At 35.3% G+C, this 106,701-nt stretch overlaps 1 protein-coding gene across 1 annotated transcript; it reads left to right on the top strand.

Moving 5' to 3' along the window:
- The first annotated feature begins 2,668 nt into the window (after positions 1 to 2,668).
- On the top strand, positions 2,669 to 104,365 carry LOC150101165 (mitochondrial glutathione transporter SLC25A40-like). The gene is made up of 10 exons (XM_090401799.1): positions 2,669 to 2,913; positions 20,215 to 20,390; positions 27,652 to 27,719; positions 30,450 to 30,580; positions 51,319 to 51,393; positions 60,062 to 60,160; positions 72,872 to 72,972; positions 83,706 to 83,787; positions 95,612 to 95,692; positions 104,067 to 104,365. Exons 1-10 carry the CDS (start codon positions 2,805 to 2,807, stop codon positions 104,183 to 104,185), a joined length of 1,041 nt encoding a protein of 346 aa, XP_090257925.1. The 5' UTR covers positions 2,669 to 2,804; the 3' UTR covers positions 104,186 to 104,365.
- The last annotated feature ends 2,336 nt before the right edge of the window (positions 104,366 to 106,701 follow it).

Here is a 106,701-nt window from a genome sequence, read left to right as displayed (position 1 = left end):
AGGGTATTCTCATCTTATGTGGCGGCTAATTCATAAGTATATAGAAATAGAAGACATGACACAACATAAATAAAAAAATGAATTTTAATTGGGAAAAGATATTTGGAAATATTTCTAGTGTTTTTTTCCTTTTTCTTCTTTGGGGGGACAGTTCCCTTGGCCTTCTCCCTGGGTGCGCCACTGATGTGGAGTTTTCTATCAAGAATGGGTTTATGTTCAACTATAAAGCTCTTGATTATGAGAGACTCAGGAGTCATCCTGGAGCAGTACCATAGCTGGGGAAGCTACAAAGACAGAATATCAGAAGTGCACAGCAAGTGGCAGGGATTGCTTGAGAGTAGCAGTACCAGACTACATACCCAATGTCAGAAGGATAAACCAAGTTGGAATTAAGTAGATGAGTAGGGATATATATAGCAACAGGTGCAAAAAAAAAAAACATTGTGGAGGAAATATAAAGACAAAATTGGCCAGCATATGCATGAGTAGTACAAGGGGCAAGGAAGATGGCTGACTAGTATTGTAAATAAGACCAAATCAGACTATGAGAGAGAATTAACCAAACAGACCAGAGATAACTCAAAATAGGTTTTTCATTATCAGTATATGAAAAATAGTCAAAGAACAAGGGTCATCCGTGGAAGTTATGTAAGACTCTAATTAGTAGGGTTTTGTGGACCAGATTTTTTGCGTAGTGAGTGAGGGGAATGAATTGCCAGAATTGATGATGAGTTCCCTGATGGTGTATAGATTCAAGGAGAGTTATGATAGAATTTTTGTGTATGATTGTTGATTTGGGTCTCCCATGATGAATCTCCAGACTCCATGGAGATGCTGTAAAAATCACCATTATTATTATTATTATTATTATTATTATTATTATTGGATTTATTTTAGCAGCACAAGAACAGGCATTACGAAGTAATGCAATGAAAGCAAAAATGCTGATCATCAATAATAACAGCAAATGCAGATTATGCGATCAGAAAGATGAGACCTGTAGAACATGTAATCAGTGCCTGCAGCAAGAGAGCCCAAACTGATGATACACGCTGCCATGATCAATTGGTTAAAATAATTGACTGGCATGAAATATGGGTTTCCTACTTCTGATAACTGGAGAAATAGTTGTATCGCTGAGTGATCATTTCACAAAAATGTATTATCTTTTCAAAGTTTAGTTGATAGGCGGAAAAGCGGCCCCCCCCATGATAGGAACTTTTACGATATTAAAGAGGTTTTATAATATCCATGCAAGTGATAAGTTGTATTGTGAGTGACAGCATAAAATAGAGACAGCAAAAATTCTCTGGGATTTTAGAATACAAACTGATCTGCATTTGGAACACAATGTACCTAACATTACAATTAACGTCCATCGACAGGCTTGGATTATTGATATTGTTCTCCCTAGTGATAACAACATTAACAACAGAGAACTAGAAAAATTACTCATTATCGAGATCTGGAAATCGAATTTGGTCGGCTGCTGCTTAAATACACCAAAGTCATCCCAAGTTATATGCACACTTAGTGCACTTTCAAAAAGCTATCGAACTGTTATAAAAAATGAAACATCAATGGAGTGACTCCATTGACAAGCCACAACATTCTCTGTTCCAAGACTCGCCTTCTACACAGGTGTCGCTATAATTTTGAATGCCTATTCAAAGAGAGTGCTGAGGCCTTACTTCAACGCCCTAACTTGAATCGAAATGACTGAATATCCTTATCAAAAATATGGGAAAGTTTAATCAGGATAACACATTTTTTTAATTGAGACTTTTAATTCCTACATTATTCTAACGTTATTTATAAATTAAGACTATTATATGAAATTGTGAATTAATAGCTATAATTTAATCATCACTCTGATGAAAATTTTCCTCTCTTTAATGCTTAGCAACGTAACATCACGCGGCTCGTTCTACTTTTGAATGATTAATTGTTTGTATTCCACCTTGTTAAAAACTGTTCCTATGTAGCCACTGAAGATAGTCTGTTATTTTCAGACTGAAATGTGTGGCAAATATTAAAATATTATTGTGTTTACGTGTCTATAATTCTTAATTATTTTTAACTAGTTATTTTTTGCTTAAAATGAATTATTATTCATCACTTGGAATAAAACAATAATCGAAATTTGTATCCTGCTATTAATGTTAAGGTTATGTGATAAGCTAAAAGTACTTATTTTTTGTTGTTGTTGATTAATTCTGATTATAATTATTATATGTCTTCTTCTGGTTCCCATCTGCCATACGGCCGCGGGAGGGTAGCTATATGCTTCCATTCTAGGGAGAGATGATTATGAGCAAGGTGGTTTCCCGTTGCTTCCTTGCCGTAAGTATTTATGACTGTAACCTGTGTGTTCACGGGGCCGGTTTGCCTGCTTGCGGGATGAAAAACCACAGATAAACTGGCGGAAAAAACCCTGCTGCCCACGCCCAAGACCGGCTAACTTGGCTATGACTGAGGAAGATCCTTAAGCTCCTCACGTCGTAGACGGGAATCGAACCTAGGACACTCCTTCCCCAGGCATATGGTTGCGAAACGCAAAGCCACTAGGCTAACCGCGCGGACTTATTATATGTAATATTTTAATATTGTTGCATATGAAAACGATAGAGGGCACTAAAGTACGCTCTTATGCAGCTTGAAAGAGTTCGGCATGTGGTTAACAAGAGTGTTGAAGAATGCTCCGTTTACTTAACTTTAGTTGTAACCTGCGCAATATTTGCGAGTCTGTAAATATGTATTTAATTACAGTTTTAATTGCTTGTTTTATGTAATTATCCCCAATAATGTCAGAAATTTGTTCTAAGCAGCCATGTGCATGGCAACCGCAATGCATCACACCAGTTCAGCAAATGATTTCTTCCTGTACAGGCGCTTTTGTTACTTCATTATTTGGTAAGTTTTAGTTAATAGTAGTATATTATGTATGGATTTTGAAAGTAATCAAGTTAGGAAGTAAAAAAAAATCTTTTCATGGCGTTATTTGGAATTATTATTTTATAGGGTGGTTTTCTAAATCGTTAAAAAAAAATAATAATAATGCCTTTCTACGATTACGTTATGTATGAATATCTTCTTCCTGTAAATGTCAAGTTTAAGCTTGTATAGCGTGCACGTATAAAAAAGCTTTAGTGAAAGGTAATATCAATTTTATCAAGAAATGTAATATCACGCATTGCTGAATTGCGTGTAAGTTGCTGGCAAAACAAATGACGGTCATCAGCTTGAGAAATCACTCTTTCCTGGTAGTTTTCTTAACTGCCAGTCAAAAAAAAAAATTATCCAATTTGCAAATTGTTATTTGCACTTTGTAAGGATTCCTTTCATGTTAATCATCTATTAGTAAAAGTTCTTTACAGGAAACAGTCTTAGACATACTTACACATTATAAATGTGCTTATGCAACATGCTATATATCTACTCTCCAACCGACAAGCTGACTTTTCAGATCCCACTGCAGGCTTAATATTTTGTGAATGTCTTCAGTGGCAGATTAATTTCATTAACCTAAGTGAGATGACCACTCTTCTTATTAGGACCTGAAGTATTTTGAAGATGTTCAGATTATGTAACTCTTAGCCTACCTACAATACTGATACTAGAGTTCTATGGGTGGGATTTACTGAAAACAAGTGGGAGGGCACGTATCAATAAAACGAATTTGGATTACCAATTGCCTACCTATAAAATTGCCAAATTCTGATTACTACTTGCTTGTATAGGCTACAGCCTACATCTTATTAAATTCTTCATTTTCTCATTACGTCAAGGATGTAATTATGTAGCATACAGATTTGAGATTGATTTTGTCTCTTATTTGCCAGCATCCCTTTTATACATCTTGTATAGTACGCCCACCGATTAGAGACTCTTCGACACTTCTGCACATGTCACAAAGAGGAGAATCCATTTCGATAATAGGGTAATCAATCCATCTTCAATCAATCTTTTGGGATGATTTTGTTTATTATTACATATTGGAAAATTTAGCTTTTCTTTTACAAACATTGTAGTTTTTAAAGTGGTAACTATTTTGCATGTATAACAGTTGTTTAAAATGCACGTAGAGTATTAACAAAATTAAAAAAAGGTATAGCATAAAACAAAAAATTAACAAAATTATTTTTAAGAAAGTTTTGTATAAAATAAAAATAATTATACAGAAAAACAGAAAATTTTTCAAATTAACTTAGATATTCTAAACTTACAGTTGAGAGAACTGGGACACTTCAATGTCCTAAACCAATTAATTATTTATGACTTGTTGTGACTCTTTTAACAAACCCATGCAAAAAAAAAATTGAAAAAAAATACCATTATGAAATCCTTTTAATCTTCATAGTCATCTGAATCAGTGTCCAAATCGCCATCACTTTCAAATTGATCACCAACGGTTCACATAATTCTTTGATAATTCCATCTCTGTCTCAATACATATTTTCCAATGAGGTGACATGAGACCAATATTTTCCCCAGTTTTGAACTGTAATACTTTCATTTGCCTGTTCTGAAAGCTTAAAAAATTTCGACATCAATATCCCCGGTTACGTTGTGTTGGCGAATGAAATTTTTCACTTCTTTCCAAACATACTCAATAGCATTAATATCACAATGATATGGTAGTAGCCTCAAAGGTAGTAATCCATGCTCTTTGAGCATCATGTCGAATTTAAATAGTTTAGTTGTGGGGTAAGTTTCTTTTGACCAAATTAAGCAATTCAATTTTTTGAATATCTGCAGAATGAGAAATGTTATTTGCAGAGACCAATCCATAAGAACTTGCTTCTTATTAGACCAATTTGGAACTTTGTTTAATTGAATGGAGTGATATGAAGCATTATCAATTATAACAACAGCATTTTTAGGAAGGTTTGGAATCTGTTTTTCTTCTGCCCATTTTTCGAAGATCGTAGAATTCATTTGCCCATGGTAATCTCCAGTAGTTGAATTGACTTTGTATAGTAAGTTTGAATTCAGTAAACAAAACCATTTCTCCACCTGCACACAAAATTATTATGAGCAGCAAGGCTTTTCCGGTTTGTAGCACTCCACATTCTTCTTTAGATTGCCAACATTTTCTATAAGTTAAATTACTATCAATCGAAATTTCATCTAGATACACAATCAGTCTTTTCTCCTCCCTGAAATGTCTTATTGCTCTCAAATACTGCATTCTAGATAAAACAATCACTTCACTCCATGATAAGTTTCCTTTTATTCTGGGACTTTTTGAAACAAAATCAGATTTCATGAAGTATTTTCTTTAAAGTTTCTCTTTTCCAAGGAAAATTAATTTTTTCTTTAAGCACAGGAATCAATTTCGGAATAGTTGGCTCTTTTCTTGACCATGTAAAATTCGTGAATAGTTCTTCTTATAACGTGTACATCAAAATCATTCAAAGCTACATTTTCATGGTTTTCTTTCTCTGGCACTTTTTTTTTAGGAGATTTAAATTTTGGCTTACTTTCATCTTTTGATTCCCTATGAATTCTTTTAACAGTTGACTCTGATACATCCGTAATTGCACTTGCATGTTTTATGAGAAAGGGGAACAAGGAGACTGCCTTCTAACGATTCTTTTTCGCAGAATGTCAGCACATCATTCAATATTCTTTTGCAAGAGCTATTGAAAGGTTTAACACCAGAACTATACTGGATCCATCATACAAATTAATAGTAAAAAAAAATGCAAAAAAGTGACAACAAAAATCAAGCTACTACTAGTACAGCAACAGACAAGAAAACATGTGATTTTGCATGTTGGCGACCAAATCGTGCATCCTTCATTTCTTTCTCCCCTTCAGCTTGAATTGACTATTCTTGGCAAGTCGCCAAGCGAAGCTCTACAAAGTGTGGGCATATTATACATTTATTGTCTCATGAACTTTCTTGTTGATATTATATATTGTTTTCAACTATGATTTTAGGTTGGTTCACTATGTTGAAAACATTTTTGCCATTTGGCTGTATTCCAGAATCTGATATGATCATCTTCCTGCCAAAAACTTAGTCTTCACATCCACATCAAATTTACCATCTGCAGAAAAAGAAAATCATAGGAATTAGCATTTTTTCTACTCACTTGAATATGCAGGTTGTTTGCCTGCATATTCAGAATGTCAGCACATCATTCAATATTCTTTTGCAAGAGCTATTGAAAGGTTTAACACCAGAACTATACTGGATCCATCATACAAATTAATAGTAAAAAAAAATGCAAAAAAGTGACAACAAAAATCAAGCTACTACTAGTACAGCAACAGACAAGAAAACATGTGATTTTGCATGTTGGCGACCAAATCGTGCATCCTTCATTTCTTTCTCCCCTTCAGCTTGAATTGACTATTCTTGGCAAGTCGCCAAGCGAAGCTCTACAAAGTGTGGGCATATTATACATTTATTGTCTCATGAACTTTCTTGTTGATATTATATATTGTTTTCAACTATGATTTTAGGTTGGTTCACTATGTTGAAAACATTTTTGCCATTTGGCTGTATTCCAGAATCTGATATGATCATCTTCCTGCCAAAAACTTAGTCTTCACATCCACATCAAATTTACCATCTGCAGAAAAAGAAATTCATAGGAAATTAGCATTTTTTCTACTCACTTGAATATGCAGGTTGTTTGCCATAAACCAGCCTTCATAGTAAACACAGAAATTCAACTTGTCATCCCAGAAGTACAGTATCATAAAAAAACTTCAACATAGTGCATGCTTTTTGTTCTTCTGATCCATCTTTTCAACAGAATCCCTTCATCAAAACTCCTAAGTGGTTACAATCCCCAAAGCATCTAATAAATCATTGAAGTTATTGGCTTTCTGCTTAAGCTACTTCTGATTCCACAGATTTTGGGCATTTCCATAGTTCACCAGGTTTTTAAGTTACTGATAGTAACAAACTTGAGATTCTTATCTGACATTAAGTGCAGGTACCAACCCTTTCTCTCTTGGCTGTCTATGAGGTTCCTTCAGATTTTCATCCCTTGTGTTTTTGTCAAACAAGCCATTTCATTGGGAAGAGAATAATCATTGATTATGAAAGCTCTATATGTTATGATGAATCATATCTGGTTTGACTCACCATAGTGCAACTAAACAGAAAAAAAAAAACTCCTTTAGAAAAGCATGAGGTGAAAATTATTTTAGGCATGAATGCTTGTTGAAAAAAAAGCTCTGGGACCTCTTGATACATAGATCTATCTTGAATCAAAATGATTTATTCTTGTTGTAGGTATGGGAGATTATTCTTAATCTCCCTACTGGCTAAAACATATACAAGTCCAACAAAACCTGGAGATGATTCATGCTACCTTGTTGAAAGAACATGGGTAAGAAGTGCAGTCGAAAGAGACCAGATAAAGGTTCCTCACTTCACTGACGGGAATCGAGCCCAGGTCTTTCCAACCAAAGGGCTTCGTCTATACTGACTGAGCTACGGAGACGCTGGTGAAAAGTAATGGAGAAGTCATATTTCCATATACCAGTTGCCAAAAGGTGTCAAACCCCATTATTAAAATTCTCTGGATTAGAGATATGTTAATGGTAGTTTTTTCATTTGACTATGCTACCAATTATGTATTTGGTTTAATCCTTTATTATTATTATCTGAGACCTCCAGGGAGTCGAGGTCTCATCGAGGGAGGCTGTAAATTACCCAATCTAGCTATCATACCTTCTCTTAAATTCATTTACACTGGATGCACTCACTACCCTTAAGGTCAAATTATTGCACTCACTCACTGCCCTCTGGGAGAAAAACCTAGCTCTTACCCCTTTCTTAACTGAGAACAACCTTAACTTCCATGGATGGCTCCGTGTTCTCTCCCCACCTTCCATATAATGAAAAATTTCATCATCTGAAATGCTATAACACTCACAATCTGTCCTCGTAATCTAAATTCCATAATCCAGATATAATCTTTGTAACTCTTCTTTGCACCCTTTCTGCAGCTTCTTTATCCCCTTGGAACCCAGGAGATCAAATCTGCACACAGTAATCCGGTGTGGTCTTTCAAGCCTTATATACTTCCTTATCCTTACATGTCAAGGTTCGCTTCAACATAGCAATTATCCTCTGAGTTGTATTTGCAACTTTTGCTATGTGACCTTTTGAACTTTAAATTCTTATCCACCAATAATACACTAAGATCACTTGCCTCTTCAGTTTCTTGTAGCATCACCCTGCTAACATAATATGCCACTGGAACTCTTAATCACACCAAAGTGCATAACTTTACACTTACTAACATTAAACTGAGTCATTTTTGTTTGCCCAGATTTCCAATCTATTCAAATAATTTTGTAATTGCTGAATATCAGTAGCATCCCTGCCTATCTTTCTAATAGCAAATCTGATGACCCTGCTTGTTGTCATTAATGTATAGATTGAACAATAATGGTCCAGGGACTAAACCCTGAGGTACCCCACTGGTTACCTTAAATTTGGCAGATTCACGCCCACTGTATACCACTTTTTGATATCTGTCTGTCAAAAATCCCCTGATCCAAGTCAATTGATTATATTCCAATCCCATATTCTCCAGTTTACGCAACAGCCTATCGTGTGGTATCCTATCAAATGTCATAGAAAAATTCAACATTATTATAGTGTATCCATTCCCTTTATCCAATTCAGCCATAACATTGTTATAAAATATGAGCAAATTGCTAAAATATGATCTTCCTTTAGTAAACCAATGCTGTTCCTTGCAGAGTATAAAATGCTTGTCTACCCATTTCTGTATGCGAGTTCTTACCAACTTCTCTAAAATCTTCACTACCACACCAGACATACTGATAGGCAGTAGTTAGACATGAGTTTTTACACCACCCCTTGTACAATGGAACTATCATATATTCCCTTCATTCCTGTGGTATCATTCCTGAACTGAGACTCAAGTTATACAAATGTGTGAAAGGCCTAGCCATTTCAGCTGAATATTCCTATAGCAAACAGGCTGATATTCCATCTGTCCCTATTGACAAATTCTTATCAAGGTTATGCAAGAGCTCTTCAACCTCATTTTCATGAACCTCTTAACTCTTCGTCCAACGTGGCAGTAGCACTGTGCACCATTTTCATACACCTGGTTGATATATCTTAGCAAAGTGAGCACTCGTTAACTGAACAATCTCCATAGCTTCTGACACTCTTGTACCATCTGCATTCAATAAAGTTATTCTTCCACATTCATTCTTTCTTTCTTTTGCTTGCGGCATAACGATAAAATTCTTTTGGATTGCCTTTAGCTTGCGTGGCCACTTTCTTTTCATACTTCATTTTAGCTTTTCTCACAATACTCGTTACTTTTCTGGCCTGAGCTTTATATATTTCATAACTCCTCTCACAATATTCTTTCCACATCATCATCATCTTGTGGATCTCTTGCTTAATAAGGCTGCACATCCATTTCACTCTCAACCTATTTATTCTTTAGTGATACATTAAGATATCGCCTCATTTAAGCGCTTTTTCAAAGATTCCCATGCATTGCTGACATTTTTTCCATTCAGTAACTGATATGGGACCAAAGATAATATTCTTCTAAGTCGATCATAATTTCCAGCTTTGCAATTCAGCATGTAGCCTCTTTTAATCATAGCTTCAATACAAGTAGTTACTTTCCAAGAAAGAACAGCATGATCACTATCACCAATTGGTGGTAAAATAGCCATATTCTTGACAGAGATCCCTTCTGACGCTATGAGCAAATCCAACACTCTTTGACCTTGAGTTCCTTCTTTCATATGCTGCTTGAGAAAGTTGTTTCACAACAATTCAATAAATTCCTGTTCTTTCTTATCATGAGATTTCTCTTGTACCCAATCAATGTTTGAAAAATTAAAGTCACCCATAACGATCATTCGCTTGGTAGCCATAAGGCTAAATTGGTGATGCATTTCTTCATCCCCTACAACTGAGCTGCCAGGTCTGTAGCAACACCCCACCATATATTTCATTCTGTTAACCTCCACTTCACACCAGATAGACTCAAACTCATCACTACATGGGACATTGTTACCATCATTGTTTTCTTGTATTTCTACCCTAACTGGGCTTAAGTCATCTCATATCATCAGTAGCACTCTTCATCCTCTCTTATTTCTTCTGTCATTACTAAAAATAGTATATCTGTTACACTCGATCCCACTCCATATCTGATTCTGATAGCCAGGTTTCACTAATGCCAACAATCTTAGACCACATCGTATTCAATAAAGCAACAAACTCAACCTCTTTGTTTGTAATGCTCCTGTCATTTGTGTATAGACATAATAAATTATAACCTAACCTATCTTATAATTAGATATGCAATCTATTTGGTCCTGTTCTAGAATTTTCTCTTTTCCCTTCCCAGATATACTTAAAAGGTCCGAACCCAAAGCATATTTTCCACTCCTTCATCACATACATAACCATGTTCAAGGGCATTCATATCTTTATCATGTTTGTGTACCATAGCTGAAATTCACACACATTTTTCCCATTCCTCCCTTGACATCTAGTTTCCCTGACTCTGCATTGGGTCGCATACCAAGAAGTAATTTCTCCAAGTTTCTGATGCCAAATGAATTCAAGTGCAGGCCACCATTCTTATACATATCTTTTCTACCATCAAACATACCCCACACATCTAAAAACTCACATCCATATCTTCTACATAGCCTGCGCTTGAAATCATTTGCTATCATTGCCCTCCTTCTTAAGTCAGTACTATCATCTAGGTAGTAATCCTACAATTTTTACTCTTTCACATTTCTTTCTCGCTTCTTCCAACAGACCTTTCATATCTTCTCTCATAGTATGTTTGTCACCACTTAAATTACTAGTACCTACCAACACTGTCATTTCTTTTACATACCTTTTTTGGTTTTCAATACGTTTGTCGTATTTTTAATTTTCACTCTCTGGAAACTTTAAGTGGTGACTCCCTCGGCAAGCACAAATTTCAAAATTGAGTCACCATACCATATTACCTTTTTTTTTTTTTTTTTTTTTTTGATATTAACTGGCTTTTGTTATTAATATTTTGATTTCCATGTTCAGTATTTTCCTGCCTGTTCTTGTTTTCATCCTTTTTCTTATCCTGACGAAGTTTAGACAAATGTTTTTCCACCTTTTACAATTCCCTGGTCGATTTCTTAATGATTTTCAAGCTATTTCTGATGTCAGCGTATCCTCAAATAAATTATTATCATCATTACAACAATGCTTTTGTTCAGGACAAAAGCTGTCCTCAGTAGCAACAACTTTAGCTTTGGTCACTGCCTTGTTATGACGAGTTTTTGGTACCATTTATAAGAGTAGTAAAACTAATAATATTTCTGAAATTATATTATAAAATGCTTTAGTACAATAACTATGCTAAAAAAACTACAATAATTTACTAAAAATACACAATTAAATCAAGAAAACACTTAATGAATGAACAAAAATCACAAATCTTTCAGGAGCTCTTTGACAGTACGTCTTTTCACCTTTATCCAAGTGTAAGCAAACAAAGTTTGTGCCTGAAGTCCTTTCAGGACTGGGGCAACTCGTGGCAAAGGTGGTATAAGTTCTCATCACTTGCCTTAGTATCCCATAATGAAAAGCATATCTCCTTGCAGACATGTATAATGCTATGCATTAAGGGAAGGATCACTACCCGGACCGGTTTTGACCTTTATCTAGGTCTCATCAATGGGAGCCAGACACAGAGGTGTTGATACTAAGGTGGAAGTAATGGAGAAGTCATATTTCCATATACCCCCTTTATTAAATAACTTAAGGAATTTACAACGTACAAAGGATATAAATTAAATTAAACTTTAATCTATATTTCCAATATTTTGTCAATGTTATGTTGCCAGCTTCACAGGAACTTAAAATAAAGACACATGCATGCAGGTACTACGTACATTAAATGAGGACGAAGCAGGAAGCTATTGTTTCTCCTAAAAGTCCTGATGGTGACCCTAGCTTGCTATGTAGGTATTCTTGGCCGTTGGGCTGAAGGTCTTCTGATGTAAGTCTCCCAAATTTGGGGCAGTCTCATGCAACCAAATTTGTTGAGGTTTGGCATGTTTCTTAGGGCTGAGGCTGATTCCATGAATAGCCTTTAAAATTTGAATTTACTATGGTGTATTAGCATGGTTTTCTTCCACCATATTCTGTGGCGTGTATCCAGAGCATGGTCTGCAAGAACAGAGTGGCTGTACTGGTGAAACCGGATGTGGTCCTTGTGTTCTGAAATTCTGATATTTGCTGTCCTGCCTGTTTGGCCAAAGTAGGACAGCTTACAGCTGCAAGAGACCTGGTATACACCGGGTAGTTCTAGGGGAGGTGGGTGGTCTTTAGTGGAGTAGATAAGGGACGCCAATTTTCTATATGGTCTGTAACACGAGGTCAAGTCATGTTTTTTTAGGATTTTGGTAATTTTTTCCGAGGTGCCTCGGATGTAGAGAATGGTGATGGATATAGCGTAGTCCTTGTTGTGAAGTTTACGCTGAGAAAGTGTTGAAGATGTGGTTTAGTTCTGTGGTTAGGGCATTGTCATTTGAACAGACAAGTTTAGCCCTGTTGTGTAGTGTCTTAATAACTCCATATTGTTGTGAGGGGGGGGGGGATTGTTGGTGAATGTATCTGCCTATATTGGTGCATTTTCTATAAACTTAGAAAACCAAGGTTCCATCAGGCTGGCAGGTGACTAGTGTGTCTGAGAAAGGGAGGCTGTCGTTTTTCTCTTTTTTCCAGGGTGAACTTGATTCTGGGGTGTTGGTTGTTTAGGTGTGTTAGGAAGGAGAGGAGTGTATCAGAGCCATGTCACCAAATAGCAAATATCATCAATGTAGCGAAGCCGTGTGGTTGGTTTTTATGGGGCAGAGTTTAAGGCGTCTTCAAAAGTCTCCATAAAGTTGTCCAAGGGTGGGGAAAGTGGTGAACCCATGGCTGTCTCATCTATTTAGTTGTAGAATTTTCCTTGCCAAACGAAATAGCCTGAGTTCATTGTGAACTGAAATAGGGCTGAGATATCAGGAAGAAATTTAGCTCTAAGGTTTCTTTGAGTAGGACATTTGTGAATAAGGAGGAGACATCAAAACTGTCCATTATGTCAGTATGTTGGAGTGTAAGGTTTTCTGTGCTGGGTTTGAAGTGGGCTGAGTTTTTTTGTGTGTGATGGTGTGTTGCCAGTATAGTGTGTGAGTACTTTGGCCAAATGTTTAGCTAATTTGTATGTGAAGGAATCAATGCCATCCACTATGGGATGTAAAATTAGAAAACTCCACAGGCTCCTTAAGAAAGTCACTTCTTGGCCTGTAAAAGTCACTAACAAATTAAAACCGTTTAACTCTATATCCCCCTCCCGCTATATATTGACTCCCAAAAATACATAAAGAAAATGTGCCATTACATCCCATAGTGGATGGCATTGATTCCCCCACATACAAATTAGCTAAATATTTGGCCAAAGCACTCACACACTATACTGGCAACACACCATCACACATAAAAAAAACTCAGTCCACTTCAAAGCCAGCATAGAAAACCTTACACTCCAACATACTGACATAATGGACAGTTTTGATGTCTCCTCCTTATTCACAAATGTCCCACTCAAAGAAACCTTAGAGCTAATCCAAGCTAAATTTCATCCCCGATATCTCAGCCCTATTTCAGTTCACAATGAACTCAGGCTATTTCGTTTGGCAAGGAAAATTCTACAACCAAATAGAGGGGACAGCCATGGGTTCACCACTCTCCCCACCCTTGGACAACTTCTTTATGGAGACTTTTGAAGAAGCCTTAAACTCTGTCCCACATAAACCAACTACATGGCTTTGCTACGTTGATGATATTTGCTTTTTGGCCACAAGGCTCTGATACACTCCTCTCCTTCCTAACACACTTAAACAACCAACACCCCAGAATTAAGTTCACCCTGGAAAAAGAGAAAAACAACAGCCTCCCTTTCTCAGACACACTAGTCGCCCATCAGCCTGATGGAACCTTGGTTTTCTCAGTTTATAGAAAACCCACCAATACAGGTGAATATCTACCCTAGAACTACCTGGTGTATACCAGGTCCCTTGCAGCTGTAAGCTGTCCTACTTTGGCCAAACAGGCAAGACAGCGAATATCAGAATTTCAAAACACAAGGACTATATCTGGTTTCACCAGTACAGCCACTCTGGTCTTGCAGACCATGCTCTAGATATATGCCACAGAATACAGTGGAAGAAAGGCACCTCGGAAAAAATTACCAAAATCCTAAAAAACATGACTTGACCTCGTGTTACAGACCATATAGAAAATTGGCATCCCTTATCCGCTCCACTGAAGACCAACCACTTCCCCTAGAACAGTGGGTCTTAACATTTTTAGTGATCGGCACCCCCTTGAATCTAAAAATAAGTTCTTGCACCCACTTGAAAAATGTATTTCTATTTCTTTATTTAGGAAATTACATCTATTGCAAGATAATTTATTTATTGAAAAGCAAACACATATACACACAAAACAATATCTCAATTTTTAATGACTATGTTGTTGTTGTTGTTTATTCATGATAATACTTTTGAAGCGAAGCCCCTTTTTTGAAAGAGCCATGCGTAAGTCATCACTTGCATTTAAGCAATTTCTGGCTTTTGTTTTTATGTGCAAAAGTGATGAAAATTCCATTTCACACAGGTATGTGGTGGCAAATGATAAAAGTGTCTGCAATGCTGCTTTTGCCAGCTGTGAATAAGGTTCTGTGTACACCAGAATTGTTCTAAGTCCAGTTTTTCAAATTCAATACGTGCATTGGCTCATATTTCAATAAGATCGTCTTAAATAGCTGCCGTCCATCGAATCGGGGTCAAAATTTAGAAACTTCTCGCACCCTCAGGGGTGCACACATCCCAGGTTAAAAACCACTGCCCTAGAACTGCCTCGTGTATACCAGGTCCCTTGCAGCTGTAAGCTGTCCTACTATGGCCAAACAGGCAGGACAGTGAATATCAGAATTTCAGAACACAAGGACTACATCTGGTTTCACCAATACAGCTACTCTGGTCTTGCTGGCCATGCTCTAGATACATGCCACCGAATACGGTGGAAGAAAACCATGCTAATACACCATAGTAAATTTAGATTTGAAAAACTATTCATGGAATCAGCCACAGTCCTAAGAAACATGCTAAACCTCAACAAATTTAGTTGCATGAGACTGCCCCAAATTTGGGAGACTTACATCAGAAGATCTTCAGCCCAACTGCCAAGAATACCTATATATCCCGCTAGGAGCACCATCAGGACATTTAGGAGAAACAATAGCTTCCTGCTTCGTCCTCATTTACTGTATGTAGTGCTTGCATGCACATGTCTTTATTTTAAGTTCCTGTGAAGATGGCAACATGACGTTGCCGAAATATTTTAAATATAGATTAAAGTTTAATTTAATTTATATCTTTTGTACATTATAAATTCCTTAAGTTATTCAATAAGCATCTATAACCAATGTGTAAGCCTTTCTACGAGAATTCTATATACCCCATTACACCTAAAAGGTGTCACACTCCATTATTAAAATAATGGGTTGGTGTGACACCTTTTGGCAACTGGTATCATACGGTACTTGCTCTCCTTGGACAAAGAAAATGGCTTTCATCTGAGAATATGAACTTTCTTCAGCAGTGGAAGCAAATTTTCTGGAGTGATGAATCACACTTCACCATCTTGCAGTCCAATGGATGAGTCTAGGTTTTGCAGATGCTGGGAGAACACTACCTGCTTCACCTAAAAAGGTGTCACGCCCCACTATTTTAATAATGGGGATGTGACACCTTTTGGCAAATGGTATATGGAAATATCACTTCTCCATTACTTCCACCTTAGTATCACCACCTCTGGGTCTGACTCCCACTGATGAAACCTCAATAAAGGTCAAAACTGGTCTGGGTAGTGACCCTTCCCTTAATGCATAGCATTATACATATCTGCAAGGAGATGTGCTTTGCATTATGGGATACTAAGGTAAGTGATAAGAAGTTATACCACCTTTGCCACGAGTTGCCCCAGTCTTGAAAATTCTTCAGCACAAACTTTGTTTGCTTACACTTGGATAAAGGATTAAACAAATATATAATTTGCTCTTTCTTTTTGTTTTAATTCATTATTTTTTCATAGTAATTGTAGCAGATATCTAACTTAATTTTCAATACTGAAATTAAATTATGATTATAATAAATCAGGAAATTATGTGTTATTGAGGAAACTGATGTTTTAAAAATAGCATCATCCTACATAAGCAATATTAGAATAAAATGTTTTTAATATCTGCTAATCAACAGAAAGTTGAAAAACAAAACAAATTTCTGCATGTATTCGGCTATTACTTGTGACTTTTCATGTGTACTTGGATGTGTGTGCATCAAGAGTGCCTCTCTTTATTAGTAATGTTCGTTAGCTTCAGCATGTTACTCGAGCAGAAAGAAATATTAACAAGTATCACTAAGACGGTTCATTTCTGAGATGGCAAGGGTAAATAATTCGGGTATTGATGATGATGAGAGAAATTTTTATAGCTCTGAAGATAGTGGTTCTAGGGTAGACATGTCTTCATGCAGAAGATGGGTGATCGTCCCTAAATGCACACTAGCTTGTCCACAGTTTCCATTCTAAGGTAAGGCATGAATTATTTAAGACTGACACAGCTACATTTTAGGCTCCTTCTGTCTATTTCTAGATGATAAAATTCTTTCCTCCATAGTGGAACTGACTTACCTTTATACTTGCCAACAACATCAGCAAATTGAGTATAAGCAAAGTCTGCATTCTTGCAGTACACACTTTGGAGCCCAATAGATATCAGCATGCTACTTACATTTATAGAGTTTTTGATTGTGCATGGTAACGGGAAAAAGTTCACTCTTGAAATCTATTGGTCTACAGCAGTGTTTCTCAACGTTTTTTGGATCATGCTCCTACCTCAATGTCTCAGAGATCTTGATCCCCCCCCCTCTCTCTCTCTCTCTCTAGCATAATAGTCAGCCAAGTTCTGAAAAAGTATAATATAAATATGTATAAATATGTGCATGTACATTTTCTAATTGTCCCCCAAAATATTCAAATTGCCTCCCTGTGGGGCATATGCCCCAGGTTGAGAAACACTGGTCTACAGAATGGATTCTGATCATGCCAATGCTTCTTGGTCATTACTGAATAACAATTCACTCTCATTGTGAAGTATTTGCATTTTCAGATGCAGATAATGATGATAATGCAGATAATAATGAGAAATATTATCAGCCAACATCCTTGCCCAGTCCTCAACAAAATTTATAGTTTTGATATGATTTTTTGATTAAAAATTCTTCATAAATTTAGATCATTATATATTCCTGAGAGAAATGTATCAATAAAAGTCTTATGCCATTCAAAAGCATAGCAAGTAGCAGTTGAAATGAAAGAGTAGGATGACAAATTGGTTTGATAAGTTTGAATATGAACTGTGTATTGATGTTTAGCAGCAGTGGCTGCTCATGTTTTTAGATATTCCAGGAAAGTGGAGGAATGGTGGTAACCACTTCATTGGAGCACTTCTCATTAAAATATCTGCAAAAATTACATAACAGAAACAGATTGTCTGTGAAAAACATCTGGAGGAAGTTTGTGTGTGAGAGAGAGAAAGGAATCATCTTAAACAGATTGACCTCAGATTAAACATTTTTAAGAAAGTTTTTAGTGCACCATCCCAAATCTTAGAATAGTATTCTAAGGTTGCAGGTAGATTTGGGATTTGTTTGTTGTTGTAGTGTCTTAAATGTAAGAGGACATCAATTTTTATTTATTATTATTTTATTTATTTATTTTTTTATTATTTTTTGAGGTGACTATGGATTTGATGTGTTTGCTTATTCCAAGAAATGGCTGAAGTTTAAAGTCAGTCCAAGAAGAGGAATCAGATCTTGACTGGAGATGGGAATGTTATCTGAAGGCAAAAAAAGTGAAGTGAGGTAAATTGTTTGAGAAATAAGAGGACAGTGTTTTCATAGCATTGACGTTTAGATTATTCTCATTCCCATTGAAAACGGCCACAAGATCAACAGTGTTTAAATGTCAGTTGTGGAAAATTTTGAAGTTTAAATCATTTGAGCAGTGCAATGTTTGTCGATGAAAAAAGAGGAATGGAGTGAACTGTCATCAGAAATACTGTGGGTACGATTTCTGGTTAGTGAAAGGCCATTAATGTATAGGAAAAGGAATATGGATAAGAGTGCAAGGATCTTAGTTGAGAAATTCATAGAAAGAAACCATCCACCATGAAATATGTTGGTGAGAAAAGAAACTTTCAATCCATTTGCAGAAGATAGAAAGTAGATCATAAGATGATCTACTTTCACAGAATCCTCCTTACTTGGTAAGGAGGATTCTGTGATGTTTGGCACAAATTGTATTGCTAGTCATTGATTGGTGGTGAGTCTTCAGGTAGGAAGAAGCTTGCTATTAGTGAATTCTCCATTGTGTTCAAGATGATCCAGGTGAGGGCAATGGGACAGTAGTTTTGACTGTTGTGACATATGATAGGTGGATATCCAGTGAGTATGACTGCTCTTGCATTGGTAACATGGGTAGTAATTCTGAAGTACAAATTTTGAGCACAATTGTGTTGAATTATCTGGACCCCAAGAGACTTAATGTCTTGAATTATTATTTTATTTTTATTTTTTTTTTAAGATTAGCAGTCTCACTTGCAGATATGTTCATGGTTAAGTGAGAAGTTGTTTTTTCAGGCAAAAATTACAACTAGTATCCTTAGTGAAAGATTAAAAAGTTCAGTAGCTAAAACTGAATGTGAAGCTAGTGGTTTAGCTAAGCTATTTGAAATGTTTAATGCCTATCTTGCACTGCTTTGGCACACATTTGTAAACAAATGCTTTGATAGCGATCACAAGATTTGTGTGGAGTAGGGAATGAAGTACCTCAGGAGAGTGGAAATAATAATTGTATGTAATAAGAGATACAATCACAGAGATCATCCCATTTGCTACCAAACTTTATAGGGTCTAACGACTAGTTTCCTTGTGTATTGCTTACAGATTATCATAATCTATTATGTTGTCTCCTGATGATGATGATGTCTTTTAACTTAATATCACATCTAATAGTGTACATATCATATTCATCACATCTCACATATTTCTCTTAATCCACTGCAGACCTGTTTCTGAATGCATACCATGGAATGCTTGGTAGACCTCATGTAGTTCATGTAACATTTGATTGGATCTGATATAGAGCCCAACTTAACAAACTCGCATTCTGTGAACTACCTGCTGCTCTTTGTAGATGGGCAACTGATTTCCTTACAGGACTATCCAAGCACCCTGTTGTTTCACCCCCCCTCCTATATATATAATGACTTTTTTTTTTTTTTTCACTGACATCAAATCGTATCCTTAGTTTTGCCCAGAGCATACTGTTCCTCGTGTTAACTCGCTTTTCAGTGATCTAACATTCGAAAGCCTCAATGCATTCTACAACCAGTGTTTTATAGGTCTGTATACTAGCCTTCAATGGGATGGTGTGTGTGAACAGTCTCATCTACTTCATTGTTACCAAAAATGCAGCTTTTCTTTTTGGGGGAAAAAAAAAAAATCAGTGAATCCTGTAGAAAGTCTCATATTTATCCAACCCTATAATACTCTTACATTCAGAATAGTGCACCAAAAACATCCATTTAACCATGATGCTGTTTGAGGGTATTTTCATTCCTTGTTTCTCTGTGTCTTTAAACTCATAAAAAGATAAGCACGAATCTGCCTCTATTTTCTTGACGCTTTCTTCACCTAGGATTCCAGCATACTATAGGTTCTGCTACCTCTCTTCATGCAAATTCATATTTTAAAAAAAATATTTAAAACTTTTTTGCCTCATATTTTTTTTAAAAAATTTTAACTTCCAGGTGAATACGTTGATATTTTATTAATGTACAAAACAGTGCTTTTCAATTTTGCTTTGAAATAATTCAAAGAGTCATCATTGCAGTAGGGATGTTATAAAATATAACTATTTTCTTCAAAAGCTCTTATTTGCATAAGAATGATTCTAGTTTGTTGAAACTTGAATAACAAGTATAAGGAGGATATAACAAGTTAATAATCGTTTAATTTTTTTTTTTTTTTTTTAATTATTATTCATATAATTTTATAAATTCTCCCTTTCAGTTACACCTTTAGATGTGGTAAAAGTTCGTCTTCAAGCTCAGAAGAAAGAACTCCTAACCAGTAGTAATAAATGCATCAAGTGGTGTGGTGAATTGGAAATGTGCTGTGGAGGAAGTCATAGCTCTGCTTTTCAAATGTCTTATTGGTGTGAATCACAACATTTTAAAGGAACTCTGGTAATGTAAACAAGAAAATCTATTCATGCAATTTTGCTTTTGAATTTGCTAATATCTAAACCTCATTTTTTAAATTCTTTATTGTAATTTAACTCATATGGATGATGTATTTTGTTTTGAAAAATGCAAAGCAAGTTTCTAGAAGGTTCCTATGCATTTTTAAACTTCTATAATGTAATGAGTTCAAATTTCAATAATATAAGAATGATAGCAAAATGACACTAGTACAAAAAAAGTAAAATTACAGATGGAAGGAGAGCTAATATTGATAAAGGGTTGAAGCACTGATATCTGGATGGTACCATTTTCGACAGAATAGTACATAGATCTACATAAGCCAGTATCTGGCTTATGTAGATCATCTATATATGCCAGGTATTGTTCCTGATTCTAACTTCTAATTCTAACCAGAGGAAGACCAAGATATAGGTGGATTGATACGTTGCAAAGTGTCTTAGACGATAAAAATGTAAGATCTGATAATGTTGTAGTCTTGACAAGTAACAGACTGATTTGGAAGAAAATTGTAGATAGGAAGTTAGTAATGATGTAAATTTTTCATGTAGTACTATCATATCCTGTACACCCCTTGAGGATACATGTCAGGAATTTGATGATGATGATGAATAAATTGAAATAAATAATGGAGTTTTTTATATCCTTTGCTTAATGTTATCAGCCAGTTATTGTTATCGAAAAGCGACTGTCCCAAAGTGATCACAATAAACTGCGTCTACTGTATATACAGGGTGGCCATAAATTAACTTTTCCCCTTTGGAGGTGTCTGTAGCTAAAACTAATGCACAGAATGAGACCACATTTTATATTGAGACTTTTGAAGGCTTGGGGAGATGAATTCTGCGAAAAAAATATTTAGTATCAAAAGTCGCCGATAGGGGAAATTTTGGCACTGGCAGAGCTGAAGCAGTCGAATATTTGCAGTAAATGCGGGTAAAAAGGATTATGCAAATTTTACTGTGCGTACATGACAGCAGCACCACCAATTCCACTTAAAAAGGAGTTGAGAACGTTCAGGCAGTTATTCAAATCACTGACGAATTGTGCTCAATATGCGTCCTACCTTGCCTATACGTGCTTTAGTTGTTAAGTTGTTTTTTAGAAGGCTTCATGTCAGCTGTAGCACTGAGAGCTATGATTAAGAAGTTTGAATAAACTGGGTCACTAGGAGTTAGATCTAGCAGAAGACAAAAAGCAGTGCAAGAAGAGACAGTAACAGACGTTGCTACTGCGGTGTTCAGCAATACAGGGGCCAGTACTGATCCAAGTTCAATCACTACATTAATTTCTGTGTCTCTCGCAAGTTGTTGTTTTAGTTTAATTCTTATTATCATAGTAACGTGCCACATACTCATCTGGAATGAGTGATGCGGCTGTCGCTTACACTGTCGAAATGTTATTATTCCATTTTATCTGCCTTTAATGTAATTATCTGCTTGTTTTTGGCTCTGCTAGCATTAAAATTTCCCCTATCGGCGATTTTTTTTTGTGGAAATCATCTCCCCATGCCTTCAAAAGTCTCGATATAAAATTTGGTCTCATTCCATTTATCGGTTTTAGCTACAGATGCTTCCAAAGAGGGGAAGTTATTTTATGGCTACCCTGTATATCTATATATATATATATGCATGTTTCGCATAATCTGGAACCCTTCTATTTCTAGAGACCAAATGTAGTTCAGGCCTTCAGTAAACAGGATGGTGGTCTCATGCTGGGTGATAAAATTTATTTTCTACCTGAAGACAACCACAGATATTCATGTCCATGTCAGAATTCAAACCTGCAGCCTGTTGGTTGGAAAGCAAGTATTAACCACTTGTGGAATAGCAGTTGTATACATACATTGATCTCATAACCTTGATTTCTTTGCCCACACTTCCAGTCAAAACCCAACCTGTCTTTTCATATAATTCAAAACCACAAGTGCAAGATAGTTTACACTTCTGGATAAGATAGTGAGTCAACTGTTTTCAGATGATGAAAGATTGAGAGAGCAGGTTTAAAAGCACAGCTCAGGTTGACCTCTTTTTTAGTACTCTGGTGTTGTTCTAATGCTAATCACAACACATGGTTGCTAATTCCATGAACACCTCTCAACTCAAATTAGGAAGTTTTCTTAGTTGATTTGTTTCTTTGGAATGGTATCCATTGATCATTTGATGATAAACATTGCTTTTATGGAATCTATTTTTATAGTAGTAGAGTATAAGGAATGAGCTCCATGAGATAACTTTTGGGCCAGACTTAGTCAGGGTCGTGGAAGCCACTATGGATGGGTTTCTACATCCAAACTGCAGCTTGCAATTCACAGTCTATAGCCTGTGCATTGTAAGCTGCAGTTTGGATTGTTTCAACACTGTTTAGTAAAGAAACAACTGACAGTGTTTCTAATGTAAATTTGATCCTGGGATGGGTTGAGCTTTTCTGAGGAACTCATTTCTCATCTTGACTGGTTCTAAGCTACAAATATGTCTTTCTCATATCTTAGTCATTTATAGTGGGTGAAAAAATGGATACAGGAACCTACTGTTGTGTAGTTCTTCACTAGTTGCTAGTTGGGTATCACTATGCCTTCAATAATTTTGTAGAATTCGTCATGAAATAAAAAAATGGTCTGCAGTTCCATTTCACCAGGGAAAGGGAATCATGACTGACATATACACTCACTCACTCTCCCTTTGTTGTTGAGATGGCTTCATCTGATGCTACATGCAAAGTAATGGTGTTATGTTGATTGGTTGGAAAACAAGTCGTCTCTCTAGATCTCAATAGAGATCTAGAGAGAGGACTTTTTTTGGGGAGGAGAAGCACGTTTAAGTTAATATGGGTAATTAGAATTTTGAATCTTTTAAGTTACCATTTTTGTGATTTTACCATTGTTCATCATTTACGTTATCCTTTTTCTGCTGAACTTAGAACCTTTTGAGATTGCTAACTGTATGTGAAAAACAAAGTAAAATCTATCAATTATATATTTGGTTTAATCCTATATCCAAGTGTAAGCAAAACAAAGTTTGCACCTGAGGTATTTTCAGGACTGGGGCAACTCGTGGGAAAAGTGGTATAAGTTCTCATTGCTTGCCTTAGTATCCCATAATGAAAAGCACATCTCCTTGCAGACATGTATAATGCTATGCATTAAGGGAAGGATCACTACCCAGATCGGTTTCGACCTTTATTGAGGTCTCATCAGTGAGTCAGACCCAGAGGTAGTGATACTAATGTGGAAGTAATGGAGGAGTCATATTTCCATATGCCAGTTGCCAAAAGGACCCTTCTCTTAATGCATATCATTATACATGTCTGCAAGGAGATGTGCTTTGCCTTATGGGATACTCAAGATTTAATCTTGGGGAGGGGCGAGTTGAGTAGACGATTTAAGAATACACACTACCCATTGCATATGACCTATGACTGATCATCTGCAGTGATCGCCAATACATAATACTCCTCTGGCCTGGCTCAGGCAAACGAAGTAGCTCTCGGTCCGCCTGAGCACTACTTTGTTCACCTTGCATTCACAACTACCGTAATTCCCGAGAGCTATAGGGTATTCCCACCTTATTGACCACTAATGCATAAGCAGTATGGAAATAGATATGACACAACATAAATTAAAAAATAAATTTTAATTTGGAGAAGATTTTTGGAAAATTTTCTAGTGTTTTTTTCCTTTTTTCGGGGGGGAGGCATCCCCCCCATGGGTGCGCCACTGCCCTAACCCAAATTGGAGCGTTAGAATGTAAGTTGAGGATTTGGTTACTGCAGACTAACCAGGCATTTCAACATTATTAATCACTTAGATTGTGATAGTCTGGCCATAAGTTATATCAGCATTGTAGACTTGAATACTTCATCCAAGTTAAGTGCCACAACTCATGCATTCTAACATGGCTAATGTTAGAATGCATGAACACAATTCATGCACTCTAACATATTTCTGTTGAAATATGTGAAGAATATTTCAACAGAAGCATTATCAGTAATTTCCTGTTGAAATATTCTTCACAACTCCATGTGTTTTAAGAAAATGTCATTTGTGGTATAGCAACCTGTAAAGGGTGGTAAATAGTACACTTTAAGAAGGAAGAAATCTATAGATTAGCAGTCATCAGCAAAGAAAATATCTTTTTACATGAATCATGACTAAGTTTTGAACCTATTATGGGTAGGCAAGAGTTATGTAATCCTAGTAACTTGCTCTGGAGACCAGAGCAGAGTACTTAACTTTACTACCTGACAGGTCTCATGGCAGGTAGTAAAGCTAATCTCTTCCACCTAAATTTTTCATAGATATCCACTCTAGCTGTGGAATTTGAACCCATTAGAGCAGAAGTTCTATTCACTCAACCAACAATCATTTATTTTGAGAAGAAAAAAAAAAAAACACTTTGAAATTCAGTATGTGTTATACAATGCTTGGAAAGAAGTCAACAGAAACTGTGGTGTGAGGAACAAAGAGCCATGGCAAGATGTGGGATCTCCTTTCACTGCAGTAATCCTATGGGACATACATTCCATAAGAGTGTGATTGTGATCAATGGGAATTTTGGACCATTCTTTTTGTAGGCATGTAATGAGGTCCTAGATTGTTATGGGATGTGGATGCACTTTGATCTCACCCGATGCTCCAGTTCATCCCACAGATGTTTAGTAGGGTTGAGAGCAGGGCTCTATAGAGGATGGTCAAGCATGGTTCACATTCATCTCCACAATTTATGCAGTTACAGCAGCAGCCTTGTGACATGGTGCATTAGCTTGCTAAAAGAGACAATGGTCGGTTTCGTAGAAATTCCGCAAAGTAGGAAGTGTTGCATTATCCAGAATGTTCAGATACCTCTCCGATTCAGTGTTCATGGCACCACATACAGAGGTATGGGGCCAACCCAGGGAAAATGACCATGCCATTGCCTAATTTCATAGTTGGGATTATGCACTCTGGTAAGAGATGTTCACTGGACATCTGCCACACACACACACACACACACACACACACACACACACACACACACACACACACACACACACACACACACACACTCATCCATATGCTCAGTAGAGGATGTTGTGCATTGCTTTGCTCCATAACACATCTTTCCAAGCTTTCAAGTCTCACTGTACATGCTCTTTGCATCACTGAAGACAATACTGCATGTTGGTTTGGGTAATGTGGGACTTGCATATTGTAGTCCTACCTGGAAACCTATGTTGCAAGCCTTTCTGAATGTTTTTGTGCAGATTTATGTTCAAGTCGATGCCTGAAGTCTGCATTCAACATGTTGGCAAACAAATGGTGGTTTTTACAGATTATCCCTGCGTTTCCATCTCAGTATGATATCAATGATTGTTGACCTGAGATTTCAACATGGCATCCTATCACAACTCATCTTTCAAATTCCATTAGTTCTCTTCTCACAGCTATTTCACCTAGACGCAGTTGCAATGACTTGGGAGAATGATATTCCTCCAATTTATACCAGGCTACAAACATGACTTGTTACATGGCAAAATTGCCCACGTGGGTGTCTGTTGATTTTTTTTCCAAGCAGTGTATATTCTTTGGTTGGTTTCTATTTTGAAATGCAGTGAAATTTGTTGTCATCCTGCAAAAGAGTTTATGGAAAGAAAAACCCTGCCATTTCTGCGTATGATCAGCTAAACTTGCCTTTATTAGAAAATCCATTAGAAATCTTTTTATGCTAGATTCCCTTTGAAAAGAAGCTTAATGCTCAGAAGATGTAGTTTCTACTAACTGTTAAAGAATGTCTGTTATTAATATGCATTATTTTATGCACACCATATTTTATTTTGTATCATCAAACTGAGATATTAAAACCAGCATTTATCCATATTTTTATGCAGTTTATGGCTCATTAGGGAGGTTTTATAACATGAAGTGGAGAAATTTAAAAAAAAAAAGCATTGTGTAATAATGTCATTTTTTAACACGGTGCGTCTTGAAAGGATAATTTCGGTATCTTAAACTACAGGGGAGGGTAAATGAATGGAAAAGCAACTTAATGTAGTAAAACAACAAAATAAATGCATGATAAAACTTAATTAGTATGGTGCATATCCATATCAGAATTAAAAAAAAAAAAATCTCTTTTAACCTCTATCCCCCCCTCCCACAACACTGCAAAATCTCTTTTCAGTAGAGGATGCCGCACATTTTATGCTTTTAAACTATTAGCAGATGACCAATTCATTCGTGAATACACTTAATTAATGCTACACTAATGTTTATGAGTATTAATCAAAATTAATGATCATAAAGAAAGCAGAAAATTTCATATTCTTCAATTTGATGTTTTTGTAATTGCTTATGTTGAGATGGTAAATGTTGATTCAATTCCATATATTTACTATTACTTAGGTTACTCTTTTTCAATAATAGTAGTTATTAAAAATATCACGTAGCATTCAGTAATCTTAAACCATAATAAATTTAGTTTAATCCTTTATCCAAGTGTAGGCAAACAAAGTTTGCACCTTCAGGACTGAGGCAACTCGTAGTAAAGGTGGACCAAGCTCTCATCACTCCTTGTCTCAGCATCTCCCATAATGCAAAGCGCATCCCCTTGTGGATATGCTTAATGCCGTGCATTAAGGGAGGGTCACTACCTAGACCGGTTTCAACCTTTATTGAGATCTCGTCAGCAGGAGCCAGACCCAGAAGTGGTGATACTAAGGCAGAAGCAATGGAGAGGTCATATTTACTTATACGAGTTGCCAAAAGGTGTGCCACCTTATTATAAATTACTCTGGATTTAGAGAAAGATGTTGCAAACAAAGTTTGCACCTGAAGTATCTTCAGGACTGAGGCAACTTGTAGTAAAGGTGGACCAAGCGCTTGTCTCTAGGTCTGGGTAGTGGCCCTCCCTTAATGCATGGCATTAAGCATGTTTGCAAGGGAATGTGCTTGGCATTATGGGAAATGCTGAGACAAGGAGTGATGAGAGCTTGGTCCACCTTTACTACAAGTTGCCTCAGTCCTGAATATACTTCAGGTGCAAACTTTGTTTGCCTGCACTTGGATAAAGGATTAAACTAAATTTATTATAGTCTAACCAAGTGGAAAATAAACTTCCAAAATCTTAAACCATATCTGCAACGTGCCGGAAGTGCAGATGTCACAAGGTTTAAGATTGTGGATTATTCTCCTTATCATTTAAAGAATTGTCTTATTTACATTGCATGTTATTTAATGTTGTTTTAATTGTTAACATATTAATATTAACAGGATGCTTTTGTCAAAATAGCAAGATCTGAAGGGCTTAGTTCACTCTGGAGTGGTTTACCACCAACCCTGTAAGTTGACATCATTTACAAGTTAAGTTTATATAGTTTTGTATTGCATTGCTTTATGGATATTTGAAATTTGATACTCAAGATTATTTTTCTTCACATCATCTTTTAATAATATCATTATCTTTCTAATGGCTGTAAATGAAGCAGAAGAAATATTTGAACGGAGGAAAGCTTTGGAAGATAGTGGTTTGAGGATCAGTATAAATAAGATAGAGTACACGTCTTATAGTGAAGCAGCATGGAGTATAACATTACAGCATATACAGACATGCTGCAAGTATCTAGGTTCGTATGGGCAGATAAACTGGAAAAATGTTTCTGGTAGCTTGTGATTCAAAAGTGTCTAGAAAGTTAAAAGGAAAGGTCTACGAAGGGGTAGTAAGACCAGCACTGATGTATAGCATTGAGACCTGGTAGGTGACCAAGAGATTATAGAAGAGAATTTCTGAAATGAGAATGATGAGACTTGCGAGTGATATAATAAATCCAAAACTCACTAATCTATGTGACAATGAATGTAACACAATTATCTGGGATATTTATCTATGGTGCAACTGGAGAAATTGAAATAATCATGTTACTATAAAGAATGTCATCAAAATCTGTTATTTTATGAATGTGACCATTTCTTTACTTATTTTGGACTAAATAGAGAAACTTGTATGTAGAAACTTTATATGTTATGAAATATAAATCTGATTAATTATGTTTTTGCCATCTTTTGATGCAGCAGGTTTGGTAGTTTATTACGAAGGATATTAATCCTTCATTGGCTTTAAATGTTATAGCATATAACATAATATAAAAACGTGTTGTTGATTTTATTCAGTTGGAAGAAAGAAATTTGCTGTCATCATGAAGAGATTTGATATAAAATGCAAAATAAAGCTAGGCTGCATAACTTAGAAGTACCTTTGCTATTTTTGTCATGTTCCCCCTCCCCTCTGCCAATTGGCAGTCAAGGTCTACAAAACTGGCTGTTAAAAGCTTAATTTTTAGTTATAAATTAATTTCAAGAGACTGGGCAATCATAGAGCTTCAGAATAAGATTAGTGATAGATAAGTATCAGGAACGAATATTCCGGGTATGCGGTGCACCCCTATCAAACAGCAATATCACTGGTATTATATTTTTTCATTTATTCCTGTTAAAGACTTTACTGGTTGTTTCCTGGCTTTCGGTGGTTCCTAAAATTACACGCAATATATTAATGCTTCATGAAGAGGACACTTTTCAACGCATAAACATTGCATCACATTTGTGTTAATAGCCTAGGTGTATGCAGTCACAAACACTGACACCTTTGAACAGTATGTTAAATTTTTAGTGTCCAATGGTTTTAAATGGCCCAGTAGGTGAGACAGGGTGTGCACACTGAGATAATAGCATCCAAAAGTCATTAGCGGCTGTGATTGATTATTGTGTGAAGCAATCCAAAAAAACAAACACAGTAACTCATGTCATTTGTCATGAGTTACTGTGTTTGTTTTCTGAGTTTCATCTGTTTTGTGTGTGAAGTTTGAACCGATGTTTTAGGACACTAATGTAGATAAGTTTTTCATATGTAATTTATAAATAAATAATTTATAACTTTTTTGCCCATATTTACAATGGGAAACAGTGTCGACAGTCTACTGAATGTCCTATTTTCTTCCAGAGCTTAAGCAGACTGTATGATTATATTTGAATGGATTTGTGCATAATTAAGTAAAACAAGTCATTTCAGCCTATCTTTGGTTCAATCCAGAAAAATAATTTCCCAAATGATTACTTTTCACTATTACTGTGGGTATTATCAACTCAAATATAACTCACCCTGACTTATATCTTGCACCCTTATTTTTACTTGACAAAAAAAGAAATTAAAAAGTTGCATATACCTCGCACACAAAAAAAATGTTTGAAACTTTAAGAAATAGATAGTGAATGTTATGGCAGTTTCAGATATTTTGGAATTCAATTGAAGAGAACCAGCATTTCAGCTCAGCAATTGTTGGCTTGCTTTAAAGTTTCAATGTATTGCATAACGAAGGTGAGGAGCCGATTGCGTAAATAACGTTCATAATTAAAATTTAAATGCATTCATTTTATAAATGTGAGCAATTAATTATAATGAATACTGAGAATTTATAAACATCAATTAAATTTTTTTCTTGAAAAAAACTTTAGTTTCTGAAAATCCCCACACCACAATTTTTTAATTTTGGGGGAAAAAAGTGTGAGTTATGTTCAAGTAAATATGGTATACAGCTGTATTTAAAAGTTGTATCAAAATTCAAGTTATCAGTATCTCACTCTAGTATTTGCCAATGATAATCTAATCTTGCCACGAAGCATAAACCCTCTATGCTTCTCACATATACAGTGCACACGAAGCATGGCTATTGTTTATTTCACCTTTATGCTTTCCATGCTGAAAATGATATTAATTGATAAATTAAAAAATTTAAAGTTATTATCCTATAATTAATTGCATTAGACCAATTAAGATGAGTGCTGATGCACTATGCACTTTAAAACTTTTATAGATGAATTAAAATGCAATCGTATGGTCTAATTGACGTGAATTTTGTAGCACAGGTGTCTAAGCCACACAACAGCACACCCAATCTAAATGAGCATATGACCCCATTGCTAAATATATAATTCTTTAAATGTAAAGTAATGTTTTTTTTGCATTATTGCTGTATTTGTTATCTGAAATTGTTTTTGATTTCCTCTCCCCCCAGCTTCATGGCTGTTCCATCAGCTGTTCTTTATTTGACTGTTTATGATCAAATGCGAGAAAGAATAATGAATTACTTGCAGAATTCCCACCAGCCACTTTGGGTTCCTGTTCTCTCAGGTGGCGGAGCTAGAGGTAAGGACCTTTCCATAAACATTCTTTACTTTATAGAAGATAGTTGTGATTATGGTTGTACTGCTCAAAAATAAATCTTATTTAGTAAGGTCCAAACTTGGGAATTGACATATCAACAAATGACACTTAAGCTTTCTGCTCCCTTAACCTCTCAACCAGCTGAGGTGGATGAAATAGCCAAGACTACCCTTGATTTTTTCATGCATCAAAATTTCATCAGTATTCTGCCTTTTATCATGCCGTACCTCCCTCCGCCGTTAATCCCTTTACGGCTGTTTTTGAGCCATTAGCAGATTAACTAGTAGCAGTTTTGGTGGCATTGAAGTTTACAAGGTTAGCCTTATCTCGCTGAGATATAGCTACGAGATCTGAGTTCAGGTCCTCAGGATCTACCCTGGTTGTGGTAGATCTTGAGGATTCTAATACTTGAGCATTAAGAGGTTTGTTAAATGATAAGGAGGAATGGAGTGTATTGTGGTCAGCAAAACCATTGATAGGATTGGAAATTTGTAAGAGTAGGTCATTTATATACAAGAGAAAGAGAGTGGATGGGGAAAAAAAAAAAAAAAAAAACCTGGGGCACTCTTGCATTGGTAGCAAGCAGGGGAAGTCTGAGGAGAGTAAGCCATCCACCATGATACATAGTGAGTGACCATTGAGAAAGTTGGTGATCCAGTTACCTGAGTGAGAATGGCAGCTTGGTGAGTAGGCCCCTTTGCCAAACCCAGTCAAATGCCTTTGAGATGTTAATGGCAACCATGTGAGTTTATCCAAATTTCTCCATAATCTGAGTCTATAGGTGGGTGGTGAAAGCAAGAAGGTCAGCTGTAGATTGCAAGTGGCAGAATCCATACTGTGGCACTGATTAGTTGATATGTCTCTAGGTGGTTCAAAAGTTGGTGCTGATGATCTTCATAATTTTTGAGAAAACAGAAGTAGAAGTGATAGCAGTTGGACAGTAGTTCATTTGTTGACCATTTTGAATAGGTGATACAGGATAGGTATTAGTTCTAGGGCATAGTTTTTTAACACGATAGGTGGGATAACATCAAGACCAGATGCTTTGTTTGTGTTCAGGTTATTAAGGATTCTTTGAATTTCTTTTTGTTTGCAGACTGTGGGAAATATGAAGAAAGCCATGGGAGTGGAGGGAACTTTGCCCAGGTCATCAATGCAGGAATTGAAAGAAGAGTGATGCAAGTAAGTTGCCGTTGTCTTTTGGTGAGGTGACTACAGTACCATTAGGATGTGAGAATGGTGGAAACCTGGATGGGCAGAAGTTGTGTCCAATGGCCTTGGCAAGGGACCAGAAGGAGTGACTGCCATTTGGGCAGGAGGTGAGTTTGGAGCATGTGACTCCTTCATATTCTGACTTGGACTTGATAATTTTTTTTGCAACTGTTGCAAACTGCAGTATAGGCAGACAGAGAAACTGGACTTTTGGTCTCGAGCCAATTGTGGTAAGCAGAAGCATTGGTACACTTTTTTGAGAACCAAGGCTTGGATGGTAGCTAAGAATTTGGAGTGGAATAGGGGATGAAAGTCTTCATTCCTGTGAGGATTTCTGTTATTTGGTCCGAGTATGATTTGGCATTTAAGACTGAAGCCCTACTTCATCGACCTAACCTCATAACTTCCTCAGTATTCCAAAAGTGTGGGAAATATTTATGTGAACAAAAACTGCAAATTCGGTCTGCCATTTTGCTGTTTGAAAAATATACTCTTCTGCACTACAGTGCAATAAACTTCACACAAAATCATCCAAAGTTCTTATATTTGCTTCTACTATTCTATGATAACTATAGAATATCATGTAACATCCCAGTAAAAACAAATTTATTATGTAAATAGTTCATCTTATGTATCGTAAGACATCATCAGAATGTTTTACGAAGTTGAATAAAGAAACAGAAGAGTGCATGTGTTAAATTGGAATCTCTCTCTCTCTCTCTGTATGTATATATACAGTCATGTATTCATGGATTAAAACTATTGAGTTGAAAATAATTAAAATTAGTCAAAAATAATATATAAAGAGATTACAAATTAATTTAATATAATTGAGGTCAACGATTTTTGACACTTTTGGAATAGTGAGGCAGTTATGATTGAGGTTAGGTTGATGAAGTAGGGCTTCAGTCTTAAATGCCAAGTCATACAATTGAAAAATGAAATTACTTCTTTCTGATTGCAATATATACTCCCAGCTTAATACTGATCCTACCAAATATTAACTCAAAAAAACTCAAGTTATTGGATAAAATAACATCCATGGATCAAGAACCATCAAAAGGCTTAGAATATACCATACAAGACCCACTTAGACCTATTGTGGATTCTACTGGCAGTCCTAATATAAAATATCAAGATTATTGCCTCTGCCCCTCATTGACCACTTAGCTTCTTTGATAAAAAAATTCCATAGAATTTCTTACAAAATTTAAAGACAAACTGGAGTTACAGACATGCTAGTAAGCTTTGACATTGCCTTTCTCTTCACAAATATCCCTCACAAAGAGACAATAGAATTTCTAACCCAAAAATTTCTATTAAACATAGTGGATTTATTCAAATTTACAATTATATCTGGTTGCTTCATATGGAAAGATAAGATATATAAACAAGAGAAAGGAACTGTGATGGGATCATTCTTATCACATAACCTAGCCAACTTTTATCTTGAGGAACTAGAAGAGAAAATTTTCTCTCTTGCTCAAAAATAAAAATTTGGTTGCGGTACATCTTTGCAGTTTGAGTCGCACAGAACCAGAACTCCACTCATTTCTACAAAAAAAATCAACAACCTACATCCTCATTAAGTTCACACTAGAAAAAGAATCATCAAAATGTATTTCCTTTCTAGATGCACACATCCAGCATAAATAAGAAGGATCCATTTCTATCTTATTTATGCTGGGAATAAATAAAGAAGACAATATTTTCAGTAGAAATATGTCTACTGAAAATCAACTTTCAGTTTATGGAGGTGAGGAAAGGATGAGAGGGCATCCTTGGAAGCTGAGAATGAAGACTGCCAAGAAGGGCGTGAGGGCTAGATTTTTCTCTCAGAGGGTGGTGCGTGGTTGGAATGGATTGCCTTTGGATGTTGTGAGTGCAAGCAGTGTGAATGAATTCAAGAATAAGTGATAGTTGGTGTGTGTGTAGTATGTGGCTTCCCTCTATGAGTCTCTGACTCCCTGGCGGTCTCTCTTAATAATAATATATCAACCCACCATTCAACTCAAAAATATGGCATTAAAAAATTCTTAGCATCAAGAGCACACAAGATTTGTTGTGAAGCATCTCTAAAACAAGAACTGGAAATTGTCAAAGAAACAGCCTTACTAAATTGATATAATCAAAGAATAACTCACAAAAATCATTAACCACTCAACTATACAGCAACCCAGACAAGAAGCCCACAGGACTCATATCATATATCAAAGGCATCTCTGAATGTCTGGAAAAAATTATGAAATATATCAACTCACTGCTACCTCATCCATCAACCAAATTCATAACCTGCTACCTTCTCTAAAAGACAAACTATCACTAATGATGGCATATAACAAGTGCAACTTGTCGTACTATGAACAAACAGGATGATTTATAAATAAATGCATCACTGAACATGAAGACAACATTGTTATATCTATGTCTATATTTATATCGATGTTTCTATATGATTTAATATAGTTGTTTACTTAAATCTATCCTTCTTACCTAAGCCTTACTCAAACGAGTCCTATCACCTGCGCCAATTGTTATCGTTCGTTCTTCTTCTTTATATATATTTCTATCGTTATTATTATTGTTTTTTATCAGTTTTCTACACTTTCCCATACAGTTATTTCCTTTCCAGCTTCTATAATAGTTTTCCAATAAGTTAAATAAATCAGCTACCACTCTCCTTTTCTTAAACAAACTGTGATTCAGGCCATTCCCAAATTTTGTCATGTGTAATCCTTTCATGCAATAGGGCTTTGTCTAAGTATGGGACAAGGCTATAAATTTATGTCCTCTGAGACAGTCCGCCTGTTAAATATTGACGAATTTATTTTTTGCTGTGCCAGCCAATATAGAGGATAGATAAGACTCTTATCCAAGGTGGCTATCTCAGAATAATACACAGTAATAAAATTTCAAACCTTAAACTAACTAATCTCACTTCTCTTTGTTTTACATGAAGTCATGGCCTGAAAGATCAAACTATATTCATATGTCCCTCCCGCTAGGTTCGATAGTAATTTTATGTGTGTCTATTTGAATTCATAAAATTGGCTGGATTCAGGCAAATGATTATAAAACATATTTATTAAGGCTTAAAAGATATACATGAAAAGTATATGGTACATGATTAACTTAATCACCTTCCTAGCAAAATTCTGATACCAACTAACACTATAATACATAAATCATAACTTGGACCATAGAGATTCTATAAACATACAAATTTCCAGCTTAAATTATCTTATCATCAATCACTCTAGGGTCACTAATCATATCTCACAATATATCAAAGTTATTTCACATACAGATCCCTTCTAGGGAAACATTCTTCAAACAGGGACAGGTTACTGCCAAATGGGATAATCACTAAAGTTCTCTATAACTTGTCCATTCACAAATTAACCTATAAAGTCTCTCATATCTTTAATTTGAAATCGGATACTTTAACATTCTATGTTACCATCCCTTGGAATGACTTTCTGTTCTGTCTTCAGCCTTGTCTTGACATCAAGGCACCGTTGTGGACTAACCGTTCTTCGGGTCATATATGATAGCAGCACGATCAGGATCTCCGGGACGATAAGGCGATGTGCTGCTCTGGTCTTTCTCTGGAACCACAGGAACACATCTGTATCGTCGGTCACACAGTACCGCTTAGCTATTCTGTTATGAAGAGATAGCTAGCCTTGCCTCGCGAACCTCGATAAGCCTTTCATGACTTCTACGGCCGACCCGGAATCATCCCATTGGCTGAGACGGAGAGCCAACGTCCACGAGCCCAGGAACCAAAAAAAAAAAAAAAAAAAAACGCCTCGTGTGGGGGGAGCTTGACCCTTATATTTTCCCTCTCTTTCTCGGAGTCTCTCGCGATTAGCTACGTTATTTGCCGTGCGGCACTCATTCACTTGCACGTGGCGTTCTTCCGAGAAAGCATTCTAGCTTCGCTCTCCTTATAAATTCTCCTTCCCTTAGGCCATATGTTGTACTGGACAGCTAAAGTGTGACCTTTGGACTATAGCTTACACTCAACTTGCTTTCGCACAATACATAGAATGGGATACTCGAATTAAATAATAACCTTAAATAAATCCCTTTATCTGACTCTATACCAAACTGGTTAAGTCTCACATTTCTTAAACCAAACATTTCTTCAGTTTTGCCTTAAAGTTATAATGTACATTTCAATTTTCATGCCAAAACACATTTGTCTACCTACGATTAGAGGTAGTTGTTCCTGAATAAATTAAACTTTCATTTTCAATTTCCGACTATTCAGGACACAACAACAACATTCAGCTTATCAAACCTCACAAATCTGGCCTGGCACAACACGGAACTGACAACACTAACTACATGATCCAATAGGTAAACATCATGCTGTTGCATAGATCCATATATAAATATGAACATATATATACAAAGAAAGTGCTGATGCCCTACTTTATCGAATTAACCTCAATTGTAATGACTGCCTCACTATTCCAAAAGTGTGGAAAATTATTATCCTCAATTGTATTAAATAAATTTGTAATCTCTTTTATATATATCATTATTAACTAATTTTAATTATTTTTCAGCCCAGTAGTTTTAATTCATGAACATGTGATTGTGTGTATACATTGAGTACTGTTTCTTTATTCAGTTCCTTGTTGTTTGCTGCTTTTACTGATGACATCCTACAATATGTAAGAGGAAATATTTACAAAACATTTTCTATAGTTATGGATACTCTACAGGTGCCATTATACAAGAAATATTCTAGATATTTCTGTTAAGAAAGATATGTTTATGTCAAGAAAGAATGACATCCATTCTTTCTTTACATTCCTCATTTGAGATGGTGCCTTCAAGAGCTTAAAAATCTGACTCAACTTAGCAGTTAACCCAATTACTCTCTTCAATTTCTCTTTACCAAAATTCACTACACTTTAAGACATTCATGCCTAGCTATGTTCTGCATGTGTCACAAGTCTGGCATTAGCTTGCTTCACATTGTAATATGTATCTTCCTGTTTGGGTGGATGGGCCCGTTTTTACATATTTGGATAATGATACAGGTATCCCTTGATACTTGCATCATTATTCACCCCCCCCCCCCCCCACAACAATATGGAGTCATTAAGACACTATAAAACAGGGCTAAACTAATCTGTTCAAATGACAATGCCCTAACCACTGAACTAAATAACATCCTTAACACTTTCTCAGCCAATGGCTACAACCCCCAAAAAATACTAAAACCAGTAAACCATAATCCCCTCCCCCCTTCACAGTAAAGATTACTCTAAACCCATCACCATTCCCTACATCCAGGGCACCTCTGAAAAAATAACCAAAATCCTAAAAAAATATGACCTGACCTCATGTTACAGACCATATAAAAAATTGGCATTCCTTATCCACTCCACAAAAGACCAACCACTTCCCCTAGACCTACCTACTGGTGTATACCAGGTCCCTTGCAGCTGTAAGCTGCCCTGCTTTGGCCAAACCGGCAGGACAGCGAATATCAGAATTTCAGAACACAAAGACTGCATCCGATTTCACCAGTACAGCCACTCAGGGCTTGCAGACCATTCTCTGGATACACGCCACAGAATACGTTGGAAGAAAGCCACAGTAATACACTGCAGCAAGTTTAAATTTGAAAGATTATTCATAGAATCAGCCTCAGCCCTGAAAAACATGCCAAACCTCAACAAACTTGGATGCATGAGACTGCCCCAAATTTGGGAGACGTACTTCATGAGAACTTCAGCCCAGTGACCAAGAATACCTAATATAGCTTGCTAGGGGAGGCACATCAGGACTTTAGAAAAAACAGTAGTTTTTCTCTCTTCGACCTCATTTGCTGTTTGCGTGCACGTGTCTTAGTCTTATGTTCCCATAAAGATGGCAATGTGACGTTGCCGAAATATAGGAAGTATATATTAAAGTTTATTTTAATTTATATTCCAGTATACGTTGTGAATTCCTTAAGTTATTTAATTATCATGGTATCCCTTGATATATGCAGTTTTGATTAGTGCACAAAAAATTATTGTGGGTATAAAATTTGATTAGTGCGGCCCAAAAAGTTTGAAAATAAGCAAAGCGTTAGACTTGGTCAATGAAACCGATCAACCAAAGTTAGTAACTCACTCTCGGTCTCAGTGCTTCAATTTATCAGCAGGGTGTGGTGCGTACAGATGTATATGCATATGTATTACAGTATATGCTTATGGCCTATCCGCATATCACATAATTTTCAAATTATGTAAAGCATTATCCTTCGTAACCATAGCCTCAAAAGAGAGTAATAAACGAAAACTTATTACTTTGGATACTGAAATTGACATTATTAAAAGGTTTGATAATGGAGAAAGCAAAGCAAACATCAGGAGAGCTCTAGGCTTTGATGAATCAACTATACGAGCTAGTTTAAATAAAGCGACTGAGTACCACGAACAAGGCAAAGTGGCATCTGCATCTTTGAATACACAGTGTACTAGGAATAGAGCCCATTAATGATCAAAATGGAAGATTTACTATTTCTTTGGCTAGAAGATTGTAATCAGAAGTGTATTCCCATCGACAGCAATAATCTTAGGCGCAAAGCTTTAAGCCTTTTTTCTACATTTAAAGAAAACAAATATCAAGATGTTACTGCAAAATTTTCTGCAAGCTGGTTAGAAAATTTCAAATCTCATCCGGAATGAAAAATGTAAAATTAACAGGCGAAGCAGCAAGTGCTGCTAAAGATGTTGCAGCCAAATATCCAGCTGAATTAAAGAAAATAATCGAAGAAAATGGGTACGACGATCATCAAATATTCAATGTAGACAAAACTGGCCTGTTTTGGAAGAAAATGCCAACAGAAACATTTTTAGCAAGAAAAGAACGAACCACAGCTGGCTATAAAGCATCCAAAGATCGCTTAACACTTTTACTTGGAGGTAATGCCGAAGGTGATTTCAAATTAAAGCCAATGCTAATTTATCGAACAATGAACCCAAGCGCATTTAAATGCTGTAACAAACAATCCCTTCCAGTAATATGGGAATCAAATAAAAAGGCATGGCTTACCAAACGGTTGTTTGAAGAATGGTTCACTTCGTGTTTTTGTCCCGCAATTAAAAAATACTGCAATGAAAATAAATTAGCTTTCAAGGTTCATTTAATATTGGATAATGCCCCTGGACATCCCACCTCACTTAATGATTTAAATAGTAATGTGCAGGTTGTATTTTTACCACCAAATACAACATCTTTGATACGATACAGCCTATGGACTCAGGAGTCATTTCTGCATTCAAGGCTTACTATATTAGAAGAACTTTTGCCAGACAATTCAAGCTACAACTGGAGACGATCCAATCACTCTAGAGGAATTGTAGAAAAAAAATAAGATATTAAACAAGCAGTTATAAACATTCAGGAGTCTTGGGAAGAAGTGAGAGCAGTCTGGAAAAATTTTTTGCCTGAATCTGCAAAATAATTTTGGTAGTTCTATTAATCCCGTCAACAAAGTTATCGATAATATTCTTTTGATTGGAATTGCTCTCAACTTTGAGAATGTCGATTCGGGAGTTATTGGAATCGCATTCGAAAGACCTAAGTAATAAATCTTCTTGGAATTGAACATCAACAGGCATATGAAGAGGAAGAAGAAAAAGAAACCGAAGAAATGGAAGATGTATCTAAAGAAATCACTATCAAAGAACTTGAAGAATTGTTTAGGACAATTGAGAAGGCAAAAGAACTTATACTAGAGATAGATCCAAATGTAGAGAGAAGCATGAACGTTAGTCACTGTTTAGATAAATAAATTAATTATCGCAAAATCATGGAGGAGGGGTAAAGAGCTGCCACTGTTCAATTTACATTAGATAAGTTTTTTTTATAAAATATACATATTAAGATAAGTGGTGCTTAAGGGTCAAAGCTGTATAACTGAGAGGACATCTCTACATAGCCTTTAAAGGAATGCGGAGAACCGACCAGGACTACTGACCTAATGTACAATCCTCACCTTCTCGTGGTGCATCCTGTTGGATATCTACCTGGATACTGAACGAACGAGGATGGGCTGGATATTTGGGATTTAGCCGACCAAATTGTATTCTTATTGGTTAAACCAAAATACAAAATGATGGTACAACATGACAAAATTTCATGCTGGCTGGGGCGTCGCCTGGTTAAAGAAGGCCCCGTTGTTTTCGCCAGGGAACCAGGGTGATCAGCGAAAAGTCAGCTACTGGAACAAATCTGAAAACACACCCCAACTCAACATCACCAGAATTAAAGATTGGTACTATCAACATAAGCCTGAATAGCAAAGAAATGGAGCTAGCTGAGGAATTAGATAAGTACCAGATCGACATAATAGGGATGACTGAAACAAAAAAAGACAAAAACTGGTGAGATCTTTCTGAGCAATAATTACAAAATGTTATATTTGGGCAATGACAATCAAGGAAAAGGAGTAGCCATAGTATTCAACACAAAATACGAGGCTAATCTTCTTGAATGGCAGGCAGTCTCAAGTAGAGTAATGTGGGCAAATATGAGAATGGGGAACTGGACAATAATTTGACAATTATTTGTGCCTATGGTCCCACAGAAGGTTCTACTAAGGTAGATGTGGAGGAATTTTTTGAGGCTTTAGAAAAAGCAACTGACACAATGAAAAAGGAAAAGTTGGTCCTTGTTGGGGATATAATAGCAGAGTAGGAAATGATTGTTAGACATACAAAAATATTTTGGGAAAATTGGGAGAAAAGAGAAAAGCTAATAATAATGGCAAATACCTCTTGGATTTCTGCTCAGGACATGGACTGGTTATTACTAACACCATTTTCCAACATAAAAATGTGCACAAATTCACGTGGAGAGAAGAGGCAAGGAATAAGAAAAGTCTCATTGACTATGTTATTGTTGATAGTGATGTTTTCTCAATGCAGGACACCAGAGTGTATAGAGGATTTGAAATTGGAAGTGATCACTATTTAGTCTTGAGCAGGATAAAATTGAAATTCATATTGAAAAGAATAACATGTAAGAAAGTTTTAAAGCGAATAAAAGTTGAGCAGCTCTCAGATGTGAACTGTAGACTAAAATACACAAAGATTATTGAAGAAAAAATGAAAGAGTTCGAGAACAGGAACCAAGCCTTGAAGAAAACAATCATTGATTCAGCCAGAGAGGCATGTGGTGAAGTTGTCTGCAAGGATAGAAAAATTAGAACTCCATGGTGGACACAGGAAGTTAAAGAGGCAGTGAAGGAAAAGAAGAAAGCATATCAAAAGTTCCTGTCAAATAAGTCAGCTTGTGCTCTTAGAGAATACAGAGACAAATGTAAGAAAACTAAACTGTGTAAAACTAGCTAAACAAAAGTCACTGGAGGACTTTGGAAAGAACATAGAAAATAAATATCAAGAAGGTGGCAAAATATTCTGGAGGTTGTTGAAAAAAAAAAGCTTAGGAATGCAGGAAAGAGTGCTGTAAAAGGAGTTAGAGATGATAAAGGTGACATGAAAACAGGAGAAAAAAGATATCCTTGAAGTATGGAGTAATTACTTTGAAAAACTGCTAAATGAAACAAGCAGTGATGACAGCACAGTGATAAAAAAAAAAAAACACTCAATAGGCATGCAGTCAGGAATACATATCCATACTTAAAATAGAAAAAGCCATCAAAGGCTTGAAATGTGAAAGGCATCAGGAGTAGATGATATTCGATCAGAAATGCTGAAGTATGGTGGTATAGAAGTCTTACGCTGGCTGCACTGCATTTTAGAATGCCTGGACAGAGGGACGAATTCCTGATGTATGGAGTAGAGCTCTCATACTACCCATATATAAAAAAGGGAAATAAAACTGAATGTAAGAATTACAGAGGTATATCCCTACTGAGTGTTCCTGGTAGGATATATGCAAGTATACTTAGAAACTGTTGAGAAGAATTGTGAAAGAAAAGCTGGGAGAAGAATAAGCTGGATTCTGGTCAAACAGAGGCTGTCAGGATCAGATCTTCACTTTACGACAAATAGTGGAGACATCAGGGGAATATAACAAAGATCTGTATTTAAGTTTTGTCAATTTGGAAAAGGCATATGACAAGGTGCCAAGAGAGAAGCTATTCAATACGCTGCAGTTATATGGTGTCAATGGGGCATTATATCAAGCAATACTTAGTCTATATTTGAGTTGTGAGTCAGCAGTTAGAATTGAAGGAAGTACAGGAAGATGGTTTAATGTTAAATCTGGTGTCAGACAAGTATGTACATTATCCCCTCTGTTATTCATTATCTATATGGATCACATTATGAAAGAAAGTGGTATTAAACATGATATCAAAATTGGAGATGTTAATGTCAGCTCTTTGCTTTATGCAGATGATGTTATACTTCTAAATAAATCTGCTACAAGTCTGCGAGATTCTCTGACTAAATTGAATAACTGTTGTAATAGATATGGTATGAAGGTCAGCAATAAAAAGACAAAGACAATGAAAATAGGCAGAATCATTGAAAATGTCAGCTGTGTTGTGAATGGAGAACCTGTTGAACAAGTAAAACATTTCAGCTACTAAGGCACGATTTTTAGTGAAGATGGTAAATTAAATATGGAAATAGACAACAGAATCAACAAAGCTGGTATGGTAGGAAGTCAATTGAATAAATTCATATGGAATAAGAGAAATTAGTCGGAACACTAAATTAGCAATATACAAGACAGTGTTCAAACCAGTTTTAACTTACGGATCTGAGAACTGCGTCAGAAATAAAACACTTGACCAAAGACTAGAGACCACAGATGTGAGAGTCCTGAGAAAGATTATAGGCGTGAACAGATGGCATCAATGGCAATATCATTAAACACGAGGATATTAGGAAAGAACTTGACATTGTCAGCATCCAGGAATGCGTTAGCAGAGCTAATCTCAGGTTTTATGGTCACTTAAAGAGAATGGGCGAGGAAAGATTAGCAAAACAAGTGTTCTTTGCCAGGTTGGCAGGAAAAAGGACCTAGAGGAAGACCAAGATATAGGTGGATTGATACAGTACAAAGTGCCTTAGACTATAGAAATATAAGATCTGATAATGTTGGAGTCTTGACAAGTAACAGACTTATTTGGTGGAAAATTGTAGATGGGAAGTTAGTAATGATGTAAATTTTCATGTAGTACTATCATATCCTGTACACCCTTTGAGAGTACATGGCAGAATATTGATGATGAGATAGGTTTTTATGTAACAAATATGTACATGTCACCTTAAAAAATAAATGATGTTTAAATTTTTATATTTTGGGATTTATTATAATTATTGCCATTAAATCTTAACATTGAATAATGCATTTTTGATATATGCGGTGTCCATCGAGGATTAATTAACCGCATATATCAAGGGATACCTGTATGTACAAAGTAACATTAGTTATTTTTTGCAAACCAAGCCACTCCTGATCATTTTTCAAAATGGAGTCCTTTATCTATATGCATATATTCATGCGTAACTAGAGTTTATAGGTTAGGTTAGGTACAGTATAATTTATTGCACAATCCACAGTATCTTGACTAAATTGGTAATCTATATATTTAAATCATTAAATATATATTTGACAAGAAATTATCATCATCATCATCATCAAATTCCTGCCATGTACCCTCAAGGGGTGTACAGGATATGACAGTACTACATGAAAAAATTACATCATTACTAACTTCCTATCTACAATTTTCCTCCAAATCAGTCTGTTACTTGTCAAGACTCCAACATTATCAGATCTTATATTTCTATCGTCTAAGGCACTTTGTACTGTATCAATCCACCTATATCTTGGTCTTCCTCTGGGTCGTTTTGCTGCCAACCTGGCAGAGAACACTTGTTTTGCTAATCTTTCCTCTCCCATTCTATTTAAGTGGCCATACCACCTGAGATTAGCTCTGCTAATGCATTCCTGGATGCTGGCAATGTCAAGTTCTTTCCTAATATCCTCATTTTTAATATGATATTGCCATTGATGCCATCTGTTCATGCCTCTAATCTTTCTCAGGACTCTCATATCTGCGGTCTCTAGTCTTTGGTCAAGTGTTTTACTTCTGACCCAGCTCTCAGATCCATAAGTTAAAACTGGTTTGAACACTGTCTTGTATACAGCTAATTTAGTGTTTTGACTAATTTCTTTCTTATTCCATATGAATTTATTCAATTGACCTCCTGCCATATCAGCTTTGTTGATTCTGTTGTCTATTTCCATATTTAATTTACCATCTTCAGTAAAAATTGTGCCTAAGTAGCTGAAATGTTTTACTTGTTCCACAGGTTCTACATTCACAACGCAGTTGACATTTTCAGTGATTCTGCCTATATTCATTGTCTTTGTCTTTTTAATGCTGACCTTCATACCATATCTATTACAACAGCTATTCAATTTAGTCAGAGAATCTTGCAGACTTGTAGCGGATTTATTTAGAAGTATAACATCATCCGCATAAAGTAAAGAGCTGACATCAACATCTCCAATTTTGATGTCAGGTTTAATACCACATTCCTTCATAATGTGATCCATATATATAATGAATAACAGAGGGGATAATGTACATCCTTTTCTCACACCAGATTTAACATTAAACCATCTTCCTGTACTTCCTTCAATTCTAACTGCTGACTTACAACTCAAATAAAGACTAAGTATTGCTTGATATAATGCCCCATTGACACCATATAACTTAAGAGTATTGAATAGCTTCTCTCTTGGCACCTTGTCATATGCCTTTTCCAAATCGACAAAACTTAAATACAGATCTTTGTTATATTCCCATGCTTTCTCGACTATTTGTCGTAAAGTGAAGATCTGATCCTGACAGCCTCTATTTGGCCTGAATCCAGCTTGTTCTTCACCAAGCTTTTCTTCCACAATTCTTCTCAACCGTTTCTCAAGTATACTTGCATAGATCTTGCCAGGAACACTCAGTAGGGAAATACCTCTGTAATTCTCACATTCAGTTTTATTTCCCTTTTTATATATGGGTACTATGAGAGCTCTACTCCAATCATCGGGAATTCGTCCCTCTGTCCAGGCTTTCTGAACTATGAAGTGCAGCCACTGTAAGACTCTTATACCACCATACTTCGGCATTTCTGGTCGAATATCATCTACTCCTGCTGCCTTTCCACATTTCAAGTCTTTGATGGCTTTTTTCTACTTCAAGTATGGATATGTAATCCTGACTGCATGCCTGGTCAGTGTTTTTTATCACTGTGCTGTCATCACTGCTTGTTTGATTTAGCAGTTTTTCAAAGTAATTACTCCATACTCCAAGGATATCTTTTTCTCCTGTTTTCATGTCATCTTTATCATCTCTAATTCCTTTTACAGCACTCTTTCCTCCATTCTTAAGCTTCTTCAACAACCTCCAGAATATTTTGCCACCTTCTTGATATTTATTTTCTATATTCTTGCCAAAGTCCTCCCATGACTTTTGTTTAGCTAGTTTTACACAGTGTTTAGCATTCTTGCATTTGTCTCTATATTCTCTAAGAGCACAAGCTGACTTATTTGACAAGAACTTTTGGTATGCTTTCTTCTTTTCCTTCACTGCCTCTTTAACTTCCTGTGTCCACGAGGGAGTTCTGATTTTTTTATCCTTACAGACAACCTCACCACATGCCTCTCTGGCAGAATCAATCAATGTTTTCTTCAGAGTTTGCCACTGAATCTCCAAGGTTTGATTCCTGTTCTGAAACTCTTTCATTTTTTCTTCAATAATCTTTGTGTATTTTAGTCTACAGTTCACATCTGAGAGCTGCTCAACTTTTATTCGCTTTAAAACTTTCTTACATGTTATTCTTTTCAATATGAAATTCAATTTTATCCTGCTCAAGACTAAATAGTGATCACTTCCAATTTCAAATCCTCTGTACACTCTGGTGTCCTGCACCAGGGAGAAAACATCACTATCAACAATAACATAGTCAATGAGACTTTTCTTATTCTTAGCCTCTTCTCTCCATGTGAATTTGTGCACATTTTTATGTTGGAAAATGGTGTTAGTAATAACCAGTCCATGTCCTGAGCAGAAATCCAAGAGGTATTTGCCATTATTATTAGCTTTTCTCTTTTCTCCCAATTTTCCCAAAATATTTTTGTATGTCTCACAATCATTTCCTACTCTGCTATTATATCCCCAACAAGGACCAACTTTTCCTTTTTCATTGTGTCAGTTGCTTTTTCTAAAGAAATTATATCCTTGTTTAATCCCTTAAACTTTGCTTGGTTATATTTGGGTATACACTAAAACATCAGAAACAGTCAATTCAGTTCAATTTGTAAATGACATAGAACTAATAAGGTGCTCTCTAATGACCAGTTAACTGTAAAATTAATTTGGAGAAGTTAAACTATCTGGTCTCATGACTGTCTCTTAAATTTTCCGTAAATTAATGCAACTGTTCTTGTGCAAGTTGTAGAGTGGGGGGCTTCATTGCAGATGCTGATTCTAAAAATAGTCTGTTGGGTGCATAGCAACTTCTGTGTAAAATCGATGTCTTCCGTTTAATCTCATGTGAAGGAATATCTAGAGCATGGCCTTCTACTGAGTACCGACCATAATGATGATCGTTAATGTAATTTTTGTTCTTCAAGCAGATGTTAATTGATTTACCAGTCTGTCCAAATTAGACCAAACTGTTGGCACAAAGAACTTTATACACTCCAGAATGAAGTTGATCTTTAGGATAGCAGGTGAAGGTAGCTAGCAGCATGAGTGATGTAAAAAGTGGAATGAAGATAATATTTCAAGAGAACTTCTGCTATCTTTTGTGGTGTGTCCTTAATATATGGGATGGGAATAGTTTTGCTGTGATCCTATGTGTTGGTTGTAGTTGGGATGGAGGGGGATGCATGTATAATTTTATGTATTTTACACAGACTAGCCATTGGAAACTCCCTGAGCTTAGTTTTAAGGATGTCGTTTGAACAAATTTCCCTGACTTTGTGATTAATTGTTTTGAGAGTGCTATACTGTTGGGAAGAGTGATGGTGTCATTGCTTATGTAAGTACCTTCCTATGTATGTGGAACCCATTTCTGTTCCATTTAGTTGTTTGTATATATTTTCTTTTACATGCAAAATAATCAAAATTACTGTAAATGTGAATAATTCAAATATCTGTTGGGGGATATAATGCAAGGGTTTCATTAGTGGAGTATATCAAAGCTAATCATCATGTCTGAACTTCTTAGGGTATGTTTAATTTTTAATATATTTTTAAAGTGAATGGAATTTTTTTAAAAATAAGAAAGTTTCCTGTGGTTTGGGCCAAGTGATTTTGTCAGCTTTTAACAAGTTTGTACATAGGCAAGTGTACAAGTAGTGGTCCCCCCCCTTCCCCCCACACACGCACAGTTAGGTATAGTTAGGGGAAGAGCATTAGGTTTGTGGATCTTTGGTGCTCCAGACTTTACACAAAAAGTTTAAACTCATTAACAAATCCTCTGTATGAAGATATGACTTTCTTCAGTAATTTTTGAGAACTTTATTCTTTTGTGTATTAGTAAGATCTTGATCCATAATTTTATGTAGAATGATCTTGTAGAAGATTTTACAGTTTGTTGTCATATTCTGTGTGATTCATATAAGGGTAATGTTACCTTTACTTGCTTTGGCTCTAACAATATTTTGTCAGATTATTAGTGTGTGTCAATACAGATTTTATTGGCTATTACATGAGTGTAGGTTGTAAATCCCATATTCAGTGGATATCAACAATTTCAGTACTTGCCAAGGTGTAATGGTTAAGTATTATAATCTCAGTTCATTGACAGCTTCTTCCATTAAAGGCACCAATGATAGGATCACTGATATACTTGCAGACTGACTTGTAAGATGTTGAAAGAGTTTAAAACTTTTCTGGTGCTATCTGCTGCAGCTTTGGAAAAGCTACCTTTGCTTAGGATTCATACACATACCAGCCACTTAATTAGATGCTTATATTTCATGCCATGTTGGACCTACTTTAGCCTAAATTACAACAACTATGTGGTTTGGTATAGATTCCACATGGTGTTAGATTGTATCTATCTTTAGAACATACCAGGCATTCACCAGAGAGTCCTTTTAACTGGCTCAGATTTGACAGAAGACAACTTTGCTCCTGGATCTGGTTTTCTAACATATCCCATACATTTTCAGTGGAGTTCATATCTAGGCTTTGTGGTGGCCAAGAAAGATGGTGGAAGTCACTATAATGTTTGCTGAACCACTGCTGAACAATTTTTGCATGATGGACAGTGGCATTGTTGTCCATGAAACAGCTGTCACCTGCTGACTACAGAAGTTATTGCAGGATGGATTTGATCAGCAACAGTGTTCAGATATTCCTTAGGGAAGTCAAGCATACCTGATAACAGGCTTTCATCTCAAACTCCATCTTCTCTTAGTGCTTATAACTGTTCCTGAAATAACTGCAAGAAACTATTTAGCTCATTTAAAATTGATTTTGAAAGAGCTAAAAGCAGAAAAATGAAATCCTATCCAAAGATCTAATTCATTTGATACTATTTTCTTCCATTTCTTAGCTTTTCAATAGCCTTAACTTGGTGAAATTTATTTCTATATTTTTATCAAAATCTCTTAATTTGTTAAAAAAAAAAAAAAAAAAAAAAAAAAAAAAAAACATATCATACAATGTTATAAGAAATATTATATTACTATTACAGGACTTTTGTTTACATGAAGGTTAATTAAGTGCAATATACTGTAAGAGTTAGCATTTGTCAATGAGTAGCAGTGACAAACATTTAACTTTTCTTATGAAAAATATCAAGCATTTTCTACCATCTCGTGATATAGATCATGGATTTCATACATTAAAAAAAAAAATGTGGTATTCTGTTTTTTTCCTTTTAGTACACATCTGTTTTGAGATTTGTTTAAAATGAGCATCACAAAGAATTTAAAAAAGTCAGAAGAATGAGAAATAATTAACTAGTGCTATGTTGCATTGCATGGTGAACAAGAACTATATAGTGTAATATCTCACGAGTATTTTCACTTGCAGAATATTTCCAGTAATCATTCAAACTGTGATGCATATGGAAAAATATGCATCTTCTTGTTCAGAAATAGACCAATAAAGGTGCCTGTTTGACATTTCAATGTATTTGACTTGCTTCTGTTAAGCATATTTTTCACTATTTAATCATGCTTTGTTTGAGCTTTTGATTTTATTTTTGTCATGTTTCCCATTACATATTGCAAATGATTAACTCTTTAAAGTGAAATGAAATATACTAAATGCTAATAGCTGCAGCAGACACTATAGCTGAATCAGAACAACTTTGTCTATGTGTTCTTCACTTCAGTTTGAGAATAAAAAAGACTGTCTTGAATAGTGAAATCCTCTGGACAGGAGTATTGATAATTTATTATGCAGACCCACACTTCACCGTGCAGGCATTCAAAACCGAAATCCTATGGAATAGGTTGGTTGATCCTTAATCCAGGAGTGTCTTATGTCTGTAGATATGTGTTTGTACGGGGACAGTTTGCCTGTTCTGAGGGACGAAAAACTAGTTTCTGAAAAACCATGCTGTAATAGATTAGTTTGCATATCACATAGATGTATTTGCTGTAGTTAAATACCTATACCTACACAAAGGTACCCCAGTATACCACAAACAACATGGGATGGAAATCTTATGCTGATTACCTGTACAAAGCGTCTCTGTAGCTCATTTGGCATAGACGAAGCCCTTTGGTTGGAAAGAACTGGGTTTGATTCCTGTCTATGATGTGAATAACCTTTATGGTCTCTTTTGAACTAAAGGTGAGTTAGCCATCTCATACGAAGGCAGAAGATTTTTTCTCCTAGCCTGTGAACACACACCGATCCACAGTCAAAAATATATACTTAGAAGTCCCTAATTGGAGGGCACAACCTCAACAATTCCCTAAGGGATAGGTGAGGATAATAACAAAAAAACAAATTGTTACCAACAATTTCAGTATAGCTATTTGAAATCCATCATCATACCTCTCCGTAGTAACTTTTTTTTTCTTAAAGTTTTATGAACTCAGTTATAGAAACTTCTAGAGCAAGCATTTATGAACATCGGTACCCTTTGACACCAGTCTAACAATATCTACTCAAAATTTGGACCAAGCATACATTACCTGAATGATATAAGCTGCTGGATCAGTCATGATTGGGTAACTTTTTTATCTTGTTGGGAGGAGGCAGGTATGCAGCTGTGCCTCTTGGTGGTTATGTAATATGCAGGCATACCTACACTATTTCACCATATTCAGCCTATGATATTACAGTGCTTTCCACAGGTAATTTTTGGAAAATATGACAGCACTACAGTTATCCAAGTTGAAAAAGTTAAACAATTATTTTGAGGGAAAACTCCAAAATATTGTAGCTAGTGATTCCTTTCTCTCCCCCTGCACCATACACACACATATCGAATAAAAGTGTAATATGACAGAGAGGCATATAAGATAGTAAAAGCAACTCAACCTTTCTAGTTTCCAAGATATATTGTTTGGAGTAGTACAGAATCTAAACCTGTTGTATATAAGTACTATATAAGCCTTCTGTAGAGACCAAATATAAAACTTCTCAAGCTATTTCAGATCTTTCTTAAGCAAGGTATTGGGTCACACAAGTCATCTACTGTCTACAGACTTTCACAAAACATCCATGCTGCTATATAATTCAAATTCATAGCCTGTTGGTTGGAGAATGGATATTCTGTTCATTCTATCCATCCAAGGATATACCATGTTATGTATTATCTGCAACACCCCATGCATTTTAGTTGACAAGACCTTTAGAATTCCATTAAGGGGGACAGCATTTATACAGATATTTTTTCTTGTAACTCGTGAAACTTGGAGTATTTGCTATTTGAAATCAATCTATCCAGAAAACACAAGTATAGTTAACTAATATACAAGGGAGGCTGAAAAGATCTGATAAACACTTAGAACAAAAATGATTGGTTATATCAGTTGCTTTAATATTTAATGATATCTAATTTATAAAATTGGACATCATTCTTGTTATGTTTTGTATATGGGTAGACACAAAGATATATGTAGTTTTAGAAAGTTTTTTACATTGGGTATGCTATTTTAAACCAGGTTTAAAATAGCTTGGTACCTTTAACATATGTAGTTTTGTCAATATTCCTAAATTTGGATTTTGCTCTTTATGATTTTTGTAGTAAAGTAAAATGTCAGTGAATTAAATGAACTTCAATGTAATGTAAAGTTCTACTTTACTAGAAGATGTTTTTCCTAAATTATTTTGTTTATATATATATATATATATATATATATATATTCAAAGTTGTCAATAGTTTATGCCTTAATTGCCTAGTGTTTTGGCTGTCATTGAGAGAAATGAATATCTAAAAAAACTTACTTCTCTCATTATCGTATGTCATTATACAGTAAATTATTTTGATATGAAATGGATAATTTTTAATTTCCTTTCTTTCTTTGTTCAAAAGCCTTTACAGCCATTGCTATTTGTCCCTTGGAATTAATCCGAACAAAAATGCAGTCAAAAAAACTCAGTTATTTAGGTAAGTGTTTTTACCACTGGTTATAAAACCAGTTGTAATCAATTTTATTGATTTTTACCTAAATCCTTGATTAAATTTTGATTGATATTTCATTTATTCTTATGAATAAATAAATAAATAAAAAAATATTTAATTCTAACTTAATTTGTTTGTAATGAAAAAATATATAATTTATATATTTTTATAATATATAACTTATATACATAACTTAAATATTACTTATGGATCTGAGAGCTAGTTCAGAAGTAAAACACTAGACCAAAGACTGAAGACTGCAGATATGAGAGTCCTGAGAAAGATTAGGGGCATGAGCAGATTGCATCAATGGCAATATCATATTAAAAACAAGGATATTAGGAAAGAACTTGACATTGCCAGCATCCAGGCATGCATTAGCAGAACTAATCTTAGGTGGTATGGTCACTTAAACAGAATGGGCGAGAAAAGATTAGCAAAACAAGTGTTCTCTATCAGGTTGGCAGGAAAAAGAATGGAATACTTAGAAGATAGAAATATAAGATATGATAATGTTTGATTATTGACAGGTAACAGATTGATTTGGAGGAAAATTGTAGATAGGAAGTTAGTAATGATAGAAAATTTTCATGTACTATAGTTCGCCCACCATTTCTAGATCCCTTCTTGGCTTGATGCCAAGAATAGTCGATTCATGCTGAAGGGGAGAAAGAAATGAAGGATGTATGAATCGGTCGCCAACATGCGAAATCACGTGCTTTCTTGTCTGTCGCTGTACTAGTACTAGCTTGATTTTTGTTGTTCTCTTTTTTGCATTATTTTTTTATTATTAATTTGTATGATGGATCCAGTACAACAAGTTCTATTGTTACACATTTCAGTAGCTCTTGCAAAAGAATATTGAATAATGTGCTGACGTTCTGCGAAAAAGAATCGTCAGAAGGCCGTCTTCTTGTTCCCCTTTCTCAAGTCATAAAACGTGCAAGTGCAATTGTGGGTGTATCGGAATCGACTGTTAAAAGAATTCGTAGGGAATCAAAAGGTGAAGGTAAGCCAAAATTTAAAAAAAAAAAAAAAAAAAAAAGAAGAAGAAAGCTTATCAAAAGTTCCTGGCAAATAAGTCAGCTTTTACTCTTACAGAATACAGAGACAAATGTAAGAAAGCTAAACAGTGTGTAAAACTAGCTAAACAAAAGTCATGGGAGGACTTTGGCAAGAATATAGAAAATAAATATCAAGAAGATGGCAAAATATTTTGGAGGTTGTTGAAGAAGCTTAGGAATGGAGGAAAGAGTGCTGTAAAAGGAATTAGAGATGATAAAGGTGAAATGAAAACAGGAGAAAAAGATATCCTTGAAGTATGGAGTAATTACTTTGAAAAACTGCTAAATGAAACAAGCAGTGATGACAGCACAGTGATAAAAAACACTGACCAGGCATGCAGTCAGGAATACATATCCATACTTGAAGTAGAAAAAGCCATCAAAGGCTTGAAATGTGGAAAGGCAGCAGGAGTAGATGATATTCGACCAGAAATGCTGAAGTATGGTGGTATAAGAGTCTTACAGTGGCTGCACTGCATAGTTCAGAAAGCCTGGACAGAGGGACGAATTCCCGATGATTGGAGTAGAGCTCTCATAGTACCCATATATAAAAAGGGAAATAAAACTGAATGTGAGAATTACAGAGGTATTTCCCTACTGAGTGTTCCTGGCAAGATCTATGCAAGTATACTTGAGAAACGGTTGAGAAGAATTGTGGAAGAAAAGCTTGGTGAAGAACAAGCTGGATTCAGGCCAAATAGAGGCTGTCAGGATCAGATCTTCACTTTACGACAAATAGTCGAGAAAGCATGGGAATATAACAAAGATCTGTATTTAAGTTTTGTCGATTTGGAAAAGGCATATGACAAGGTGCCAAGAGAGAAGCTATTCAATACGCTGCAGTTATATGGTGTCAATGGGGCATTATATCAAGCAATACTTAGTCTTTATTTGAGTTGTGAGTCAGCAGTTAGAATTGAAGGAAGTACAGGAAGATGGTTTAATGTTAAATCTGGTGTGAGACAAGGATGTACATTATCCCCTCTGTTATTCATTATCTATATGGATCACATTAATAAGGAATGTGGTATTAAACCTGATATCAAAATTGGAGATGTTAATGTCAGCTCTTTGCTTTATGCGGATGATGTTATACTTCTAAATAAATCCGCTACAAGTCTGCAAGATTCTCTGACTAAAGTGAATAGCTGTTGTAATAGATATGGTATGAAGGTCAGCAATAAAAAGACAAAGACAATGAAAATAGGCAGAATCATTGAAAATGTCAACTGTGTTGTGAATGGAGAACCTGTGGAACAAGTAAAACATTTCAGCTACTTAGGCACAATTTTTACTGAAGATGGTATACTAAATATAGAAATAGACAACAGAATCAGCAAAGCTGGTATCGTGGGAAGTCAATTGAATAAATTCATATGGAATAAGAAAGAAATTAGTCGGAACACTAAATTAGCTGTATACAAGACTGTGTTCAAACCAATTTTAACTTATGGATCTGAGAGCTGGGTCAGAAGTAAAACACTTGACCAAAGACTAGAGACCGCAGATATGAGAGTCCTGAGAAAGATTAGAGGCGTGAACAGATGGCATCAATGGCAATATCATATTAAAAACGAGGATATTAGGAAAGAACTTGACATTGTCAGCATCCAGGAATGCGTTAGCAGAGTTAATCTCAGGTGGTATGGTCACTTAAATCGAATGGGAGAGGAAAGATTAGTAAAACAAGTGTTCTCTGCCAGGTTGGCTGGAAAACGACCCAGAGGAAGACCAAGATATAGGTGGATTGATACGGTACAAAGTGCCTTAGACGATAGAAATATAAGATCTGATAATGTTGGAGTCTTGACAAGTAACAGACTGATTTGGAGGAAAATTGTAGATAGGAAGTTAGTAATGATGTAATTTTTTCATGTGGTACTGTCATATCCTGTACACCCCTTGAGGGTACATGGCAGGAATTTGATGATGATGATGATGATGATAAAAAAAAAAAGCGCCAGAGAAAGAAACCATCGAAACCGTAGCTTTGAATGATTTTGATGTAGACGTTATAAGAAGAGCTATTCACGAATTTTACGTGGTCGAGAATAGAGTGCCAACTGTTCCGAAATTGATTCCTATGCTTAAAGAAAAAATTAATTTTCCTTGGAAAAGAGAAACTTTAAGGAAAATACTTCATGAAATTGGATTTTGTTTTAAAAAGTCCCAGAATAAAAGGAAACTTATCATGGAGGAAATTGACATTGAAGTGACTTTGTTTTATGTAGAATGCAATATTTGCACGTATTAACACTCTACGTACATTTTTCCAACTGTTATACAAGCAAAATAGTTACACTTTAAAAACAGCAATGTTCATAAAAGAAAAGCTAAATTTTCCGACCTGTAATAATAAACAAACTGAGTTTGTTTATTATTACATCCCAGAAGACAGACTGATTACCCTATTATCGGAATGGATTCTCCTTTTTCTGACATGCGCAGAAGTATCGAGGGACCTCAAATCGGTGGGCGAACTATACTATCATATCCTGTACACCCCTTGAAGTTATATGGCAGGAATTTGATGATGATGAAAAAACGTATTAGTTTCACCTACTTATACAGTAGCCAAACCTATATACCGAACATGATAAAAAAATATACTATGTTCACTATCCAAAAGCATTACAAAGACTACTAAACTTAATTATGTTATTTCACTCTTCTTTCATATTTTCTCCTCAAGTGTTCACGTGATTATAATTAATTGCTGCCTTATAACTAGTATATGTAACTTCATGGGACTTATATTCCAAGATTGTATCATACAAGGGCAACTCCCACTATAGCAAATACCATTATAGTAAACTCATTCACTATACAGACGATGAAACACCAGTTAACCCCATAGCACATATGCTGTTTTAAAAGGAAATTCAGTATAGTAAATTAGAACAAACTGGGCTTCGGATTTCATAATAACCAAAAGCCACTACATGCACTATAACCTTCAATTATTACAGCTGTTGGTTTTAGTGAGAATTGATCATATCATAATCTCAAACTGTATGCCAGTATCATTGCTTATTATCTTTAACCAGTGAAATGTAAATTTAAGGGACATCTTGAACTAAAAATTATCTCATATTTATAAAATGACATTAGTAAACATAAAACAGGCATTGACAGATATATATTAATATATCCTTAATACTTCAAACATTTGTAATATATATATATATATATATATATTGGACAAATACCAACATTTTCTTGCAGAAGCCAGGAAAGACAAAATGTTGTGCTTGTATATGTTATACAGATCCTTACATATTACCTTAGAAGTGAACAAATGAATTGTAATGAAAATTTATTCTAATGTTAGCTCTTGTATTCTTTACTTGCTCAAATAATGAGTACAGAGTCATAAAGTCCTAAGTATTTATTTATATAAGTTTTATCTGTACAACAGAACAATGACAGTCTCCTTCATCTTGCTTTCTAAATTAATTTTAAATAAACTTATTACCAACCATTATCACCACAAAATCACCATCCTAATTAATGTAAATTTTAATACTTAGAATAGCTTATAAGTAATAACTTAAATACTTGGTATCTCTTTTACTAGTTCACATAGTTGGCTTGCAGTTTTTGGCCATTTTGTGGCTATAAAAATAGCAGCTTATTACTGATTATGACATATTTTTGTAATTTGATAAAGCCAATGCTACAGCTTGAAATGGTTTCTAGTTTATCACACTAGCAAACTTCCTCTTAATTTTTCTTCCACCATACTTTATATTATCCATTCTCTAAAGTGTAATTCAAATGCAGTAGACCATGCTATCACAAAATTAATCGATTCCATAAAGTCTAATAAGGGTTCACATCATCTAAAATTTTTATAATGTGAACCATTATATAATCTAGATTAAGAGTGAGAGTATGTTATTTTAGTGGAGAACCAATCCAGTGATGTTATTATGGGCCAGTTATTCAGTGAGGTTGGTAATAATGAGTGATTTTAATATTGTAATATTAAATTGGGTAAATGAAGTATTCAGTAAATAGAGTAGATAATATTATTTTGGAATTAATCCAGAATAGTTTTTTAAAAAAGCAACTTATTCTTGAACTTACTGGATTATTGATTTAATATTAACATCTGGTAACTAAGAATTGGTCAAATCAGTTATGTAGAGCAGTTGTGTGATAGTGATCATTTAATATGGCATGGAAATTAGCAAGAAGCTGATAAGTAGGAAGCAATAAGGTAAAAATTTTCAAAGCTAATTTTGAGGATATGGTGAGAGAATTAGAATGTGTAAATTGGGAGCTGGAATTTAATGGAATGAACATTCAAAGTAATTGAAGGTCTTAAGGATATTTTTAATTCTATATTTGAAGAAGTAAGTTTAAAAGTGAGTTTACAGGATGAAAAACCAGTTCCTTAAGGAAATCTGCCATAAGAAAAAAACTAAGGGAAGAATATCATCTTCAAAAACTGGTTGGAAAGTATGATTAATACAAAAAACTATTTATTAACTAAATCATTAAGGATTGCAAAGCAGGATTTGAGCTATAGTTGGCAGAAGTAATAAGCCCCATAAATAAGATTTTGCAAGGCCCTGCTGATCAGCAGGGGAGTGTAAAAATTACTTTGCAGCATTCATGTTGAGGATGGGATTGAAGATAGGATAATGCTGGTTGAGAAACAAATTCACCTGTAGTTTAAAACAAGACAAGGACCTTGCTGATATTTTACACAACTGATTTGACTGATCTTAGTAGTAAATAAATGTATGTTGGGGATAACTAAACACTTCAATGAGTTGCTAACCATAGGAATTGTTCTTGCTTCTGTTACATATGCAGTATATTATTATGAACTTGGATTTCCATTGTCTATTAGTTAAAATAATTCATATGGTTAGTATATCCACTCTCTAAACAACAGGCCACAGGTTTGAATCTTACCCTGGACATGGATGTTTGTGATTTTTTAGGTGTAAGATGTACTTTATCACCACGTGTGAAGCCACCACTCTGCTTATTGGGGTCCTAAAGTCACTTGAAAAAGTTCCTTGTTTGGTCTCTAGAACAGGCTTGCATAATATGTAAAAAGTAAATTTAAAAAAAAAAAAAATGTAACTCCATTCCCATTATCTATTGCATGCTAGGCTCCGTGATCTTTCACATTCAGGTCGCTTGACTTGTTTGAAACCTGATTAATACTCTGATAAGACAAATAATCCTATCAGCATAGGCTTCATGTGTGTGTTTTGACTGGTATGCCTGTTTTATGGGATTAAAAACTCAAGTTTCTTTGAACAAAAAACCCTGCTACCTTTGTATGAGACTGGAGCCTTTAGTATAAAATTAATAATAATAAAAAAAAACCTTTGTGTGGGGTAGCTGCATAAAAAAAAATAGTGTTTAAAATATATAATGAGATTACTATCATTTCAAGACAGAAAACAAAGTAAAATCTCATAAACAACTTTATAACAAATTCACTGAATATAAAGTTCCACTGTCATGATGCTATTCTAAAAAGAATTTGCTACTGCAAATTATCCACCATAAGGAACTGTTTCAGTAGCCCTGATGGGCTTGCTGTGGTAGTGTATTAACCTCCCTACCGGCCAATGTGGATGAAATAGTCACACCAAATTGCACTTTTTATCCATGTTATTCAATGGGTTTTAGAGCTTTGCATCCAGACATAGCTTGACGTCTATAGACGCTTTGGCCGGTTGGGGGGTTCAGGATATTTTTCATGATCATATATATAACTATATTTGAGAGAGAGAGAGAGAGATCATCATCAAATTCCTGCCATGTACCCTCAAGGGTACATGGCAGGAATTTGATGATGGAATTAGGAATTAGCTTTGCTCTTTTCTCCAAATTTTCCCAAAATATTTTTGTATGTCTCACAATTATTTCCTACTCTGCTATTTAGATCCCCAACAAGGACCAACTTTTCCTTTTTCATTGTGTCAGTAGCTTTCTCTAGAGCCTCAAAAAATTCCTCCACTTCTAACTTAGTAGAACCTTCTGTGGGACCATAGGCACAAATAAGTCTCATTGTCCAGTTCCCCATTCTCATAATGCCCACATTACTCTACTTGAGACTGACTGCCATTCAAGAAGATTAGCCTTGTATTTTGTTGTTATATACTATGGCTACTCCTTCTTTTCCTTGAATTTCATTGCCTTGAAGAAGTCTTAAATTTTAATTGTATGGTTATAATTAAAATTATAACCATGCTTTATTGAAGATCTGGAAAAGGCGAGAGAAGAGTACTAATCAGGAGAGTAGACAAATGAGTCAGAAACTGAGCCTCCTAACCAAATTTGAAGGAATTGGCAGGTATGTTGCTGGAACACAGAAATTTTTCTTGCATTGATAAATGGTTTTTGAAGCATCACTGTAGCTGTTTTGATGGCATACAGGGATCTTTGTTTTCCAACCTTCAAATAAACTCAAACATGTAACTAATGAATTTAGTTAATTAGTGTCAATTTTAAAATTTGAGCAAAAAATAAAATATATATGCTCAGTAAAAAAAAAAAAAAGTGTTAGAAAGTGAATAATGGGCAATTCAAAAACAGCATTTGCAAGTGCATGGTGAATTGTATCTTTTTGAACAATCTAATCTTCTCTAATCTAATCTAATCTTCTGATAGGATCCAATAAAGGAGCATGTGTGTGTGAGAGAGAGTATTAAAAATAAATAAAATTGATACAGTTATTGATAATTCCCAAAATTTTAGGCATGTAATTGGTTCATCATTGAGAGTGAGATTTCAATGATGGACACCTCAACACTTTGAAAAAACATTGACATTTCTGGTTGCTAATATATAGAAATCTATCATAATTTCAGAGGATCCTGTGGCCATTGTTAATTCCATATTTAGTAAGGCCAGATTTGGGTTTTTTTTTTTTTTGAGTTCAACATAAGATCGACATTCTGAAATATGTTTTGTGATGGATTGGTCCATTTGTCCAAAATAAGACAAATTGCAATCACAAGAAATCTGATATACTGAGTAGAAAATAAGGATTATACTTTCTTTTGGACAGTGTAACAGAGAACTGATTGGTTGATAGGCTTAAATTTGACTGTGAGATCCAATGAAGGTGCATTTAGATATAGGCACATATATCTAAATGTACCTCTGAACATGTTGCCTGTAATATAAAGGGATATATATTCCATGGGAGACCTATCTTTTGTGGAATTAGAAGAAAAATGAACATGATTTTCAGGCTGTTTGGAAATTTCTTTATAGACTCAGATGAGGAGTATACTGTACTTATGTGAACACACTTAAACTGAAATATCTGTAGTTATTTATAATTTAGTATACATTTTTACTATACATATTGTGTTTTTTAATATACATTTTTACAGGCGATGCTATGCAGTTACTTCTTCATTACAGAATAACTTCTAATTAACATCAGTTAACTAACCCTAAAATTGATTTCTTAACATAATGATACTGAGAGATTACTGATTTGTGGAGGATAAGTGAAGTTTTCTTAATATAATTACATGTCATATGTAATGTATTATTAAGTTTGTTACAATTATTGTGTATGATTGGTTTGTAAATTGTGATTTCAGAAATTGGTCAAGCTGTTCGTGCTCAAGTACATGCCCAGGGTATACTGTCAATGTGGCGAGGTTGGGGACCAACTGTTTTAAGAGATGTACCATTTTCTTGTAAGTTTATTTTTAATATATTGCAGTAGATTTTGAGTTTTATATTTCATGTTAAGTTTTCTTTGTATATATTATATTATATTATATTATATTATTTGTATATTATATTTAGACAAGATCTGATGTTTATACTTTAATTCTGCACATCTCGATTCATAATATTCTTTAAATGGTACCTGAAATATTGGATAATGTTCATCCTAAAGGATATTAATTTGTGTGAAGGGAAATATGAAAGTTGATTTTAGACTTGCAGATAGTTCATTTTATAAATTATATATGATGGGAGGTAATACTGGAGATAAATGGGGAGGAGAAATAATTTTTTCCCATCGGTTTGTAGGTGAGCTGCAACTGCTAGTTGCTACCAAGTCATCCTAAGAGTTTTATACTGTACTTATTCAAACATGTCTCTAAAACTTTATAAATACTGCTAAGCTGAGGTGGCCTCATTCTAAGGAATTCCACTTGCAGGAGCATTATACATAAGTTATTGTTTAAATAACCCTTTATTACTATGGAGGTCACTGAAGAGCACATCATGCTTTATGAGTTCAAAAAAGGTAATAATGCTGCTTACACTAAAAAAAAATGTGCAAAATGTGTATGGCAATAATTTTGAATGTGTGAAAGTGCCACGATGGTTCCAAAATTTTTGAAAAGGGAACTTTAGCTTGAAAGGCTCCTTGTTTCTCTCAATAATGATATGCTGGAAGCCACTATTGTAAGAAATGACAATGCAACTGTTGAAGATTTGGCAAAAGATCTTAATTCATCGTCATCGACCATCCATTTGTAAGAACTTTGAACATTGCCAAAGCTTGGCAAGTGGGTTCCTCACAAACTAACGAACAATCGAAAAGAGTGCTTTAACATCTGCACGAGTGGTTCCATCTCTGTTTTTGAGTCGTGCAATCACCAGTGGTGAAAAGTGGACACTTTACAAGAATGTTCAGTGCCAAATGCAGTGGGTTCATTCAGGGGAACAGGCTAAACCTCAGCCAAAACAAGACCTTCACCCTCAGAAGTTTTTGTTAAACATTTGGTTGGATATGGCTCGTATTATACACCTTGAACTCTTGCCACAAAACCAAACAGTCACATCTGAAGTATACTGCAAACAACACAATCAATTGAGTGAAAAACAAAGAAAAGAGTGTTCTCTGGTCATTCAAAAGGGTATTGTTTTTCGCCATGATAACACACGCCCTCATAGTTTTAAGTAATTTTAAATAATTTATTTTACATCATCCAGGTTTAATACAAGAAAGGTAAAAATCAAATCTTAGTAACCCCTATTTACGTAGTTCACACCCACAAAGGGTTTTTCTGCAAACATATAGTACATTTATACCGTGGGTGTGCTAAGGATTTTTATTTTTATTTTTTTTTTCTGTTTTTAATAATTTTATTATTCCCTAGAAGTATTTTTATTTGTTTTTTACGGTCTGGAAATCTTTTGCTCTTTATTCTTCAGTTTTTCCTATCAATATTTCTTAGCCTTGAGTGTGCTTGAATGAGATAAGATCCCACAGGAATGGAAAGAATGCATGATAATCTCATTACACATTGGGTGGTGCATAGACTGGTGTATCTAACTATTGACCTATTGGTCAATAGTGTATCTAACTATTGACCTATTGGTATGTGAAGTGAAGATTTTAGAGTGAAAAGTGAAAATTGTCTATCCATTTCTGTATGACCTGCATACAGAGAATGGATGGACAAGCAAGCTGTTCTTTACAAGGAACAGCATGGGTTTACTATAAATTATATATTTAGTTTAATCCTTTATCCAAGTGTAAGCAAACAAAGTTTGCACCTGAAATATCTTCAGGACTGGGGCTACTCGTGGCAAAGGTGGACTCACTTCACATCACTTACCTTAGTATCCCATAATGCAAAGCACATCTCCTTGCGGGCATGTATAATACTATGCATTATGGGAAGGATCACTACCCAGACTGGTTTTCACCTTTATTGAGGTCTCTTCAGTGGGATGCCAGACCCAGAGGTGATACCAAGGTTGAAGTGATGCAGAAGTCATATTCCCATATACGAGTTGCCAAAAAGTGTCACACCTTATTATTAAATTACTCTGGATTAGAGAAAGATGTTGGAAGTTTTTTCACGTGGTTAGACTATAAATTGTATATTTAGTTTAATCCTTTATCCAAGTGTAAGCACTTTGTGCCTGAAGTATCTTCAGGGCTGGGGCTACTCGTGACAAAGGTGGGCTGACTTCACATCACTCACCTTAGTATCCCATAATGCAAAGCACATCTCCTTGCAGACATATGTAATGCTATGCATTATGGGAAGGGTCAATACTCTGACCTAGGGCTTACTAAAGGGGGATTATGTCTGAGCAGTTGGCTCATATTTCATAATAATGAAATTATTATGAAATATGGGATTGGAATATAAACTATTGGCTTGGATAATTGGGTGGCTGACAGGTATCAGAAAGTACTACCTCCCCCAGTGATCAGTTCTTTGACAGGTTGTTGTTCATTCTATATATATTGATATTGGGAATGACCTTACAGGAGATCTTCATTTGTTTGATGATAATGCAGAGATTGGCAGAGCAAGGTACTACTGATATACAACATTTACTAGGTTTGAATATGCTCAAAATGTGGACAGTCAATGTTAGTAAGTATAAGTTAGTATTATGCACCTCAGCATAATGAGATATCTAATGTCATATTATATTGGTGGGATTATGCTTGGAGTAACTAATAAGGCTAGAGATCTGGGAGTTGTGGATAGTAACTTGAAGTTCAAAGGTCACAAAGCAAAAATTGCAAATACAGCCCAGAGGATAATTGTGATGTTGAAACAAACATTGACGTGCAAGGATGTGGAAGTCATTTTCGCCTCTTTACAAGGCCTTGGTATGACTGTATATCCAGACTATTGTGTGCAGATTTGGTCTCCTGGGTTCCAAACAGAGAGAAGCTGTGGAAGAACAACTGCAAAGAAAAGTTACAAAGATGATATCAGGCTTATGAGGATAGATTGAGCGTATGTGCATTGCAAACATTGGAAAAGAGGAGAAAGCAGGGTGATATGATATAGGCTTATAAACTTCTGAGAGGGTGTTACAGGATATCAGTTGATAAAATTTTTCATTATATGAAATGTGGAGAGAGGACAAGGGGACATCTGGAAGTTTGTATGTGATTTAAGAATGAAGGTTGAGAGAGAGCTAGATTTTCTCTCACAGAACTGTTAGATCTAGTGAATTGTTTAAGAGAAGGTATGTCACCTGATGTCTGGATAATGTATAGCCTCTCTTGATGTTCTTGACTCCCCGGAAGTCTGATGATGATAATAAATCTTTTTTGAAACAAAATTTTTAATAATATTTATCATCTAATTTCCAAAATCTTCTCATGACTTGTTCAGAAGAATCTCCATACTTCACTACTTGGCAGCAATTCCCTTTGGCTGAAAAGATCAAGATTCTAATTCTATCTAACAGAGAACCTTTATAAGACTTTTTCAAACTTGAGATAGTGGATTTCATGTGGATAGGGAAGGCAAAAGGTTTTGGTTTTCCCTTTCAGAACCACAGGTTTCTTATTCTATAAAACATAAATTGAAAGCTATAGCAGAGGCAAGCAGAAAGCATTAATTACTGTCATAGCATTAATTAGGATTCATTGGTGCCAGACTTGGCTCTGACAGGTTATTAACCACGTCGCCGTCAATGTGGATAAAATACATCGCTCCTGTACATTTCATATCCATCATATATTTCAATGTAATATCAATGGTATTACAATTTTAATATTCACTTCGCATCCATAGTAACCTGAACGTATAGTATGTCTTGGGTGGTTAAGCATAACATCTTAAGCAGAAGTGAGACTTTTTTTGGCACTTTACAAATTATTTAGCTTTTTTTTTCTCAAAATTCTAATGCTGACATATCAGCCAGTAACTTCTGTTTTTTGTTCTCAAATTTCTAATACTGACATATTAGTAACTTCTATGTTTTCTAGTTTTTTCATGGATTCTTAATTTCTTTAGTCCACTAGTTCCTATTTGCTGGTGGCTTCACTGCTTGCTTCCATGTGTATGTGTGAGTGAGAATTCCACTCACTAAAAGTTGGAAACCTATCATACATGTAGTACCATAAGCAGGCTAGTATAAATTATCCAATTATGCTGTAGAGACTTAACACATTATTTAAAGCCTCATCAGGTTTCTAACAAACAGAATGGTGGAATCAGATTAGGTGATTCTCACTTTTTTATGACTCCTACCAATATACAAAGTTTTCAGAAACTGTTCTAGAGACCAAACACAGAATTTTTTCAAGCCATGGGTGATGAAATTCTTTTCCCAACATTTGTGCTCATGTGGGATTCAAACCCACAGCCTGTTGGTTGGGTGGAGAGCAGACATGCAAACACTCAGCCAGCCAGGTCAGTAAAATTTAAAATCTTCAAACATCCTTTCCTACAGTTTGATTTGAACTACAGCCTGCTAGTTAGAGAGTAACTGTAGCCATTAAACAATTCTTTACAGTAGGAAGCTAAAATGATAATAATAATAACTTGCTTGTTCATTCCTATAATAAGAACATAGTAATCAAAGCTACATAAAACAAACTGGCCTTTGTTTTATGTAGGCATTAATTTAACAGATAAAATATACTGGCCTCATATCCTTGGTTATTTTTGCTATGAGGCTAGTATACAGTAAAACCCCGAAGTTACACGGTAGGTGGGACCAACAAAAAGCGCAGAGGTTGAATTTGCGTAACTCTGGTATAATTTTGCATGTAATTTATATATACAAACATACAATTGGGACCAAAGGTTTATAAAAACGCCTATATTTTTTCAGAAATATAATCGTAATAGTTTTTCGTACATAAAAAAAAAGAAAGTTATTTCGATGTCGATGGGTTTATAAAATCTAATAGATTCGTCTGACGGCATAATGTCTTTCTTGTCACGCAAAATTTCTTCATAGCAAGCCAATGATTTTTTATTCCTTGCCTTGTAGCTACAATTCGTTCCTCGTTAGAATCTATGTCCTACAAAATCTGTAAACCTTTCTTTTATGATTGTTCTTACTATGGATTCCTGTAGATCGAACTTCTTTGCTAGCTCACAAATTTTCATTCCGCCTTCAAAATCCTATAATGTTGAGTTTTGTTTCCAAAGTCAATGTTTTTCTTTTCTTGCTAGCAGTAGAAGAATCAGACTTGCTTCTTTTGGATGACAGTATTATTTTTTATCAAGAACATAGCATTAAACAATCGCAAGGTATGTAGACTGTAAAAATTGTGTATGAATAGAGACCGCGCGAGACACGCCAGTGCTTGTTCACATCATGTGCGACACTGGCGAATGCAGCCGGTGCCTGAAAGATACGACTAGTGGTGAAGCAGGACGGGAATACGTACATATAAGAAACTGCGTAACTCCGGATTCTCGTAAGTCGGGGTATGACTGTACTTTATTTTAAACAAATATATTCCCTAGCCAGTTTGGCTAAATGTAATTAGCAAAACTACATAAAACATAATTGCTACTTGATTGGAAAGATCTAGGTCCTAGCAAGATTATAACAGAAAATATAAGAATGTTATATCTTTATCTTTCAAAAGAGGTAAACTGACCGGAAAATAAATGATATGCTAGCTTCATACCCATAGTTTCTTCAACAGTAATTCCATTTAGCCAAGCTAATCACAATGAGACACCATGCCAACTGGGAGTGTTCATGGCTTTTTATAAGCATGCTGATCTGATCAAATTGTAAGGACATTTGGCACTTGTGTTCTGGATCTCATTGCAGATCCAAACAGATCAGAAAATTGGTTGTAGACATACAGAAAAGTCATTTTGGGAAAATTTGAATTAAAGGGTACACCTAATAATAATGTTAAGTACAATAATGGATTCCTACTCAGAACAAGTCAAAATGACAACATCTGGAAAAAAACATGATTGATTACTTAAATTAAAGGGATAGTAAATCCCACATAGTTTTAAAACCGAATAAGAAACTCAAAGATTGGAATCAGAGAGTTTCTTGCCGAATATAGTAAACTATAAACTATCGGCGACACTAGCTCTTTATACTTAAGTAACATGTTTGATTATTCAGAAAACACTTAGTGAAGTTATCTGCATAAAAGACAGAAAAATGCAAACTCCATGGCAAAAGAAAATTAAAGAATCAATCCATGAAAACAGAAGTCAGCATGTTTATCTTACTCCTTATTTCATATAAAATAAGGAGTTAGACAAGGATGCACATTATCTCCAATGTTATTCATCTATAGGATTGCACTATGAAACAAAGTTGCATTAAACTTTAAAATTTGAATTATCAAACTTGGCCCTTTATTTTATGCAGATATTGTACTCTTGAAGACATCCAGTGCAAGTCACTATGATTGTCTATCTAAATTACATAATAGCTGTAACCAATTTGGCATGAAAATCAGCAACAAAAAGATGAAGACTATGAGAATAGGCAGGAACATAGAAAACTTCAGCTGCATTTTCAATGGTTGAACCTATAGAAATAAAAGTGAAGATGGGAAATTAAATTTGGAAATAGACAACGGAATAAGCATAGCTGGTATTGTGAGAAGCCATCTGAATAAATTTATATGGATTAAAACAGAAATTAGCCAAAATACCAAACTAGAAGTATACAAGATGGTTTTCAAGCCATTTGTAAATTAGATCTGAGAGTTGGGTTAGAAATAAAGCACTTGATCGAAGACTAGAGACCACAAATATGAGAGTTCTGAGAAAGATTAGAGAGTGAGCTGATGGCATCAATGGCAGAATCATGTTAAAAATGAAGATATTAGAAAGGAGCTTCACGTTGTTAGCATTCAAGAATGTTGGAGCAGAGCTGATGTAAGGCAGTATGGCCAGTTAAATAGAATGGGTGAGGAAAGGTTAGCAAAACAGGTGTTTGATGCCAAGATGGCAGGAAAGAGATTCAGAGGAAGGTCTAGGTCGATTGATTCAATCAGAAGTGCTTTAGAAGCATGAAATGTTAGACATGACAATATTACAGGTAACCCTCGTATAATGTGGTTTCGATATATGGTCTACAATTTCTAGTAATCCGTCATTTTTTTATTGTTATCTATTTATTTATTTTTTTTCATTTTTTTCACCGCGGGACTTAAAAATCAAATTTTATCTTCATTAAATTTGTGTCTGCCCGTATCGTGCAAGTAGTTATAAGTATTGAATTTAGTTTTATTGTATCACTGAATAAGGTACTGTACAGAGGGCTTTGCAGTCTGTATCATTCTCAACAAATAGTGCAATTAGAGACAGAATAAAAACGGCACTAACAAATAAATCACATCTCCCCTCTCACAGAAACTATGCTGTGTAGACTTAAGCAAAACCATATGCTGCACCAAAACACAGTATCTGACTAAAAACTATTGTCCAATTTTTCAATTATGAAATAAGCATTTTTTTTTTATTGCATTTGAAATTCTCGATGTAATTATGACAGATCACAAAGGCTAACTTAAAATAAAAGACTACCAAGAATTGAAACATGCCGTATAATGAATGTGTGAGTTCACCTGCCACCTCAAATGCAAACAAGAAGCCATAAAATTGAACAAAGGGTTGAAACGTTTGTGTGAGTTGAGCCAGTCAGTAATGAGAAGTTCCATCGGAACGATAAATGACACCCTGTTGTGAATGTGTTAAAACTAATAGTGAATGTTGTTATGGAATTCGATTGAAGAGAATTAGCATTTCAACTCAACGCTTGTCGGTTGCTTTTGTCTTTGGGTCGCATGATCTTTTGTTTAGCTGCTGTCTTGTGTAAAACAAAATTCAGCTTGTACGTATTGTAACATTTAAAAAAAAACTTGAATAATTTATAAGCGTATAAAAAGATATCACCTGTAAATCATTGATGTGCCAGCAAAATTCTCAGAGTTCACGAGTGCCATAGGATCTCCATCTAGGGTTTACTGTATAAAGTGCTTATTGTTGAAAATTGTCTTCGTTTTCTGCCAGGAAAGCGCATTTAAAATCATAAGTGTGTTATTTTCAAGCAGAGCAGTTTATTTTCTGGTGAATTACATACATATGTAATGCTTTTTTTTTTTAATGTAAAAGTTTATTTTTATTGTAATGGCCACTAAAACTACAATGAATGGGAAAAAACCAACATTGAAGAGGGAATTCATTTCTCTCAAAGAAAAAATTTAAATCTTGGATCGGTTGAAAATTGGTGAAAAACCAGGAGTTGTTGCAAGGACTTTGAATTTAAATGAATCAACAATTCAAACAATCAAACAAAATGAACATAAAATCAGAGAAAGTGTTATTGCTGGGTCAGCGGTAAGTGCAAAGCACATTGCTCGTGTTTGCGATATTCTAATAGAAAAAATGGAGAAATCTCTAATGATTTGGATAGAAGATTGCACTGAAAAGAAAATTCCTTTGGATGGACACCTTATTAAGCAAAAAAGCTCTCAAAGTTTATAAACATTTAAAAGAACTTGATCAAGATTCTTCAGAAGAAATCTCTCAGCATGAATTTTCTGCCAGTAAGAGTTGGTTTGAAAACTTTAAAAAGCAGTTTTCTTTGTATAATCTTAAAATCCAGGGAGATTCAGCATCAGCAGTTGTTGAAGCTACCTGGAAATACCCAGCAGAATTTTTAAAAATCATTAAAGAAGGTGGTTACAGTGCAGACCAGGTGTTCAATACAGATGAATCTGGGTTATATTGGAAAAAAATGCCAAAACACACCTATATTTCAAAAACTGAAAGATCAGCTCCTGGATTCCAAGTATCCAAATATAGAATTACTCTACTGTTTTGTAGTAATGCATCAGGTGATTACATGACAAAACCAATGTTTATTAACCGATCTGCAAATCCTTGTGCGATGAAAGGGCTCGACAAGTCCATCCTACCTGTTTATTGGCACCATAAAAAATGTGTGCGACACATTTTTTATGGAGAGGGCTTTTGCGATATGGTTGAAAACGAAATTAGTGAATTAATTGATGGAGAAACAGATTGAAAAGAGGAGGAACTGGTACAATTAATAGATGGCGGGGAAAGTTCAGCCGAAGATTCTGATTGTGATGAATCCGCTAAAGAATTCAGTTTAAAGGAATTAGCAGAAGAATTGGACTTGGCAAGAAAGTTCGGAAGTTATTTTACAGATAATGATCCCTCAATGGAGCACTCGGGAAAATTCACAAGAAAATTGGATATTTGTTTAGCGCTATATTATGAACTTAATAAAAAATTGCAACATACTGGAAAGCAAAGTCTTATTACTGATTCTTGATGACTAAACCAGCCAAAGTATGCAATGAGAATTATACATTCTCGTAGACAGGCTTATACGTTGGTTATGCATTATTAAAACACTTAAGGAATAGAACAACGTAGTTAAGGATATAAATTAAATTAAACTTTAATAAAGATTTTCCGATATTTCGGCAACATCACATTGCCATTTTCTAAAGGAACTTACAAAAAGGTTACGTGCACGTAGGCACTACAACACAGAAACTGGGAATGAAGAGATGAAGCTATTGTTCTCCTAACAGTCCTGATGGTGCCCTCTAGCGGGCTAAGTAGGTGTTCTTGGCCGTTGGGCTGAAAGTCTGCAGATGTAGGCCTCCCAAATTTGGGGCAGTCGCATATAACCAAATTTGTTGAGTTTTGGAGAATTTCTTAGGGCAGAGGCTGATTCCATAAAGAGTCTTTCAAATTTGTATTTGCTACGGTGTATCACTGTAGCTTTCTTCCACCGTAATCTGTGGCGTGTATCCAGAGCATGGTCCGCAAGCCCAGAATGACTGTATTTGTGAAAGCGGATGTAGTCCTTGTGTTCCGAAATTCTGATATTCGCTGTCCTGCCTGTTTGGCCAAAGTAAGACAGTTTACAACTGCAAGGGACCTGGTAAACACCAGGTAGGTCTAGGGGGAGTGGTTGGTCTTTAGTGGAGCGGATAAGGGATGCCAATTTTCTGTAAGGTTTGTAACAGGAGGTCAGGTCATGTTTTTTTAAGATTTTGGTAATCTTTTCCGAGGTGCCTCGGATGTAGGGAATGGTGATGGATTTAGAGTAATCCTTGTTGTGTGTGTGGGGGGGGGGGGGGGATCTGTGGTTTGTAGGTTCTAATATTTTTTGGATTTTTTTGGGGGGGGTAGCCATTGGCTGAGAAAGTGTTGGGGATGTGATTTAGTTCAGTGTTTAGGGCCAAGTCGTTTGAACAGATTAGTTTAGCCCTATTGTATAGTGTTTTCACTACTCCATATTGTTGTGAGGGGGGGGGGGGGGGATTGTTGGTGAATGTATCTGTCTGTATGGGTGGGTTTTCTGTAAACTGAGAAAACCAAGGATCCATTAGGCTGGCGGGTGACTAGTGTGTCTAGGAAAGGGAGGCTGTTGTTTTCCTCTTTTTCCAGAGTGAATTTGATTCTGGGGTGTTGGTTGTTTAAGTGTGTTAAGAAGGGAGAAGTGTTTCAGAGCCATGTGGCCAAATAGCGAACACATCATCAACATAGCGAAGCCATATGGTTGGTTTTTGTGGGGCAGAGGCTAATGCTTTTTCTTCAAAGGTCTCCATAAAGAAATTGGCCAAGGGTGGGGAGAGTGGTGAACCCATGGCTGTCCTCTCTATTTGTTTGTAGAATTTTCCCTGCCAAACGAAATAGCCTGAGTTCATTGTGAACTGAAATAAGGCTGAGATATCGGGAGAAAATTTAGCTCTAAAGTTTCCTTGAGTGGGACATTTGTAAATAAAGAGGACACATCAAAGCTGACCATTATGTCAGTATGTTGGAGTGTAAGGTTTTCTATGCTGGCTTTGAAATGGGCTGAGTTTTTTATGTGTGATGGTGTGTTGCCAGTATAGTGTGTGAGCTCTTTGGCCAAATGTTTAGCTAATTTGTATGTGGGGGGGAATCAATGCCATCCACTATGGGACGTAATGGCACATTTTCTTTGTGTATTTTTGGGAGTCCGTAAATACGGGGGGGGGGGGGGGTATAGAGTTAAACGGCTTTAATCTGTTGGTAACTTCTACAGGCCAAGAAGTGACTCTCTTAAGGAGCCTGTGAAGTTTTCTAATTTGAGAGTTGGTGGGATTGTAATTGATAGGGAGGTAAGTGGCCCGATCTAATAGAAGAGCATTCAGCTTACCTGTGTAGTCCTTTTGGTTAAGTACTACAGTTTATGGAATCAGCCTCAGCCCTAAGAAATTCTCCAAACCTCAACAAATTTGGGAGGCCTACATCTGCAGACCTTCAGCCCAACGGCCAAGAACACCTACTTAGCCCGCTAGAGGGCACCATCAGGACTGTTAGGAGAACAATAGCTTCATCTCTTCATTCCCAGTTTCTGTGTTGTAGTGCCTACGTGCACGTAACCTTTTTGTAAGTTCCTTTAGAAAATGGCAATGTGATGTTGCCGAAATATCGGAAAATATTTATTAAAGTTTAATTTAATTTATATCCTTAACTACGTTCTATTCCTTAAGTGTTTTAATAATAAAGAATTATACAAATGATGTCCAAGAGATTTGAAGTGGTGACGACCTCCGGCCACTTAAAGAACATCTACGAAATGTTATTTCTGAAGACCACGGTGACGATTAAAATATGCACTTTATTTTATTGTGTCTAAAACATTTATGCATTATGTGCAATGAAATTTATGTACAATTTGTAAGTTTTAGGATTTTATACTACGTATTTGTCATAGTATGTTTTCTTAACTTACACGAATTACCTGAATTAAATAAAAATATTGTTTTTGTTGGATATGTCATTGTTTATATAATTTGAAAAAAAAAAACGATTTCGGAACCTAACCCTACTTTTTCTATGTGATCTACGTCTTGTATAATGCGATTTATATAACACGTCATTTCTATAGTAACATCCGCATTATACGAGGGTTACTTGTACTGTGCTCACAAGTAATGAACTAATTTAGAATAAAATTGTTAATAGGAGATTAATAATGTAGTGCTGTTATAGTAGCCTGAACACACCATTTGGAGAGTACATGTCAGGAAATGGATATGTTACATTTCATTAATTGAATGAACTTGGTTATTATTTATGGTCATGTGTCATTAGTAGGTACACATAATAAAAATCAACTATAGCCTGAAGAAAAGCATATAAATTGATCAGGTCTAGGAATATTAGGCAAATGGTATTCCACCTAGGCTTGACGCCTAACTAGAAGATATTTGTCCGACTCATAACCCAGCACCTAATTTTTCAAGCCTTGATGATATTACATAAATTTATATTATTACTTGTTCCTATTGAAAAGTTTCTCAAAATTAGTACATTTGTCAGGACTCTGGTTAAAGAAAGCTGAAATGTTTCTTATTTTACCAGGTTCTCCATTCAGGATGCAGTTGATATAATATTTTCCATGTTCCTGCCTATTTTCATAATTTTTGTCTTTTTATTGCTGATTTTCATATCAGCATTTTACAGCAGTTACTCTGTTTCATTAAGGAATCCTGAAAGCTTGCAATTTTCATTTATCTAATCTTACTGTTGCATGCAAAAACTTATACTGAATATTACTTGAACAAACCACTGGATGTATTGTTTGTTTTAATTTTGATTTATCTTTGTATATAGACCTTTATTTTACATGTTATTTACATTACATATTGTTGTCATTTTCAATAGCACTCTACTGGGCCAGTTATGAATCACTAAAAAAATATTTGAATCAGCAACAACAACCCACTTTCTGGATCAGCTTTTTTTGTGGTGCGGCATCTGGCACAGTATGTTATCTTTTTCATATTATTGATTTTCATTTTATGTCATACATAGTAAATTATGATCTAGGCCTTTATTTAATTGCTAGAACATTCTAATTATCTCCCACACACATTTGGCTACTAGAAACAAGATGATTTTTTGTGGCCATTTAAAAAAAAAAAATTATATTTTCACTTCTTAACATTATTAGTTGTTAATTTTGTTTGAGATACTGTCTTATATTCTAAAAAAAAGATATTTAAAAAAGTGGATAGAAAAAAGTGTTTAAGACTTGCAATACACATTGATCAGTTAAGTAGGAAGTTCCACATTTAATATAACACAGATAACTTATTTGGTTTGTTTCTTTTTTAAAGTTTTTCACTGTTCATCGTGTATTGCAGAAAATTTAGTTAAAAGACTATGGAAGTGTTTAAATCTTTCTAATTAATAATTAGAAATAATTAATAGTGAACACCTACCATCTGTTCACTAAACTGTATTTAGCCAGCATTGACCTGTCATCATGGAAGAAAAGTCATATACAACCAGTTCCCAAAAAAGGAGATAAACAATTACTATCAAGCTATCAACCTATTGTTCTCACATCAACTTTTTCCAAAGTAATTAGTGGAATCTAATTAGTGACCATCAGTATGTATTTTGCCACTATAAATCCACAGGAGATCTCCTGGCTTATGTCATGCACTTTTTTTTTTATCCATTCCATGGAAAGGATCAAAATTTTGAAGAAACCATTGCTCTTGAGATCTCCAGAGCTTTTGATATGGTCTGGCATCAAGAGCTTCTCAACAAGTTATCATCATTTGGACTGCCTTCATTATTATGTGAATGAATTGGCAGTTTACTCTCAAATCAATTCCCTACATGTAATGACAGATGGTGTTCTCTCCTCAGGCTTTCCTGTCAATGCTGGTGTCCATCATGGCTTTGTCATTTTACCCACCCTCTTCTTGATTTATATAAATGATCTGCTCTCTTTGACTGCAAACTATTTATAGCTTGCATCTACTCATATGACAAACTTTGCAGTGCTCAAACATATCAAGCTTCAAGATCTGTAATTAGCATCCTGAACACTGCTCAGAAGTATTCTTGATTGGTGTGAAAGCAACCTAATCAACTTGCTTCCAAAATGCAGTTTTGGAAGCAAGTTGACTAGGTTGCTTTCACACCAATCTCCCCTGTTGGGGAGAAAAAAAAAACCTTGGATCATTTCCACTTACTTTTGATAATGCTCATATCAACAGTCACGACAAACATCTCTCTTCTTGGACTGCCTTACTCCAAACCCTTACTGGCACAATCATATCACTTCTATAGCATCATCAGCTTCCACAAAAACTTGGCGTCCTTTTCCACTCAAGACACTACTTCTCTGCCAAACAGTTACTTACTTTGTATAAATCCCAAATCTGACCAGCACTGGAATACTGCTCTCGTGTGTGGAGTAGTGCACATAAGACCTCCCAAAAAAACTCTTGATGCTGTTGATAAATGACATTTCTATTAGAGACTCTCTTCAGCCATTTTCCCTTAGAAGATATTTTCTGCATTATGTCTCTTCTACAGATATTTCCATAGCCATTATTCAGCAGAACTAGCATCTGTTATGCTTCCCATTTCTGCCAGATCTACAGGAACTTATGCTACAGCTACCCAACATAGTTGAACTGCATACTCACCAAACCTCTACTCTCAGTCAACTTTAATTCTTCCTACCTCAGTTCTGGAACAACTCCCTCATGAAGCATTTCCTCATCATCATCAAATTCCTGACGTGTACCCTCAAGAGGTGTACAGGATATGATAGTACTACATGAAAAATTTACACCATTACTAATTCCTATCTACAATTTTCCTCCAAATCAGTCTATTACTTGTCAAGACTCCAATATTATCATTATCAGATCTTATATTTCTATCATCTAAGGCACATTGTACCATATCAATCCACCTATATCTTTGGTCTTCCTCTGGGTCATTTTCCTGCAAACCTGGCAGAAAACACTTGTTTTGCTAATCTTTCCTTGCCCATTCTGTTTAAGTGACCATACCACCTGCGATTAGCTCTGCTAATGCATTCCTGGATGCTGACAATCTCAGGTTCTTTCCTAATATCCTTGTTTTTATTATGATATTGCCATTGATGCCATCTGTTCACGCCTCTAATCTTTCTCAGGACTCTCATATCTGCGGTCTCTAGTCTTTGGTCAAGTGTTTTACTTCTGAGCCAGCTCTCAGATCCATAAGTTAAAACTGGTTTGAACACTGTCTTGTATACAGCTAATTTAGTGTTCCGACTAATTTCTCTCTTATTCCATATGAATTTATTCAGTTGACTTCCTACTATACCAGCTTAGTTGATTCTATTGTCTATTTCCATATTTAATTTACCATCTTCACTAAAAATCGTGCCTAAGTAGCTGAAATGTTTTACATGTTCCACAGGTTCCCCGTTCATAACACAGTTGACATTTTCAATGATTCTGCTTATTTTCTATTTTCATTGTCTTTGTCTTTTTATTGCTGACCTTCATACCATATCTATTACAACAGCTATTCAATTTAGTCAGAGAATCTTGCAGACTTGTAGCGGATTTATTTAGAAGTATAACATCATCCGCATAAAGCAAAGAGCTGACATTAACATCTCCAATTTTGATATCATGTTTAATACCACTTTCTTTCATAATGTGATCCATATAGATAATGAATAACAAAGGGGATAATGTACATCCTTGTCTCACACCAGATTTAACACTAAACCATCTTCCTGTACTTCGTTCAATTCTAACTGCTGACTTACAACTCAAATAAAGACTAAGTATTGCTTGATATAATGCCCCATTGACACGATATAACTGTAGCGTATTGAATAGTTTCTTTCTTGGCACCTTGTCATATGCCATTTCCAGATCGTCAAAACTTAAATACAGATCTTTGTTATATTGCCATACTTTCTCGACTATTTGTCGTAAAGTGAAGAACTGATCCTGACAACCTCTATTTGGCCTGAATCCAGCTTGTTCTTCACCAAGCTTTTCTTCCACAATTCTTCTCAACTGTTTCTCAAGTATACTTGCATAGATCTTGCCAGGAACACTCAGTAGGGAAATACCTCTGTAATTCTCACTTTCAGTTTTATTTCCTTTTTTTTTGTATGGGTACTATGAGAGCTCTACTCCAATCATCGGGAATTCATCCCTCTGTCCAGGCCTTCTGAACTGTGCAGTGCAGCCACTGTAAGACTTTTATACGACCATACTTTAGCATTTCTGGTCGAATATCATCTACTCCTGCTGCCTTTCCACATTTCAAGCCTTTGATGGGTTTTTCTACTTCAAGTATGGATATGTATTCCTGACTGTATGCCTGTTGAGTGTTTTTTACCACTGTGCTATCACTGCGTGTTTCATTTAGCAATTTTTAGAAGTAATTACTCCATACTTCAAGGATATCTTTTTCTCCTGTTTTTATGTCACCTTTATCACCTCTAACTCCTTTTACAGCACTCTTTTTTCCATTTCTAAGCTTCTTCAACAACCTCCAGAATATCTTACCACCCTTTTGATATTTATTTTCTATGTTCTTGCCAAAGTTCTCCCATGACCTTTGTTCAGCTAGTTTTACATAGTGTTTCGCTTTCTTACATTTGTCTCTGTATTCTCATCATCATCATGCATAGCAAGGATTTAGGCCTATCATGGGCTGTTCCAGCCTTACAAGTCATCGTTGAAGAGGACGTCCTGGTTTTCTTCTTCCTAATGGCTTGTCTCTGTATTCTCTAAGAGCAAAAGTTGACTTATTTCCCAGCAACTTTTGATATGATTTCTTCTTTTCCTTCACTGCCTCTTTAACTTCGTGTGTCCACCAGGAGTCCATGGATAAAAAAAAAAAAAAAAAATTTTTTTTTTTTTTCTATCCTTCCAGACAACCTCACCACATGCCTCTCTGGCTGAATAAATCAGGGTTTTCTTCAAGGCTTGCTACCTAATCTGCAAGGTTTGGTTCCTGTTCTCAAATTCTTTCATTTTTTCTTCAATCGTCGTGTAGTTTAGTCTACAGTTCACATCTGAGAGCTGCTCAACTTTTATTCGGTTTAAACTTTCTTACATGTTATTCTTTTCAATATGAAATTCAATTTTATCCTGCTGAAGACTAAATAGTGATCACTTCCAATTTCAAATCCTCTGTACACTCTGGTGTCCTGCACCACGGAGAAAACATCATTATCAACAATAACATAGTCAGTGAGACTTTTCTTATTCCTTGCCTCTTCTCTCCATGTGAATTTGTGCACGTTTTTATGTTGGAATATGGTGTTAATAATCGGTCCATGTCCTGAGCAGAAATCCAATACGTATGTGCCATTATTATTAGATTTTCTTTTTTCTCCAAATTTTCCCAAAACATTTTTGTATGTCTGACAATCACTTCCTACTCTGCTATTTAGATCCCCAACAAGGACCAACTTTTCCTTTTTCATTGTGTCAGTAGCTTTCTCTAGAGCCTCAAAAAAATTCCTCCACTTCTACCTTAGTAGAACCTTCTGTGGGACCATAGGCACAAATAAGTCTCATTGTCCAGTTCCCATTCTCATATTTGCCCATATTACTCTACTTGAGACAGCCTGCCATTCAAGAAGATTAGCCTCATATTTTGTGTTGAATACTATGGCTACTCTTCCTTTTCCTTGATTGTCATTGCCTGAATATAACATTTGTATTTATTGCTCAGAAAGATCTCACCAGTTTTTGTCTTTTTTGTTTCAGTCACCCCTATTATGTTGATCTGGTACTTATCTAATTCCTCAGCTAGCTCCATTTCTTTGCCATTCAGGCTTCTTATGTTAATAGTACCAATCTTTAACTATGGTGATGTTGAGTTGGGGTGTGTTTTAGGATTTGTTCCAGTAGCTGACTTTTCGCTGTTCACCCTGGTTCCCTGGTGAAAACAGCGGGGGCCTTGTTTAACCGGGGACCCCCAGCCGGCATGAAATTTTGTCTTGTAGTACCATCATTTTTTATTTTGGTTTAACCAATAAGAGTACAATTTGGTTGGCTAAATCTGAAATTGCCAGTCCATCCTCGTTCATTCAGCATCCAGGTAGATAGCTAACAGGGTGCACCACGAGAAGGTGAGGATTGGACATTAGGTCAGAAGCCCTGGTCGGTTCTCCCCATTCCTTTAAAGGGTATGTGGCGATCTCCTCTCAGTTATACAGCTTTGACCCTTAAGCACCCCATGAAGCATTTCCAAAGAAATAAAATCTCCAACAGTTCAAGAATAACAACAGATAACTTTATGCTGTCCCTATACACACACACTTGCGCAGCATCTGTTTCCTGTAGGCTGTTCTGCCTTTCGTGTGTGGGAGAAATTAAAAAAAAAATGCTACCCTTGAAAGGGGGGGTGATGGAAAAGTACATGTAAATGGAAAGAAATTGGACTAGTAAGGATTGAAAAGGCCGAAAGTGAAGTTTCTATAAAGAAAAATAGTATGTTTAGGTTGAGCAGATTGGAGATAGAAATGCTTGATTTACAGACTCCTTAGTATATTCTCCCATAGTCAGTGTCTGTGTGGATAGAAAGTGAAGGTGCCATGCCAGAGTATGTTATTCATTACTAAGCAGTCATTCATTTGGATTGTTTAATGGTAAATCCTCAAACAGTTAAGATTTGTATCTAGTTTTATAAAGTAACTTCACTTGCCCTGCTTCCACATTATGAGGTGATCCCTAGGATTTTCCTTCTGCTGAGATGTTTAATACATCTTTTGTCTATGTGGATCCAATATTTTGAACACAGTGTTTTATCTTGATTTGGTTAGAATAAAGGAATTGTGAATATGGACTTCATAGAAGTAGTTTAGCCTAGCACATTGCAAATTCTGAACACTGCATAAGATTATAGGCAAGAAATTTACTTTAATAAATTAAGATTTCAGACTGTTTGTGGAAGTGATCAAGTGTGAAAGATCTTTGAATTATGATATAAACTAAGGCTTGATATTGAAGAAGCTTTGATATAATGTATTCTCATCTGTATAGCCAAAAGCAGTTGACTGCATAAGATTGTCTTGAGGAAAACAAATTTCTTGCATCTATGAATCTTCGTGTTTTTAAGATCATTTGCTCCATGTGATTAAAAATAACATTTGTAGTGCTTTATAGTTATTTCTAGGAATCTTCATAATTGAATACTTAAAACTGTGGAAGTTTTTGAAAGCAAAAATACGTTGGCTGCAGAAATGCTGCCAGGAAAATCCTTCAAGATAATACTATTGTGTATCCACACATTGCTTTAAATTAAAGATGCGAAGGTGTATTATATTCTTGGTTTAATTCTTTATCCAAGTGTAAGCAAACACAGTTTGCACCTGAAGTAACTTCAGGACTGGGAACTTGTATATAGAGGCTAATGACTTAACATCACTTGTCTTAGTATCGTATAATGCTATGCATAAGGGAGGGGTCACTACCCAGACCGGTTTCAACATTTATAGAGGTCTCATTAGTGGGATCTAAAATGAGATGTGATACCAAGGTTGAAATAATGTAGGTCATATTTCAATATATGAGTAGCCAAAAGGTATCACACCTTATTAAATTAAGATACTCTGGATTAGAGATAGATGTTGGAAGCTTTTCCACTTGGTTATACTATAAATTAAAGATGCCAAGACATTATATTCTTGGTTTAATCCTTTAAGTGTAAGCAAACACAGTTTGCACCTGAAGTAGGACTGGGCAACTTGTATATTTGGCATCTTTAATTTATAGTATAATCAAGTGGAAAGCATTCAACCTCTATCTCTAATCCGGAGTATTTAATAAGGTATAACACCTTTTGGCTACTATTGTATGGAAATATGACTTCTACATTACTTCAACCTTGGTATCACTTCTCAGTTTAGATCCCACTAATGAGACCTCTGGGTCTGGCTCCCACTGATGAGATCTCAAAGGTCAAAACTAGTCTGGGAACTTGCCATAATGCATAGCATTATACATGTCCATAAGGATATGTGATGTGAAGTCATTAGCCTCTATATACGAATTGCCCAGTTCTGAAGTTATTTCAGGTGCAAACTGTTGCTTACACTTGGGTAAAGGATTAAACCAAGAATATAATATCTTTAATTTATAGTATAACCAAGTGAAAAAACTTGCAACACACATTGCTTAATTTATTAACAAATTGTCTTTTTTTGAAACATTATTTCTCTCTTTTTTGCCATTTTTTGAATGAAATTATCTTTTTTCAAACTGAAAATTTTATTTTAAACTTTCTTTAGAATCCAACTAAGATAAATGACCAATGATTTGCATTCATCTGTAGATGATATTCTGTAGTTTATTTGCTCATATACGAGGGGGAGGGTACCCAAAAATAAATGGAATTTGAACTTAGAATGCACACATTTTCTAGTTACGGATGATACCTCTAGGCATCATGAGTGTGCAGTTTTCCATGCCAGTCTGGCAAGTGTGTGAACTGGTTCATTGTTCTGGCTGCTTTTTTGTTAGTGCTTGCGAGCAATTTGGCGATTTTGTGATGGCTGATCACAGAGAACAGAGAGTGTGCATGAAATTTTTTCCTTTTGGGTAAAACTGTAACTGAAACTGCTTCAGCATGCCTTTAAGGATGATGATTTTAGGATGGCAAAACATGTCCCTCCCTATTCAGCCTTGTCTGTCCAACAGTTCTTGAAGAAAATCATGGTAGTTGTTCCCCTCCCTCCCTACTTGTCTGGTCTCTCTCTCCATGTGACTTTTTTTTATTCCCATGGATAAAGAAAACCATGCAAGGGCAGCAATTTGTTGATGTGGTTAAAATAAAAGAAAATTCACTAGAGGCCATAAACAGTATTCCAGTTGAAAAGTTCCAGAACTGTTTCCAGCAGTGGAAAAAACATTAGGACAAGTGCATTGACTTACATGGAGAGTACTTTGAAGGAGACTAAAATATGGTATTATGAACTTTAATAAAAATGTTTTTTAAAAAATAATTCCAGTTATTTTTGAGAATCCCCTCGTGTGTGTGGAGAGAGAAATTATATTCTGTAGTATATTTTTCACAAAAGTCATGGGAAGACTGGTAAGATCACAGAAAATAAATATCAGGAAGGTGGTAAAATATTCTGAAGGCTATTGAAAAAAACTCAGAAATGGAGGAAAGAGTACTATAAAAGTAATTAGAGATGGTAAAGGGGACATGAAAATTGAAAATAAAGATATTCTTGATGTATGGAGTAATTACTTTGAAAGATTGTTAAATGAAACAACCAGTGAGAGCATATTAGTAGAAAACACTCAACAGGAATGCCATCTGGAATATATATCTGTACTTGAAGTAGAAAAATATATCACAACTCTGAAATGTGGAAAGGCAGCTGGAGTAGATGATATTCAACCAGAAATATGGAAGTATATAAAAATTTTGCAGTGTCTACACTGCGTAATGTCGAAGACCTAGTCAGAGGGTCGAATTCCAGATGATTGGAATAGGGCACTCATAGTACCCATATATAAAAAGGGAAGAAAGCTGAATATGAGAATTCAGAGGAATTTCTCTTCTGGGCATTTCTGGTAACATTTATGTGCAGGTATGCTTGAGAAACCTCTTAAGAAAAATTGTGGAGGAAAAGCTTGGAGAAGAACAAGCTGGATTTAGGACAAACAGGGGTTGTCAGGATCAAATTTTCACCATAACAAGGATCTGTATTTAAGTTTTGTATATCTAGAAAAGGCATTGCAAAGTGCCATGATGAAAGCTATTCAAAACACTAGTTATGTGGTGTGAATGGGACATTATATCAAGCAATACATAGTCTGTACCGTAGCCCCCCTCCCCTATCCCCAGTCCAAAAATATTAAATGGAAAATTCCAGAAATAAACCATTTATAATTACATCATTAAAGTGGATATTAGATCCAACATTATTTCAAAGCCAAATGTTTGTAGAAACTATTTCATAAGTTGACCTGAGAGCTTATGAGAATACAATCCTCAGCATCCCCGAGTTGCTTTAGCTACTTAAATCGAGTAGTACAAGCTAAGGCAACCCAGGGATGCCAAGGATTGTATTCTCATAAGCTCTCAGGTCAAAATTTCATAGTTTCTACAAACATTCAGCTTTGAAATAATGAAGTCATATGGCTCTTTTAGTAATAGACAATTCATAAGTTTTAAATTGTGTGCCGTTCTGAGTAGTTCTCGGTTAACAGATCAACTGTTGCAGTATCTCAGTACTTGTGTTCAAGTAATCCTTGTTTCACATAATAATGTCCCCAAAATGCAAGAGTAGTGATGCTGGCAATTCGAATATGCCAAAGAGAAACTGTGTAAAGTTCTTCCCTTTAAGTGAAAAAGGTGAAAGTTCTCAAATTCATAAAATAATAAATAATTAAAAAAAAAGTGTATGCTGAGGTTGCTAAGATTCCATTCACATTTAGATAACTTTTATTACAGTATGTTGTTATAATTGTTCTATTTTATTATTAGTTATTGATGTTAATCTCTCACTGTGCTTAATTTATAAATTAAACTTTTTCATAAGTATGTATGTATAAGGGAAAAAACATAGTATATATAGGTTCGGTATAGTGCAAGCCTGATACCTGAAACGTATGCAAGGTTGCTAAGATTCCATTCACATTCATAGTCTGTACCTGAAACCAGCCATGGTTTCAGGTATCTGTAGGGTATCTTGGAATGTATCCTCTGGTGATAAGGGGTGGACTACTGTATTTGAGTTCTAAATCCGAGTTAGATTTGAAGGAGGTACAGGAAAACTGTTCAATGTTAAGTCACTTGTGTGATGAGAGTGTACATTATCTCCATTGTTATTCATCATCTGTATGGATCACATTATGAACGAAAGCAGTATTAAACTTGATATCAAAATTGCATATGTTAATCTCAGCTCTTTACTTTATGCAGATGACGTTATACTCCTAAATAAATCCAGGACGAGTCTGCAGGATTCCCTGACCAAATTGAATGACTGCTGTAATAAATTGGGTATGAAAATCAGCATCAAAAATACTATGAAAATAGGCAGAAACATCAACTGCATCCTGAATGGAGAACCTATAGAAGATGTAAAACATTTCAGCTGGTTAGGCACACCTTTTTAGTAACGATGACACTTTGGTAAATTTAATTTACCAAAATTAAATTTGGTAATAGACAGCAGAATTAGCAAAGCTGGTATGGTATAGTAAGAAATCAGTTGAATAAATTTATATGGAATAAGAGGGAGATTAGTCAAAACGCCAAACTAGCTGGATACAAGACATTGTTCAAACCAATTTTAACTTATAGATCTGAGAGCTAGGTTGGAAATAAAACTCTTGATCAAAGACTGGAGACCACGGATATGAGAGTCCTGAGAAAGATTAGGAGACTGAACATATGGCATCAATGGCAGTGTCATATTAAAAACAGAGGAAAACCAAGATGTAGGTGGATTGATATAATAAAAAAGTGCCTTAGAAGACAGAAATATAAGATTGATAATATTTGAAATTTGATAGATAATAGGCTAATCAAGAGGGAAAGTTGTTGATAAGAAGTTAGTAATTATATAACTATTCATGTAGTACTATCATAAGATCCTGTACACCTCCTGAGACTATATGTCAGGAATTTGATGTATTTTTGCTCATATATATCTTGATGTGTGTGTGTGTGTATCAACAATAACTAAATTAATATTTATGTACAGTTTGCAGCTACTCTAACTCTTCCGTTTGATGTAATAAAGACGCATCGACAGATAGAGCTAGGAGAAAACATAAGTAAATTAAGTAAGTTTTTTTCTTCTCTATTTTTATAAATAGTGATAAAGTAAAATTGAAATTGTGAAATATAAAATTTTGCTTCATATACAGTTTAGTATTTGTAATGATTGCTAATAATAGTTATATAAATTCTGGAATAGCATACAGAGATTGAAAAAATATTATCTTTTCTGATTTAATTTATTGAATTACTACACAAAAAGAAGCCTACTTAGTAACTCTAAAAAAAGGTTCATATACAGTGTTAACTGATAATTTCTCTTTCAGATCATCTGATTGTTATAAGCTTTAAAATAGGATAGCTGAAAATTTCAGTATTTCTTATCCTGATTAATGGCAAAAAAAAAAAGAAGCTACAAATGCCAAAAATGACTCTCAAGGTCATCCTTTAGAATAGTGTTCTTGATCTCCAGTTGATAGAGAATATAGGCATGTGAACTTATTATGTGACACCTTCAAGTACTCATCGTGGGAAGGCATTTTGCTCCACAGTAAACAACTCGCCACTCCCATACTTAATCCTCCAACTACCATCAACATACAATGCCATCTGCTGCCTACTACCACTATCACAACAGTATTTTTGTCTATAAATTGCATCTGTTCTTGTGGCCAATTTGCCTGTGTGTTGGATGAAAAACCAGTGTTTTTAAGAGAAAAAAAAATCCCTGCTACCTCCTTATGAGATCAGTTATCTTTGCCTTCAGTTGAAAACTTCCATCTTAAATTTCCTCTCATCACAACAAGAATCAGACTCCGAAGAATTGAACTTTTTCCAGAAACTTAGGCTGTTTCTCTTTCTCCAGTAAGAACCTAGTGACTTGAAACTGGTTACTAGGTTAACAGAGGCTTTAAAAATCTTACCATCATCAAATTCCTGATAGGTGTTCTCATGCATTGCACAGGATAGTATGATAGTGCTACCTGATTAAGTTTGCATTGTTGCTAGCGTCCTGTCAACAGTTTTCTTCTGCATTACCCCCCCCCCCCCCCAACTGGCAATGACGGCTATAGACATCCAGCTAAATCTGGATATGATTATACAAAGTGCAATTTGTTCTCAATATTTCATCCACCAAGGCATGCTGCTAACTGCATCAATCCACCAAGATATTAGCCATCCTCTGAGCCTTTCTCCTGGCATCAAATGTCTGATTTGCTATCTTTTCCTCTTCCATTCTGCATTAGCATCACACACACTATCAGTTAGTGTGATGATATTACTATTGAAAATAACATTCAGTGGTTCTCTCAATGTTTTGGCACATCATTGTTAGAACTTGGTTTTTGTAATGACTAGTCTATGTCCTAAACAGAACCCTGTAAGGTGCTTATTCTTATTATTAGCTTTTCCATATTTTCTCAAAATCTTTCTATATGGCTGGTATTCAATTCATACTCTATTTAATCATTTCATTTTTTTTATTGGCTGCCGTCTTTAATCAATGGCTTGAAAAACACTTGCCTTAGATGATCCTTCTGTGGGATCATAACCACAAGTAAATCTCATTGTGCAATTTCCCACATTACTACTTGATTGCCTGCCAGTCAACACATTTATCTTCACGTTTTAGCATCAGACTCAAGCCACTCATTTTCTCTGATCACATTTCGCTAAATATAACATTCATGTAGTTTACCTGTTTTTTCATTTCCTTCATTTCTGTAATCTTTCAATTTTTTTATTTAATTTAATCTTTAAACTTCTCTAATCCTTCAAGTTGCCCTTCTATTCCATTGATATTTGTCATGGCGTCTGTCTTGAATTCTGCTGTTGTTGAGTTTGCATTTGTATCATTGGGTGACTTTCTGCTGTTCACACTAATAAGAGCAGCAGGGAACTTGTTTAACCTGGCAATATGTCATATCATTTTTATTTGTGGTTTAAGCCAGTCATCATCAATTATCTGATATTGTGCTGTCAAGGATTGTACAGAATACTGTGACTATACTACAAGGTTAGATTAAGTTTACATTATTACTAATCCCCAATCAACAATTTTCCTCTAAATTAGTCTAATACTTGTTTACATTCTAGTAATTATCATATATTGTATTTTTTTTTATATATGCTTCTTTCTTGTGTTTGATTATTACATCAATATTCTCATCCCAGTTTCTTATTCCCCTTTTCATCTTCCATATACTGTTTTTGTTCCATGACATTCTATTGCACTTATTCATATGGTTTTAAAATTATATTTGTATAGTTTTTCATTTATTATTTGTAAATTCAAGAGGTAATGGCAGAATTTTTCTTTTGAACAAAATACCCTTTTGTTTGCAGATGACTAGATAATCATAACAAGAATAAAAAGAAAAAAAAATAAGAGATAAATATTTTCCTTAAACACAATTACTTAAAAATTTAAAGTGCAAATATCAACAGACAAAACCAAAATCATGACTTGTGAAGGATTCTCCTGACAGAAGTGAAATCATGATTGAAAATAAAATTTTAGAACAAATTAACTGCTTCAGACACCTCAGATGCACTATATCATATACAGGGTGTTCGGGATAAATTTGACATATTTATAATTAATTATATTTTTCCGTAAGTTACATGTATTAACACGTTCGCTGCCAACTACGAGTATACTCGTAGAAGGTGAACCTGCTTCACAAGCCAGCTACGAGTATACTCGTAGGACGCTTACCGCCGGGAACGAGATTATTGTAGTGACCTTGAAGAAGCCAAAATGCTTGGCTTGTGGGGCTAGCATCAAAACTGTGTATTCTCATAGACCGTATATGCTCCGTACAAGCCAACTACGAGTATACTCGTAGGACGTTTACCTCCGGTAACGAGATTATCGTACTGACCTTGAAGAAGGAAAACTGCTCGGCGTAGGGGAACAGACCATGCCAAAGTAGCGTGGCAGCGAACGTGTTAACACACACTTCTCTTCATTTAAAAGTTTGGACCCTTCTTCATTCATATACAAGATGTCAGAAAGGATGGATAGCTGGAACCCACCTGAATCATGGAAGAGAATAACTTGTATCATGATGATTCGTGCCCGCCATCAAAATAAGGATATTACGACTGCTGCCCAATGCTCCCTGAATACAGTAAAAACAATCAGGCATGAACTAGAGACTTGCAATGGTGACTACGAGGATGTAGCAAGAAGAAAGATCCCTAGCAGACGATCTGATTGCGTTCGTACAGCAGAATTCCTCGCAAATCTGCAGGAACAGGTGTTGAAGAACCCTGGGATTGGAATTCGGGCTTTGTTCGTGGAGTTGCTAACTGTAGTCAAGCCCTGGATAACAAGGGTAGCCAATGGTAGGCCGTATGTATGGCAGCAGGATTCGGCCCCTTGCCACACCTCTGGGAAAAGTCAAAAATGGTTGTCTGAAAATTTCTACGACTTCACCAGTCCAAATGTTTGGCCTCCAAATTCCCAGACCTTAACCCCATGGATTATTTTGTATGGGGCGCAGTTGAAAAAGACACCAATCGCACTTCCAGTAATACAAAAGCCCAGTTAATGGATAAAATTAAAACAGTTTTTGCGGCCCTTCCCAGGGAGACTGTAGCATCAGCTTGTTCGAGGTTCCGAAGCAGAATTGAAGCTGTGATCGATGCTAATGGTGGTTATTTTGAGTAAATCTTGTTGATAGTATTGTAATTAACTCTGCCTGTAATTTTTTTTGTCAATTCATTAAATTTAATAGATACAAAGAAGATTTTCTTTTTCCTTACGAAACTGTCAAATTTATCCCGAACACCCTGTATAAGAGAAATTGAAATTGATCAAAGAGAAGATCAATAACATTTTTCAAATGTAACCAGGTTCAAAAGCATACAAAATAAGAGTATAAAGAAGCTCTGGCAAGACCATCTCTACTGTACAGAAATGAATTATGAATCATAAAAACTACAGAAGAAAAAAGAATGGAAGCCAAAGAATTAAAATTCCTATAATGGATAGTAGGCTGAGCACAGAATACATAAATAGACTCAGTATTGGATATGCAAATATAGAAGTGGATTGAACATATTGAAAGACTCGGCAGTTCATAAAGATACTTCAGTACCACCCAGTTCGAGAATACAGAAGTTGGGAACGACCAAGGAAAGGGTGAAATGAGCCTGAACAAGCCACTACCGTAGACGAAGAAATACATTCACACAAATTTGTTGGGATTTGGAAAGTTTTTCAAGATTGAGGCATATTTGAGGAATAGCCTCTCATATTTTTATTTGCTGTAGGGTAATAAAGTGGCATTCTTCCACCATATCCTGTGGTGAGTGTCACAGGATACACTGGAACCAGATGCCAAGTCCTGAGTGGCTATAATGGTGGAATTAGATGTAGTGCTTGTGTCCTTTGTGATCCCTGATGATGGCAATATAACATGTTGAAATATGGGAAAGTATTAATTAATTAAAGGTATTATAATGCTCAGTGGATGTGGCGTTTGCACACCATCGCGCTTGGCCGCACGAAGGAAGGCTTGGTTTCGAGTCTAGTCGGCGACTAGAGGAAATTTTTCTAAGCCTTTTTTCGACCGGTTCCCGAGTTAGTCGATCTCTGGCACGGGCAAGCAGGTTTTTCCTCCCGGAAACTCGGGTTTTTCGTCCTGTAAACTCAAGAAAATCGACCGTAGAACCCACATTATTTCAGACATTAAATATATTGTGGTAGGATTAGGGACCACGAGATGGCGGCACATTTGAGCCGTCTCTCTTCACTGCGCACCGCTTAATTAGTGATAGCCTTGGGCCATCTGTCTCTGATTGGGTGCCAGTGGAGATTGAACTGCCCACTCAGTCTCCAAAAGTTAGATAGGGCTAAATGGCCTCGCCTACTCCCGTATACAGGAATAAAAAGGCGTTAGCTGATTTTTTTTTTTTTTTTTATAATTAATATTTTAGTATACATTATTTCCTGAAAAATAATAGTTATTTAGCAGAATTTTAGTGGTTTGTCTTCCTTGTCTCAGCAATGCCAATTCTCTAATTCTTCTGCCAGTCCAACTTTTTTTTCCCCCTGTTGATGTCTCTCTTGAATTCTGCTAAGGTTGAGTTGAAGTTTTTCACTGTATGCAGTGATTCTTTTACAAAATCAGCAAGAACCTTGTTTAAACATGTGATGCTCTAGTTGGTGAAATTTGCTATGTTGTACCATTATGCTTATTTCTGGTTTAAACCAATACAGAAAATAGTTTCAGCTAAGTCCTGTATTGCCAGCCCATCCTTGTTTGTTCTGTATTCAATGGATACCTAGTAATGAGAATGCACAATATAATGTAGATTGGACATTAGGTTAGAAGCCCTTGTTGGTTCTCTGCTTTCCTTAAAACTTAAGTGAAAAGCCTCCTCAGTCATCTAGCTTTAACCCTTAAGCATCTCCATTTAAGCCAGTACAAAATACGTGATTGGTCAAGTAGCAGATTCCCAGCCCATCCTTGTTTGTATCCATATGGATGCCTAATAAGAAGATTGAGGATTGGATGTTGCTCCACTAGTCTGCATTCCTTAGACTATGTGGAGGTCTCATTTCAGTTATTTATCCAATTCTGCTAAAAATACTATTGAAAGATATCATTTAAGAGGATGTCCTGGTTTTCTTTTTCCTAATGGCTTGTAATTTAAGGCTTGTTTTGGTAATCTTTCTGTTTTCATTCTTTGAACATGTTCCATCCATTTATGTTTATATTTTTTAATTTTTTCTATTACTGATTTAATTCTTTCATAATTTGTTTCTTTTGTGATCAAATACAGTATACTTTGCAGTTTTTCTCCTCAATTTCATTTCAGCTGTTATTAATCTTTGTTTGTCTTTTTTGTTTTATTGCCCAGATTTCACTTCCATACAATAGAATTGATAGGGCTAATGTATTGTATACTTTTAGTCTGGTTTGTTTTTGAACTAGGTTTGGTTTATATATAGAGTTCATTACACCTGTTATTTTTAAGTACATATTTTGCAATTTTTAGGTTTATATCTTTTTCATATGTAATCATACAACCTAGGTAAATGAATTCATGTTCTAAAATCTTGTTATCTATTACTATTTTAGTTCTTACTGGATCTTGTCCTTTAAAGGCCATAGTTTTTGATTTTTCTGTTGATACGATTCCATAATCTTGGGCTATCTCATTTAGATTTAAAATAGATTTCTGTAAGTTATCTTCAGAATTTGTAATTATTATTTGGTCTTCGGCAAAAAGGAGTGTTTAAGTTCACTGTAGGAGAAAGTTTAATACTTTGATGGAAAATTTTATTCCATTTTATTTTTTATTTCATAATTATAAATATTAAAAAGAGTTGGTGGAAGGGGACATCCCTGTCGGACTCCTTGGTTTATCTCTCTCTCTCTCTTATATAGCTCATGATTTAATCTTATTTGTATTTGATTATTTTCATATATACTTACGATAATTTTAGGATGTTTGATTTAATAATATGCTTCTTTTAACTTTGTCAAATGCCCTTTTCAAAGTCATTGAATGTAATATGTGTTTCTAAATTGTATGCTCTTCTTTTCTCTATTATTAATTTTAGGCAGAAGGCTGGGTCTATACATGATTGTCCTTTTCTAAATCCATTCTGTACTTCTAAAATAAAGTGTTTTCTGAATATTTCATTAGATTGTTATTTAAAATTCTGCTATATATTTTGTAACAGGAATTTAGTATACTTATACCTCTATAGTTTTTAGGGTCATCTCTACTACCTTTTTTTAAAGATGGAATCACAATTGCTTTTTTTTTTTTTTCATTCTATTGGGGGGGGTAACCAGTTGAATAGATTTTATTTTAAAATAATAGGAGTCTTTCTTTGAACCTTGTTTCTGCACATTTATATAGTTTTGAACCTACCTTATCTTCTCCAGGTGATTTTCCATTTCTTGTTTCTTTCAGACATTTCTAATTCTTCTTTAGTTATTTCATTTTCATTAAATGTTTGCCAGTTATCTTTTTTAAATTATTTATCTGTCCACAATTCTGTATAGAAATTCTTCTAATTTCAGTTTGGTGTTTAATTTTATGTTTTCTTTAGTATCTGTATTTAAGTGTTTCAAAATCTTATATACATTGGATCTCATTTTATATAAATCATGTTCTAAATTAGAAACAAATTTGTTCCATAATTCTCTGTCTTTTTCTGACTTCTCTTTTAGCTATGGCTTTTATTCTTTTGTATTCTATTTCATCTTCTAATATTTTACTGCTTAACCATTAAGGATAGGTTTTTTTTTTTTTTTTTTTTTTTTTTTTTTTATCATTTTGATTATTTCTTTGATTGTATCATTCCATATCTTCAGTTTTTTCCTTTTATTGAATATTTTGGTCTTTCCTGAGCTTTTATTTGCTGCTGCATTTAGTATTGTTTTTATATTAAGCCATTCTATTTCTATTTCTTTATTTTTTTTTTTTAATTTGATCTGAATATTGGTTATTTCTTTGTTCATATAGTCATTGTATGTTTGTGTCATTCAATAGTCTAGTTTTATAAACAAATGTTTTAAATTTTCTGTCTATTCTTGTTATTTTTAGCCATTTAGGTGGTAATCTTAATTTTATTTTAACGAGGAGGTGGTCACTACTTATTTCATATCCTCTGTGGACTCTAACATCTTAAGAGAACTTTGATGTCTTTTCATTTAAGATAAAATAATCTAATATTGATTTCCATACTCTTGCTGCCCAAGTATATTTATGTATGTCTTTATGTTTATAGAAAGAATTCATTATTTTTAGGTTATTATAAACTGCAAAGTCAATCAATTTTTTACCATTTCTATTTAGGGTCATGTTCTCCATATCCTATATTATTATTAATTTTCGTATTTCCAATTCTTGCATTTAAGTCTTTTGCTAATATTACATAATCATTTTTATTTATTTTATTATATATATTTTGTAACTGATTCTCTTCCTTCTTCTGAGGCATATAAACCAATTATTGTTAAATAACCTTTATTTTTATGCTAGCTTCTGTTATTCCTTCATTCCATAATTTATAATGTTTTAACTGTTTTGAAAGGGAGTTATGAATCCAAATCATAACTCCTGCTTGTACTCTTTGGTTTCTGTCAACTCCACTATATATCATTCAAATTTTCGGTTCTCACGGTTTCTTTTAATTTCTTTTTTGTTTCAGTGATTACTGCTATTTGAAAATTTCTTTCATTTGATGGTCTAATTCTATTTCTTTATATTCTATTCCTCTTACGTTCCAGTTTGCTATATGTATTATATTTTGTCGTTTCCATTTTCGCTTTACCTTTTCCATTCCAGGGTCGTTTTCCAGAGATTCATTCCAATTACCTTTTTCTGTTGGCTTAAAAGTAGAATAATATTCTCCATGTCAGGTGACTAGCTTGGCAATGGACAGTCCAATGGTAGGGCTGCTACCTTAAGGCTTCTGAACTAGCCTCCTTCCAAATTTAAACCCATAGGAGGAATAGGGTATATTGAAAGGGAAAGAGTTGATTATAATAGAATAGAGTAGAGGTTTATAGAGGGGACATAGATATAAGGCCAGAAATGGAAAGACCCCATGGCCCTTGAGTACTCTATACATAAAATAAGAAGAATTGGCTGATAAGGCCTTATAGGAAAGATTAAAGTGAGTGGGTCTTCCTCAAAGTAGAGGAAGAAGAAGAAGATAGATCCAGCTAGGAGACCATAGGAGTGCCACTTTCCTTACAATCAAGATGATTGCCCCTGTTGGTCCACGAGATTAGAGGTTACAGGGTCCCCCGAAAGAGATTTTAAAAATAGATCAAATTAAAGTAAGATTAAAATGCAGTAAGCTGAAACCCATGTGCTGAAGGTTACTATTTATGAGTTACTTGTGAGAGGGTCAGCTATTTGTAAAGAATACATAACTAAAAAAAAGTTTTTTTATTTAGACGTATTCACATTGTTATTTCAGAGAAATAAAAAAAAAAACAATAATACACAGGATCATGCACTCACTCTGACCTTGTTTTAAATTTTATTTAAAATAGCTTTTGAAGATTTCAAAAATAGATCAAATTAAAATAAGATTGAAATGCAGTAAGCTGAAATTCGTGTTGGAGGTTACTATTTATAAATCACTTGTGAGTGAGGTCAGCTGTTTGTAAAGAATACACAACTAAAAAAAGTTTTTAATTTAGGCATCTTCACGGTGTTATTTCAGAAAAATAAAAAACAAACAATACTCTGTAACTTCAACTTTATTTCCATAGACTATTTTTAACGTATTCTCTACCTCCCCCAAATAAAATCTAACAACTTTATTTCCCAAAGGGAGTAGGTGAAGCCAGTTAACTCTGATTGGGGAGTGGTAGGCAGCAAATCTCCACCTTTAGTCATCACTGATGGCTGGCCCAGGGATATCAGTCTCTGCTAAAGGGTAAATAAAGATGTTAAATAAAGAAATTATCTCCATAGCACAACAATGTTTTAAAAAACATTGTAGTCAAACTGTTACCCACCCAACTGGCCAAGACGTATATATACGTCCAGGTTACCATGGATGCAAAGTGCATATTAAAATTTTAATACCATTGAAATATATGATGGATATGAAGTGTAGAGGAGTGGTGTGTTTTATCCATATTGACAGCGACGTGGTTAATGAGCTTTCTGGAATTATTTTTCTACTTCTGTTTTGATCTTTTCACCATTTTCTGAATAGATTAAGATGCATTTCAATTTAGGAAATGATCAGCTAGCCAGTTAAGCAACTTCCACACTGTAGGTCAAATGGTTACATTTAATTTGTTTAATTTACCTAAAATCCCTCACATAGCTTTGAATTTGTCACAAATGGCAATAGATATAGAATAATTGCTGTATGTGAATTTTCTGTAGTATGCACTCTAACAGAAAGTTGAGTTTGAATTTTTTGTGTTAGAGAGAGAGAGCAGTAGGTTTGCAATATTCTATACAATGAATTTTGTGAAGAAAAGCATTGCTGTCCCTTGTTCAATGTTGAAGCAATTGGCAAAAAAGGTTTGTCAGTTTCATTTCACTAGTCAACTGAAATGAAACCGACAAACCTTTCCACATCCATCAGTCAACCAAATGATTTAGTTGACTCACACTAGTGATCTGATTATTCAGATTTTTCTCTGATTAAATGCTCAGCTTTCTGCTTACGAAAATCATCAGTTTAGTTTTTGGTCACACAATTTGCAATCAGCCATTAATTTTAACTCTGTCATTGTTGTATTTTGTTCTTTATTCCCAACAATTTATGATACTCACATCACAGTTGCTTTACCATTAAAATCTTGCCATCTCTGATGAATTTCAGTAGCACTTACATTTACGTATGTCAAATAAATTTGATTACTTGCACTGTTTTACAATCTTCAGCAAGACCATTGTGTATGCCACTGCATACTAAACTTCAACAGGGAGGTAAATAAACAAGCCTAGTAATGTTTCAAGGCCACTCACACTCCATCTGTTGTATGCACTACCATTACTTTCAGAAAATCCTTATGTAAAAGTGTGGGAAAGTAATATTGAACAGGAAACTCTTGACTAAGATTGAAGACTTGTTAAATTCATATACTGAGTTTAGCACAGTGTTGTTTTGGATAACCATTGAGGGCTTAAAATTAATAGTGTGTGATGAAGAATGCATGCTATGGCCTTGGTTGGCTTGAATGGGTTGTGTAATTTCATTTTTGTGGCATAGTTATTAGTGAATATTTTAAGTTAAGTGAACAAGATGAATTTCATTATCTGGTAAATCACTTCGCTTGGTGAAGGCCCAACAGGCTTGAAAAAGTTCCATGCTTGGTAATTACTAAAGAAAGACCAAATGGCTTCATTTTGGCGATGTAAAATTACATGGGCAAAGTGGATATTAAATCCAACATTATTTCAAAGCTGAATGTTTGTAGAAACACTGAAAGTTTCATAAGTTGGCCTGAGAACTTATGACAATACAATCCTTGGCATTCTGAGTTGCCTTAGCTTGGACTACTTAAAAGACATGGGTGCTGCCCAATCGTCCATATATTCCATAGCGTTTTATTAGTCCATTTGATAAAGGCTTCACTGACCTCATATATTCACCTTATATTACTCCATTTGACAAAGGTGTGATTGTGATATCCAACCCTGTGCAGTTCCTGGCACAGAGTTTTTGTTTTTGTCTCATGACTAGTGTTGAATTTTTCACACAATTTCCCAACAGTGGCCCCGCCTATTTTTTGTAGTACAGCGCACTAATGCTCGAATGTCTCTCTCTTGCAGCAAGCACTTTCATCTACTATTGCATTTCACTGATGATTATTGTCCCATCGACTGCCATGCCGACATAACCTTAGAGACTGTTCCTCAAATGACGTGCAATTTCAGCTGTTCGGTCACAGATGCAGCTGCCTGATAACAATCATGTCCCTTTCAAAATTACGGAGGTCTGCTCTGGATTCCATTATAACATGCAATAAATGGCTACAGGCCTCCATTTACCTTTATACATACATCCTTAGGAATGTCTAGATATTTGCATATCAACTACATCTGTGTTTGATGTATCATACCTACAGATAACACGACCTTACATTCACAAGTAGTGAGCGCTTAAAAGTAACAGCAAACTTATCCAAACAAATACCAATCAAACTGTAAGAGAACAGTATTTGGCAAAAACTTAAAGTAGATGAATTTGTTAGAATCATTAAAACAGTATCATTTTAACTGCATCTTCCTTCTTGACATTATGTCATGGAGACATTTCTGCTCTGAAATATATTTCAGAGTAGAAATGCAAATTATAATTTATATTTACTTAATTCTAAAACATGTTCAAGAAGTACTGAAAAATAATTAATTTATTTATTGATTGATTATTTTTAGGTAAGAATAATCCTAAGGCTTCCACATTTGTCCTGTTAAAAAATTTGTATATTAGCTGTGGTTTTACATCATGGTTTACTGGTAAGTGTCCTATAGCCTTTTTATTTTTTATTAACTATATGCTTAGAATAATTAACTAAACACAAGTCTTGATTATATTCTGCAGAAGCAGCCCCATTTCGTGAAATAAAATGTACAACAGTGTTGTATGTTGTCAGTAAGAATTCAGATTTTGCTTAGACTAGAAGTCAAATAATTTTCTGGTGTCTTAATTATTATTGTTATTATTATCAACAGACCTGTGAAGTCAAGGGACTTGTCGTGGGAGGTCAGACTGTTTCTGCACTCACCACAATCTCAGGCAATGCATTCCAATTACCCACCACTATGTAAAAAATCAACTCCTCACCCCCTTGTTCACACCCATATTATGCAGCTTCTGGGGATAACCTCTTATTTTCCCTGTCTCCAGATATTCTATGAAAAATCTCATCAAATTCCTGACATGTACCCTCAAGGGATGTACAGGATATTATTTACACTTTTTACTGTATCAATCCACATATATCTTGGTCTTCCTCTGGGCCTTTCCCCTGCCAACATGGCAGAGAACACTTGTTTAGCTAATCTTTCCTCTCCCATTCTGTTTGAGTGACCATACCACCTGAGATTAGCTCTGCTAACGCATTCCTGGATGCTGACAACGTCAAGTTCTTTCCTAATATCCTTGTTTTTAATATGATATTGTAATTGATACCATCTGTTCATGCCCCCTAATCTTTCTCAGGATTCATATATGTGGTCTCTAGTCTGGTCAACTGTTTTTATCTCTCATATCCATAAGTTAAAATTGATTTGAACACTGTCTTATACATAGCTAATTTAGTGTTTCAACTAATTTCTCTGTTATTCCATATAAATTTATTCATTTGACTTCCTACCAGGTGTGCTTAAGGGTCAAAGCTGCATAACTGAGAGGAGACCTCCACATGGCCTTTAAAGGAATGCGGAGAACCGACCAGGGCTTCTGATCTAATGTCCAATCCTCAACTTCTCACGGTGCACCCTGTTGGGTATCTACTTGGATACCGAACGAACGAGGATGGGCTGGCAATTTCGGATTTAGTCGACCAAATTGTATTCTTATTGGTTAAACCAAAATAAAAAATGATGGTACAACATGACAAAATTTCATGCCGACTGGGGCGTCGCCCGATTAAACAAAGCCCCTGTTGTTTTCGCCAGGGAAGCAGGGTGAACAGCGAAAAGTCAGCTACTGGAACAAATCTGGAAACAAACCCCAACTCAACATCACCAGAGTTAAAGATCGGTACTATCAACGTAAGAAGCCTAAATGGCAAAGAAATGGAGCTAGCTGAGGAATTAGATAAGTACCAGATTGACATAATAGGGGTGACTGAAACAAAAAAGACCAAAACTGGTGAGATCTTTCTGAGCAATAAATACAAAATGTTATATTCAGGCAATGACAAACAAGGAAAAGAAGGAGTAGCCATAGTATTCAACACAAAATACGAGGCTAATATTCTTGAATGGCAGTCAGTCTCAAGTTGAGTAATGTAGGCAAATATTAGAATGGAGAACTGAACAATCAGACTTATTTGTGCCTATGGTCCCACAGAAGGCTCTACTAAGGTAGAAGTGGAGGAATTTTTTGAGGCTTTAGAAAAAGCAACTGACACAATGAAAAAGGAAAAGTTGGTCATTGTTGGGGATCTGAATAGCAGAGTAGGAAATGATTGTCAGACATACAAAAATATTTTGGGAAAATTTGGAGAAAAGAATAAATCTAATAATAATGGCACATACCTATTGGATTTCTGCTCAGGACATGGACTGGTTATTACTAACACCATGTTCCAACATAAAAATGTGCACAAATTCACATGGTGAGAAGAGGCTAGGAATAAGAAAAGTCTCGTTGACTATGTTATTATTGATAGTGATGTTTTCTTCCTGGTGCAGAACACTAGAGTGTACAGAGGATTTGAAATTGGAAGTGATCACTGTTTAGTCTTGAGTAGGATAAAATTGAATTTCATATCGAAAAGAATGACATGTAAGAAAGTTTTAAAGTGAATAAAAGTTGAGCAGCTCTCAGATGTGAACTGTAGACTAAAATACACAGATTATTGAAGAAAAAATGAAAGAGTTTGAGAACAGGAATCAAACCTTGGAGATTCGGTGGCAAACTCTGAAGAAAACATTGATTGATTCTGCCAGAGAGGCATGTAGTGAAGTTGTCTGCAAGGGTAAAAAAAATCAGAACTCCCTGGTGGACACAGGAAGTTAAAGAGGCAGTGAAGGAAAAGAAGAAAGCATATCCAAAGTTCCTGTCAAATAAGCCAGCTTGTGCTCTTAGAGAATATAGAGACAAATGCAAGAATGCTAAACACTGTGTAAAACTAGCTAAACAAAAGTCATGGGAGGACTTTGGCAATAATATAGAAAATAAATATCAAGAAAGTGGCAAAATATTCTGGAGGTTGTTGAAGAAGCTTAGGAATGGAAGATAGATTGCTGTAAAAGGAGTTAGAGATATCCTTGAAGTATCGAGTAATTACTTTGAAAAATTGCTAAATGAAACAAGCAGTGATGATAGCACAGTGGTAAAAAAACACTGACCAGGCATGCAATCAGGAATACATATCCATACTTGAAGTAGAAAAAGCCATCAAAGGAAAGGCTTGAAATGTGGAAGGGCAGCAGAAGTAGATGATATTTGACCAGAAATGCTGAAGTATGGTGGTATAAGAGTCTTACAGTGGCTACACTGCATAGTTCAGAAAGCCTGGACAGAGGGAAGAATTCCTGATGATTGGAGTAGAGCTCTCATAGTACCAATATATAAAAAGTGAAATAAAACTGAATGTGAGAATTAGAGAGGTATTTCCCTATTGAGTGTTCCTGGCAAGATCTATGCAAGTATACTTGAGAAACAGTTGAGAAGAATTGTGGAAGAAAAGCTGGGTGAAGAACAAGCTGGATTCAGACCAAATAGAGGCTGTCAGGATCAGATCCTCACTTTATGACAAATAGTCGAGAAAGCATGGGAATATAACAAAGATCTGTATTTAAGTTTTGTTAAATTGGAAAATGCTTATGATAAGGTGCCAAGAGAGAAGCTATTCAATACGCTGCAGTTATATGGTGTCAATGGGGCATTATATCAAGCAATACTTAGTCTTTATTTCAGTTGTAAGTCAGCAGTTAGAATTAAAGGAAGTACAGGAAGATGGTTTAATGTTAAATCTTGTGTGAGATAAGGATGTACATTATCCCCTCTGTTATTCATTATCTATATGGATCACGTTATGAAGGAAAGTGGTATTAAACATGATATCAAAATTGGAGATATTAATGTCAGCTCTTTGCTTTATGCAGATAATGTTATACTTCTAAATAAATCCGCTACAAGTCTGCAACATTCTCTGACTAAATTGAATAGCTATTGTAATAGATATGGTATGAAGGTCAGTAATAAAAAGTCAAAGACAATGAAAATAGGCAGATTCATTGAAAATGTCAACTGTGTTGTGAATGGAGAACCTGTGGAACAAGTAAAACATATCAGCTACTTAGGCACGATTTTTACTGAAGATGGTAAATTAAATATAGAAATAGACAACAGAATCAGCAAAGCTGGTATGGTGGGAAGTCAGTTGAATAAATTCATATGGAATAAGAGAGAAATTAGTCGGAACAGTAAATTAGCTGTATACAAGACAGTGTTCAAACCAGTTTTAACTTATGGATCTGAGTGCTGGGTCAGAAGTAAAACACTTGACCAAAGACTAGAGACTGCAGATATGAAAGTCCTGAGAAAGATTAGCGGCGTGAATAGATGGCATCAATGGCAATATCATATTAAAAACGAGGATATTAGGAAAGAACTTGAGATTGTCTGCATCCAGGAATGCGTTAGCAGAGCTAATCTCAGGTGGTATGGTCACTTAAACAGAATGGGCGAAGAAAGATTAGCAAAACAAGTGTTCTCTGCCAGGTTGGCAGGAAAACGACCCAGAGGAAGACCAAGATATAGGTGGATTGATACGGTACAAAGTGCCTTAGACTATAGAAGTATAAGATCTGATAATGTTGGAGTCTTGACAAGTAACAGACTGATTTGGAGGAAAATTGTAGATAATAAGTTAGTAATGATGTAATTTTTCTCATATAGTACTATCATATCCTGTACACCCCTTGAGGGTACCGGCAGCAATTTGATGGTGACTTCCTACCAATTCTGGCTTTGTGATTCTGTTGTCTATTTCCATATTTAATTTACCATTTTTACTAAAAATTATGCCTAAGTAGCTGAAATGTTTTACTAGTTCTGTATGTTCTCAATGCAGTTGTTTGTGATTCTTTACTCCATAACTCAGCTTTCCAAGTTTCCACATCCTACAGTACATACTCTTTGAGCTACTGAAGATGATGCTGTGAACCTCGGTTTTGAATGTTTTTTGTTGATGCCTGGAACTCCGCAATTCAATGTATTGACTGACCAATGAGTGACAGTTTTATACTTATTATCCTTTGTAGCATCCTATGGTCACATTCATTCAGTATGGTAGGTCATCCACTGTGGGTAGCACTTGGCAGCTGGCTCCCTGTGCTTTCGTCTCAGTATGGTATTTGATTGTTGACCTGGGATCGACCAATTTGTCAATAATTCCAAAGAGATAGGTCTGCAACATGGCATCCGATCACAACGCCTCTTTCAAACTCCATCAGTTCCCTTCTTGCAGTCATTTTGCCCTGACACAGTTGGAATAACTTGGGAGCATCATATTCCTCAAATTTATACTGGTTACAAACACATGGCCCGTTACAAGACATGATGCACCTTGCCCATGTTGATGTCTGTTGACTTATTTTCAAGTTGTGTATATACTATATCAAAGCATCTAGCACCGTATTGATGTAAACTGTGTAATGCCTAAAACTAATTACCTTGCTTTCTCTGGTTTAAAAATAAAATAAAATAAAACTTATCACATATCTATTTATACTGGATAGTTTATACATAGAAATTCCTATCACCACCGAATGCAAAAACAATAATTAATACGCTTGAAAAAAGAGCAGTAACAATTTGTCTTGCAGAACTACTGTGGATCAGATTCTCCGTTTCAATAAACAGTTTCAATGAAAAGAAAATTACTGAACCAAAAAGATAAGACGCCAAACCAATGATGTTTTCAGCAAAGCTATATCTTTAATAAATTTAGTTTAATCCTTTATCCAAGTGTGAGCAAACAAAGTTTGTGCCTGAAAGTATCTTCAGGACTGGGGCAAGGTGGTACAACACCGGGCAACTCATTGCAAAGGTGGAGTGGAGCTAGCTAACAACGCTCTTATCTCAGTATCTCCCATAATGCACAACACATCTCTTTGCGGATATGTATAATGTTATGCCTTAAGGGAAGAGCCACTACCCAGACTAGTTTTGACCTTTATTGAGGTTTCGACTAGTTTCGACCTTTATTGAGGTCTTTTCAGTTTGAGCCAGGCCCAAGTGGTGATACCAGGTAGAAGCATTAGCAAGGTCATCTCCATCTCTGCCTGGTATCTCCACTTGGGCCTGGCTCACACTGAAAAGACCTCAATAAAGGTCGAAACTAGTCTGGGTAGTGGCCCTTCCCTTAATACATAACATTATACATATCCGCAAGGAGATGTGTTGTGCATTATGGGAGATACTGAGATAGGAATTATGTTAGGTTGCTCCACCTTTCCAGCAAGTTGCCCGGTGTTGTACCACCTTACCCCCAGTGCTGAAGATACTTTCAGGCGCAAACTTTGTTTGCTCACACTTGGATAAAACTAAATTTATTATAGTCTAACCAAGTGAAAAATAAACTTTCAAAAGCTATATCTGTCTTATATTTTTAACGGAGTAAAACATCAAAACTACCTTTATACCTCCTACAAAACATTTATTCAATATGTCCAAAAATACGTCAGATTAAATGTGCATTTTATCTTTCCTGTATAGGTGAAACGATGTACACACACCCACATCCAATCATTCTATGTAGGATTGATTGGAAAGGTACACAACTCTTACATAAAAAAAAAAAAATTAAAAAATTAAACCAGAATGATGGTCTCAATATTTCAGTTTTGGTTAACTCATATGGGACCCTGACAAAAATGCTCATCCTCAGATTGCCTCAGTTACCAAACTACAGTAAAGCTAATGACAAGCAAAAATAATAAGATCAAATCTTAGCTTTCCTATTGACAAAGGTCAATGGGAAAGCTAAAAAAAAATTTTTAAGTACTTTAGGCTAAATACAATTGTCAGGCCAAGGCCATGAATATATTAAAGTGGCAAGACTAACTATGGAAGTTTAATAAGTAGATGTCAAAAAATTTGAATTTTCTGATTGATTGGTGCAATTAAATTTTTATTTTTTAGTTATTTTTAATTAATTTAAATTAAGCAGGTTAATTTGTTTTAGAAATTATGTAGTCTACAGAATATGGTGCTAACTCCTTTAATTTTAGTCTAAATGTCTGTGTACATTCCTGAAGATGACCTTAATGTAGGTAGATACAGATTTTTTTATTCCCCCCCCCCCCAATGCATGCACACGCACACACACAAATGGTAATTGGACATAAATCTAACATGAGTGAATTTGCTATTCAGGGGAGAGGGAAGCTCATTAAATTCTTGACAAAACAGTGCTATTAACAGAAAAATAAGGCATTTCTAAATTAATTCAATGATATCATCAAATTTAGTTTATGCTTACCGCACATTTATTTCAGCACACACAGTAGATGTTAGTGTTCATGTACATAGAACTTCTACCTAACTTTCTTTACATTTTGGAATTATATCATGTTTCCTAATAAAAAGTCGTTTTAGTCATTTTAGCCTGACAACATTCAAATGTCTACTGAGCGACATCAGAGATAATTAGCATTACATGCAGGCTATTATAAGGATTAGAAGCAAACATTGCTATTACTGTGAAAACAATTTTAATACTAATTTCTGCATTGTCATTGTTTTCCACTGACTTTGGATTAGTTCTAATATAATTTTACACTTTCTTTTGAATTCAAGAAAGGGCAATGCTTTATCAAGATACAGTATATGAGGGTGGTCTGAAAAGTTCTCGGTCTAATAATGAAAAAACGGATTTATAATTTCAAAAATAAAAATAAAGAAATTGCAAAATTTTTTATTTTTATTTCTCACAATTTTTTTTCGTCTAGTCTGGTTAAAAGATCAGAATAATACTCCCTGGCGATTGTTTTACCATTTTCAAAATAATTAATAAACAAAATGCCTTTAGCATCCCAAAACACCAATTCTATGACCCTGCTGATGGAACTGACTGTCTTCTTTGGTGCTGAACAACCAGCTTCTGTCCACTGTTTTGACTGCTGTTTGGATTCTGGTGTGTAATGTTGAATCCAAGTCTTATCCATAGTAACAAATCGGCACACAAAATTAGTTTTATTCTTGTTAAAACTCTCCAAGCACTGTTCAGAGATTTTCATGTGAGTGCGTTTTTAATCTGCTGCAAGCAAGTGAGGCACCCATCTTGCACAGAGCTTTTTCATTTGTAATTCTTCATGCAAAATATATCCTACATTTTCTTTTTAAATGCCTATAATCTCAGCAATTTCACTCACTTTGACTCACTGGTCATCCAATACCATATCGTGCACTTGATCAATGATTTCTGGTGTTATTACACTTTTTGGACATCCTTCACGTGGATTATCTTCAAGGCTGGTATGGCCATGCTTAAACTCGGCAGCCCATTTCTTAATTGTCGAAAACAAAAGCGAAGAGTGCCTTTTATGAACTTTGAATGAATTTCTTTTGGTGTTAAACCTTCTTTTATAACCACACAATACTTAGTTTTATTCATTTCAAAGGATGCAGACAACTTTTGCTTCAGACAGCTGTATAAAACAAACTACTTGATAGAATGACATATAATTTTACATGGATGCTTATGACAGATGTACCAACTTAGAGAAAAAAAATTGTGATAGTATTGCCATCTATGGCCAAGAACGTTTCAGACCACCCTCGTATATGCTACTCATTTTTCTGGAAAACTGTAGTAGCTGCCTATAAATCCTACAGTAATTGTAAAAGCTTACAATCCCTGCTCTGAACATCTGACTAACCTTTCTCAGAAACATATTACTTTTAACATCTGGTCTTACCTGTTACTGAGTTTGTCAGAAGCTTCACTGAAGTACCTTTAATGCAATTTATCCAGTAATGATGGATCATTGTATTCACTTTATGACCACATAATCACAGATTGTGCTGTGTTACTTTATTAAGTTAATAATTATTGCGTCTTATGTAAAATTTTAAAGAGATAACTATCATAATTACTGTATCTGTGTGTATAGAAAAAATAAAAATATTTGGGAAATTTATTTCTAGGTATTGTGCCACGTTTGGTGAAAGTTGCTCCAGCATGTGCAATCATGATCAGTACATATGAATATGGCAAAAAGTTCTTCCATCAGTACAATACATCAATGATGAATGCAGAGTTGTGATAAATATTTGTGGTATTGCTTTAATATCACTAAAAGATTAAGGAGTTCCTATTGTGTCCTAAGGACATGTTTCACTGGTGTATGATTTAAGATGAAGTAGTTTCATTCGTCCTTTATAGCATCATGTATATTTAAATGTCTAGCCATATGTTTATCCTTCCTGTATATAATAAACTAGATTAGAACTAACTCTGGCATTGTTTGAATTTTGATATTGATATTATTTTAACTAAATGCCACTTGACATTTTTATATTAAAATTTACGATTACAGAAAAACCCTTGCAAAGGTGGAGCAAGATACTATCACTCCTATCTCAGTATCTCCTATAATGCAAAACACATTTCCTTGTGGATATGTCTTCTGTTATGCATTAATGGAAGGTCCACTACCCAGACTAGTTTCGACCTTTATTGAGGTCTCCTCAGTGGGAGCCAGGCCGAAGTGGAGATACCAGCCAGAAGCATTAGCAAGGTCATCTCTACCTATAGGAGTTGCCAAATGGTGTGCCACCTTTTTAATAAATTACTCTGGATTTAGAGAAAGATGTTGAAAGTTTATTTTTCACTTGGTTAGAATATAATAAATTTAGTTTAATCCTTTATCCAAGTGTGAGCAAACAAAGTTTGCGCCTGAAAGTATCTTCAGGACTGGGGTAAGGTAGTGCAACACCAGGGCGACTCCTTGCAGATACTGAGATAGGAGTGATAATAGCTTGCTCTCCACCTTTGCAAGGAGTCTCCCTGGTGTTGCACTACCTTACCCCAGTCCTGAAGATACTTTCAGGCGCAAATTTTGTTTGCTCGCACTTGGATAAAGGATTAAACTAAATTTATTATATTCTAACCAAGTGAAAAATAAACTTTCAACATCTTTCTCTAAATCCAGAGTAATTTATTAAAAAGGTGGCACACCATTTGGCAACTCCTATAGGTAGAGATGACCTTGCTAATGCTTCTGGCTGGTATCTCCACTTGGGCCTGGCTCCCACTGAGGAGACCTCAATAAAGGTCGAAACTAGTCTGGGTAGTGGACCTTCCATTAATGCATAACAGAAGACATATCCGCAAGGAAATGTGTTTTGCATTATAGGAGATACTGAGATAGGAGTGATAGTAGCTTGCTCCACCTTTGCAAGGAGTCTCCCTGGTGTTGCACTACCTTACCCCAGTCCTGAAGATACTTTCAGGTGCAAACTTTGTTTGCTCACACTTGGATAAAGGATTAAACTAAATTTATAGTAATACCCTGCCTTATGATACATCACTGTACAACGATCTGCTCATATAACACTTTTCAGTTATGACCAATGACTATTTATTTGATTCAGCACTCACTCATACAATGGTTTTAGCAACATGGTGCTCCTGTGAATCAGCTGATTCACAGTTTTCGGGAATTGTTTGTTTATGAAGTCATTATTCCCAGAATCCCTTTCTGTGATTTGGTGTTTCAATATGAATTATAAACTGTTTATAACTAGTATTTTATTTTGTGAAGAATGGCAAATAAAATTCAAAGTGAGAGTGCTATTGTTTCTAGTGAAAAAGGAAACACTTGAACCTGTTACATTACATGTCAATATTAAAATACTAAAGTTAGTAATGATAGTGTATCAAACACTGAGATAGTTCACACGCTAAGCTTACCTCACATTACTATTGTTAAAGTAGTTCTTAAAAACAAGATAAAGTGAAAAGTGCTATACTAGTTAATACTACAGTTATTTGTAAATGTCACGATCTTATTGTGTGTGTGTGGGAGGGGGGGGGTGCATGCCTGTTATTCCTGAACTCAGGATGGATGGATTTTATTGAAAGTTGGTATTTGGAAATCTTACAAAAATTTAAACTCTCAATTTTTGTTTCTGTCATACTTCTTACAAGGACAAAATGTTCTGAAATTATATATAACAATAACTCCACTCTGATTACTTGCAATTTAATGTAATGTATGCTATGTAGAATATGTCTGTGGTTTTTCACATTGTTTTGACAACTGTTGTTTAGGATCTCTGTTAAAAGTTGTCTTGTTATTTTATCTTTGGTTTGTTGGTCATTTTAATGGAAAATTAAGTAAAACAAAATTGTGTACAGTAATGGTGTATGTGCATGTGCCAAACAAATTCTAGGTTCATTTGTTATAATCATAAACATCACTGTTTTTATCATTGCATTTATTTCTTTGTTCGTGAATACTGTGGATCAGTGAAAAACCAATACCACTGCTGGGTATGAATGCAAGTGATACAGACATAGACTCCAAATGAGTGTAGTATATACCAGATATTTGGTATGGTTTTGAGATTGACTTCCATTAAGCATAAAAAGATAAAAATGTGATGGTGAAATGAGCCATAAGCTGACACTAAGCAACAGGGGATAGGATTGTCAATAACAGGGCATCCAGTAATTGACAAAAATACTTTCACGTGATTCTTTTAGTTCTCCACTCCAAGTTGCTACTGCATTGAATAATGTAGAGTTATTTTAAAAATAACTAAAATAAACCACTAA

This window comes from Typopeltis vanoorti, chromosome 12, assembly GCF_054136105.1.
Source record: "Typopeltis vanoorti isolate ZY-2024b chromosome 12, IOZ_Tvanoo_1.0, whole genome shotgun sequence".
Lineage (NCBI taxonomy): Eukaryota > Metazoa > Arthropoda > Arachnida > Uropygi > Thelyphonidae > Typopeltis > Typopeltis vanoorti.
This window is presented reverse-complemented; position numbering and strand designations above follow the sequence as displayed.

Excerpts from the sequence above, each read along its gene's own strand:
- LOC150101165 (XM_090401799.1), top strand. The coding sequence starts at position 2,805 with ATGTCAGAAATTTGTTCTAAGCAGCCATGTGCATGGCAACCGCAATGC. Across the intron at positions 30,581-51,318 it reads CTCAGGTGGCGGAGCTAGAG|CCTTTACAGCCATTGCTATT; the intron begins GTAAGGACCTTT and ends TTTGTTCAAAAG. Across the intron at positions 83,788-95,611 it reads AGAAAACATAAGTAAATTAA|GTAAGAATAATCCTAAGGCT; the intron begins GTAAGTTTTTTT and ends GATTATTTTTAG.